The sequence below is a fragment of the Meriones unguiculatus genome, chromosome 21 (assembly GCF_030254825.1).
Source record: "Meriones unguiculatus strain TT.TT164.6M chromosome 21, Bangor_MerUng_6.1, whole genome shotgun sequence".
Lineage (NCBI taxonomy): Eukaryota > Metazoa > Chordata > Mammalia > Rodentia > Muridae > Meriones > Meriones unguiculatus.
This window is the reverse complement of record NC_083368.1, coordinates 27,651,344-27,795,522: the sequence shown is the minus strand read 5'-3', so window position 1 is coordinate 27,795,522 and position 144,179 is coordinate 27,651,344.

The following is a 144,179-nucleotide window of genomic DNA, read 5'->3' as shown; positions in this document are numbered from 1 at the left end:
GAGAGATGCAAATCAAAACTACCCTGAGATTTCACCTTATACCCATCAAAATGGCTAAGATGAATAACTCAAGTGACAACACATGCTGGAGAGGTTGTGGAGAAAGAGGAACCCTCCTCCGCTGGTGGTGGGAATGTAAACTTGTACAACCACTCTGGAAAGCTATCTGGCGCTTTCTCAGACAATTAGGAATAGCACTTCCTCAAGATCCAGCCATACCACTCCTAGGCATATACCCAAAATTTGCTCAAGTACACAACAAGGACATTTGCTTAACCATGTTTGTAGCAGCTTTATTTGTAATAGCCAGAACCTGGAAACAACCCAGATGCCCCTCAACGAAGGGATGGATACAGAACTTGTATTTTTACACAATGGAATAACATAAGTTTTGAAAGAGGCAGGCATACACCCATACACAAATATGTATGTAACACACACAGACTCACACACACATACAGAGTTTTCATCTAGCCCTAAATGACACATTCAAGTATTCATATAAATTCATACTTTCTTAGTAGTTTAGTATGATCTTATTGAAATTATGATGTTTCTTTCCTTCAGCAACTTTGTTCTCTACTTACATTGGTGCTACTTTTAAGATGTATCAGTAACTTTTGTTCTCAAGTATAAGATACATAAGAAAGACGTTTAAAAGTAAACCAATATTGCCCTCAATATCACTGAGTAATTTCTACCTACACACATATAAAATAGTTTGTATGTCTTATCGTACTTTAACAATATAAGAAAACGTTCATTTCACAAATAGAAAAAATAAAGATGCTACATATTGACCTGAATTTGAACTTTACAGTTTATTTTTTTCCTTCACTTCTTTTTTTTTCAGATTTGCTGCTTTTAATTATTGCAGTAACATAATTGACAAATTATACAAATAATCTAATTAAATCATGTATTCAAGTTAAATAACTGAAGATATAAACCTAGGATAATGAACATTTTATTTGTTATAAAATTTTGTTAACCGTTGCTCAACTTGCAACCCAGTGTCCAGCCTATGAACACAGGTTCACTAGTATTTTGTTACTTAGCTTTGGATTCAAGTCCAACCAGCAAATTAGACAACACATGTATTTTCTTGAATATTTTGTTAACATGGGTAAAAATATGGACCTAGAAATAATTTTCTGAAAAATATGGATGATGAAACTTTCCAACACATGCTTCTCATGTCCCAATTTACGTTTACAGAGCACCTTAAGCCTTTCCCACCTTCACCAAGATCACATTCAAGTTTTGTTTTTTATAAGTAAATATTTTGGGACTTATTAAAAAAAGAAGTCATCATAAAATAAGATAATAATTCTGAAGCAGTAATTAGATTTTCAAAGTATGTTTGAGTACCTGGTAAAATTTTTACTCTGAGTTAATGTATCCTTTGTATTTTCCAGAAAACTGTTCCTAGTGTCCATATTTTTACCCATGTTAACATTGCATTCAAGAACATACACATGTTTTCCTTCACTTCACAGAAGCTTGTAGTAAAACAACAAATATTTTTTTTCTCATGAAATAACAATAGTTGATTTTCCTGAGGTTTTTTTTTTTTAATTTTTGTTTTTGTTTTGACAGGTTTTTGCTATGTTAGCTTGGCTGTCCCGGACTTGCTTTTGTAAAACAAGCTGGCCTCTAATTGAGAGATCTCATTAAAGTTCCCACTACATTATTTCTCTTATGTTTTTTTTTTTGTGCATTTTACTCAAAATAATTAATTGAAGCGATAAAGTAAACCATTACATTTGACTGATTAGATTCCAATTAAAGTTCTTAATTGGCCGTGGTAGTGGTGATGGAGATATAGGTCAGTAGTTAAGAGCAGCAGAAGCTCTTTCATAAATCCTGAATTCAATTCCCAGCACCCACATGGTGATTCAGAAGCCTCTGTAACTCCAGTTCCAGAGGATCCAATGATTTCTTCTGCCTCCTCTGAGTGCTGCATACTTGCGGTGCATAAACTCCAGAGTCACAAAATAAAATTAAAAAATAAATTGTCTAGCTAATTTCTCTACATGATTTTTTTAATTTGAAATTTCTTTATAACTGATTTTTAATTAGAAATAATTTAATAAAAGTTTAACAACTTGATAAATTAACTTTAAAAACTCACAAAAATTCTATGTCAATAACACAAGTAAATAATATATTGAGATATTTGATAATGTATTTCTTTAGTTGATTCTGGATTTAAAAAAACATTCTTAAAGGTTAATTTATTAATTTTTATAAAGCTTTTGATAATGAATCTACATTTTTTGCCTTTATTTTGGTATAATAAATTAATAACTCACAAAAAGTGTTAAATTTTCTTAAATACATACCCTCAGAGACTTTCATTTTATTAATAGTTGTATCAAGCCTACCACCATCTCCAAGGATAATGGATAGTAACATCCAGCTAGCTTACAGTCTGCAGATTATATATCCCTGTGTATCATTAACTTGCAAAAATTAGAACATTTGGAACATTGAAATTTCCATGCATGCTGGTGTCAGTGCAGCTAACCCTTTGAATATCTCACTATATCTTCATTACAGTTAAAGCTAGATGATTAAGAACAGCTGGGAACATATATTACCATCCATTTGGGAATTATAGGTTTCAACTTAAATGAAAAGTTAGTTAACTTTTGGCCCAACTTGAAACCAGTGATGCCACGTTCCCAAATAAAAATGCCAAAGGTTATGACACTGACATCCACAGCCCTTTTGGGAATTTGATCTCACTAAAAGGAACAAATATATTTCCATCAACAAACTCTGTTTTATGTATTTGGCTACTGTTCCCAATTTTGTGCCCTGTGGATCACATTTTTGGAGACCTTTGGATAATGGATAAATTATGCATATTTTCTTGTGATATTTGCAACCAAATTTATTGATTTATAGTCCAGCCTTTAATTCTTCATTTTTACCTCTGTAGATAAACAACAAAAAAATTTAGCTGTAAAACATTTTCAGAAAAAGCCATTCATTTTTCACTGAGTGAAGATATTTTTGTACCTTCATCAAGACAATATTAGTTTTTCATCTCTAAACAAAGGAATATAACTATCTTTCCATAATTGCAATCATTCACAGACCTTTGAAACTGATGGATGTTCAAAGTATGAGTTTTTAACAAACAATTATTTCCAAGTACATATTTTATATCATAATACTAAAACATATAAAATTAAGTTCATGCCTAGGTTTCTAATTTTCAGTCCTATTCAGTGTTTTTTTGTTTTCTTGTGCGAGGAGCTAATTGGTTTTGTTGCTTTGTCTTGTAAAGGCGCACGTGACTGATAGCAACAGCCAAACACAAAGAAGACTCTGCTGTTAATACAAACGATGCTTCCATCAATTATGTCATATAAGGAAAAGAAAAAGAAGAGAATTAATGCATTTCCTTAAATTTTTCAAAGATGGAAAGTGACTGGTTAGTTTTTTTTTAATGCTTTCTTTTTATAAAAATATTATTTATTCTTCTCTCATACATTAGATCTTTACCTCAGTTTTCCCCCCCTCCATTCTTTTATATCTCCTACCTCTCAGTTCTACTGCTCCTCTGTGTTTCTCCAGAAAAGAGCAGGCCATGCAGGAATATCAGCCAAACAAAGTATAGCGTGTTACATTAAGACCAGGCAATAAACACAGATTGTTATCAGTACATAGAGTGGGGACTGCATTCTACTTTCTGCAGCATTCTGTTAAATTGTGTTCCAGCAGATTCTATTTTCAAGTAAGCAAATAAGGTGAAATTCACAAACTTTCATGGAATACATTTTGAATTTGAAATACTTTACATTCAGAACTGCTTTCTTTATCCTTCACTTTTGAAATATGGTTTCTGGAAGAATGTGACTTGAGGCAGTAAATGGCTTATGAACTAAACGTGAGTTAAATTGGAACTGAACCTCTGATTTCCCGGATTCTGATTCTTTTTAATAGCCCAAGGAAATTCAATTAACCCAACCCTCAAATCTAATTATGTTCATTGTTTCAAATTGACACTCACTTTTATCCTTTCATTCATTAAACATTTGCTAAGTTTCTGTAATTGAATGTCTTTACAAATAAAAAAAAAAAAACACATTGCAGAAAAAGATTTCTGGAAATGCTTCCTCTTAACTTCCAAGTTTATGCGGCTGAATATTTCTCTCATATGTGCTCGATGTCTTGCTGTATTTCTTTAGTCCACTCCTATTCATGGAAGCAAATGACACTCTAGGTCATGGCTGAAACCGAAATATTCCAATTTCCTTATAACAAATTCTGCTAGGAAGAAAACAAAACAGAAAGGTGATTTCATATAAGAAGACAGAGAGCACAATGTTAATGTTTGACAGTGGAGTTTACTAGGACAGACACTGTCTCCTATTAAACAGATGTCTTGGTATCTAAAACGTTCTACAATGTTTCCTCTTACAACCTTTCTTATAGTTGATATTGTCAAGGCCACCATAATTACGTTGATAATCAGAAATTTATTGTACTTTTTATTTAGTTAAACGTTCCAGGTCAATGATCTTAAAAGACAAAAAAAAAACAAAAAACAAAAAACAAAAAAAAAAAAAAACAAGCTCCCGTTAGAAGCAGGTACCTGGGGGAAGAAAGTAGATGAAATTAAAAGCAATATGCTGGGAAGCAAAACCACAAAGTTCTGAAAAAGACACTTAAAAGGGAATGTACCTCAGTGACAGGGCATTTCTTCTATGTGTGATGCTGTGGGTTTAATAGCTGTTCCTTCAAATAGATAAACTGGGACTTAAGAAATGCTTAAGCCTGGATCTATGCAAACACTGGATTGGGTGTGTCCATTGAACACTGCTGGCATCATCAGTTGGTAAACAATTCTCCAGGCTGATTTTTCGGTAAACTTGGCAGAAACTACTTGTACCTGGGAAGAGGAACTTTAATTGAGAAAAGGTCTCCATGAGATAACCTGGAGGCAAATTTTTCAGACATTTTCTCAATTAATGATTGATGTAGGATGTGCCTGTCAGCTGGGGGTTGGTGATCACTGTGGGAAAAATCTGGGTTCTGTAAGAAAGTAGACAGAGCAAGCCATGGAGAACAAGCCAGTAAGCAGCATTGCTCTAGGTTCTCTTCATTTTCCGCACTGAGTTCCTGCCCTGACTTGCTTCATGTAACCTGGTGAAATAAACCTTTCCCTTCCTGTTGTTTTTGTTCGTTTTTATCGCAGCAATAGCAAACAAAGGGATATAAGTGAATGCAGTTATGTCCATGTTCTTCGAGTCTAACAGTAGCAAATGATTAATCAGTGAGGTGTAGCGCCTCGGGAGTACCTCAGCTATGGACCCCTGACTACTAACGGCCCATTCTTCTGCAGACCCAGCACACGAACCTGCAGATACTGAGTTTATGAACGCTTTGGCTGTGTCTGACATTCTGTAGCTTTTCCCTCTATCGTTTCTTACATTCTTTCGTTCCCTCTTCTGCAGTATTTCCTGAAGCTTAGAGGAAACCGTCTAAATGCCTTGCTTAGGGCTGCAAATTTATCACTTATTCTCAGTACCTTATGTAGCCAAAAGTTTCTTTATTCTCCATTGTTTACTGGAAAGAGAAACATCTTTGCTCAAGACTTATGTTTAATGTATAATTATAAACATTATGTATAATGTTTGTTTATGTATAAACACATATTTAGAAGGCAGTTTGACATTACATCAATTTTTTTAAACAGCATTGTTCATGTCCCTGAAAACACAGATTCATTTCTGTGGAACAGATTTAAAATGAATCACAGACTAAGTGTCTACCCCAACATCAGTACCGCTCTTACTGCACAGGTAGACACACTGTTTCTGAGAGATTGTCTTGTGGACACATAGCTTGTCAAGATCATTAGTGCCTTTAAAGACTTTGAAGACTTCCAGAAGTCTTCACAGTATCCTTGAGAATACAAAAGATAGCAAATAAGGAGGTGGCTTCAACCTCAGTTGATGTAAGTAAGATGTACAGTGTGTTCAGAACTAGTATCTTATAATTGAATTTTGTTGGGATACTAAGAGAAAAGACAAGGTCCTTTATTAATTTGAAGACCCCTTGGGAACTACTTGAACAATTCATAAAGGGTATCCTACTCCAGGAACTGGGACTTTTGTTCAATGACCTACAGATTCTGAAAGCAGCTTTTCCAAGCCATGCAGGATATCTCCCTCTAAACTCTCCTTTTTATATTAAGTAGATTTTTAAACCTAAAAGATTGTAGGTTACCATGAGGGCTTTTTAATGTTTCCACCATTCTGGTTAATTCTCTCCATAGACTCATCTTCCTTGTCCCTACTTGCTCTCCTCTCTACTAAATATTCCCAGTGCCAGTATGATCATATTTTTATATTCTCTACATTCTACCATCTCCCATTTACTAAGGCTTCCCTCTCCAAATGCCTTCTATTTTCCTAGCTTGTAGAGGTACTCCAAGTTGAGCACAGAAAGTCAGACAACCAATGCTATGATCCACCACACATAGAAGAGAACATGCATATTTTGGTTAAGTTATATCTTGAATATAACTTCAAGTCCACTCGTTTTCCTGAAAATTTTATAACTTTATTTTTCTACAGAAAAAGAAAGTTTCATGATGTATCTTAATCAGCCTAAATTCCAAACAATTTCTGAATGACAATTAAAATATGGTACACATACATAATAATTTTATTTATTGATGATTCATTTTATTTTCACAAAATAAAGATAATATTAAATGATTTTCAGTACTTGTTTTGTATAAATGATGTATACAATTTTAAAAATTCTAAACTTTTTCTGTTGTTTTACATTTTTCTCATTCCAATAGTATAGCAGGCTAAGAAGGACAATATCCAGTTTCTACTTATCAATAGAGTGTTACAATGTGGTTTCTATTATGCACATAATCTAGATTACAAAACTGATATGGACATAGAAATAGGATTGTCTAAGAGGAGAAAGGCAGGGAAAGGGTGAAGAGAAAGTGCTGATACATGTGTGAACATAGCATACAACCTGTTGCTATAGTATAAATAACATTAAAATGGAAGAAGTAGCCACATCTAAAATAAATGAGAAACAAATATTAATTTACAAATCATTAAGTTTTATGAGAAAATTCTTGATTCTTAAAGTCATTAAATCTGAGTTTCTCTTCTGATTCCACAAACGTATTGATATTAGTACTAATGAAATTGCAATATTAATGGGAACATCTATAAATTAAAAAAAATTAGTATTCGCAAGGTTGTTTTAAAGAGAACAATAGACATACTATTCATGAGTAGGTTTTAGCCACCTGCCATTCTGGGATCAAGTTCAATTCTGTGAAAACACTTCTCTTCCAAATGATAATTTAATAAAGAAGCCAAAAGTAATGAAATGAACAATATTGAAGGATATAACAAAGGAAATGAGGTATGTGAATAAAACATCACTATGATTATGAACTGCTAGATAGTCTTTTGGGTGTGCTTTTCATATTTATTTCAAACCAGGAAGAATCACTGAAATTACAGGTTGGCACTAGTACTGCCATACCTGGATTTCCTGAATCAATACTTGCTCTATGTGATAGGAATAAAGGTTTTGTTTGTTTGTTTTGATTTTTTTTTTGTTGGGTTTAGAGTAGTATTTCTTGGCCATTCTGATGGGTGTAAGGTGAAATCTCAGGGTCGTTTTGATTTGCATTTCCCTGATGGCTAATGAGGTTGAGCATTTCTTTAAGTGTTTCTCTGCCATTCGATATTTCTCTACAGAGAATTCTCTGTTTAGCTCCATTCCCCATTTTTCAATTGGATTACTTCATTTGGTGTTTTCATCTTCTTTATTTCTTTATATATACTGGATATTAGCCCTCTGTCAGATAAAGGGTTAGTGAAGATTCTTTAAGATGCCCCTCAACTGAAGAATGGATGCAGAAATTGTGGTACATCTACACAATAGAATATTACTCAGCAATGAAAAATAAGAAAATCATGAACTTTGCAGGTAAATGGTGGGACCTAGAAAGGATCATCCTGAGTGAGCTGTCCCAGGAGCAGAAAGACACACACGGTATATACTCTTATAGACATAATAGAGGATAAACTTACTAAAATCAGTACACCTAAAGAAACTAATCAAGAAGGAGAACTCAGACTAAAATGCTCAATCTCCCTCCTGAAAGGCAAAGAGGATGAACATCAGAGGAAGAAGAAAACAGGAAACAACCTAAGAACCTGCCACAGAGGGCCTCTGAAAGGCTCTGCCCTGCAGACTATCAAAGCAGATATTGAGAATTATGACCAACTGTTGAGTAGAGTGCATGGAATCTTATGAAAGAAGTGGAAAATAGTAAGATCTGGAGAGGACAGGAACTCCAAAAGGAGAGCAACAGAACAAGATAATTTGAACACAGGGAACTTCCCAGAGACTCATACTCCAACCAAATAGCATGCATGGAGATAAGCTAGAACCCCTGCACAGATGTAGCCCATGGCAGTTCAGTGTCCAAGTGGGTTACATAGTAATGGGAAGAAGGACTGCCTCTGACATAAACTGATAGGCCTGCTCTTTGATCACCTCCCCTGAGGGGGGAGCAGTCTTACCAGGCCACAGAAGATGACACTGCAGCCACTCCTGATGAGATCTGATAGACTAAGATCAGAAGGAAGGAGAGGGGGACCTCCCTTATCAGTGGACTTGGGGAGGGGCATGTGTGAAGAAAGGGGAGGTGGGATTAGAAGGGGAGGAGGGAGGGGTTTATGGGGGAGATACAAATTGAATAAAGTGTAATTAATTAAAGTTAAAAAAAAGATACTTGCAATCCAAACCCAAGAACACATCAGATACATAATCTACTATCATCAAGTAGGCTTCATTTCAGGGATGCAGGATGGTTAAACATATAAATATTCATCAATGTCATTCACCATATAAACAAACTGAAAAAATTGCATAATCATTTTATTAGATGCAAAAAAGCCTTTGTCAAAACCCAACACCCCTTCATGATAAAAGTTAGGAAAATCAGGGATACTATGTCCATACCTAAATATAATATCAAGCTGATAGCCCATATCAAAGTAAATGGAGAGAAAATCAAAGAAATCCGGCTAAAATTAAGAACAAGACAAAACTGCCCACTCTCTCTATCTCTCTTCCATGTAGTACTAGAAATTCTAGCTAGAGCAATGAGACAACTAAAGGAGATCAAATGGATAGAAATCAGAAAGAAAGAAGTTAAAATATTGCTATTTGCAGGTGATATAATAGTATACATAAGTGCCCGAAAAATTCCACCAGAGAACTCTTGCAGCTGATAAAGTCCTTCAGCAAAATGGCTGACACACAATTAATTAAAAAAAAAAATAATTCAGTAGCCCTCCTGTATAAAAAAAGATAAATCTGCTGAGATGGAAATTAGGGAAAACACACTCTTCAAAAGAGTCACAAATAAAATAATGTATCTAGGTATAACTCTAACCAAATAAGTCAAAGACCTGTATGACAAGAACTTGAAGAAATTAAAGAAGATATCAGAAGATGGAAACATCTCCCATGTGCAGGGATCGGTAGGATTTACATAATAAAAATGGCTATTTTTTTCCCAAAGGCAATTTCCAGATTCAGTGCAATCCCCGTCAAAATTCCAACACAATTTTCCACAGAAATTGAATGAATAATTCTAAACTTCATATGGAAAAACAGAAAAGAAAGCTAAAACATTCCTACATAATAATGTAACTACAATGCAGAGATCCCCAGAAGATAAGCAGTAAGGAGGACTCACAGGAGGGTGCATAAGTGTCACTTAGAAGCAGAAATAGAATAGACAAAGGTAGCAGTTGAAGAGTGAGGAAAAGCTAGAAGAGGGAGCACAGAGAGAAATAAAGGTAGAGATTAGACGTGGGGAAAGCAGGGGCAGGAGGGCAGAAGGCCTACAGAGAAAACAGAAATGGTGGTTGGGAAAATATCTGGGCAAGCTGCAAAACTAAGTCAGAAGAGGCCTCTGGGAGGATATGCTGAGGACTCTAGGTAAAACTTCCAGCAGCAGGGGCATGAAGACTGAAGAGGACACCCTCTAACTAAACAAGACTCCTAGGGGACAGAGGAGAACACCATCTCACCCACACAAACCTTGATCCAAAACTTATCCTGCCTGTAAGACTCACAGAGACAAAGATAGAACAGATAGAGCACAGACTGAGGGAATGTCCAGCTGATGCCTGGCCCAAACCTAAGACCCTCCGCATGTGAGAAAGCCAACCCTTATCACTATTAACAATAATCTGCTATGCTCACAGACAGGAGCTTAGCAGAATCTTCCTCTGAGAGGTTACAACCAGCAACTGTTTGAAAAATATACTAAGTCTCACAGCCAAACATTGTGCAAAGCATAGGAAGGAGTCCAGTGGAAAAGACAGGGGGAAGATAAATGGATATAGAAGTGACAAGCGCTCCACAAAATGACCAACAGGGCAGATTAACCAGGGCACAGAGGGGTCTATGGAGTCTGAAGTACCAACCAAGGATAATGCAAGCACTGGACCTAGGTCTTCTACATATATGTAGCCTATGGGCAGCTCAGGCTTCTAGTGGGACCATGAGTAAGGGGAGCTCTCTATGCTTTTCCCAGAGTTTGCCTGCTGTATGATCACTTCCCTCTGATGGAACTGTCCAGGCCACAGGGAAAAAAAAGACAAACTTGGTCCTCATGTGAATAGATGAGCTGGAGTGTGAGAAATAGGGGAGGGGGATGTGGGAAGGTGGGTGGGACTGGGGGGAGAGGAGGGAGAGGTCTACAACCAAGATGTAAATCAAATAAATTAAAATAAAAGGTCCAATTGTGATAAACTCTCTCTTTCAAGAACAATAGATTCTGCTTTGATACCCTGCTGGGTAGTCTTTCAGAGGCCCTCTGTGGAAGGCTCCTGTGTTGTTCCCTGTTTTCTCGCTCTTCCAATGTCCATTCCCTTTTGCCTTTCTGAGTGATGACTGATCATCTTACCCTGGGTCCTCCTTCTTGCTTAGCTTCTTTTGGTGTACAGATTTTAGTATGTTTATCCTATCTTATAGGTCTAGTATCCACTTATAAGTGAGTATATACTGTGTGTCTTTCTGCTTCTGAGTTACCTCACTCAGGATGATCTTTGCTAGGTCCCACCATTTGCCTGAAAATTTCACGATATCTGTGTTGTTAATTGCTGAGTAGTATTCCATTGGGTAAATGTACTACAATTTCTGTATCCATTCCTCAATTGAGAGACATCTGGGTTGTTTCCAGGTTCTGGTTATTACAAACAAAGCTGCTACAAACATGGTTCAGCAAATGTCCTTGTATGCTTGAGTATATTTTGGATATTTGCCTGGAAGTGGCATAGCTGGGTCTTGAGGTAGCACTATTCTTAATTGTCTGAGAAAGCACCAGATTGACTTCCAAAGTGGCTGTACCAGTTTACGTTCCCACTAGAAATGGAAGAAGGTTCCCCTTTCTCCACAGCCTCTCCATCATCTTTTGTCACTTGAGTTTTGATCTTAGCCATTCTGAGGGGTGTAAGGTGAAATCTCAGGGTCATTTTGATTTGCATCTCTCTGATTGCTAAGGATGTTGAGTATCTCTTTAAGTGTTTCTCTGCCATTCTTTATTCCTCTACAGAGAATTTTCTATTTAGCTCCGTACTCCATTTTTTAATTGGATCAGTTGATTTATTGCTTTTTAACTTCTTTAGTTCTTTATAAATGCTGGATATCAGCCCTCTGTCAGATATAGGGTTGGTGAAGATCCTTTCCCAGTCTGTAGGCTGTTGTTTTGTTCTTATGACAGTATCAAAGCAGATGCTGAGATGCATAGCCAAACTTTGGGCAGAGTGTAGGGAATCTTATGAAAGAAGGAGGAGATAGAAAGATCTGGAAGGAGCAGGAACTCCACAAGGAGAGCAACAGAACCAAAAATCTGGACAAAGAGGTCTTTTCTGAGACTGATATGCTAAACAAGGACCATGTATGGATAGAACCTAGGACCCCTGCACAGATGTAGCCCATGGCAGCTCAGTGTCCAAGTGTGGTTCCTAATAATGGGAACAGGGACTGTCTTTGACATGAGCTCAGTGATTGGCTCTTTGATCACCTCCCTCTGAAGGGGGAGCAATCTTACCAGGCCACAAAGGAAGACAATGCAGACAGTCCTGATGAGACCTGATAGGCTAGGTTTAGAGGGAAGGGGAGGAGGAACTCCCCTATCAGTGGACTTAGGGAAGAGCATGGGAAAACATGAGGGAGAGAGGGTAGGGTTGGGAGGGAATGAGGGAGGGGGTTACAGCTGGGATGCAAAGTGAATCAAATGTAATTAATAAAAAATAAATTAATTAAAAATATTAAAAACCAATATATTTACACTAATTTTAAACAGTAAAATTGAAAAAGTGTTTTAGTGGCTTTAAGGTACAACAGAATAAAAATAATAAAATATGTTTCAAAACAAGAGACATGAAAATTTAAGTATGTTCCAACTGCCTTTTAAAAACCTCCCTCAAACAAAATTATGGCAAGAACTTATTCCTTTTAACATCACTGACCTCTAGATACTTAAGAATCTTGTACCTGACATTCAAAACAGCAGATGAGAGACTAGTATTTAACAATTTAATATATATTCAAATTGACATGAAAATAGGAGTGAAATTCGTGAAAGGGCACATTTAACAGTGCAAGAAATGTTGGTGGATTATTAGGGAAACTTCAGCTGTCATTATAAGAGACTAATGGGGTCCTCTAGGTGGGTCCAGGTCATGCTCTTGTTTTTTAAATGACTTTCGGATGGAGCTGAAGAAACTTGCAGAGGATAGTTATTTCAATATTCTGAGTTTTCTGAACTATTGAGATGATCTTTAAATAACTTTCAAATCGTAATGGGAATATTTTTAGTAATTTCACCATAAATATTTATATTCCATCCTTATCTCAGTAAATCTCCTTTATATTTATCTCTAATCAATTCATAAAAGGGCATTTTGTCATTTTTATTACTATGTGTTTTGTGAGCTTCAGTGACACATATGAGAATAAATATTTCTAGGTAGCAGTAAAATGAAACATTATATTTTATATCTTTTAAAATACCAATTGATTTCAGGAAGATAATGTATGTTTTGTGTCATTAAATACATAATAGCTTTAATTTTCTAATTCCAGTGCTATAGTTCTACAAAAACTATAAAACTTGAAAATTTTGTGCATATTATTAAATAATTCTATGTAACTGATATTTACAGAATTTATCCTAACAATATTAAATTATATTTGTAGGCACTGATGAAACTTTTACCACTGAGATATGGCCTAGATCATAACCCAGGCCTAAACATGGAATGTTGCAGAAATCATACAAAGCATGTTCAAGATCATAGGAAATTAAGCTAGAAATAAACAGTATATGAATCATAAACAATATATACATACTTTTTCAAACAGCCTACAGATAACAGTAATAAATTATTAGGATATTTGTGGTCATAAATCGAGAGTTCAGTTAATATTTGGTTATTGGTTCTTTGTATCTTGATCTCTGGATTGAGAACAAGTACAGTTGCAATGACATGTCTCATCAAGCCAGATAGCCAGATTTCCTAGCATACTACCAACAAAAACAGTAAAGGTGGAGGAAACAATATTATCTAATTTAGAGAGTTATTGTTAGGACTCAGGAGGTAAGTGTGTGGTGTGAGAAAAAGTACAAAGAGAGTTTACTAAAAAGGGCACAATGGACAGGCACATTAATAAATGAATGGAATGAAGGTCCAGAAGTATGCCCATCAAGAGATAAACAAGAGCTATTGAGCAAAGGAGTCCATAGTGTGAAGAAAATTGTCTTTTAAACTAATTGTTAAGAACAAGTCACACAGACATTGTTAAGTATCTTAGGAGAAAATATTGAAAAACAAATATTTTCTTGCTCCAAAATACACAAATTCTTCCTGAGTCTCCATATTAGAAAAGCAATTAGGTAAAATAATATGTAGTATATTGTGGTAGACAATTCATCTGATGCACATGTACATCTCAAATAAACACAGGAAAAACTACTCAACTCACATAATGCTAGCGAGAACAAACACTGCCCATCCAGAAATAATTATAGAAAAAAATGGAATGTTAAACAATTATTAAAATTCTCAAAGTTCAAAGTCAGCTGCTCATCGTTTTGATTCAAGACACTACAGAGAATTAATTATTATCATTTCAGTAGCAGTCATTAGCACCTTTCAAAATGAAATTATCTTTTACTTCTATTAACTTTCCTAACACTTCTGATCTGAGATCACTTGGACAAAGATCAAAGAATTTGTGCTTTTATTTGCAAAAACTCATAGAAATCCTTTCTGGCAACTGTCAGGTTTTCTACTACTTTACCAAGAAAAGTCCTCATAGCCTTGAGAATCCAAATTTTGAGACAGAAATCAACTTCACTGTAAATTACACTACATACCACATACAGCTATTTCTATATTCTCAATAAGGCACCGGGTCTTCTGTGTAGGTGTTACAGCTGTTATCTTGGTGTATTGTGGGATACACAGCAGTGGGGGCAGGTATGTCTCCGACTCTAGTCCCTGCTCTTTTTGTCGTGTTGGGTTGACTGGTCCAGCCTCTATATGGGCTCTTGCCTTGTCTTATTGTATCCTATTTTGACCTGTGTGGTTGTTGTCTCTTGGAGGCCTGCTCTTTTCTGAGGAGGAATGATGAGGCAATGGATCGGAGGTAGAGAAGAGGTGGTGGAGGCTAGGAGCTGTGGAGAGAGTGGTTGTATCCTATGAGAGAACAATCTACTTTTTTTTAAAGATTATTTCCATGTATTTATTTATGCTTGATACCACTTCAAGTTGCAACAGACAAATTCCCAACAGTTTTATTGGAAAAAAAAAAAAAGCCTTACATAAAAAGCCATTGTTTGTATCCTATGCAATTGTATTTAGTGAGAGGGTAAATGAAAATAGTACTTTGGAATTGTCACTCTTGTGGAGCTTCTATCCCCTCCAGGTCCTTTTATCCTTCCTCTCACTCTCCCACAAGACTCCTTGCACTCCCCACAACCACCCAAATAACTGGCTGTGAGTCTCAGCACCTGTTCTGAACCATTGTGGAGCCTCTCAGAGAATATCTATGCTAAACTCCCTATGCTAAACTCCCTTCTGCAAGCACAGCAGAGTATCATTAACAGTGTCATGAATTGGCTCTCTCCCATGGGGTGGATCTTTGGTTGGCATAGGCATTGGTTGGAGTCCTACAGATTTTTAAGTTTTTCTGAGCATTAAGAAAAAAGAAAAGAAGTTTAAATAGCATATAGTAAATCACTCTTAACAATAGATTGGTGAGACATTAATGGGTACATTAATGACAAATACATCCAAAAACAAGAATTATAATTTAATGATCTGATATTAATCTGAGTTATACAGATAATTTTTCATTAATGAGAAAGTGTAGCCTGTTTTACATTTACCAGTAAATATAATACAAGAATACGCACAATAAACAATTATACATCTATAAAGTAGGAGAAATTTTGCTATATTTAACATTAAAATAATCTATTAAATTGTCTGAAAAACAGTACATCTTATAAGTACTTATGTTTCTTTTTTCAAGAATTCAAAACAGTAAAATTGAACACTGTTTTCATAGTATCTTAGATTCTGCAGGACATTTGTTTAGGCCTTTCTGGCTTTTAGAGTCTCCACTGAAAATGAGTCTGCATATATGTTATGATTGTTGCTTGGTGTTTTGGGGTCCTGACAGTTGGAGGACGGGTGCCTTTGACTCTTTTGCCTGCTCTTGGGAACCCATTCTTCTATTGTGTTGCTTTGCACAGCCATGATAGGAAGGTTTTGCCTTGTCTTATTGTATCTTTTTGTGCCATGTTTGGTTGCTGTCCCAGGGGATCTGCTGGAGGTAATGGATCTTGGGGAGACAGGAGGGGAGGAGAAACTTCAGAGTGAAGGGAGCAGAAGTTGTAGGCAGGATGTATAGTATAAGAGGAGAATAAATAAATAATTGAATATTGCAATGTGCTTAAGTTAGAATTAAAAAAGATTTAGTATGCATAAATAAAAAACCTAAATTAATTGACAGAGATAGTCAGAGAAAAACTAAGAGTAAGAAAGATGGTAAGATCAAAGAAAGAGAGAAACAGATACAGACAGAAATATTATAAACATTACAGTGTAAATAATGCTTGAGATACAATTTTACAATCTAGTAGTCTCATTTAGATAGTAGATAAAAACAAGCCCTAGCAAAAGAATAAAATACCTTTATTTGTTAAATTTGGAAGAATAAACTGACCTTAACAGAAAGACAATATAACATAAGTTTATTTTACATATCTAGGAAAAGTCATTTTATGAATAATGTTTTATGACTTGCTATTTGTGGTAGTGCACAACTGTGGTGGCTAATTGCGTTTGTCAACTGACTACAGATGAAATTCAATAACGCCAAAGAACTGGCATACCTCTGAGGGGCTTTCTTTTCTGAAAAAAAGATTTCCTAAACATATTTTGGTAATAATGTTTTTGTCTCACCCCAGTCTCTCCCAGATGCTTCTGCCTTTCCTCCTACCTAATATTGGGTTCCCTCTTCCTCCTTCTTTCTCACTCTCTTTCTCTAAAACAAATAGAAACAAAACAGAAATGCTCATAGAAACAAAAGCAAAGCCACTAAAACAAAAATAAAGAAATGAAAATAAACAAGGAAAAGACCAGTAAGACAATAGATGCCCAAACACAGCAATATATGAAAAAAATCCACAAAAACATCATCAAGTTTATTCTCTGTTGGCCAACTTCCCCTGGGCATGGGGCTTGCTCAGAAGTGTTGTTACGATGCCCTGTGAGACTCCATGGAAGAAAACTGATTTTCTATTTAGTTGATATCAATTGCAAATAGCTCCTTTATAGAGATGTATTTCCCATCACAGTGCTGAAACCCTGCCTTTCATTCCACTCTTACAATCTTTCTGTCTCTTTTTTAGCATAGAGCTCTGAGCCTTGAGTGAAGACTTTGATGAAGACATCCCATTTTAGACTGAATGCTCCGAAGTCTCTTATTCTTTCTGTAATATTCAGTTGTGGGTCCCTGGGTTAATTCCCAACCACTGAACGAAGAAGCTTATCTGATGATGGCTGAGTGAGTCACTGATTTATGGATATAGCAGTATGTCATTACGAGTCTTTTTATTGCTGTTTTCCTTTAAGATAATGTTAATATTGGGGTTTTCCCCCAGTCTTATAACCTATTTAGTCTAAGCTTTCTTGGCCAGTTCCTTACAATCTTGTGAAGTAAGCCTTAAATCCAATAACACAAATTGGATTTAGTATTAAAATTAAGCAATTAAATTCCCATAGCTCTTGTATCACTAATGTACCAGTTTATCTTAGGGGCAGGTCACTGTTGCAGGTTTAGAGGTTTGTATCTGGCATAGACTTATGGTTACTTTTCTCCTTTGGGAGTGTGCAGAGTTCCTTCTAGTATGAGGAATGCTAGTCTCGGGTACTAGCTCAACTTCTGTATAGAAATTCTTTTCAATATTTTGATTTGCATTTATTGCATATTTTATTTTTTTATTTATTTTGACTACCATTTTTCTTTTTTATTGAAAATAGTTTTTTAATTTTAATTTAATTTTTATTTGCTATTCATTACAATTTATTCACTTTGTATCTTGACTGTAGTCACCTCCCTCATCTCCTCCTAGTCCCACCCACCCTTCCTCTTCTTCCCGTCTGCCCTTCCTCTAGTCCACTGATAGAGGAGGACCTATCAGGTCTCATCAGAATTGGCTGCATTATCTTCCTTTGTTGCTGGCAAGGCTGCATCTCCCCAGGGATGGTGATCAAAGAGCCGACCACTAAGTTCATGTCAGAGACAGACCCTGTTCCCCTTACTAGGGTACCGACTTGGAAACTGAGAATCCTATGGGCTTCATCTCAGCAGGGAGTCAAGATCCTCTCTATGCATGGTCATGGATGCTCTGTAAGGGACCTTCTAGTTTTGTGTGATCTGGCTGGAATGTGGACTCACTCTGGACTACAGTATAATCTTGATGGAATACAGTCATGCCTTCAGTACTCACCTTTAATCCCAAACAACAGAGGTAAAGTTATTTTATAGAAAGAAGCAGCTTGTTTGAAAGTGATACCTAATTGAGGGGCAGATAAAGTGATGAATAAGAGAGGCGTTTGACAGAGTGAATCAAAGATAGGATATGCCCAAATCTTCTGAGGACAGGAAAGAGAGGCTACTTAAGAGCAGTGAAGAAGAGGAGAGTATTTTTCACCATGATCTTTTAGTGGGCATTTTACTGGGACAATTTTACAGAGACAGGTTGCTGAGAGAACAGTCTAGACACAGGTGAAAACAGAACAAGCCAGAGAATGAGAAGGAACCAGAATATTAAAACATATTACCAGAATTAGTCTGAAGCCAAGCAGATCAATTTAGTCAGAGGCTAAGAAAAGGCAGTTTGAAACAGTCATCTTAGAGAGGAGTTTGAGCCAGAACAGCTGAGTTGAACCAGCCAGCCAGAGTTCATAGAGAGCTAGAAAGGCTGATATGAGGAAATAAAAAGATCAATTACAAACTCCTCTGTGTTAATTTTCTTAATATCTCATTTGTAATGAGAGGATCTCATGGAAGAAGGAAGTTTTTTTGTTTTTTTTTTGTTTTTACCTTCTTGACTTCACTGTTGCTAGCAAGTTCATCTGTCCTCCTGCTGAGGCATTCCTTCAATGGCATTTAAACCTACTACTTCTTCACAATCAGACATATACTAAAAACCAGCTAAGACATCCTGCTTTGTGGACTGAACATGGATAGAATTCTTGGCCTTTTCTTCTAGCTGGAATGAGGAGATAGCCATTGTTTGACTCCCTGGACCACATGCTATCAGCCAGCATAATAAATTCATTTTTTTACACTGATTGATCGATTTTTATCATTCTTGTTTTTTTAAGGAAATCACGACTAATACAAATACTATAATACTATAGTTTTAGTATCTGTAATAAGAAGGTAAAAGTTCAAGACCAGCAAATATGGCAAACCAGCCACAACGTTATAGAGAGTTTTGGATGGCTCTCAGGCAGCAAACTGTCTCTGTGAATTATCTATTTTTTGGAAGCTGCTAGCATGCATTTTCTATTTATTCAACTAATTAATTTTTATTCCTTCTCAAGTCTTTGATGGAACTGAAGACCAGATAATCATAGCATTACAATTAGCTTAGTTGCTTAGGATTTAGAAAGATGTTTTAGGTCTAGATAGATGCTTTTAGGTTAATAGATACAAACTATAAAAATAACTTAGGTACAAAACCTTAGACCCCCATAAAATAGATATTTTCTTCAAAATTGCCAAATACATTTAGATGAGACGATACACACACACACACACACACACACACACACACACACACACACACATATATATATATATATATATATATGGTGAGAAGGCCCAGATGAAGAATACAAGCAAGTACTATGGGATTATTAAAAGCAAGTACTATGGGATTATGAATGGAAAGTGGTCCAGATAAGATTAAGGTAAATGGCAATGGATGGGGGTTGGGAAATGGTTTGGGTTTCTTGAGGAAAACAGCAAGACCTCATCTGATCACTAAGGCCTGTGAAACCCAGCAGCTTCCAGGAATAAACAGCCAAGGCTAGGACAACCAGATAGTTAAAGGCCAGCAGGTACCATGGGATTATGAATGGAAGGTGGTCCAGATAGGATTAAGGTAGATGGCAATGGATGGGGTTTGGGATGGATATTCAGACAGCATAGATAGGTATATCTGCCCAATCCAAGGCAAATAGGGCAATTATAAATCTAACAGGTGTCTATGTCTTACTATTTGTGATAGCAGGTTAGATAATACCTCTGTGATATTCACAGGATTAATAGTAAACATTATATAGTCCAACAGCCATTTTTTTTACTACAACAGGCTACATAGTGAGAACTTATCTCCTTTAACTAAATAAATGAACAAAGGAGATGGTAAAGTTGTCAAAAATTAAAGCATAGAATCAAATAACAGTGAATTGTGAGCATATGAGTTGTGAAGAATATGGAAAGTGATTTAAATTTAAAATACCTAAACATCTCCCCATTTAAAGGATTTCAAATAGTCCCATTTGAGAGTCATTGAGATCACAGAAGGAAAAACATCAAAAATGTAGGATATTATGAAGTGTTGTCAATAACTGTACATTTATTTATCTAAAAACTCTAACCACCCTCAGGAAATGAATACAATAGAATCTTTATGAAGAGCTGCAGAGACAGGACATGAACAGGTTCAATACGTGTTCAACATAATTACTGAGGAAGGAAATGCAAGTTAAAAATCACAAGGAGATGTCACTGTGCATCCATGAGAATAGCTAATTAACTAAGTTTTAAGCGTCTGAAGACGCCGAGTATTGACAAGAATGTACTAATTGGAATTCTAATACATTTACAGCAGTGATGCAGAGTGAGTCCTCTACACTGTGGATGGTTTATGTACTGTATGTATGTTTTAACAGCCACTTCTCCTGTAACCCTCTAATCCATACATGAGTTCCAAGGACAAATGAGCTTATCAATCTACACACATTTGTCTTCTAATACAAGACTTTTTAAATTAGCTGAAAATGTGCAACACCACAAATATCTCCCAACTTTGAAAAAAAAATAGAAAAACTGTGATACACTAACTAACATGACTGAGACACAACAATTCATACAGTACAATTCCATTAGTGTAGAATTCTATAGAACACATGATAATGACAAAAAAAAAAAAACAGTGTTAGGCAAACGTGTGACAGGAGATTGAATAGCTGATAGCAATAATGCATAGGAAAATAAGAGTTTAATAAAAAAAAAGTCTGTGGTCTGTGTCGTACTTGTTGAGTTTGTTCTGATACAGTACATATATAAAACATGATTAATTTACATACTGAAAAATTCATTACTTGGATAGTTGCAACTCAATGAGTAAAATCACTCACAATGCAATCAGAAAAACCCTTGTTAAAATCCCTAACACTCATACATAAAAAACATTATGAAAGTACAGCTGGTGTACCTAGCTAGTACTGTCAGAGTAGAGCAGATATATCCCAGGAGCCTTGGTCATTTTGCCTGTATGAAATTATGAGCTTCATGTTTAGTGAGATATCCTGCCTAAGGTAGTAAAGTATAGACCAATAGAGAAAGATATCTAATGCCTTTCCCTTATAGCCATATGAAAATGGACAGACATACGTACCATCAAGTAGATTTGCATGGAACACAGACACACACACACAGACACCAACATAAGCAAACAGACCTTGCCGCACATATACACACATACAAACTTTTAATTTTATTTCAAATAGTTTTGCATCCAGAAACTTGATATTTGAAATTATAAAATATTAAATGTACCATTTATATCAAGCAATAAAGTTATTCTAAACAGCATTTTTTGTGATGGTTGGGTTTGCACTAATTGACAGAATTGTTCAATAGGAAAAAAGGAGCCCAGATTTTTTGCTTCTCTTGGTCTCCTTGTGGAGCTTCTGTCCCCTCCAGGAATTTCTTCCCCTTCTTTCATAAGACTCCCTGCACTCTGCCCAAAGTTTGGTTAAGAATCTCAGCATCTGCTACAATACTCTGCTGGGTAAAGTCTTTCAGATGCCCTCTGTGGTAGGCTCCTGTCCTGTTCCCTGACTTCTCCTGCTTGACAGATACTCCAACCAAGGAACCTGCATGGAGATAACCTAGAACCTGGCTCAGATGTAGCTCATGGCAGCTAGGTGTCCAAGCGGGTTCCCTAGTAATGGGAACAGGGGCTGGCTCTGACATGAACTCAGTGGCTGGCTCTTTGACTTACCCCTGTGGAGGGAGCAGCCTTGCCAAATCACAGAGGTTTTCCAGTTTCTTAATGCAAAATGCGAGTCTGCATTCCTTTCCAAAAGAAATCCTTGGCAGATAAACTGGACTGTCCTCTACAGAAGAAAGCACAAGAAGGGACAGTCGGAAGAAATTTAAAAAAAAGAACCCTCCGTCAAATTTTAGCGGGCCATCACTAGTGCATCTCTTGCTGATATAATGGCCAAGAGGAATCAGAAACCAGAAGTTAGAAAAGCTCAGCGAGAGCAGGCTATCAGGGCTGCCAAGGAAGCAAAAAAAGACTAAGCAGGCATCAAAGAAGACAGCAATGGCTGCTGCAAAGGCTCCCACAGAGGCAGCGCCTAAACAAAAGATTGTGAAGCCTGTGAAGGTCTCTGCTCCCAGAGTGGGTGGAAAATGGTAGAAGAGAGTTTAAAATAAAGATCTAAAAAAAAAAAGAAAGAAACAGATTGCCTACAACAATACTGACAAATACAACAAAGCTGACAAATTGTCAGCTTCCTAAAGCACCAGTTTCCACAGGATATCAAAAAGATGGCTAATCTTTTCTGCTTATACAATGGGTACATTTCAGGAGAGAAACCAACCACATCTGGGAGCTGCTGGTAACCTCATCTGTCTTCCAAGCTGGGGAGAAGAATGATCTGGGGAGATTAGTCAATATTTCCAAAGAAGAAAAGAGAATGTTTGCTGTCATGACTGAGAATGCCTGAGAGAAGGCCATCTTTGCATCTTTTATACTATGGAAATTGAATATCTGCAAATCTGATTGTTAATACCTGAATATTAAGAAATGTGAGACAGGGCAACACAGGGAACCACTTTTTCAAAGCAAACAAACGAAAAGAGATAGATAATAGGAAAATTGGGTTCCAAATATTTCTAATCATGCCATGTGTTTGTTTTCTCTCTTTCTGTAATCACATTATCGTTATTACATTTCATATTCACTAGTGAAATTCTTTGTTTGGATATTATGTATGATGTTAATGATTAGGCTTATTAGAACTGGAGATGACTGGTATGCACTGGACTTTTCTGCCTTAAGCAGGTCTCTCACTAAATGTGATGGTGGCCAGAAGCCTCACCTTCTTCTGCAGAGCTGTGGTAAAACAGGTCTGCTTTATAATTTCATAAAGTTAGGAACGACTTTACCTGGTGACCCACTATTCCGAAATTCTAGGTGACTTAATGGAACTTTATTCAGCAATATTTGCTGTTTACCTGTTAGTTTAAATTACTGGTAAGAGCTTCTGTCTCTGAGCCAAAAACAAACAAAAGTTTTGAAATTCAGATCATGCTCCTCTTAAGTGTTCGTTAGGTGCTCTATTCTGCTCCACCTCTGTGTTTGTCCCCATGCTTCTCTACACATGACCTAAAGAGCCTGAAACATGATAGGTGATATACACAAACATTGTTTCAGGCATAATTGGGTAAACATGCTCTCTGCTTCTGCATACTTAATGAGAAAAAATAACATGACGGTGATAAATTAACAGACCAGTAACCTAACTAATTGGAACAGAGGAGGTAAAGATTTAGCTGTGAGTTTGTTCATGTTGCCTAATTTTGTTGTTAAACTTCCTTTTCTAGTTGCTTTGAAAACAGTTTAAACCTGATCAATTATTTTTTTTAAATTGAAAATGTCTAGAGTTTTGAGGGTTTTTTTTCTTTCCAGAATCAAATAGTTAACCATTTCGGTCTGTAAAATTTTCATAGTTTCTTTCCTTCCACAATCCTTTATAAATGGCATTTGTATTTATTACATAGACAAAGATGATGAACCTATGTACTGAGGTAACACCTGACATGTATTGGCTGAAACTTTTAAAATTAAAGTCTGAATCAGAACTGAAATTTCCTGGGTTTTCCTGTCTGAAAATTACACAGTGATGTCAAATTAATTATTTTAATTTTTTTATTTAAATAATTGCTCTAATGAGATCAATTACTGTTTCACTCTCCTAATTTATTTATATTTTCATTTTTAGTAATGTTAATGGTGTAAATTGCTTTTAATAGTGTTAGGAAAATTAATCACTTAAATTATGCTTATCTGTCAGAGACTATAACCTCATTATGAAAATGCCATAGGCAAAATATGGTAAGATATGAAAAGGATCAGAGGATGGAAATGCTGATTAATACACCTTTTAAGGCTGATTTAAGCCAAACAGAGCATGACAGTACCACACTCAAGAAGAAATCAATATTATGTTTTAAAAATACATTGAAGCAACACCTAAAGTTAGTCTGTGATCTTTCACTTGTAGTTAATCAGGGGATTTTTAGAATCAGAGGACCTAAAAACCTTCCAGCATCTTAGCATTCTGCAGTGTGTTTCATAAGTTCTAAACATGGCTGGTGTTAAGATACCCTACAAAAGGACTAGACAAAAAACAAAACAAAACAAAACAAAACAAAAATACTCTGCTTACAGATAGTTTTTTAGTGAGGCTAAGTTTCTTGTTATTCAAGAAAGATATGAAGCTGAAAGATCATGCTAGCAACATAACCTTACAAAGTGTGACAAGAGAGAACTGGACCATAACAGAATATATTTTAGTAATTTGTATGTATTTATACATTTGCTATTGCCTGTTTTACAGAATTATTGACACATGTATTTTCATTTAACACTATATGTAAATCAGTATGGTTATTTAGTCGTTTTAGTCCCTCCAGTTACTATATGTATGCATTTTCTAAACTTCAAGTTCAAAACCACTTACCTCCCATGCACCTCTACTCTCAAGCCGATGGCCTTTTATTCTTTGATTATATTTGCTGCCTAAATATATATACATGCATGTGAACATATATATGTATATATGTATTTATGTACACATAACCTGCGCATTCCATTTTACTTGTTTGGGGATACATAGTTTAATGCTTCTTTAATGTGGTCAGTTCATTCCTGTTTTCAAATCTCATAAGATATTGACTCTAGTTCTTTATTTTTTTATCAAAATGTGTGCAACTGATACTATCATTTTCCCATGTTTTAAACTTCCTATTAATGTAATATGTTTTGTGTTAGGCCAGAAAAAATGATCATAGTGGTAATATCTAATAGATATCAATGTTTATTTTGTCACAGAACAACCTCTCTGCTTACTTCTTTGATCTTCATAATCTATACCATTTGTTGGATTTGTATTTATTACTTTGCAAATATAGAAGATGATGTTCCTCAAAGTCAATTAATTTAATAAGAACAACTTTCACTTGGTGCTGCAGGCTCAGAGCTAAGGAAATACTTTATACTTTTATCAATATATATTATGTGAGAGGCAGAGAAATAAAAAATGGCTTAGAGAACATGGAACCTGAGTTTTTTATTTTGTTTACTCTAAGGCTTGAGCTGATGAGGAAACAGTGGCAAGAAGTTTCTGTCACTGTGTCTTGACTATATTTCTTTGTCTGTTTTTCATTTTTCTCTCTGCAAGTGAATATTAATGTATTTATTAAAATATATTTTAATATTTAATAACATATTTGAGTCTTGGCCAAGTACTAACTGCACTGTCAACTGTGTTCCATACTTTCCACAGAATTATATGTCAAATCTTATAACTTTGTTGTTTAGGGAGAGCATTTCCAAATAATAAAAGAGAAAAATAAATGTAATCATATATAAATATTAATAAATAAATTAATATAACCTGTCTAGAAAACTAAAACTGGACTAATAGAATGAGAGAAAAACTAAAATTATTTATTTTCATTAAAATATAAGAAACATGGTGAATGCACACAGCAAAAGAATATCTAACTTGATGATAAAAAGAGATACTATTTGCTTCTTTCTACCTTTGAAATTAACATACACTTTTTTACATTTGTTAAATTACCTCTTTTTTTGAAATTATATTATGATTAAATCATTTCTTCCATCCTGTTTCTTCCTTCAAACCCTCTTATATACCCATTCTAGCTCTTTTAAAAACTCATTGCACAGTTTTTATGTTATGTTACATACATGTATGTATATAAATATATATCCACAAATAAACACATAACACCTGTTCAGGTTTTTATGATACTTTTTGTAAGTATTTATTCATGACTGATCCTATTTCCCTTTAAGGCAGTGGTTCCCAAGCTTCCTAATGCCATGACCCTTTGATAGTATATCTCATGTTGTGGTTGACCCCCAACCATAAAATTATTCCAATTGCAATTTCATAATTGCAATTTTGATATTATTTTTAATCACAATGTAAACACTTTTGGAGCTAGAGGCCATGACCCCCATGTTGAGATGAGACCTACTGTTTTAAACAGAAAGAGCGGCTTGTTGGAAAAATAAGGAGACCTATTTTTGGTGGTTTGGGGGAATAGATAAATGACAGACAGGATAAGTGGAATATGGATGTATACTGAGTGCAATTTGTAGTGCTTTTTTTTTTACAATTTTAATTTTTTTTTTCAATTTTAACTTTGAAGAAAGAAAGAGATTTTTCTTCAGTAGAATGGAGGGTTACCTATGAGGGTTTTTTTTTTTTTTTTTGATCTGAAGAGACACAAGTAAAAGGAAGGAAACGTTTACATCTATACAATATAGAATGTTGTCATACAATACAGATTATCTTCACTGTGAATTATTTTACAACTATAACAGAAATGATAAAGCTCTGTGCAATACATTTTTACATGCATAAGTATGTAAATACATGCAAAATTATAATTTAATGATATTTTGAAAACATTTATGTAAATGAAGATATTAGGGAACAATATATAAACTTGGATGGAAATAAGTAATGGAAATAAGTATTTATTTAAATATTGAATAAATATTGAATAAATTCTTTATACATAAGATTCATATAGCAAATCCCAAATCATTGGTGTATGTTTAGGTGTATGTATGAATTCCACATTGGAGACACCTTTTTTTCTTTCTTTGTTTGTTTCTTTGTTTCCATTTTGTTTGTTTCTTCCTGTTTTTCTTTTCGTTCTTTCTTTCTTCCTTCCTTCTTTCCTCCCTCCCTCCCTCCCTCCCTCCCTCCCTTCCTTCCTTCCTTCCTTCCTTCTCTCTCTTTCTCTCTCTTTCTTTCCTGGACTGCAGGTTACTCTCCATCCTCCTCTCCCAGCCCCTCCCCAGCACATCCACTTGTCCTCCATTTCTCTTCAGGAAAGGGCAGGCCTCCCATTATATCAACAACCCACAACACATCAAGTTGTAGTAAGGCTAGGCACCTCCTTTCCTATTAAAAGCTCAAAGAGGCAACCCAGTAGAAGGAAATGGTTCTAGAGGCAGGCAACAGAGTCAGAGACAAAACTGTAACTTATGTGCAAAGGGCCTACATCAGTCCTATGCAGGCTCCCTGGTTGAAGGGTTAGTCTCTATGAGGCCCTGGAGTCCAGGTTAGTTGCTTTTGTGGTTTTTGTCTATGGATATACTGCCCTGAACACACTTATTGTTCTGTGGCTTTTCTTGTGTTGTCCTTGTCCCCTCTGGCTCCAACAATTCTTTCTCCTCCTCTTCTGAAGGATTCCCCAAAGTCCACCTAATATTTGGCTATCGGTCTCTGCATCTGTTTCCATCAGTTGCTGGATGAAATCTCTATGTTAACAATGGGCTCTGCATTGGTCTATGTATGTATCAGAATATCATTGAGAATCATTTCACTGATGATCTATCTATCTATCTATCTATCTATCTATCTATCTCCCTATCTATCTATCTATCTATCTATCTATCTATCTCTCATCTATCTCTCTATCATCTATTTTGCTAGCTGTGCTTGTTTCTATTTTAGGTTTCTGAGCTATCCGATGTTTGGGTCTTAGCCCTCTAAGCAGTTCTAGGAAGGGGCTCCCTCTAATGGTGTGGATCTTAAGCTGTACCAGCCATAGGTTGGCCACTCCCATAATTTCTTTGCCATCTTTACCCCAGCACATCTTGTATGTAGGACAAATTGTAGGTTGAAGATTTTGTGACTGCATTGGTGTCCCAGTTGCTTCACTGGAAATCTTGCCTGAATATAAGTGATGCCTAGTTCATGGCTCCATATCCCCCATTGCTAGGATTCAGTGCTAGGGTCAACCTCATAGATTCCTGGGAATTTCCATTGTACTAGGTTTCTAGCTTATCCCAGAGATGGCCCCAATTCCAGTTGTCTCTCCCTCTGTCCTCTCCCCACCTGCTCCTTTGTGGTCCTACTACCCTCTACCCTCCATGTCTATTCTATTTTTTTCATTACAATGGAAACATTTTTTTAAGCATCACTCAAATCAAACAATAAAACAGTAGAGTAGGAGACAATTTAAGCATGACCTGGAGTCCAGCTTACCTGGCACAGCACTCTTCTAAGTAAGGAGCATGCTGTGCCATGATGCTGAGCACAGCATGCTCCTGAGTATTCCAAGAAGTCAGAACACTGAATTCTGAAGTAGAATGAGTAGCCAGTAGTTGGCGTGCTGGCATGTCCTCCCTCACCATGTCTCCTTGTCTCCTTTAGTGTGCTTCTGCATAGAGAGCCGGATGGTTTGATGTTCACTCTCCAATCTGAGGTAATGTGCTTGCTTACCAATCGCAGTCAATAGGCTTCCACTACGTAAGTAGTTGTTTCCATGCAATAAAGCAGGTGCTGTTCCCTGAAACTGTCTCTGGGGTGGGTCTTCTCTGGCATTGCAAAAGTCAACAAGAAACAACGAGCAGAAGTCAGCAAATGAGCCTTAGAGATGAAAAGCCAGCTGAATAACAAAGCTTCATTGACAACATAAAGAGATCTCAGCTTCAGTTTAATCCTTCAAAGTTAGTACATCATTATTGTCAGAGGAAAAAAAAGGTTTGTATTTGACTATTAATAAAATAGCTTTGAAATAAGTATATGCTTTATGATGATGGAACATAATAACAGGTCCTGGGGTCAATTTCCTTAATGAGTGAAAGACAATATGAAGATAGTGTAAACTACAGAAAAATTTACAAGGACATGGTAGACAATATTCACGAGTAGCATCTTATGAACATATTAAAAGAGTTTATTCAAAGGAGTTGAACAATTGAAATTAGGCCAGAAGACCTATTCTGAAATATCATGGATTTGAGAGGAACTTCAGAGCTTCATACATAAATAACAGAAATAAATAGAAAAGGAGATATTAATATAATCAAAAATGTATAAAAAAGAAAAAGGTCAACATTTGAAATTCAGAGGCCACAATAATGATGAGTATTTTTACAGAAGGAAAAGTTCATCTTATATTCTAAGTGAACTCAGCTAGTTGATTATACACAGTGATGTCCTCAGCTACCATATCTTTTAGCATTTTTAGAAGATTCTAGGGTTTTAATAAGTGTCTGCTTACTTAATCGTAGCTAACAATAGTTGTAGAACTGGTGAGACATTTGTTCTAACTTCATCAACAGTCTTTAAATCCTTGTTCTCAGGAGATGGTGTTGAAGCCTGAGATGGTATTCAAGTGTTCTTCTTCATGCTTAAGCTGCTAATAGTATGTAAATGCAATACCCTCATTCATATTTAGGGCTTCATCAATAGTAGAAGTGGAATTTTTCAGGATTTAAAGGACAATGGCTTAATAGGGAAAAAAAAAAAGAGTCCACATAAATGGGAAAACTGTATTTTAAATGTCATTATGAGCATTTCCTATCCATAGTGAATTTTATCCTATTAAAACTAAAAGTAACAGAAAACACTAATCATTTCAATAAATTAATGTTAAAGCCAGCATGTCCATGTTTTATGTAGCCTTACCTTTCATAGGTTCTTTGCAAAGATGTAATTGCCATATTAAAATTCATTTATTTTTCGCAGAGGAAAAGATAAGAACTAGAAATGATAAGTGAGATATTTATGGCCAATTACAAAGAATTCTTCAGAATGATATATCTGGTTCTTTCTGGAATATTAAACTTCCTGAGCATTGTTAAATGACTCAAAATGGAATATCACTGGTGAGTCATTGCTTGTAAAAATGTTTCACAGATCATATATTCAATATGAGAAATGTAGTATTCAAGAGAAGTTTTCATTTTAACCTATTTTGAGGAAAAGTAAAACAAATGTTCAAGGTCAAGCAGTATGCTTAACAACATTTGAAAGTTTTGAGTGGTAAAAACAGAAGAGCAAGCACACTGTCTTCAGGGCATTTCCCTACTGTGGAACTGGAGCGCTGTGAGGAGAGACATGTCCATTAGAATGAAGTCTGAGCACAGTACTGGGAGCAATTTACTTTCTCTAATACAAAATTGTAAAATGTGTGATGACTTTATTAGTGGAAATTGGCTAATTCAAAGCTCATGATAAAAATCACATTTTATGGGGGGGGGCAAGATGGTGGCGCCAGGAGAACACTGCGTCTGAGGAGCAGGACAACATTTCCCTTACAGCAACCAAGAGCCTGAACTCTGGGCCCTAAAACAACAGCGATTGTGCTTGACAGGTGAGAGGAAACCCCCACAGCGTGGGAATCAGTCGGGTCCACTCTCAGGTCCCCCAGCCAGAACCCGGAAGAGATCCCTGGTCCCGCAGGCACTAGGTTGCCAGACCAGAGCCACATGCCTGTGTGTCCTAATCACCTTCCCAGGCTGATCAGTGGGCACAAAAACACCAGAGACTAGGAGTCCCAGTCGCAAGAACACCCGACAGGGAAGGAAGGAAACGGTACTGACTTGGATCACCCAGTCTTTCCGTGGAAAAAGTCTAACAGACCAGTGGGTATGAGCCTTCATCACTGAACTGGGCTCCAGCCGCAAGCACAGACAGCTGCTGCATGCCAGCTATCTGACACAGACAGAGCTGTGCACCCCAGGGTTACAGAGACTGGGAGTCCTTGTCTGGAGAAAACCCCACAGGGAACGAAGCAAAGGGGACAGATTTAAGCCACCTAATATATCCCTGGAATAGGTCCCACAGACAAGCCCAACCCAGGGACCCGCTGTGCACCAGATAGCCTGCTGTTACCAGGAGAGCAGTACCAACCCGCCATAGATTACCGCTTGGGTACTAGGGCACAGAGGCCCAACCTCAGACCTACAAAAGCCCGGAATCCCCGAGATCAACCCCCAGATACTGCTCCAAGGGGCAACCAGTTATCCCTAACAAAACTGACCAAACCACAGGACACACAGCAGCAGATGACTAAATTTACAGCAAGAAACTCAGAAGGAGGGAAGCTGTCCTCAGGACTTCTCTGGGTGAGAGGAAAACCCTCTCAACTAACAAGGACCATAGTTACCACTCAGGTCTCCATGCCTGAGATGAGCAACGACAACTCCTGCAAAACACAGGCAATCCAGTGACTATACACCAAAAGCTGAGAAGGCTTCCTTCAGGAAAAAGCATCTTCCTGCCAAGGAGATTCTCTCAACCACAGGATTCCAGGAACCACCAGTAACTAACCCCAAACACCTAAGATAGCCCAGTGGGTAAAGGCCAGCGTAAAAGCTCAACCAACAAAAGACAGAGCAATATGGCATCTCCAGAACTCAGTTATCCAGGGGCAAGTAACCCTGGACACCCCAGCATAATTGAAATCCAAGAAGATGACCTAACATCTATGTTCATGAAGAGGATAACAGAAGAAACAAATAAAATGCATAAAGACCTAGAGGAAAATAAACTCAAACAGATTATGGCCATCCATAAAGAAATAGAGGAAGATAAAAACAAAGAGATTATGGTCATCTGTAAGGAAATACAGGAAGTTACAGCCAAACAGTTTGTGGCCTTTAGAGAGGAAATGCTTAAATCACAGAATGAAATAAAAGAAACAGGATTATTCAAACAAACATCTGAAGGAACTGAAGGAAAAACAGGAAAATACAGTCAAACAAGTGAACGAAATCAACAAAATGGCTCAAAACCTGAAGATAGAATTGGAAAAATTAAAGAAAACACAAATGAAGGAAATTGTGGAGAGAAAGAACTTCGGGAAGTAAGCAGGAACTACAGAAGTTAGCATAACCAATAGGATACAAGAAATGGAAGAAAGAATCTCAGGTGTGGAAGATACAATGGAAGAAATAGATGTATCTGTCAAAGAAAATGTTAAATCTAAAAAATTCCTGACAAATACCATCCAAGAAATTCAAGACAACATAAAAAGACAAAACCTAAGAATACTAGGAATAGAGGAAAAAGAAGATTCCCTGCTCCAAGGTCCAGAAAATATTTTCGACAAAATCATTGAAGAAAATTTCCCCAAATTAAAGGAGAAGCCAATAAATACAAGAGGCCTACACCCAATAAATTAGAACAGAAAAGAAAATCCTCCCGCCACATAATAATCAAAACAGTAAGTATACAGCAAAAAGCAAAAATATTAAAAGCTGCAAGTGAAAAAGGCCAAGTAATATATAATGTCAAACCTATTAGAATCACACCTGACTTTTCAACAGAGACTATAAAAGCCAGAAGGGCCTGGATGGATATCATGCAGACCCTAAGAGAACACAGATGTCAGCCCAGGCTATTATACCCAGCAAAACTCTCAGTCCTCATAGATAGAGAAAACAAGATAATCAATGACAAAAACAAATTTCAACAATACCTATACACAAATCCAGCGTTACAGAAGACACTAGAAAGGGAAATACAACCCAAGAAAACTAGCTACTTTCAAGAAAACACAGGAAATAATTAACCTCACTATAGTAAAACAAAAAGCAACCAAGCACACAACCTCATGACCACAGCCAACATCAATATCAAAGGATCTAACAGCCACTGGTCATTAATCTCTCTCAACATCAATGGACTCAGTTCTCCAATAAAAAGACACAGACTAACAGAATGGATGCGTAAACAAAACCCAGCAATCTGTTGCATACAAGAAACACACCTAAGGCACAAAGATAGACATTACCTGAGGGTAATGGGACCGGGAGGGGAGGAGGGTGGGACTTATGGGGTGATACAAAGTGAATAAAGTGAAATTAATAAAATAAAAAAAAAATCACATTTTATTTTGGGCACTTTAGAGTTAAATTTATTTATTGTTTATAACCAGAGGTAGAAAACTTAATTTCTTTCCAGTTCTCTCTCTCTCAGCATATTTTATTAGATAATAGATAGCAGTGTTGCCAATTTAAAACTAGACTAAGTATAACAAATAACCAACTCATTATAGCCAAGTCATTAATTCTATATGTAATTATATTTTACTTCATATAAATCAGTCTTGTGATTAATTAACGTTTTAGTACCTATGTGTTTCAAAGCAATTCTGTTAATATACTATTTTCATTTTTTCAAAACTATTAATAACCAACACTAGTTTTGTTATATGATTCAATTTTTATATATTATACACACATCACACTCTAGTCAAACTTTAAAATATGAAAATAAATTAGAAATGACCTTTAAGAAATGTCAGCCTCATTGATATAATTTTAAATAACCAATTTAAAAGCTTCTACTGGAGTTTGTATAACATCATACAAAAACAGATAGGTAACTTCAGCATAGAGATTGTTAAAAAGTTAGAAACAAACAAACAAAAAAAGAAAGCTGATCTGTCTGTCTGTCTGTGCTAGAACTGTATCACTAGAAATACCACAGGAAGTATTTCAGGAAACAGGCTGGGCAATGAACAGAAACTCGGATCTCTACAAAGAAGTACCGAATGCCATGAGAGAAACAGAAGGAATTGACTAGATTCCTTTCCCTTCCTGAAGTTTTATTGAATGTAAAGAAAACTAATGTTTGGAGGCAAAATAGTATTTTAGTACATTATTATTCTACATATACAGTTAAAATGCACACTAAATCTAGCAAATAGGTAAGAGAGAGTGACTGAGTGCAATGTCAACTATACAGGAAGAAATAACATGTGAAAATATGTATAATAATTAAAAATAATTCAAGGCATGAATTAAGATTAAGTAAGGACCAAAAAAAAAAAAAAGTAGCTATTCAACAGTGAAATGAGAACAATTAAGTAAAACATTTTAATACAGTCAAATTACATTTTGCTTTTTAATATAAGTTATACATTTAATATAATTTAAATCACATATGATTGTATTAATTTTGCTATATGAACCAGGCACAGTGGCGCTCACTTGTAATTCCAGTCAGTATTTGGGAAGTAGAGGCAGGTGGATTTCTGCCAGTACGAGGCCAGCCTGGTCTACAAAGTGAGTCCATGACAGACAATGCTACACAGAGGGACCCTGTATCAAAAAACAAAAACAAACAAAAAAATTAGCTATATGATTTAATTAAGTATTTTATTCACTATAAATATACATTAAATATAAATATTTTGAATTAAAGCTTTAATATAAATTAAATATTTTATTGAATACAAATACATATTTGAATTAAATATTTCTGTTAAATCATATAGCAAAGCTAGTGTTCATTATATAATTAATAATTATCTATGTATATATTTATATTCATTCTATAATTTCTGTTTCTCTGCAGAGTCCTGACAAATGCAATCACTGAGCCATATCTCTAGCCCCTAAACATTTTATTTCTATAATACTGATAAATTGAAAAGTGAAAATGTAAATTTCGATTATCAGGAAATGAAGTAAGAGCTTTAATAGAGAACACATTGATATGGTTGTAGAGAAGAAGAGTTGAGTGTGACAAAGAGAAAAAGTAAAAGAGAGGAGGAGGAGGCTAAAATCTTCAGAAACTAAAGAAAAAACATTTCAATCAACACCTCTCATGTTATTTGATTTGTGTGGTCAGATAAAGTTGCTATAACCCATGTATGAGGAAATGAAAAAAGCTTAATTGCTTGTATTGTGATGAAACTAAATTTTCAGTGTGTAATTCTTTTTCACAAATAAAAGCCAGACTCAGATGATTATGCAATACTTAATACAGCAGATAATTGGATAAGATATTTTGAGGATTGCAGTTATAGAGGATAGTAGGACATAATTGATATGAAGGGGCAATGGGAGAAACTTAGTTGGGGATGAGGGGGAACACAATTCAAAAGAAGAAGAAAAGAGAGGAGATAAATAAAACCAAGGATGCTTCTAAAAGTCAAATGGAATTTTAGTATTTTAAGCCTACTCAAAAGTAGGCTTATATCTATGTATCCATTGTAATTAAGATTATCCATTGATGTGACAGCTCTTCCCCTAAAAATCAGAGCATTTAACAAAAACAGTGTAGGTATGAACAACCTACTTTTAAGTTGACCTGGGGAGGCCAAATTATACATAGAGCATTTACATTGCTTTTTGTATTGAAAAACAAAACAAAACAAAAACAAACAAACAAACAAACAAAAAACCGTAAGTAGAGTGCACACAAACTTTGGGCACAGTATTTTGGGTAATTGGTCTGGCTCTGACCTGGAAGCTTCCTCACTAAAGACGAACTCTCTTTGAAGGAACCCTGCTTGCTGCTAACGGAGAGAAACAATAAATATACACCAGTGATGTCAGTGAACTGCAACAATGACCAGGATGGTGAGATAATCCAACAGCTGCAATAGGGACCCTTAGATTTTGGGAGTAAGCAACAGATACCTACGTTTATGTAATTCCTGCTCATGTGCTCATGAATCCATGCTTGGCAGTGTAAATCTAATCTATCATGGCAAGTGAGACCACGAAACCTACAACAGGATCTACTACAGCCATTTTCCAAACCGGTATTACTTCCAGTTGTGTTAGAAACACTTACCTTATAAGCACATAAAAGTGCAGCCCTCAGAGACCTCTTTTTGTAGCAGAGGGAGATCGTTACAAAAAGCAGTACTGCTCAAAGGCAAAGATCAACTGACCATGGATGTCTACAGTTAGTACATTCACAGCACAACTTCTGTACTTGAGGCTCAGGGAAAGTTGAGAATATGGAGGTTAAAGGATTCTAAGATCCAGAAGGCCAGGAGATCTGCTATGGGATGGCATAATCTAAAAGTTATAATAATAAAATATTAAAAGAGTACATGAATTGGGAGATAGCTAGGGAAGGGATGTTTGGGAGGAGTTGGGGGAGGTGGAGTGTGAATGTGACACAAATACATTATATAAAATCTCTAAAAATTAATAAAAACATATTATTTAAAACCGGTTCTACGTACTTTCTTTAATTAAAAAGGTGAAATACTTATTACTTCTATAGGGTCCCTTTACTCATAACCACAGTATCAACTTACCAAGAAAGCACTCTACAGACAAGTATTCCTTGAGGATATTAATGTAAAATTTTCAATAATATATAACAATTAAGTGATAAAACTACCACTATTACATCGATATGGGTCAAGTGTTAATTATAGGCTTGGTTTGTATTGCACATACATGATAGTTATGAATGATTCCTGAGGCCAGGTGGCAAAGGAAAATAGTCATTGTCTCAGTGGCTCAAAAACCCAAGATAAAGTGGGTTCCATAGTAATGGGAACAGGGACTGTCTCTGACATGAACTGATTGGCCTGCTCTTTAGTTACCTTTCCCTGAGGAGGAAGCAGCATTACCAGGCCACAAAAGAAGACAATGCAGCCACTCCTGATGAGACCTAATTGACTAGGATCAGAAGGAAGGAAAAGAAGACCTCCCCTATCAGTGGACTTGGGGAGGGGCATGCATGCAGAGGGTGGAGGAAGGGAGGGATTGGGACAGGGGGAGGAAGGGAACCACAGGGCGGATACAAAGTGAATAAAGTGTAATTAATAAAGAATTAAAAAAAGATAATACAGTCATGCCAGGAAAAATATGATTGTTGTTATGGGCAAGCCTAAGTTGGGGAAGGCAAAATAGTTAAGGATGAGAGAGAAATAGCAAGATAAAGAACATTAATACATATTGTTGTTGTCTATTATGTGTTGAGAAAATGTTAATCTGGTATATGTATGTACCATGTGACAGAATAGATTGAACATGTATTGGGAGTATAGAATTGTGAAAATTAGAAACTTAGGAGCTCTTGAGATGAGGCTGTAATGGGTCTCATTTAAGTGGCTCAGTAACCAAAAGTCTTTGCATCTCATATTAATCCTTTTAAGACAATATCTACTGCAGGAGTTAGTAAAGTACTCAGATGGGCAATGTGTACTTTAAGTAAATGTAATATTTCCTGTCTATTAAAATGAACAACAATTTTAAGAATGAGTGGTGTTGATGAGAAATGAACGCCACTGAAATTCTGCTTTCAAACACTCTCATTGAATAAAACAGAGACTGTGATGATAATAACCAAAACTATGACTGTGAACAAAATATATACTCCCTGTCATCAAAGCCAGTATAACTTCCGGCTCTTTGGACTGTTTCTTTTTCAAAGATTAAGACAGTGTTGAGTCCTTCCTATAACTTCAAATACAAAAGGTTTTTTTTTTTACTTCTTAAATTTTTTTAATTTTTAAATAAGTTTATACATTCATTTATATCCCAGCTGTAGCTGTCTCACCCTTTCCCTCCCTATTTTTCCCTCTCTCCCCCCCTCATCTCCTCCCTGCCCCCTTCCGAGTCCACTGAGAACGGGTGTCCTCCTCTCCTTCTGTCTGGCCCTAGCTTATCAGGTATCTTCAGGATGGTTGAATACAAAAGTTTTAAAACCACCTGATATCAAGTATATTGGATATCATCAACCCACAAGAGGAAAAGCACTCACTGGAACAGACACTGATTATGTATGAGAACATTTGTTCTTGTTCACAGAGCTTTAGTGAAAAATCACTAGTGAAGATTTTGAGATTAATGAATCAGGTATTGGATTAAATAATCACATTTTACATAAAGAATGTTTGTACATTAGTTGATCAACCTGCATTACTTTTAAATATCAGGCCTCATAAATCACTGGGATAATTCATTAGTGGTTCAGGTGAGATGTATCTCCAACTGACAATTTTCAGATCCTATCCTTCAAAGTTCTGACACAGCAATCAGTGTAATTTACTGAATCCCAAGCATCTATAAAAAATGTTCCTAGGAGTCCAAGTGTGGAAATAAGATCAGCTCTTCTATCATCAGCCCTGTGATACAGATGTTGTTTCTTCCGTCCTGACAAATTAAGAAATTTTGATTAAATATCCTATTTCCTGGATTATATACCTTTTATTCCTAAATATATAAACGCTTCCTGCTCAATCTATATGTTATTTGTATATTATGTGTGTGTATATATATGTATACACATATATACATATATATACATATATACACACATATATACATATATATACATATGTGTATGTGTGTGTCTTGTGTATGTAAATGATTTCAGGACTGAGCATATGGTATTGGATAATTGTATTTTAATTTCTAAACATAAAATATGAGTCTTAGCATTAGCTTTGATATCCTGCTGGGTAGTCTTTCAGAGGTCCTCTGTTGAAGCCTCTTGTCCTGCTCCCTGTCTTCTCCTACTTCTGAAGTCTATCCAGTTTGCCCTTCTGAATAAGGATTAAGCATCTTCTCTCGGGTCTTCCTGGGCATCTGTAATACTCTATCCGGCATGGTATCAAAGCAGATGCTGAGACAGACTTATAGACAAACTGGGCAGAGTGCAGGGAATCTTATGGAAGAAGGGGGAGATAGAAAGACCTGGAGGAGACAGGTGCTACCCAAGAAGATCAACAGACCCAAAAAAAATCTGGGTCCCAGAGGGCCTGCAGAGACTGATGAATCAACCAAGAAGCAGACATTGAGAGGAACTGTATAACCCCTGCTCATCAGGCAGTCACTGATATGAACTCAGTTGCCTGCTCTTCCTCATGTTGAGGTGGCCTTACTAGGACACAGAGGAAGAGGATCCAGACAATCCAGATGAGACCTGATCAGCTAGGATCAGATGGAAGGGAAGGAAGATCTCCCCTAACAATGGACTAAGGGAGGGACTTAGAGGGGGAAGAGTGAGGGAGAGTGGTTCTAGGAAGAGATGAGGGAGGGGGCTACATCCATGATACAAAGTGAATAAATTGTAATAATAATAATAATAATGAAAACATAAAATAATAATAAAAGGTCAATAATGAAATGTCAAACTTTAAATGAGAGGTTCTACTTTAAGTTTACCATGCCAATGAGTAATCAAAGAAGGGTAAAGTAATGATCATAATCATGTAGATCTGATGCTATAGAAGAAGCAGTTTAAATATGGTGCTTTCAAGATTCCATCAAGTCACTTCTACCTGACTTTGCTTGCTTCTGCTGATTACAGTAAATGGCATTCAATATATAATAGCCTGATAAAGGACAAGGGAATTTTTTAAAAAGCTCTTAGAAATGCTTGAAAATAAAACCTTTTCTTATCTACCCAGACAGATAAGACTGAGGGATGAGGGTAAGAGATGTTTGGAATGGGAGGCAGATGCTATCAACCACATTCTTAAAATTGTCTTTTAAAAAGGTTATGGCTTTGGTACTGTTGTTCTCCTTGTGGAGCTCCTGTCCTCTCCAGGTCTTACTATCCCCGCCTTCTTTCATAAGATTCCCTGCACTCTGCCTAAAGTTTGGTTATTAGTCTCAGTATCTCCTTTGATATCCTACTGGGTAGAGTCTTTCAGCGGCCCTATGTGGTAGGCTCCTGTCCTGTTTCCTGTTTTCTCCTTTTTCCAATGTCTACCCATTTGTCTTTCTGAGTGAGGATTGATCATCTTACCCAGCGTCCTCCTTCTTGCTTAGCTTCTTTAGGTGTACCAATTTTTAGCTGGGCACAGTGGTCTTTTCTGAGACTGATACTCCAACCAAGGACCATTCAGGGAGATAACCTAGAACCCCTGCTCAGATGTAGCAGATCAGTATCCAAGTGGGTTCCCTGGTAACGGGAAATGGACTCTCTCTGACATGAACTCAGTATCTGGCTCTTTGACCACCTCCTCCTGAGTTGGGAGCAGCCTTGCCATGCCACAGAAGAAGACAATGAAGCCAGTCCTGATGAGACCTGATAAACTAGGGTCAGATGGAAGGGGAGGAGGACATCCCCTATCAGTGGACTTGGAGAGGTGCTTGAGAAGAGATAAGGATGGGAGAATGGGATTGGGAAGGAATGTGAGAGGGGGTTACAGCTGGGATACAAAGTGAATAAACTGTAATTAATATTAAAAAAATAGGATTTTAATTTTTAAAAGGTTATGCTTATTCCTTGTCATCTGCAGGATAGCAGAAGGACTAGGAATCAGGACTTGCTGTTGCCTCAGGTCCTCACAGGTAGATCAGCTTTAATATGGAACATCCATTCTCATCCTGGCACAGTCAAAGGTATTCATTCTGTTCCACCCCACTTCTTCCATCTCATCCCTTATTTCAGCTACAAAACTGGAGCTCACTCAGAGAGCGTCCAGAGTGCTACTGGTCTCTTCCTAACTAAGTAACTTTTATCTAGATCAGAAGCATGCAAGCCTTCGCACAAATTAGAACTAACTAAATGAATATGAGTAAAGAGGCTCATTAATAATATCTCAAAAGTAAGAATTATTATGAGTAAATTATCAAAGTAAGGCAGACAATGCAACAACACTGTATCACATACATTCAGTAACGTATAAGAAAAGATCAAGTAGAGTTGAAAAATAGAAAGGTACTTTAGGTAAGAAGACATTACTTTAATTTTTTTTTCATTTTGTCTGTAAAGACGTTTTCTCTCCATGTGTGTCTGTGCTCCATGGACATGTCTAGTACCTGCCAGCAGCCAAAAGAGGGCACAGAATCCACGGGGATGAAGTTATACAGGGTTGGTACTGGGAATCAACCCTGGGTCCTCTGCAAGAGAAGCCAGTGTTCTTTACTGCTGAGCCAACTTTTGAGCCCCTATGTAAATACTTGTCAATGCTAATAGTTTTCCTATATAAATTTGTTGGTCATTTCAAAAATGTTCTTATAGTTTATGACCATAAAGGACCTCTGAAAGACTCTACCTAGCAGTGTATCAAAGCAGATGCTGAGACTCATAACCAAACCTTGGACAGAGTGCATGGAATCATATGAAAGAAGGGGGGAGTTAGTAAGATCTGGAGAGGACAGGAGCTCCACAAGGACCAAATATATCTGGGCACAGGGGTCTTTTATGAGACTGATTCTCCAACCAAGGACCATGTATGGGTATAACCTAGAACCCCTGCTCAGACGTAGCCCTTAGAAGCTTAGCATCCAAGTGGATTTCCCTAGTAAGGGGAAAAGGGACTGTCTCTGACATGAACTCAGTCAAGGGCTCTTTAACAACCCCCCCCCCGAGGGAGAAGCAGCCTTGCTAGGCCACAGACGAGGACATTTTGGCCAGTCCTGATGAGACCTCATAAACTAGCATCAGAGGGAAGGAGAGGAGGATCTCCCCTATCAGTGGACTTAGAAAGGGACAGGGAAGAGATGAGGGCAGGAGGATGGGATTGGGAGGGAATGAGAAAGGGGGCTACAGCTGGGATACTAAATAAAAAAAAAAAACTGTAATTAATATAAAAAATAAAAATTAAAACAAAACAAACAAAAAAGAAATAGATCAAGTAAGTTTGCAGTTTATTGCAGTATACAATTGTAGCAGTAAGAATTACTCCTGAAAATGCAGCCATAGTGGTTAAGGGTACTATGAGGACCTGACCCACAGAATCAACTAAGCAGAGCTCCTAGGGCCACACAGAGACTAAACTGATAAGTCAGGAGCCTTCATGAATCTGAGTGAAGTTCTCTGAACATACGTTATGGTTTTGTAGCTTGATGTACTTGTAGGACTCCTAAGAGTGGAAGTTGGTTAGGGGGTCCCTTCATACTTGATTTCTCTTTGGACCCTTTTCTTCTATAGGGTTAGCTGTCTTGTCCAGCCTCCATATGAGGGTTTGTGCCCAGTCTTATTGTGCTTAGTCTTCTATCATGTTCCATTGATATCCATGGCAGGTCTTCTCTTTTCTGAAGGGAAAAAGGCAGTGGATCTGGGGGAGAGGAGAACAGTGTACTGTGGGAACTGGTAGGAATGGAGAAAGTCCCATTGTGGTCAGGATGCATGAGAGAAGAATAGATAGATAAACAAATAGAGGATACATAGATAGGTAGGCAGATAGATAGATAGATAGATAGATAGACGATAGATAGATAGATTAGATAGATATAACATTAAAAATGTTTAGTATCTCATGTAGTCTATATACTACCATCGCTTCTAATTGTAATTTTCTGAATCACACCAGATAATACTTATTTTGTTCCTAGCTACTGACTGGGCAAATGAGAAAACTCAAAGAGAATAATGAGAATTTACCATTTTCTATTTACTTTTAAAATTTTGTTTTATTTTTATTTTTATTAATTACAGTTTATTCACTCTGAATCCCACCTGTAACTCCCTTCCTCTTCCCTTCCCAATCCCACCCACCCTCCCTAGTCTCTCCCCATGCCCCTCTCCCAGTCTACTGATAGCAGAGGTTTCATCTGATCCTAGTCTCTCATGTCTCATCAGGACTGGCTGCATTGTCCTTCTCTGTGGCCTGGCAAGGCTGCTACCCCATCAGGAGGAGGTAATAAAAAAGCCAGTCCATGAGTTCATGTCAGAGACAGTTCCTGTTGCCCTTACTCGGGAAACCCACTTGGACACTGAGCTTCCATGGGCTACATCTTTGCAGAGGTTCTAGGTTATCTCAATGAATGGTTCCTGGTTGGAGTAAGTCTCAAAAAAGACCCCGGGGCCCAGATATTTTGGTTCTGTTGCTCTCTTTGTGGAGCTCTTGTCCCTTCTAGATCTTTTATCTCCCCCTTCTTTCATAAAGTTCTCTGCACTCTGACCAAAGTTTGGCTATGAGTCTCAGCCTCTGCTTTGATACCCTGCAGGGTGGAGCCTTTACAGAGGCCCTCTGTGATAGGCTCCTGTCCTGTTCCCTGTTTTCTCCCTCTTCTGATGTCCATCCTCTTTGCCTTTCTGAATGAGGATTGAGCATCTTATCCAGAGTCCTCCTTCTTGAATATCTTCTTTAGGTGTACAGATTTTAGTATGTTTATTGTATAGTAGTGAAAAGTTTTTTTATACCTAAACAGAAAAAGTGACATTTGGTGACAATTTAGCCCATAGAAGTTAAACTTTTTAAATTACTTCTAAAGATACTTCTGAATCTCAAATGTTCCTGAAAAAAATACCATTGCTTTGTTTTAATTTTCCTCTAGAGTCCATTTGCTAAAACTTTCTTTTACTATTAACATATGATTTATTTTGTATTTGTATGACAAAAATAATTTTCATAGATTTTTAGTTAAAATGAATTCCTTGTACAAAAGCCAGACTAACAATAGAAAAACAAACAAGCCTATTTAGATGACAATTTCATATTTTCCAGAAACCCCAGGGTAGGAATAACTCTCAAACAGGTAGATTTCAGTTTTCTTTTACAAAGCATTTGTAATAAACCATGAAAAAGTTAAGGAAATAAGAGCAAGAGAAAAGGCTCGAGTGTCTCTGGGTGGCAAATTACTGGTAAAAGTCTCATTGTAAATTTCTATGATAGGATAATAAGGGTCCAGAATAGTCTATGGTGATTAGCTCTTTGGACTTCATGGTAGAAGACAGAGTATAATAGTAATATCTGTACCTAAGTTTTGGGTACCCAAGAATATATTATGATAAAGAAGATACACATGTCAGTACACTGTAACAGAAGATAGAAATCAACTTGTATATTGACAGACAACTCATTTTAAATGATAGATCTCAGAGTACACTTTGCAGAAAGGATAATTTCTTTAATTAATGATGTCAAGACAGACCATATGTATCACAGTTTGTATATAAAACACCTCAAAATAGAAGACCAAGAGCTGCTCATAAAATGAGAAGAAAAAAAAATCTTCATGATATTGGACTCAGTAAATTTTTTTTTAGGATAGAGCCATAAAATTGTAAATAAATAATGAATGAATGAATGAGTGAGTGAATGAATGAATGGAATTACATCAAATCAAAAAGCCTTCCCACTCTACATATTTGCCTAGTGGTTAATGTGGAAATATATAAAATATCAAGTAACTCAATGTCAAAAACAAGTGTTCAGTTTATAAATGGGTGAAAATTTGTCATTCATTAAAAGACGACATACAAATTTCAAAAATATCAAAGAAATTCAAGCCAAGTAAAATAATGAGATTTTTCTATTCTGCCTCTCTGTCCCTGTTTGTCTCTGCTGACTGTCTCTGTCCCTCTCTTTCTCTCTGTTCCTCTCTCTGTCTGTTTTTCTGGGTATATAAATAAATCTATAGGTTCAATATAAATCTTATCAAAATACCAATAAAATTCTTCACAGATTTTGAAAGAAAAATTTTCAACTTTATATGGAAAAACAAAAAAACTCAGGATAACTAAAACAATCCTATACAATAAAAGAACACCATCCCTAACTTCAAGATGTACTACAGAACAACAGTAATGAAAACTGCATGGTATTGACATGTAAATACACTGATTGATCAATGCAATCAAAATAAATCCACAGACACTTAATTTTTTACAAGGAAGCTAAACAATAATACAATGGGAAAATAATACAACAATACAGTGGGAGGAAAGCATCTTCAACAAATAGTGGTGCTACAACTGAGTGCTAGCATGTAGAAAAATGCATATCAATCTATATTTATCATCCTGCACAAAACTCAAGTTAAGTAGATCAAAGACCTAAGCATAAAACCGGAAACATTAAATCTGTTAGAAGGGAAAGTGGGAACCACCTTTGAACTCATTGTTATAGGAGACATCTTCCTGAACAGAACACCAATAGCTCAGGCTCTAAGATCAGCAATCAATAAATAGGACTACATGAAACTGAAAAGCTTCTGTAAGGCAAATGTCACTGTCAACAGAACAAAATGGTAGCCTACATATTGGGAAAAGATCTTCACCAACCCTATATCTGGCAAAGGGCTAATAATCAAAATATGTAAGGAACTCAAGAAATTAAACACCAACAAACCCAATTAAAAATTGGGTTTTTTGAAACTGAACTGAACTGAAAAGAGAATTCTCAACAGAGGAGTCTCAAAGCTCCTCTGAAAGGCTCAAGGTCATTAGTCATCAGGAAAATGCAAATCAAAATGACTCTGAGATTCCATCTTAGACCCATCAGAATGGATGATCAAAAACTCAAGTGACAGCACATGCTGGAGAGGATGTGGACCAAGAGGAACCCTCCTCCACTGCTGGTAGGAGTGCAAACATGTACAACCACTTTGGAATTCAATCTGGCATTTTCTCAGAAAATTGAAACTAGTACTACCTCAAGACCCAGATATACCACTCCTGGCATATACCCAAAAGATGTACCATACCCTGAGAACATTTGCTCAACTATATTCATAGCACCTTTATTCATAATAGCTAGAAACTGGAAACAACTTGGATGTTCCTCAACTGAAGAATGGATAAAGAACATATGGTTCATTTATGCAATGGAGTATTACTAAAGTATGAAAACAAGGAAATCCTGAAATTTGCAGGCAAGTGCATTGAACTAGAAAGGATCATTCTGAGGGAGATAACCCAGTCCCAGAAAAATACACATGGTATGTTCTCACTTTTAAGATGACATTAGCCATATATTACAGGATAAATGCACTACTAATCATGGACTCAAAGAAGCTAAGTAACAAGGATGGCACAAGGGAGGCCCTCCTTGAATCTCACTCAGATGTGGAAATAGAATAGACAATGAAAAAGGAAGCAGAAAGGGTGTGAGGAGGGAAACAAGGAGGGAGGATCAGATGTAGGGAGAATGTGGGAGAGGTTTGAAGGCCTGGAGAGAAAAGGGAAACCAATGGCAGGGGTATCACTGAGGTAAGCTGGAACTTGTGATATCGTAGGCTACAGGGAGGATATGGGGATATCTGCAAGATGTGCAGAGATAAAGACCTATAGAATGCGACCAATGTCTGACCCAGCCTAACATCCTTCACATGGAAGGAAGCCAAGCCCTGACACCATTATCAATAGATACTCGGCTATGTTTAGAGGTAGGAGCCTAACTTAACTGTTCTCTGAGAGGCCCACCCTCAGAGCTGGTGGAATGAGATGCTGAGACTCACAGACAAGCATCAGTTGGAGAACAGGAGTCCTGTAGAAGAGTGGAAGGGCTAGATCTGAGTAAAAGGTCTAGGCTCTCTCCATGCTGTCTCTAACATGGACTCAGTGGCTGGCTCTTTGTCCACCTTCCCCTGTGGGGAGCAGTCTTGCCAGGCCACAGAGGAGACAATGCAGCCATTCCTGATGAGACCTGATAGGCTAGGGTCAGATAATAGGGGAGGAGGAACTTCTCCATCAGTGGACTAGGGGAGGGGCATAGGAGAGAAGAGGGAGAAAGGGTGGGACTGGCAGGAGATGAAGGAGGGGGCTACAGCCTGAATAAAAAGTGAATAAATGGTAATAAATAATAAATAAAAAGAAAAAATGAAAAAAGTGTGGAAGGGAAGGATAGAAGGACCTTGAGGGGACATGAATACTGCAAGAAGACCAGCATAGTCAACTAAACTAGACCCGTAGCAGCTTACAGAGATGGAAGCACCAACCAAAGAGCATATGTGGACTGGACCTAGGCCATCTACCCACATGTAACAGATGGGCATTTTGATCTTCATGGGTTCCCCAGTAAGTTGAGAGGGTGCTGTCTATAATATGGACTCTGTTGCACTAACCAGGCTGCCTGGCCTGGCCTTAATGGATGAAGTAGAGCTCAGTCCTGATGTCATTTGATGTGCTTGGGTGTGTTGGAGGGATGGGTGATCACCCCATTTCTGAAGACAAGGGGAGGAATAGGGTGAAAATGGTGAGAGAGAGACCAAGAGGAGAGGAGGAGGGACTTTGATTGGGATGTAAAGTAAATATATAATTTAAATATAAATTTTAAAATAACAGAGATTCCTAAAAAACATGAAAACCCACCAGTTCCATAATTAGGCATATATGAATGAAACTGAATGTTTTTTATATTTATATGCACTCTCATTATCACTGCAGTATGAATTACACTAGACAATGGTGTCAATACACATGTCTGAAATATGAAGAGAGGAAAATTTAAATATGTATACGATGAAATGCTATTCACTAGAAAGAAGGAAATTCTCATCAACTGACATGAATACAGCTCTAAAGAAGTTTTAAAATTCACATGTTTGGAATTGCTGAAAATGTAGAGCTAATAAGGAAGTGATAGCTTGTGACTGAAGGTGAATAGAGATTATAAATGATGTACTTAGAAGACAGGGAAATGTTATCAATTATAATTATAGAAATCTTGTTGGTAATCAAAATGTTGTGATAGTTTCACAAAAATGTGAGATTTAAGAAATAAAATGTAACTAATAATAATAAAAAATACTGTTGAAAAAAATAAATGATATTCTAAATGAAAAGAAAGAACCATGGATGTTAAATTACATTGATGAATTTTACAGCATGTGAATTATGGCTTAATATACATAGTTTTAAAAAGAAGCAGGATAGGTGCAAATATTATCATAAAACTTAGCATGGAATAAATGATTTGTCCTAATGCATATTCAATCTTTATTTAAAAAGTAGTCTGAAAAAAATGATCCTAACAGCTCTAATTGAAGCTAACAGTCACGTGCTATTTCTCTCTCTCTTTGTGTATGTGAGAGAGAGTATGAAACATTTAACAGATAAACGTGCTGGAAGCTCCATTTCTATTTTTATTTTTAAATCCTCTGCACTCACAGGAATTATGCATGGAGAGAAGCATATTTTTAGCAGCTGATTTACCTTTAAAGAGCTGAGCCAAGATTTTCAGTTAAAGTTCATCGTTATTCTTTTAAGGGAAATGTTATAGATAATTTCTCTCTGATTTTCATGTTTAAAATACCAAGTAACTACTAAAGCTCTGTATTACCCACAGTCCAATGAATGTTGAAACTATAAACTTTCTATTCATCTTGATTCAATGGTGTTCACATATCATGAGAGTACCTGGGTGGCTTTACACATGTTTATAATGTTACAATATCCGTTAGTCTTTCCCTTCTAGACACAGATGTAAATAACTCACCTGCTTTCTCCTTTACAATTTCTCAGGAATGCAATTGTGGGATGAGTGATTCCACCTCTCACCATTTGAAAAGGAAGATATAATATTTTGATGACATTTAGGTGACATATATTTTTAACGAAACTGGAAGGGTAGCATTGGTGAGTAAACACTGAAGCTTCCTAGAGAAATGAGCTTGGAGTAAAAGGTTTAGTTACACACACACACACACATACACATATATGTGCGTGTGTGTATACACACATATGAATATGTACATGTGCATATATTTTTACATATATCTCACAGAGCACAGTTTGGCCTTGAATTTCACTCACTCTGTCGCAGAGGGCAAACCTAAACTCCTAATCTTCCTTCCACTCAACAAAATTGTGGGGATTACAGTCATGCTGCAACCACAGTAAGCTAAGCAATATGCTTCCACTCACTTACTTTGGTCTCATTTTGTCTCGGATGTCCAAGACTTTTATTTTGAAACAAAATCTCTTGAATTTCTTCACAGATTTGTTTATTTTTTCCTGGTTATGTCTTGCTAGTTGAAGAAATAAAAAAGCTATTAGCAAAATAAAAAACATTTATAACTAATTTGGTGCATATTAAATGACACTTGTGATTTATTAAATTTGTTTTCCCATACAAAAAAAGCACTTAACCACATTAGACACAACTAAAATTCAACTCCTTTGCAGTCTTACTAAGGCAAACAACAATGAAAATTATAGCAAAATGACATTCTGAGTTAGAAATAATTCCTAGTAATTTTTTACATATCTTGTTCTATTTATGAGTTTGAATGCTCAATTTAAGTTTTTGTTATGTCAAATACATTATCTACAACAATGTTGGTAGTGTTTCTGCAATCATCCTCAAACCACTGTGTTATGGAACCCTGAATCCTATTACTTCTAGGTAACTGTCCTCTGGATCTTCCATATATCTCTAGTCCTCTTTTTCTCATTGTCTAATCCTAATATTCAGCACTTAGACCGGCATTCTCCAAATCCACATAAAAGAATGACTATATGGTCTTTGTCATTATGTATCTGACTTACTTCATTTAATGTAGTGTCCTCTGATTCCATCCATTTTCATCAAATGACAGTTTCATTTTTATGGATGAATAATATTCCATTCTATTCAAATGCCAGATTTCATTTATTCAATTTCTATTGATAGGTATAGGTGTTGATCCCACAGCTTAACTACTGTGAATGGTGTAACGGTATGCGTGGCTGTGCACTGTTGTAGTAAATAAAAATGGCTGAGAATGTTTATTTTTAAAAGCCTATAATTATTACAGTTGTTTTATTTAACCTGCTATCCAAATGATAGAAGACATAGGCACCGGATAGATTTTAGATAAGCCTTATTTTACCTGAGTCAGGGCAGATATTAATCCTTAATCTACCTTGTTGCCTCTCAGCCCCACATCCCATGCAATTTGCTTTAATAATTTTTTTATCTGGCCTACTTCCCATCCAATATCCCCATAAATACTTGCACATGTTTTCCATCTAGGCCACTTTTCTCCACCCTGTTCTCAAAGTTCCCTCCTCTTGGTCTGTGTGGTTGTTTACCTACCCAATGGGGGCTCTCTTTCTTTCTCCTCTACCTGTCTCTCTCGTTCTCATGATCCTTCCCCTCCAAGCTCTAGGACTTTGGCCATGCTTACCTCATTTTTGCCCTGCCCAGGGGTGTAGGCATTTGTTCAGCACGCCACCACTGCCTGGCCTGGTTTTTTGTTTGTTTGGTTGGGTGGCTTTTGTTGTTGTTGTTGTTTTGTTTTGTTTTTTTAATAAGAGAGTTACCTCATTCATTTTATTATAGTGACAATAACCTGGAGTTTTATAAAAGGACCCATCAGACACTAAAAATTACTCAGTAAGGGGCCCCAGGAAGGATAAATGTATGTAGTGTATGAAAGTTAAGTAGGAATACAATTATTTTCATGTATGAGTTAAATAATAATAGATAATGACAGTAGTGATATTACACTGTCAATCACAGGTATTGTCTAGAGAAAACTATAATTATGAATGTATACTGGAGGCATTAATAAAGATCATGTCTTGCCATGCATATAGATAAGTTAAATTTTTGTTCTTTGCAACAATGGGGAAAGATAATGTAGGAGTAATATGATAAAGAATCAAATTTGAAGGGATAATTTTGAAACTATGGAAAATATTGCCAGTTCAAAGAAGCCTTGTGAATAGGGTGCAGGGATCTTTGCAAAGGATCTTTGCTGGCAGAGTAATCACCCACACAAGGAAAGATGGAGATATGGTTCAATAAGATTCAGTAGCTGGTTTCAGTTGAAACTTTTAAAGTCTGACACCTGGCATTTATTTTTGGCATATTTAAGTATATTATAATTTGTAAAAGTTTCTTGGTATAATTATATCAATACTCTTCTCAAAGTACATTTCACTTCTTTCATGGAGATGGATTCTATAGATAGCCTACATGTGTCGTCTTAATTGCCTAGGAGAGGATCGCAATCATGGAGACAGTGAAGAGGTCACCTCAGCTACTAATTGTCTCCGGTCTTTTATGTAGGGGACTGTGAGAACCCAGGGCCATAAGGTTAGCACAGGGGTCATCTAGACTATTAACTACCTTCAGTTTTGCTTGTGTGAGCTAGGGTTAGGCAGATAAGGCATGGCTCTATTGATAGCACTGAGATAACCTAGGCTGTTCACCATCTCCATTCCCAAGCTTCTGGCAGATAATCTGTCATATCTCTTCTTCTTAAATAGACAAATCTGAGTGTTAAAGATTCCTGCTCAGTGGATAATAGGCTTAAAAGATAGGATCAACATACTAAAGTCTGTACACCTAAAGAAGATAAACAAGAAGGAGGATCCGGGGTAAGATGATCAATCCTTACTTAGAAAGACAAATGGGATGGACATTGGAAGTAGGAGAAAACAAGAATCAGGACAAGAGCCTATCATAGAGGGCCTCTGAAAGACACTACATAGCAGTGTATCAAAGCAGATGCTGAGACTCATGGCCAAACTTTGGGCAGAGTGCAGGGAATCATATGAAAGAAGAGGGAGTTAGTAAGACCTGGAAAGGTCAGGAGCTCCACAAGGACCAAATATATCTGGGCACAGGGGCTCGTCTGAGACTGTTTCTCCAACCAAGGACCATGCATTGATACAATCTAGAACCCCTGCTCAGATGTTAGCCCATGGCAGCTCAGTATCCAAGTGTGCACCCTAGTAAGGGGAACAGGGAATGTCTCTGGCATGAACTCTGTGACTAGCTCTTTGACCTCCCCAGCCCCCTGTGGGAGGTAGCAGCCTAGCTAGGCCATAGAGGAGAACATTGTAGCCAGTCCTGGTGAGACCTGATAAGCTAGGGTCAGATGGAAGGGGAGGAGGACCTCCCCTATCAGTGGACTTAGAGAGGGGCATGGAAGGAGATGAGGAAGGGAGGGTGGTATTGGGAGGAAATGAGGGAAATATATATATATATATATATATATATATATATATATATACATATGTGTGTGTGTATATATATATATTATTTAAATAAAAACAAAGAAAAAAAAGATTCCTGATTTTCCTGGTACTTATGTGAGTGCAAGGACCTTTGTGCTCCCAACAATTAGAGAAATAGTCTCCTTAATGATGGGCATAGCTACAATTCCAGATGCCTCAAAAACACAGCTATTTATAACTGTTACACAATTTCCTGATTATTTCAGGGTTGATCCTGAGCATGATACCTAGTGTTGGGAGGTAGGAAAAGAAAAGGGGTAGTACAGGGAAGTAGGAAAAGGGACAAAAGCCTTGCTGCACAGTAAGTTTAGGATTTTCCTAAAAACACTCAAGCATAATTTTCTCGGGAAAATACTTAAAAATGAATTATAATGCAGAAAGTTCCAAGAATACAACATGCAGGGACTGAAACTTGACATGAGAGACAGAATGACAGAAATCACAGCATTTGGCTCAGCCTTTCAAGAACTGCATCGAACAGCAGTGCTGGCTTCAGAACTTTTGCCAGTTGCCGTGGCTATGGTTGTGCCATCAGTTCATTTGATTCAGTCTCCTCACTTTGAGTTCTATCTCACTGAGTTTTCACACTCAATGTGTCCTAAGTTGAGCTCTTTTTATCTCCTCTTCAAACTGACTTCATCTTGATAGTTTTTCATCTACTCTGTTTCCATTATTTCTGACATCTTATGATGTTTTTTTTGTTTGTTTGTTTTTGTTTTTGTTTTGTTTTTTTTCTTTTTTGGGGGAGGTGTTCTATTCAGGAGGAAATGTACAGGTGTCTCCAAGAAAACCATTCTCATTTGTAAACAATCCCTGTAGTTTTTTCAGTATATTAGTGGAGAGGTATGTACCCAGATTATTGCTGCTGTACTATACCTAATGGTATTATGTTATATTGGAAAATATTTCTTCCCAACAGAGGATGCTTCCACGTGTCCATGATTTTCTGTAGTCACAAACTTGGCTGTTATCTTGGTCTTCCATCTGTCAGTATATAGTTTAGTAAAATTGCTTTCTGGCTTGGTAAGCAAGGTAACAACCTAAAGCCACAGCTCAGAGTCAGCACCAGAGTCTCTGGTATCGATCGGTTCTGAGATCACTTGATTGCAATAGTGTAACAGCATCCACAAGAATAAAGAGATGAAGAAGAAATATCAGAAAATAGGCATGACCTAAGAAGTCTATCTGATACTAAACTCAGCACTTCTTTAGCTGTGATCAGCAAGCTTATAAAAAAAGATTTTATGACTTTACCTTTAGGTGAAAATGCTGAAACACATAAATACTAAATAACTTGATTCTATAAACAGCAATGTAATAATCAAGTATTAAGGCCTAGGTCTTTGTCATTCTTTTTTTAATCAAATTTTTATTTTTTCATATTAGTTACAGCTTATTCACTTTGTATCCCAGCTGTAGCTTCCCCCCTCATTCCCTCCCAATCCCATCCTCACTCCCTCATCTCCTCCCTGTTCTTTTCCAAGTCCACTTATAGGGGAGGTCCTCCTCCCCTTCCATCTGACCCTAGCTTATCAGGTTTCTTCAGGACTGGCTGCAATGTTCTCCTCTGTGGCCTGGCAATGCTGTTCCTTCCTTGGGGGGGAGAGGTCAAAGAGCCATCTGTTGAGTTCATGTTAGAAATAGTCCCTGTTCCCCTTACTAGGGTACCCACTTGGATACTGAGCTGCCATGGGCTACATCTGAGCAGGGGTTCTAGTTTATATCCATACATGGTTCTTGGTTGGAGATACAGTCTCATAAAAGACCTCTGTGCCATATATATTTGGTCCTTGTGGAGCTCCTGACCTCTCAGGTCATACTAATTCCACCCCCCCTCCTTCTTTCATATGATTCCCTGCAAAATGGTCTTTGTCATTCTTGACTTGAACTGCTATTCTTAAGTAGCTCAGTGATAATTTGTGATGCACAGTTTGTTGAGTTATGTTTCAAACAGTTTCAATACTGCGTTCTTTCAATAACTCTGAAATACCTCTAAGAAATATTTACCTATCAAGATTTAGAAAAATCAAACAGGAGAAACCCAAATAATTAATCTTCTATGCATTAATTTCATAAGAATTAGGCTGTCAAGAAGTGGAAAAATGTTTCCCCCCCCTCGGGAAGGATCTAACCCTAATGCACAGAACAGCAGTAGTGACACAATACACATTCCAAGGCAGAAACAAACAGACAGGTGCCTTGCTTAATGAAGCCTCAATCTGCAAAGGCTTTATTTGCTAAATAACGTCTTCAAAAGTACTGCCCTAGTTTGCTTTTAGTTGGTGTGATAAAACACTGATGAAACCCAACCTAGGGAGGAAAGTCTTACACTTTCCATCATGGAAGAAAACCAATACAGGAACTTGGGGGTAAAATTGAAGCAGAGAGCTTGGAGGAGTGTTGCTTATTGGCTTGCTATTCCACATTTACTCAGATACCCCTTTTTTATACAACCTAGCACCATATGCACACAGAACTAATCTGCCCAGGGTTGGAACCACCCACAATACTATAGGCCCTTTCAGATCAGTTCCTGATTAAGAAAGTGCCACTAAGACATGCTAACAGCCTGATACAGGTAGTTGCTATGTTGACATTCCTTCTTCCCAAGTGCCTCTAGATTGTACCAAGTGGACAAAAACCAGACAGCACAATTGAGAAATCACTTTGCTTGTAAGTATGCCAGTTACTTCATGTCCAAATTTATCGTTCTCTTCATTTTGTTTTATCCAAGACTGTTTTGTGCATTATAAATATCTACAGTAGGAACAGTACAGGAAAACATAAGTTTATTTTTGATTTCCAAGTAGAGTTTGAGTTTGGAACATTGTCAGGTAACTTGGAACAGTATCTAAATGAATGCAAGTGTCACTCAGCTTCTTCTGTTTGCACTGTGGCAGCACAAGTAGGGAAGGTAACATTTAATGATATTCACATAGTGTTGAGCACTTTTTTTTTTTTTCAATGCAGTTTATTCAGGAACCTTGAACAATCCTCGGACCCCGGGGAAAGCCAGCCCACAGCTTAAATAGCCTCTGGGTAGCCAACCCAGGCGTGCCACGGGGGCAATGCAGATAGGTCCACATACATGGAAGCAAGCCAGATCCTCGGCCTTAGCCAAATGTGGAGTTGTTCGTGACAGAGAGCACTCACCATGGGAAGGTGGAAGGCGGAAACCAGCTCCATCTTTAAGGCATAGCATTCCGCAGCTCTCTACAGTTCCCCCTTTTTGTTTTAGACGCATCAGGCAAGAGTAGAGGTCTGATCTCTGATATTAGAAATAAATTGGGACTTTGTACAGATGTTCATTTAGGTCATCCACCCAAAGAGCATCAGACCCGTCCAATACCTTTTTCTCAGAGGCGGGACCTGGGGCATCAACCCACATGCAATCAGACATGCTCTTCTCTGGGTCCAAAGCGGCTGACCCTGAGTGCAGTGCTTAGCCTCGCATCCTGAGCGTATCATTTTAGCTTTTTATGGTATCCAACCATGCTTGGGGAGAATGTCCTGCTTCAATGGCTGTAAAGGCCTGAGTGAGCACTTTGTTTTTTAAACTACATTTTAGGTTTATTCTAAGTCATACATAGTCTCTCTCATTATTAATTGCTTCTTTTTCCTGTACAAGGTAAAACAGAACTAAAGTTTAATTGAAGAATTGAAACACAAATAATATAATTTTTAGAGTTTATTCTCTTTTGGTTATGAGTAAAAGTAATAAATCCTCTTATAACTACTTTTGCTTAGATGTGTAGTTTAGCTCACATCAAATCTCATTCTACAAAGCAGTCCTGCACATGCTGTGTTTGTATTGTTTAAAACAATAAAATGTGTACTCCCAGGGCCCACACTGCTGCAGAGGATTATAAAGCATAAAAGGAATCAAATCTGTGCTTACTACAGAGTGTGGAAAATGCTCACAGTGCCACTGTGCTTTGCTGATGTATCTTTTCAGAGACATGTTTTTGCTGTCTTGAAAGAATTTATTCTACTTACTGAGCATCGTAACTTAGAGGGAGAGCAATGCCTGCATTCACTTAAAGGATAATATTCTAAGCATTATATTGTAAATACTCAAACAGAGCTCACAGCCCAAACTATATGGTATGTATGATAGTAATGTTTCGAATTTCCTCACAGTGCCGAAAATCTCTTGTGAATTTTTTCTTAGAAATAGAACAAAATATAAATACCTCAATAACATACTATGCATAATTCTAAGAGGGCACTCTTGTTTTTGTCCTGGGGATACAGACAACATGAAGAAACAAGAAAACTCACAAAAATGGCATAGAATGCAAAATTTGCTAGAAGCATATTAACACCAAGGAGTCAGTTATAACAGCTTTTGTTTTTGACATATTTTGCATAAAATAAACTTTCTTTCAAAATAAGGAGCTAATAAATTTTCTGTAAGATTATACAGTGTTGTGTCCTTTACTAATTGTTACTGTTTTAGAAAGTTCTTGTGCAGACTTATTTTTAGTTTCTGGGAAAGATTTTATGTGTCACTAAACATTGCTACAGCCATAAGCAATTCTCAACTCTAAGAGTTAAGTCTATCTTCAAAACTCTTCAAATGGTCACAGGAATTGTTAGAGGATGGTACTCCTTGGATACCATACATTTGTTTTTAATTTTGAAATGTTGTCTCTGCATTTATCCATTAATAATAACTTGTTTTAATTTATATAGTTTTCATAATTTCTAATTTGAACCAATTTTAATTTATTCCAATATGACTAAACTTTGAGATTCTTTAAATTATTTGTACATGTATTGTGTGTATATGTGTGTATGTATGTATGTATGTATGTATGTATGTATGAATGTGGTCATTCATATGCTATGGAATGTCAGAAGAGGAGAGAGGAAATTTTGATTCTTCTCTCTGCACTATGTGGGCTTTTAGGAACAGAATACAAGCCATTAGGCTTGGCTATAAGTGTCTTTACATGGTGAGTCATTTCAGTAGCTCCAATTGTTTAAATATTTTTGATAGCATCGTTCTATGTCCATGTTAGAATAGACTTGGGCAGGAAGTTGATCCTATTTGTAATAATATTGTGAACCTGGTAGAATTCTATTTGATTTAATTTCAGGAAGATGGTTGAAAATAGAATACATCATCTTATGTGAGTTAGCACCTGCTCAAAAGACAAATAGAGCATATTACCTCTCTCCTACATGGATGCTGGCCCCTAACACTTAAATACGTGTCTCCAGGTTGGTGTAGATTTGAATAAAAAGGAAAGTATAAAGGAGACTCTGTGGATGCAAAACAAACACAAAGAAAAACATGAACTGACTAGAGAAACAGCAGAAAAAAATGTAGTTTGGGGGCAGCAAAGAGAACATTGGGGTCACGAAAATGGGATGGGACAGGGAGATGAAGGGTCAGCCAGAATGGGTGGTGGAACACTGTATCAAACATATCACTTTGCAAACCAAGTGCTATGCTGGCTGCTTGGGGGAAAGGCATCGACGGTTCTCTCCGGAAGCTGGGTGCTGCATGCTTGACAAGGCAAGACATGCGCACTCATGCAACTGTGGCATAGTGGCCAAGTAGAACCGCACCATTTTCCCAATGGTTTTGAGGCTACTTACACTGTTAGGAATTCCGTGCTTAGTATTATGATTCTCTGATCAAAACTCAATGGCTAAAGAAGCATCTTAATTATTTTTTGTTGTTGCCGTGATAAAATAAGATGGCTAAGGTAACATAAGGAAGAAAGAGTTTATTGTGGCTTACAGTTCCAGAAGAGTAAGAGGCCATCATAGAGGGGAGACAGCGCATCAGGCTACAGGAGTACAGAGGGAGGCTGAGTACTCACATCTTCAGCTGCAAACACAAAGCAGAAAAAGTAACCTTAAAGCCTATCCCATGATTCACTGCCTCCAACAAGGCGGCGTCAACTAAACTTCTACAAACACTACTCCAAATGAGGGGTGCAGTATTCAAATGCCCTAGACTATAGAAACCATTTCTCATTCAAAGAAGCAGGTCATGGATTTTAGAATACACCTATATTATTTATTATCTATTAAATGGCCATGCTGTCAAATTGCCTTTTGTATAATGATGTTTACACCAATATATCTGAGTTGCTCTCAATCTTTGTCTTTGTCTTTGCTCTTAATCTTTCAGTAGACAACAGTCAATGATGATACACATAATTGGTCAAATTTCTGAGAATAAGAGTTTGTTTTATTCTCACTAAGAGGCCTCTATCTAACTGGGATATCTTAATTGACACCCTTCTCCTGGTCAAGGCTCAAATAACTTTGCATAAAAGGAGGCAGAAAGAAGGAAAGAGGGAGTAGGAGAATGGGAAGGAGTGATATGAAACTCTGTCTTCTGAACATGACACGGCCATTACACTAGTGAACTCAGAGCTTACCAGTTACCTGCATAAGATGTGCACAGAATCAAGCCAGCCAAAATTGCGCCACAAAAAAGGAATCCTTTCCAGGTCATATCTAAAGAACTTTTTGCAGGTATTAGCTTCTGGGACTTGTAGAATCTTTCTTTTTGGGATTTGTCCCCTCTGGTAGTTTTATTATGCTTCTGTGTGTGTTCCCATACCCAAGTACATATGAATGCACTGGTGAGATATCACACACACACACAAAAACTATGAATAAATGCAGACATGAAGTTGGAAGGAGAATAGTTAAGGAAGGAAGCATGGGAATTTGGCGGAGGGATGTAGTAGGACCATATGATCATAGTAGGACCGTATGATCATAGTTCATGGTATACATGTAGGAAACAATAAAAATTATGATATATTAATATAGAAACAAAATATAGGCAAACAAAATTTTACAGATAAACATTTAAACAGCATGTTTTTTTGAAAAGTTTTTATTACCCTTATTTGTTTTGTGTATGTGTCTGGTGGGAAGTTTGTGCAAGTCATCAGACACGATAGGATCTTTATCAGGTGAGCTGTCTCACAAGCCTAGAAACCTGTATTTCAACACACAAAGTAATCAGTGACCGTACTGTGGAACACTGTGAAGTTAACAAAAATACGCAATTGATTTTCCTCATGAACTTCCTTAAGGCTCCAAAGTCATGCTGAAGTTTAATTGGAGTTGAGAAATGCTAGCCTGTAACAAAAGCATTAGTATTACTTAATATAATTGTAATAGATTAACATTTTCATTTGTGGAATGAAACATGCCAGCTTCTGTAGATAAAGGAATGATTATTAAAGTTATTTTTCTTAGTTCTTGGTCTTGTAACTATCCAATCAGCATATTTAATGTTATTAAGCAGCTCTATTATAAATTGGTAGCCATGTTTAAAAATCCTCTTTATTTTCTTACAAAGCAAAGGAAAGATAGTGGCAAAGTTATTGAAGACAAAACTTATCAGTTTTTGCTCTCAAAATAGGTTGTGGGAATTGGACTAGAATATGTTTTATAAAATGGTTTAACTATTTGAGATATTTAGTTCAAAGTGCACATAAAATATCTGAATTATTTTGGTATCAGTGAGTATTTTAATGAAGAATTTAGACCTTTGTATAGTAGGCAAGTAATTAAAGTGAGTTCTGCTTCAGAGACCATAAAATAATTAAATTAATATTAAATTAATAGACTTCTTAGTGTATACACCTAAGTGTATACACTTAGTGTATACACTCTACATGGGATCAAAGTTTATTTGGTTCTCAATTTATTTTATTACAAAATTGTCAAGAAAGTTTGCCCCTAAACATTGATTAGAGTGGCAGTAAATATGATCACAGACATATTTTGCAAGAATAAGTGAAAGAAATTTAGTAGGCATTCTATTGTTCATTGTTCAAATATTTTAGCTTGTAGTTTGTCACAATATAAATCACCATTTTAAGGCAGTGTCGCTTTAAATATTGCTACATTGAATACCATCTTTATCTATCCACTAAGTGACATAGAAGAAACTGGTATCTCCTTTTGGGGTTCTTAATCTCATTAACAAAAACACTTTGACATAGTTTAAATTGAAGGATAAGAGCAAATTTATTGTACTTTCAAGGAGAATTTCCCATGCAGAATAAAGGTAAATATCTCCTAGCTGTCCAGAGGGGATAATGGAGGAGAGAATAAAAAAAAATCATTCTAAGTAAGCGGGCATGATAGTCAGACACATGGCCAAACAGTCACATGGCAGGTGGGAGAAAGAGTAAGGAAGCCCAAAATCTCAAGAGGAAGCCTCAAATATTAAAGAAAAACTGCTTAGAAAGGAATAAAAGAGAAGGCATGATTTTTCGAATAATTCAGAAAAGTGGCAGGTTCAAAATCCTCTGTGGCTGAGGTCTCTAAGCTGCTGTGCTAAACTTGAGGATTCTGGAAAGGGTAGGTACAATACCTCATTAAAAACTAGTCATCCTAGGTTGGTTGGAGTTCCACTCCTCTAGGAGGCTAGTATAATGAGGTGTCCTCTTCAGTCTCTATGATCTCTGGTCTCTGCTATTAGGAGTCACTGCTTAAATCCCCCTCTTATCCTCCCAGAAGCCTACCCTGGCTTAAGTTTCCAGCTCTTCACAGAGATGTCCTCACACTCCATTTCTCTTTTCTCTATAGGCCCTCTGTCATCTTGTCCTTGCTCCTCGTAGGCCTGTTTTCCACCCTCTTTTTTTTCTTTCTTTTTTTTTTTTTTTTTTTTTTTTGCACACTGTCTCCTAACTTGTTCCCTCTCTTCAGCTGAGGGGCTGTGAACACTTGATAACTGTTGTAGTAGGGAAGTCAGCTTTCCTAGTGACCTCTGGCAGGTTGACCACACTCTAGCATATTCTGTAATAACTAAGATTATTTGGGGAAGGAAAATAGGACTCTGGACTAAAAACAACAACAGAAAAGACAACAAGAAGTAGGATGAGTAAGAAAGTGGGATTATCTCTAGAAACAGTAGGAGGAATAGAAAGGGACTATGATTAGAATATCTTGTATGAAAGTCTCAAAAATAATAAAAATATTATTCAAAATAAAAAGTAAAAGAGGGAAATGAAAAAGTAAAACTTAAGAACCAAAAACAATAGTAGTTGATGATAATCCAAAAGTAAATATCCATGAACCATTTTACGATTACGTAATTAGAATGTCAGTTTTAAGCACAAATGGGATATTTGAATAGTATCAAAAAAGATCTCAAAACATTTATAAATAAGAATGGAGACATTTTTACGGGATAATTGGAGAAATCTGATAGATTCTGCTTTAGCCAAATGGTCATGCTCTGAGAAATACATACCACCTTTCTCAAATCTTTCTCTTTTTTTTTGTTTTCTTTTTTGATTTAATTTAATTTAATTTTATTTTATTTTTCAATGCAGTTTATTCAGGAACCTTGAACAATCCTCGGACCCTGGGGAAAGCCAGCCCACAGCTTAAATAGCCTCTGGGTAGCCAACTCAGGCGTGCCACGTAGGCAATGCAGATAGGTCCACATACACGGAAGCAAGCCAGATCCTCAGCCTTAGCCAAATGTGGAATTGTTCGTGACAGAGAGCACTCACCATCGGGAAGGTGGAAGGCAGAAACCAGCTCCATCTTTAAGGCATAGCATTCCGCAGCTCTCTACAGTTCCCCCTTTTTATTTTAGACGCATCAGGCAAGAGTAGAGGTCTGATCTCTGATATTAGAAATAAATTGGGACTTTGTACCGATGTTCATTTAGGTGTCATCCACCCAAAGAGCATCAGACCCGTCCAATACCTTTTTCTCAGAGGCGGGACCTGGGGCATCAACCCGCATGCAACCAGACATGCTCTTTTCTGGGTCCAAAGCGGCTGACCCTGAGTGCAGTGCTTAGACTCGCATCCTGAGCGTAACATTTTAGCTTTTTATGGTATCCAACCATGCTTGGGGAGAATGTCCTGCTTCAATGGCTGTAAAGGCCTGAATGATCATGGCTGCATCACACTGTTGTGAGACTCTAATCTTGCATATATACCACAGGCAAACCAAGGAGACCAACACCAGAAGGCCTGCTAACACTCCCATGCCCGCCCATTCCTTCAGATGATTCATGGTTGCAGCAATCCATGATGATAATCCTGTGACTAGTCCTGCGTCCACTCTGGTAGAATTTACTGTGACAATGATGGCCACTCTCAGCTGCTCCATCGTAGTATCGAATTCTCCAGTCCAATTACCTAAAATATAGCTCGACAATTGTTTAGACAGATTTGCAGCACAGGAAAAATTCTCATGTTATATGCTAGTGACTCAAAGTCCAGCATATTTTCATTGACAGCCAAGTTGAGCGATTTGCCATAGGGTATCAATTTGCTCCTGCACGAGGTCAATCCTCTGACTGAACACCATCAAGCTTCCTTTTAGTTGAGCATTAATTCCTTTTTGTACAACTAAGGCATGAGCTACATTGGCTAAATGATTATTCAGGGTCTGAGCAGTCTGGCCAGTATGACTCATGGCTAATGCCCTGGTGGTAGCTCCAACAGCCGCCAATGAGATGGTAGTAACAATGGTGGCTGTAGTTCCAAGATCCCTTTTCTGTCTGAAGAGAGTCATAGAGTGAGGGACATCAACGGGCACAGGCACCCAGTGAGGCATGCGAGTAACCAGGGCATACCTAAATTTACTAGCATTCCAGCATTGGGCAAAAAAGCAAGTGTCATTACCACAATTACTTGGCTCTATCTGGCTAATAATGAATAAAAATGGGGGATATAGACAAACAGGTGTGGGCTTATAGGAAATATTATGAGAAGCCTTAACCCCCTCGTTGGAACATCCTGCATCAGTTCTAGAACTAGCAGTGGTAGTGTCCGAGGTCTGAGTAGGTTCAGGAGACCATTGCCCCCAGGGGCGAGACGTGCTCCATGCCAATTGACTAACTCCATGTTTTCCTCCACTTTTGAAAGTCATTTAAGGTTCTTAAATTATTTTTCCCTTTTTTTTTAATTTTTCATAAATTACACTTTATTCATTCTGCATCCCCCCATAAGCCTCTCCCTCCTCCCCTCCCAATCCCACCCTCCCTCCTCCCTCTGCTTGCATGCCACTCCCCAAGTCCACTAATAGGGGAGGTTCTCCTCTCCTTTCTGATCTTAGTCTGTCAGTTCACATCAAAAGTGGCTGCATTGTCCTCTACTATGGCCTGGTAAGGCTGCTCCCCCGCAGAGGGAGGAGATCAAAGAGCAGGCCAATCAGATTATGTCAGAGGCAGTCCCTCTTCACATTACTATGTAACCCAATTGGACTCTGAACTGCCCTGGGCTACATCTGTGCAGGGGTTCTGGGTTATCTCCATGAATAGTCCTTGGTTGGAGTATGAGTCTCTGGGAAGTTCCCTGTGTTCAAATTTTCTGGTTCTGTTGCTCTCCTTGTGGAGACCCTGTCCTCTCCAGCTCTTACTATTTACCAGTTCTTACCTAAAATTCCATTCACTCTGCCCAACAGGCTCAGCATCTGCTTTGATAGTCTGAAGGGCAGAGGCTTTCAGAGGCCCTCTGTGGTAGGTTCCTAGGTTGTTTCCTGTTTTCTTCTTCTTCTGATGTCCATCCTCTTTGCCTTTCCAGATGGGGATTGGACATTTTAGTTAGGGTCCTCTCTCTTGCTTAGTTTCTTTAGATGCACAGGTTATAGTGGGTTTGTCCTATGTTGTATGTCTATATGAGTGAGTGTATACCATGTGTGTCTTTTTGCTTCTGGGACAACTCACTCAGGATGATCCTTTCCAGATCCCACCATTTACCTGCAAATTTCATGATTTCCTTATTTTTCATTGCTGAGTAATATTCCATTGTGTAGATGTACCACAATTTCTGCATCCATTCTTCAGTTGAGGGGCATCTGGGTTGTTTTCAGCTTCTGGCTATTACAAATAAAGCTGCTACAAACATGGTTGAGCAAATGTCCTTTTTGTGTACTTGAGCCTCTTTTGGATATATGCCCAGGAGTGGTATGGCTGGATCTTGAGGAAGCGCTATTCCTAGTTGTCTGAGAAAGCGCCAGATTGATTTCCAGAGTGGTTGTACAAGTTTAAATTCCCACCAGCAGTGAAGAAGGGTTCCCCTTTCTCCACAACCTCTCCAGCATGTGTTGTCACTTGAATTTTTGATCTTGGCCATTCTCATGGGTGTAAGGTGAAATCTCAGGGTTGTTTTGATTTGCATTTCCCTAATGGCTAGTGAGGTTGAGCATTTCTTTAAGTGCTTCTCTGCCATTCAGTATTCCTCTACAGAGAATTCTCTGTTTATCTCTGTTCCCCATTTTTTAAGTGGATTATTTGGTTTTCTGCTTTTCAGCTTCTTTAGTTCTTTATATATACTGGATATGAGTCCTCTGTCAGATAAAGGGTTGGTGAAGATTCTTTCCCAATCTTTAGGTGGTCGCTTTGTTTTGATGATGGTGTCCTTTGCTTTACAGAAGCTTTTCAGTTTCATGAGGTCCCATTTATTGACTGTTGCTCTTAGAGCCTGTGCTGTTGATGTTCTGCTCAGGAAGTTTTCCCCTGTACCAATGAGTTCTAGGGTATTTCCCACTTTTTTTCAAGCCGATTTAATGTGTCTGGTTTTATGTTGAGGTCTTTGATCCACTTGGACTTCAGTTTTGTGCAGGGTGACAAGTATGGATCTATTTTCATTTTTCTACATGTAGACATCCAGTTAGACCAGCACCATTTGTTGAAGATGCTATCTTTTTTCCATTGTATGGTTTTGGCGTCTTTGTCAAATATCAGGTGTCCATAATTGTGTGGGTTTATTTCTGGGTCCTCTGTTCGGTTCCATTGATCCACCATTCTGTTTCTATGCCAGGACCATGCAGTTTTTAAAACTGTTGCTCTATAGTACAACTTAAGATCAGGGATGGAGATACCTCCGGAAGATCTTTCATTGTAGAGGATTGTTTTAGCAATTCTGGGTTTCTTGTTATTCCATATGAAGTTGAGAATTTTTCTTTCCAGGTCTGTAAAGAATTGTGTTGGTAATTTGATGGGAATTGCATTGATTCTGTAGATTGCTTTTGGTAAGATGGCCATTTTTCTATGTTAATCCTGCCAAGCCATGAACATGGGAGATCTTTCCATCTTCTCATATCTTCTTCTAATTCTTTCTTCAGAGATTTGAAATTTTTTTCATACAAGTCTTTGACTTCCTTGGTTATGGTTACTCCGAGGTACCTTATGTCATTTGTAGCTATTGTGAAGGGTGTTGTTTCCCTAATTTCTTTCTCAGCCCTTTTGTCTTTTGTATACAGGAGGGCTACTGATTTTTTTGAGTTAATTTTGTATCCGGCCACTTTGCTGAAGGTGTTTATCAGCTGTAGGAGTTCCCTGGTAGAGTTTTTGGGGTCACTCACGTATACTATCATATCATCTGCAAATAGTGATAATTTGACTTCTTCCTTTCCAATTTGTATCCCCTTGATCTCCTTCAACTGTCTTATTGCTCTAGCAAGGACTTCCAGCACTATGTTGAAGAGATATGGAGAGAGTGGGCAGCCCTGTCTTGTCCCTGATTTCAGTGGGATTGCTTTATGTTTCTCTCCGTTCAGTTTGATGTTGGCTATAGGCTTGCTGTATATCGCCTTTACTATGTTTAGATATGTGCCTTGTATCCCTGATCTCTCCAATACTTTGAACATGAATGGATGTTGGATTTTGTCAAAGGCTTTTTCAGCATCTAGGGAGATAATCATGTGGTTTTTTTCTTTCAGTTTGTTAATATGGTGGATCACATTGATGGATTTCCGTATATTGAACCACCCCTGCATACCTGGGATGAAGCCTACTTGGTCATAGTGGATAATATCTTTGATGTGTTCTTGGATTCGGTTTGCAAGTATTTTATTAAGTATTTTTGCATCAATGTTCATAAGGGAGATTGGCCGGAAATTCTCTTTCTTTGTTGAGTCTTTGTGGGGTTTAGGTACCAAGGTGACTGTGGCTTCATAGAATGAATTTGGTAATATTCCTTCTGTTTCTATTTTGTGGAATAGTTTGAACAGAATTGGTGTTAGCTCTTCTTTGAAGGTCTGGTAGAATTCTGTGCTGAAGCCATCTGGTCCTGGGCTTTTTTTGGATGGGAGATTTTTGATGACCGCTTCTATTTCTTTGGGGGATATAGGACTATTTAGTTGATTTACCTGGTCCTGATTCAGCTTTGGTAAGTCAAATCGATCAAGAAAATTTTATTTTATTAATTACACTTAATTCACTTTGTATCCCCCCATAAGCTCCTCCCTCCTCCTCTCGTGGTCCCACCCTCCCTCCCAATTCTTCACGAATGCCCCTCCCCAAGTCCACTGATAAAGGAGGTCCTCCTCTCCTTCCTTCTTATCTTAGTCTATTAGATCACATCAGGAGTGGCTGTATTGTCATCTTCTTTGTCCTGGTAAGGCTGCTCTCCCCTGAGGGGAAGGTGATCAAAGAGCAGGCCAATCAGATTATGTCAGAGGTAGTCCCTCTTCCCATTACTATGTAATCCACTTGGACACAAAACTGCCATGGGCTACATCTGTGCAGGGGTTCTAGGTTATCTCCATGCATAGTATTTGGTTGGAGTATGAGTCTCTGGGAAGATCCCTGTGTTCAAATTTCTGGTTCTGTTGCTTTCCTTGTGGAGTTCCGGTCCTCTCCAGATCCCACTTCTTTCATAAGATAGATGCTGAGACTTATGGATAACTGAACAACATCTTAAACAAAACTTCCAATTCCTCAAGTCAAAACAATGAAACAAAGACAGTAATAGACTGAAATTGGCTTATAGGATATGAGGACAAAATGCGATGTTATGTTCTGTACTGAGTCATGGCACAGAAAGGGACATGAATGGAAGAGATATTTTAGAAACCCATAGGCTTTTTATATATTTACTAAATAACATTTTGAGGAAACATATTGTTTGTGTGTTTCTTGAATAATTTGACCTCACAATATTAAAAATTAAAAGTGTTCTTCATGCCTGTGCACTTGATTTTGTCTGACTCATCACCCAAAGTTTAATTAAATTCATCCTGTTGAGTTCTACTTTCCACTGATGCTCTGTCCTTTCTGAAAAACCTTTTTAAATACCCAGAATAAGTTGGAATGAGAAATTTTTCCATTTGCCCTGCAGTTGCAATCTTTGTCAGGATAATATATTGTTGTGTTTCCACTTTCTTTTCTCATTGATAATGTTGTCATGTACAGAAATCATCTGAAGTTCAATGTGTCAACTTGGCAAGTGCTTCACATTTGGAAGAGTAAAGACCAAGGATTGTGCTTTTGGGCCTTCTCATTAATCAAGATGCTGCTAAGATGACATTTGAATTCTAGTTGACCATATCAAACACAGTCTGACACTTAAAATATGTAGACAATTAAAACACATTTGAATATTAGCTTCAGCTTCTTCCAAATTATTTTAAATGGCTGTGATATTTGTCTTCATACTTTAAACACACATTTATAACAAAATGTATATTGATATTAAATTATTTTAAGATTGCAGTTAAAACCCTTACTATTTCAGAAATATTGATGCATCTCTAATACTCAGTTCACACAACTTGCTTCTTACAAGTTATTAAAGTTTTAATTTAGCCTGGCCACCATCTGAAGTATATGCCTAAAAGATTGGTGTCAAATAAGTTTTCAATCACATATTTTCTATTTAATAACTAAATCTCCAAGTATTTATTAGAAAAAGTACTTGTAAACACTAAAAAATAATTTCTAAAGAGACAATTACACTTAGAGAAATTTTTGAGGTACTGCAAATACTCTACAGGGATATTTCTGAACAAATCTGAGATAAAACATACATTTGAGTATTCAGTTAAAACCAATCACTAGGATAGATGGCACATTTTATTATACATGTTTTAGAAATAATATCTATCCTTATAATGTATCTACTTTTACAGATATGATGGCAGCTACTGAAAGAGGAAGACTGCGAGATTTATAAGAAGCACAATTTGATCATTAGCTTTTTTTGTTGAATTACATAATCCTCACAATCTCAAGCTAATTCATCTTCCGTTGTTATGGGTTTTGGTGTCAACTCTTCCTGGCACATTCTTGTGGAGCAGAACAGAATTTTGTTTCACACAGTTGCCATCCAGTTCCTCTTAGACTCCTCACCTTGATCAGGCCATTGATGAAGCCTCTGCACTTTATGTGAATCTGTGGCCTCTGCAGCCTAGGTGGTGTCCGATGCTCTCAATTTGTCCTTTGGCGTCATAATGCTTCCCAAGGATTGTGCTTCGTACCTTTGTACATGTTCATCTCTGTTGTCAGATCAGTTATACCTTAGCTACTTTCTCACTTTCTCTAATCAGAGAGCATATTAGATATCATTGTTTTTATGAAATATTTTGTTATTCTATTGCTTGCACATAGTAATTTCAATACTGAAGATTTTTTGAGTTCTTTTTAAAATTTGATTTTATTTATATATTTATTTATTACAATTTGTGCCCTCTGTATTCCTGCTGTAGACTGCTCCCTTCCCTCCTCCCAGTCCCACCCACCTTCCCTCTTCTCCTCCTAGGCCCTTTCCCTAGTTCCATGATAGAGGAGGGCCTCTTCCCCTTTTATTTGACCATAGCTGAAGAAGTTTTTAATCAAAATGTTAATTTGCTTCAAGGGTGACATAGTCCATTCATCTAAATAAATTTGACATGTTAAATTGTGTTTTTTAAATCATCCTAATCCTTTGAAAACACAATTTGTAAGTTTGAAGATGATTGTACATTGGTTTTATCTGGTGCTGGAGCAAGTAGCAGCCCTGGATCAGCTATGAAGTTCTCTCTGTCTCCTAACTCTTTACATGGAATTTACCCATTCTTCTTTTTTCTGTTTTTCCTTTTTCCTCTTAACCTTTCCCTTTCCTCAGATGACAACTATTGTATGAATATATTCTTTTCTTTTTAAAAATTTCTTTTTCTTTCTTTCTTTCTTTCTTTCTTTCTTTCTTTCTTTCTTTCTTTCTTTCTTTCTTTCAGTTTATTCACTTTGTAGCCCACCTGTAGCTCCCTTCCTCCTCCTCTCCCAGTCCCACTCTTCGTCCCTCATCACCTCCTATCCCTATTCCCAAGTCCACTGTTAGGGGAGGTCTCTCTGAACCTAGTCTGCAAGGTTTCCTCAGAACTGACTGCATTGTCTTCCTCTGTGGCCTAGTAAGGCTGCTCCCCTATCAGGGGGAGGTGACCAAAGAGCCAGCCACTGAGTTCATGTCAGAGACAGTCCCTATTCCCCTTACTAAGGAACCCACTTGGACACTGAACTGCCATGGGCTAAATCATTGCAGGGTTTCTAGGTTATCCCCATGCTTGGTCCTTGGTTGGAGTATTAGTCTCAGAAAAGACCCCTGTACCCAGATATTTTGGTTCTGTTGCTCTCCTTGTGGAGCTCCTGTCCCCTCCAGGTCTTTCTATCTCTCCCTTCTTTCATAAGATACCCTGCACTCATTGTGTAAGGATTTCAATCACAGCCTACAATGGCCTCTTCGCTCCTGAAAAGGAGTTATGAAAATTCGGAGTAAACACAATTCCCTTGACTCATTATACTTTATTAAGAAGTAATGTATGAATAAATGAGCATGTATCACAGTAAAAAGACAGAGCAGGATGACACTGCAACTTCCCAAAACCATGTTTTATATGCTTAGTTAGTGTTTGTATGTATTACGAAAATGTTATATACTGGTACAGATTTTTATATAATGAAATTTCTATTTCATAAGTAATCCTACTCTGTAATCTAAAGCACTAAGACAAAGAAACTAATTTGTATGTTTCCACAAGATGTTAAATGGAAGCCGTGAAATAACCGTGGACTCAGAATCTGGTCTTTATCTAGTTAACATTGGAAGCTTGGTCTAAGGGACTAACTGTACTTGGGTATTTTAGCTGTATTTCAGTATTGGAAAGACATTAAATCATGGGGTATCAACAAAAATTGTTCATGAAACATTTACCAGATAACTTTTCCCCAGATATCAGAACCTAGAAAAACATCTGCGGCCAGACAAAGAATAAGTGATAAATATTCAATATTCTGCTTTAAAATACATTTTAATTCTGGTAATTTCAATTCATCAAATGATGAATGTGTGACCTGGGAATAGCATTTTGAAGATTCTCTACCAGTTCATTTTGATCGTGTTTTTCTGGCAGTTTTAATATTTGGTAAATGGTGATAGTGAGGGAAGCTTCTTTGTAACACTTTTTGTTGAATAGAACATACTATTCATCCATGGTATTTTCTCATCTGTGCTTGGGACATGGTGAAACAATAACTAAGTTTGACTACTGAATTCATTTCATTGTAAATAAAATTAAAAGTTTGTGGGAGCAAAAAAAAAATTAATAATGTAAGTAAAAAAGAACTGACAGCAAAATGAAAGTTTGTGATATTTTTACAAGGAACATTTCATACATATCCTTTTCTGAATTTATTTATTTATTAATATTGATTACAGTGTGTTTACTTTGCGTCCCAGCTTGGTTAGAGTCACCCTAAGGTACTTTATGTTAATAGTGGCTGTTGTGAAGGGTGTTGTTTCCATGATTTCTTTCTCAGCCCTTTTGTCTCAGGAGGGCTTTTGAGTTTTTTGAGTTGATTTTGTTTTCAGCCACTTTGCTGAAGGTATTTATCACCTGAAGGAGTTCTCTGGTTGAATATTTAAGGTCATTCATGTATACTATCATATCTTCTGCAAATAATGATACATTGACTTCTTCCTTTCTGATTTGTATCCCCTTGATCTCTAGTTTTCTTAGTGCTCTGGATAGGACTTCAAGTACTATGTTGAAGAGATATATAGAGAGTGGGCAGCCTTGTCTTGTCCCTGATTTCAGTGGGATTGATTTAAGTTTCTCTCCATTGAGTTTGATGTTGGCTATAGGCTTGCTGTATATTGCCTTTACTATGTTTAGGTATGTGCCTTGTATCCCTGATCTCTCCGAGACTTTACACATGAATGGGTGTTGGACTTCGTCAAATGCTTTTTCGGCATCTAAGGAGATTATAATGTGGTTTTTCTCCTTCAGTTTGTTTATGTGGTGGATTACATTGATGGATTTCCATATGTTGAACCACCCTTGCATGCCTGGGATGAAGCCTACTTGGTCATGGTGGATGATATCTTTGATGTGTTCTTGGATTCTGTTTGCAAGTATTTTATTGAGTATTTTTGCGTCAATGTTCATAAGAGAGATAGGTCTTAAGGTCTTTTTTTTGTTGGATCTTTTTGTGGTTTAGGTATCAAGGTAACAATGGCTTCATAGAATGAGTTTGGTAATGTTCCTTCTGTTTCTATTTTGTGGAATAGTTTGGAGAGAATTGGAGTTAGCACGTCTTTGAAGGTCTGGTAGAATTCTGCCCTGAATCCATCTGGCCCCGGACTTTTTTTGGAAGGGAGATTGTTGATGACTGCTTCTATTTCCTTGGGGGTAGTAGGACTATTCAGTCTTTTTACCTGATCTTGACTTAATTTTGGTAAATGAAATCTATCAAGAAAATTATCCATTTCTTTTAGATTTTTGAGTTTGTGGCATATAGGCTTTTGTAGTATGACCTAATGATTGTTTGGATTTCCTGGGTGTCTGTAATTATGTCCCCCTTTTCATATCTGATTTTACTGATTTGGATAGTTTCTCTCTGCCTTTTAGTTAGTTTGGCTAAAGGTTTGTCTATCTTGTTGATTTTTTCAAAGAACCAGCTCTTGGTTTCATTGATTCTTTGAATAGTTTTATTAGTTTCTAGTTGATTGATTTCTGCCCTGAGTTTGATTATTTCCAGCCGTCTGCTCCTCTTGGGTGCATCTGCTTCTTTTTTTCTCTAGGGCTTTCAGTTGGGACATTAAGTTGCTTGTATGAGATGTCACAAATTTCTTCTTGAAGGCATTTAGTGCTATGAATTTTCCTCTGAGCACTGCTTTCATTGTGTCCCATAAATTTTGGTATGTTGTGCCTTCATTTTCATTGAATTCTAGGAAGTCTTTAATTTCTTTCTAGCACAGAGAACAGGGCCGGGCACACAGAGCCCACACCGGTGTATGTGTCCCGCCCTCCGCATCAGCCACAGACCTCAGAGTCCAGCCCTTAGAGCCCACCATAGACTGTAGACCACTGGGCATTCAGGAAACCTGCACAGGCGCTTTGCAAACAGCGCTAGCATCCACATCCCCTCCAGCGCTTGCTCCCAACCCCTATATCCCAAGCACCTACACTCTCTAGCACTCGCTCCTTCAAGACACACACACACACACACACACACATACACACAAACACACTCTTACTCCCCCACAATAACGATTCTGCACTAGTGGTTTTTCCTCTGTCAGGTACAGCTGAAGCAACAACTCATACTCTCAAACCACTGGACCTCTCTGATCTTCCTGAAGAATACTCCAGACACCAGATAAAGATGGGTCCAGTCTGAAGTTCAGATTCCAGGAACAAACAGTGAAGGTTATATATAAGCAAATGGCCAGAGGTTGGCATAAGAACTCACCCAACAAAAATCAGGACATCATGGCCCCGCCAACATGCCCCCAAATCAATGGATATTTCAATTCAGCAGAAACATAGGAAAATGACTTTAAAGCTATGCTTATGCAGTTATTAGAGGAACAAAAACAGGAAATGAACAGAGCTCTCTGAATTGGAAAGTGCTATGTGCTTCCTCTGCCGCCTCCCCCTCAGGCAAGGATGGAGATCAGGGGTCTTGAGGGAAATGCTGAGGATTTGAGTGTTCTCAGTCTCAAATCTCAAGAAGGGAGATCTGTGCTTGGAGCAGAGAGCACTGTGCTCTTTGCAAGGTGTTGTATGCTTTGCGGGCTGCCTCCTCTGCTTCTGCTCCTGGCTGTGGTACCTCCACCCCTGCTTCTGCCAATTATGGGGAAGTGCCATTGATTCCCCAGGAAAGTTCACAGAGATGTCTGCAGTTGACCTGTGCCCTATTGGACTCAGATGAGGGTTTGTCCCCCTTCTCCCGGACACCTTGGTGTCATTGTTTTGGGTTCCACTGCCCCTCCACTTACCAATTCAGAGTTTTAGCAACTCTGCCCCTCAAATACAGTGCAAGCTTGTTGCTGCCATCTTTCATTACCCTCTTACATATTCTTACATTGTAATTTTGAAAGCTATGTAAGGTTCATGAAGGAAAAGATTATATTATGCTGAGACCTAATAGACTAGAATCAGAAGGAAGGAAAAGAAGACCTCCCCTATCAGTGGACTTGGGGAGGGGCATGAGTGGAGAAGGGGGAGGAAGGAAGTTATTACGAGGGGAGGAGGGAGGGAGCTACAGCGTGGATACAAACTGAATAACGTGTAATTAATAAAAATTTAAAAAAAGAGAAGAGTGAGTGGTTATTTGACTGAATTAAAATCTATCTAGAATATAGTATAGTGTGACGTAAAATAGAGGTCATAACAGGATGGTCCCTATTTTAAATCTTCAAGCCAACTATTGCTTTATTGCTTGGCTTGAAATTTTGCTTTTTTTTTTTTTTTTTTTACTTCTAGAGATATTACTGTAATTTATCTTTCTCTTTTAGTATTTCTGTTTTTCTTTCTTTCTTTTTTCTTTTATGCATGCTATTTTTATTGAAACCTCATTTCTGATCAGAAATGCCACATTTGCAAGCAAACAACATTTCTTCCTAAGATTTGGTTAAGTTGCTTTAGGAAGTAGAAGAGGAAATTTTGCAAGCTATTTTTTCTTTCATGAATCTCAAAAAGTGAAATTGATATTCAAGGAGAATGGGAAAAAAAGTAGGAAAAGTATCAGGCCTAATTAATCAGCTAGCCCAATAGTCCTTGAGTCTGAACTTCTTGTTGCTAAATAATTTAATCATTTGTGAAATACTCATAATGTGTGAGTAAACTTTCAACAAAATTTACTTATAGATGAAGCTGATTCCAGTTTTATTATTGACACTTATAAAAAATTGGTATGAAAAAGCTAAATTATTAGACTATACAGGCAAACATCATTTCACATGCTTCCCTTGTAACTATAGATTTTCAAATATTTTTGGTGAATTTGCATGTATTTGTGTACCTATTATCTTCTCACAAGTTTTCCTCCCCTCTCTTCATGGATTCATGTTTCCTAAAAGCAGTCCACTATCTACTTTCTTCATGTATGTGAATGCATATATATTCTGCCCATGAGAGACAGCATGTGATACTTGCTTTCCTCAACCTGGCTCATTTTGTTTAACACAATGACCTCTAATTCATCCACATTTTGGCAGATGGCATAATTTCATTCTCCTTTGGAGATGAATAGCACTCTGCTATTTGTCATTGCCAACCTGTGCACAAATATATTTTATAACACATGGTAACTAAAATAGAATTAATTATATCACTCTCCCCATCCCTTTTCTCCCTCCAGCCCCTCCCATGCCCCAACTTAAATTGATGGCTTTCTTTATATTGTTTTGCATACATACATATGTGTATATACCTACATATATTTTACATATATATGAATGTATATGTGTGCATAAATATATAAATACAACTTGAGTGTGTTTGTGTTGTATGTAAGGATATGATTTCAGGGCTGAGAGGGAGAATTAGACTACTGTAGCATTAAGCCTTTTACTGCTTATCCATGTATATTTTGACAATGGCTGCACTAGTTCAAATTGCCTTGATGGCTTATTTTGTGCCAGCCTCATACTTCATATATATATATATATATATATATATGTGTGTGTGTGTGTGTGTGTGTGATGATATGATGTAGTTTGTTTTGTGCCCTTTTAAGCATTTTCCTTAAAGCATCATACTTCTTAGCATCATGTTCTGTACTTGTTTCAAAATTGGAGCAATATCCAGCTTTCATTATGCATCATCAGTGCCATGGCATGATGTTTCCATACTTCAGAGGAGCGTTCTTATATAGCTTAAAATTTTGCTCAGAGGTGACTTTAATGTCCCAGTTTTCACTGCTCCTGGAAGAAATAATTGATCGTAGGATCATCTGTCAATGATTGATTTAGAGGACTTGTGTGTATGTGTGCACACATGAATACGTGCAAGTGTCCGTGTGTGTGTGAATGCACGCCTGTGTGCATGTGTATGTGTGTGCGTGTGTGCATTTTAACATCTAACTGTATTTTCTAGAGCCTTTACAAAAACTATTGAGGGCTGAAACTCTGAACTCTGTATCAATTGTTTAACATAATTATACTGTCTGCTTCTCTCCTACATTTAGATATCTGAACTAGACTGATTTTTTTTTTCACAGTGACTGTGAAAGGCTGGTCTGGCTCTGCAGCCAGTGTGGCAGAAGCTAAGCCTGCTGTCTGTGGTCAATAATGGATTGCTTCCTGGCGATTCTAAAATGTTTGTAACTTTCCAATATCTATGTATCTTATTTTAGTGAAAAGATTTATGGTTGTTACTTTGTCTTTTGATAGAGCAAATAAAAAAAAAACACTTAGGTGATTCTAGAGGAAGTTTTTTGACACTAAGGAAGTATTAAAAGAGAGAGAGAGAGATCCAATGTGGATATTTTAACTTTTCTCTGTTAAGGTCAATGGTCCCCACTAACCCACGCCAGCTCCTATATTAGAACAGACTGACTTTTCACAAATTGAAAAACATCACAGCTTTTACTGCTGTCTGATAATGCTCCTGATTTTGCTAACCTGAATACTACTTTCATTCGTCATAAACTAAAATAAGTGCAAATACTTCTGTAAAGATTTGCATTTGACTGTTGAGGCAAAGACAATTCAGTAGGGTAGGGTGGCAAAAATATACAATCTGTTAGATCTTATATTCTGCGCCTTTGCTAACAATAATCTCTCTTTTGATGAGATATGAAAGAAAAACAAGATACATTCAAATTAAGAATTCATGTATTGTGTGTGTGTGTGTGTGTGTGTGTGTGTGTGTGTGTGTTGACCAACATGGCCTGGACATGGAACATCCAGCAACCCTAGGGTGTGGTTAGTACACCCAATGTTACTACACTGAAAAACTAATTTTTCTTCTCCTCCATAGTTTTTGTGCTAATTTTTGTTTTGTTTTGCCTTTATATGTTTGCCTTACTGGTGTTGTTCTTTTAATTTTCTTCTTGAGAAAGAGAGAAAACAGAAAGTCGGGTGGGTAAAGAAGGAAATATGTATTCTCTAAAAGGAGTTGGAGACTAGAAAAAAAAATAAATAAACGCTAGGCGTGGTGGCACATACCTTTAACCCCAGCACTCAGAAGGCAGAGGCAGGCTGATGTCTGTGAGAGGCCAGACTTTTGTGATTAGTGAGTTTCAGAACAGGCCATGTAGAAAGACCCTGTCTCAACCCCTGACCCCCAAGAGACAAGTCAATGAAAAAAAAAATGATCAAAATACATTGTATGGAAAAAAGTAAGAATGAATCCATGTGTTGGAGGCTGGAGAAGTGCCTCTGTGATTTACATAATGTGATGTTCTTGGAGAGGCCTTGGGTTAACTTCCCAGGACCTGAGTGTCAGCTTACGAGCGTCCCTAACTCCAGTTCATCCTGCACACTCTTGGGACCTCTGATGACCCCAGGATACATAGTGCACTTACGTGCATGCGGGCAAAAACACTCATCCATACACATAAAATCATTAATTTTTACAAAAGAATCTATATATTTATGAGCTAATTTTTTAATATTTTATTTTAATTAATTGTCATTTTATTAAATTCAGGAGATATGAATCGACATATTTTTATTTTTTAATTTTTATTTTATTTCAGTTTATTTACTTTACATACTAAGGATGTCCCCTCACTCCTCTCCTCCCAGTTCCACTCGCACCCTTCCCCTCCTTTCCCCATCCCTCTCCCTGATCCCTATCCCTGTATCGTATCAACCCTGCCCAGCACATCAGGACTGAGCATATCCTCACTCACTGGGGCCAGGCAAGACAGCCCTGCCAGAGAAAAATGAACCAAAAGCAAGCAATATAGTTTGTGTTAGAAACAACCCCCCCAACCTCCTCAACCACTGCTACCTCCACTCTCCAGATGACCCACATGAAGACCAAGCCACCCAATGACCACGTATGTGCAGGGGTTCTAGGTCTAGACCATGCATGCTCATGTCTCAGTCTCTGTAAGCCCCCATGGTTCTTTGGGATAGTTGTCTCTGTTGATCTTCTTGTGAGGTTCCTGTCCCCGCCAGGTCCTTCCATCTTTCCCTTAACACTTTCCCAGAAGCTCTGTCCCATGCTTGGCTGCAAGTGCCAGCATCAGTCTTTATCAGCCACTGGGTGGAGCCTCCCAACATACAGTCATGTTAGGCTCCTGTCTGCAAGCATAGCAGAGCATCATTAATAGTGTCAGGGGCTGGCTCTCTACCATGGGCGGGTCTCAGGTTGGGCCAATTATTGGTTAGATAGTTCCTCAATCTCTGTTTCCTTTTATCTTTGTATTCTTAGAGGCAGGGTAACTTTTGGATCAAAAGTTTTGTCAGTGGGTTGTTGTTCCTTTCCTTCTATGATAAACACTTTCAGGAAAGTGGCTGGTTACAAAATCAATTCAAAAAAACCAGTAGCATTCCTTTATACAAGTGACAAAACTGCTGAGAAAGAAATTAGGGAAACAACACCCTTCCCAATAGCCACAAATAATATAAAAATCTTGGTGTAAGTCTACCAAGCAAGTGAAAGAACTGCACAAAAAGAATTTCAAGTCTTTGAAGAAAGAACCTGAAGAAGATTTTACAAGATGGAAAGATCTCCTATGCTTATGGATCGGTAGGATTGACATATCTTTAAATACCTCATAGTACATGGAGGTCTGGCTCATGCAAATCTCTGTATTTCACTCAAATACCAACAGAATGAGAGCCAAGTTAGTCCCCTTGCACAGCTAGCTTGAAACTGTAAGCAAAAGAAAAAAAATCATTTCTCCTTTTAAGAAGAGGTGATAGTCCCTGATCTTTCTTTTAAAAAAATTATATATATATTATGTATAATTATATTATATATTATATGTATTATAGTTATATATTATAATATATATAATACATTATATATTATATTTAAGTAGAATTATATATTATGTATAATTTATATATTGTATATAAATAAATTAAAATTATATATTATATATATAATATATATGTGTGTGTGTATTTCTTAATCAGCCATTTGTTATACAAATTAATCTTTTTAAGCCACAGCTGAAGTCTGATCAGTTTAGACTTCAGAGATGTCTCCCTGGTTTAAGGCTTCATTCCTCATTGTAATGTAAGAAGACAGGAACTCTGGGCTTTCCTAACAGTTGAAGCAAGGAGTCTAGCTTCAGCCTGCAACCTCTTACTTTTTCTAGAAAGTAGTCAAACCAGCTACCTCCCTGGTCACTGTAACTGTCTGATCACAGTAATTAGCTGAGGAATGGTGGCAGAATAAGTTTGTTTGATAGATCAAGAGGAGTGGTCCTGATTATTTCTGGGTTTTATTTAGAACATGGATGAATCCTGGAAGCTGTAGTTTCCCTGAAAAATGAGCCAATCTTCCTGAAGGATATTACCAGACAGGCATAAAGAAGAAATAAAAGGAATGAGGCAGAAAAAGAAGATGAGGAGTGGGGAGCAGAGAGAGAAACACATTGTGCTTGACTTTCTTTAGATAGCCACTAATGGGATTTTTAAATTTCTAAAAAAAAAAAAAAAATGACTTTGTAATCAGTATAATCAGTGTGTGTGTGTGTGTGTGTGTGTGTGTGTGTGTGTGTGTGTGTGTGTATTATTGTTGTCATTGCTGCTGCTTAAGCTGGATAGTATAAGGCTTCCTGATAAAGAACAAAGACAATTTCTTTGACAGGACAATGACCCTCAGAAAAGCAGCATGTTCCAAGACTTTAGAATTAATATATAATTTACCAAGAATATACAACAACAAAATCTTCTGCCATTGAGCTAGATCACTCCATCACAGTATCCCCTTTGCCCAATGTTTTCTCTCACCTGTTAGGAGAGTGGACTTTTTCATTCTGCAGAAAGTCTGCCTTCTGTGTTGTGCTTCATTTATCTTGTCTAGGTACTTTTGACAGAGATCACAAACACTGGCTTGCTGAGAGGAACACAGAGCGAGGTTCTGATGACAGGGTGCATTTTTCTTAAACTTGTTCTTTTGTGTTAATAATACATTTTAGAAAAGTAAATGGAAATAAAAAACAAATGACTAAATTCTGCATTACTGTTGTTGCGTGTATAGAACTTTGCATGGCACAGTTTTTTTTTGTGGAGTTCAGTTTCTTACTTCCAAGGCTTTTTTGTTTCTTCCGTGCTACATTCTCCCAACTTTTTAGCATTCTGGTCTTATAATTTCCAGAAAATTCTCTGTCCACCTCCTATACTGGCAAACTAGCACTGGGTTTAAAGTGTGTTCTATAGCATTTAGCTTGTTTATTTATTTAACATAAACTAAATTTGAACAATGGCAGTATCAGTAGACAAGCTAACATGGAAGGGGAAAAAACATCTCACATGGTCCCACCAACCATCTACAACAATCTAAGGTTAGCTGAAAATGGAGTATATTCTCTTTAAGAGGTGAGCCCCTGCATGGTTATCTAATCCAAAGTGGTTGGCCCTGAAACTCTATACACTCAGCTTTTAAATGGTTATTGGAAGCCAAACTCTAGTCATCAGGATTACAGATAAGCAGCTTAATCTGCTAGGCAATCAATCAATCAATCCTTGGTCAATGAAATACAGACAGTCAAAAGTAGTAAGATTCAGTAAATGTTATGGCCTTATATTCTCACTTTGTGTCTTGATTTCACTCATGCAGGATTTTGCTGAAGTCTCATGCGGCGCCTGATAAACAGAGCTGTGACTGCTAACAGCCACAAAACTATTATCACTATAAGGCAGCTTGTTAGGGTCTCTAGTCAGTCCTTTCTTCCTTTCTAGACATTGAATTCTGATTCCATTTTTCCTCAGGCCATCGACACCTCTGCGGTTCTTGTTATGCATTGATAATCACAGAACATGTTTGCCAAGAAGAGAAAAACAATTCATAAAAGGGTATTTTCACACCTTCTGGTAAATATCAGAGGTTGAGTTGCTGTTGCTCTTAGTATTAAGTATGGCAGCTTCTTGCTTTTGGCTCAAACTACTGTTTCTTGAAGGTGACCTCCTTTAACTTATTTTAAAACATTAATCCAGAAATATCATTGTAGCTAATTTAAATTTCTGCTTCTAAGTCATTTCCACCTATTAGAGCCAGCTTTTCCTTGTCTTGAAGAATCATTTCAATCAGTACACTTCATCTTTAGAAACTAATTTATTTCTCTTCCTACAAATATTAAAAACAAATATTCAAATTTGGCATACATGGGAACCTACACACACACGCACACACACACACGCACACACACATCCACACACACATATATACTACGTGAAAATCATGGCTCTAATTCTTTCATAAACCTACTTTGAGCAGCCTTTTGCTCATACGAAAGTACCTAAATTTTACTAGCATAAAAGATTTTCATAGACTGAATCTAAAAATGAATTTCCTTATATTCTATGAACTATTATTGACATTTGAAAACCAACAACATTCTCTTGGCAATGAGATATTTCATTAATGTATACCACACAATAACATAATCATATTCAATCCCTTTACATCCTTCTTCCTCTTGCTAGCCTCTGTTTACAGCATGATCTAGTTGATCACTGGATTTGATTTTATTATCAATGGGATGCAACTTAAGTCATCTGAGAAAAAGGAACATTAATTTACAGAACATCAATTGATCCAAGTGGCCTGTTGCCCTGTCTGTGAGAGATTGACTTGATGATTGAACTGCTACAGTGACGTTATCTCTAGGCAAGAAGGCCATAATTGTATCAGAACAGTATCTGGACATCAGCCAAGAGGCACCATTCCCCTATCGTTTCTACTTCAGTTCCTGCCATAACATTGCTCATTGAACAATCTCAACCTGGAAATATAAGCCAAACAAACCCTTTCCACCTCTAAGTTGCTGTTGGCTAAAGTGTTTCATTACAACAACATAGATAGATAGATAGATAGATAGATAGATAGATAGATAGATAGATAGATAGATAGGTAGGTAGATAAATGGCTACCACTTTACATTTAGCTCTAATGTGTGCCTTATAGTTCATAGGTTGCCCATTGAAAATTATTTATAACTTCATATCTTCTTTTAACAAACCTCATTTTATGGCTATTTATAGAATTAAAAGTTTAGATTAGAGAAATTTGGGAAAATGAACTGCAATATTGCTTCTTCAACTTTAGAGTACCTACCCCCCCCCCCTGTGAGTGAGACTCCATTGATGTTTGGCTTTTTCCTGTACAATTTGGTAAGTTTACCTGAGAGTTTAATCACTACAGCAGTGGTACTAATGGGAACAGAGGAAGATTTGCCCTTGAGGTGACACCGGGCAATATCTAGAGACATTTTGATTGTCATCTCTGTTGTGAGCACTATCATTCAGTATATTGAGGTCAGGGTTGTTGCCGAGCATCTTGTAATGCATTACATGACCTTCTACAACAAAATTTCTGGCCCAAAAATATGAGTGATACCAAGGTTGAAAAGTCTTTCATGGGATAAATGGAAAAGTTCACAAACAAACTTGTAATCATCCACTTATAAATATATGCCATTTGACAGTTTAAAAAGAATTTACCAGAGTAAAAACAATCTGTTTTTAACGCTTTAGTATCTTAATGTTTTAGAAAGAATAACACAAAGAAGTTCAGTAAAGCCATGCTGTTCTTAAAAGGAATGCTACTTGGTTCTATCATTTTTTTTTAATGTTTAATAATTTCATTCATGAATGTATGGTATTTTCATCAAGTCACCTCCTGAGCTTTCCTTTTTATTCCTTCCTAACATTCTCTCTTAAGTTCATCTGTTCTCTCTCTCTCTCTCTCCATCCACTGAATATACTTACTGTTATCTCTGTGTGCATGTGTACAACTTCTCAAGACCTGGTAACCTGAAAAACCCACCCTTCCTTTGTCAGCAGCTCTCTGTCAACAGCTCCTTGGTAAAGGGCAGAACTTCATGAACTTCTCCATAACCCGCTCTTGGAATCTGGCTGGCCTGGTTTTGAGCAGGTCTCATATATATAGTCATATCTGCAGTTATTCAGTATGTGCAAGGTCCCTGCTATTTCCTGAAATAGTTTCACTGAAAATATCGAGGACCTCTGGCTGCTATGGTATTTTCATCCTCTCTCCCATGATAACCTCTGAACCTTGAAGGCAGTGCTATAGCATGTATGTTAATTTTAGAGCTGGGAATGCCACAGTCTTTTGTTTTCTACATAATGGACAGTTGTGGCTCTGTGTATGAATCACTATCAACTTCAAAAACTTTCTCCGATATGCACTGAGAGATACAGTAATCTATGAATCTGAAAATACGAACATTGATGGCAGTTTATTACTGTGTCCATTGAACTGTTTTAGGCCTTATGGCTGAGGCAGCCTTGGGTTTCTGAGCCAGTTACCAGTATAAGACACGAGTTTCATCTTCTTGGTATTACACAGCATCTTACAACAAAATTCTGGCAGGTAACTAAGAGCAATGGATACAGCTTGCTGTTTTGTGGGTAGGAGTCTATGGAAGCACCACTGACCAAAAATTTGAAGGAAAGTGGTGTTTTTATTTGATTTCCTGAGGTGTCTGGGTAAAATAGTTTCATATATGTATTCGTATGTATTTTTGGGAGCTCTTATAGTAATGTTTTTATGCATCTTTTATTCTTGAGAATATATAGTCAAAGCTATATGAGCATTTGTTCCTTTACTTTACTTTCTATATATTACTCCTTACTCTGTTTGAAATTCATGGCTCTTCTTTTCATTAATTGTTGTTACATGCATATCTGTATTTATATACATATATCTTCTAAATATAATTTATTAAGTCTATATGTTACTTGTAGGTATGTTTTCAAAGCCCAATAATCCTTTTAATTATTATGTAAGGGTAGTTTTATAGTATTGATTTAAAATTGATAGGAAGGGCACTGGAGAGATAGCTCAGCAGTTAAGAACACTGGCTGTTCTTCGAGAGGTCCTGAGTTCAATTCCTGGCAACCACATGGTGGCTCACAACCATTGATAATGTGATCGATCTGATGTCTTTTTCTGGTGTGCAGGTGTATATGCAGATAGAGCACGCATATATATTAAACAAATCTTTTAAAAAATTGATAGGAAGGATTCATTTTGTGATAAAATGTCTTCAGATATTTTGGTTAAGACTTTCCGGCATGAATATCCAAATTCCAAAACAACATTAACCTGCTGAAGGTTAGGCTCTGTAATAGGTATACGAATTTTTTTTGTTTTGTTTTGTTTTGTTTGTTTTTGTTTTTGTTTTTTTTGTTTTTTAAATTTTTTATTCATATTAATTACAGTTTATTCATCTTGTTTTTTTTTTTTTTTCAATGCAGTTTATTCAGGAACCTTGAACAATCTTCTGACCCTGGGGAAAGCCAGCATGGTATACAAGTTTTTAATTACTCTCTCAGCTTCAATCATTTCATTATAGACTTGTTGAATCCTTGTCATTATAACTTAGATATATTCATATTGAATTATATTTGTGAAACAGATTTATAAAATATTTCTTTTCCTCCAGGTAACTTTTCATTTTTACCTATGGCCATTTAATTGTGTTTCTTTTGTAGTTTCCATGGGATTGAGGTAACAGAATAGAATGAAACAGTCACCAATGCTCAACCTCAGAAGGCTGGAGGCTTAGTAACCATTTGCAGATTGATTGGATATCTCCCCCTTTTGCCCTTCATTTTCCCACACATAAAAAACAACCATGAATTGATTATCTTCTATATTTACTTTCTTTAATTTTCATAATTAAATAAGATTATTTCTGAACAATACTTCTTGGTTTTAGTTGTTTTAGATGATTCAGGAAATGGTCATAAGCCACATGTAATTTTCTAATATATGTCTATTTATTTGACTCTACTACTCTAATATTCTTATTTATGTAATTTCTATAATTAAAAGCATAAGAATAATTATTACAATAATAAATAGTTTAATATCACTTATGACATGTTACAGAGTGACTCTATATGCCTTCTATATATAATTTGTTTCACTTTTCATAAGGTAAATATGATCAGTCATTTGTCCTTAATTTATAAATAAAAAAAGAGGTATTTGTTTATTTTTTATTTTTTAATTAATTCATTTATTTACTTATTCTTTTCTCATACAATACACTCCCAACTGCAATTTCCCTGTCCCTCTTCCTCTATACCCTTCCTTTCTCTTCATAAAAGAGCAGGCCTTCTAGGAATATCAAACCAACATGGCATAACAAGATAAAATAACTATCAGGGCTAGACAAGGCAACCCAGCAGAAGGAAAGGGGTCCCAGGAGCAGGCAAAACTGTCAGAGCCCGCCCTACCCCCACTCTTGTAGGAGTCCCTCAAGAACCAACACAGCCTGTATTCAGAGAACCTACCACAGACCCTGGAAGCCCTGTGATTGTCCTGTTGGTCTCTGTGAGCCCTTATGAACCCTGCTTATTTGAGTCTATGATCAATGGTTTCCTGGTATCCTTTACTTTTCTTACTCCTACAGCTCCTCCTCCCTCATTTCTGCACAGTTCCCTAAGCTCCAAAGGGTGGAACCTATTAAAGATCTCCAATTTAGGACTCTCTCAGCTTGTCTGGTTGTGAGTCTCTGCATCTGCTCCAATAATCTGCTTGAGGAAGCTTCTACGATGATGACTGAGCTAGTCAGCAATCTATGAGTATAGCAAAATATGTGAGAAACTCTTAATTAGCTCAATATTATGTAATTAGTAAGAAAACTGATTTTACTGTACAGCTTTTTAGATACAGAATATATTCTGTATAAATGTTTTTATTTTATTTTTCCCAGAAGTGGTAGACTAACATGAACAAAAAGAAAATTGTATAAGCTCATGGAAAATCTCAAAGGAGCATTAAAATGGATATAAAAATAGGTCATATAATGTTAATTAATTATTTGATGGTGCTTAATCAATAATATTATAGGCAGTATTTCCCATAACTTTACTTCTGAACCCCTAAAACACAGCATCTGCTTTTACAATTAACTTGAAATATACTAAGCTAAAACATATTGTAAAGAGTTAATCTCAGATTATTGTTTTTTGTTATGTGTGTGCATGTGTGTATATGATCATTTGTGGTCTCATGCCTGCTGACATAGCACTAATATTATAATGAAATGTTCAAGGAAAGAACATAAATTCTCTGAAGATGGCTTGTAAACTCTGCTGCTGTAAGAAAATTGCAGAAGAAAATTCAATAAATGAATAAAAGCAAACAAACAAAAAATGAAAACCACAAATAACTGCCCTAAAGGTGTCATTATGTGCCAATAAGCATACAATGTTGTCTGCCATTCCTCCAGGATTATGGGTGTTCTATGAGAAATCTGATCTATGCTAATAAAGACATGAGGTTCATTAAGAACCTTCTTAGTTCTGAAAATGTATAATAACTTTCATTGTTTTATTTCTCATAAATTTTTATTGCTTGTCATTTATTAGCATTAAAACATCATCAGGGAAATGCAAATTAAAATGAGATTTCACCTTGCATCCATCAGAATGGTCAATAACTCAAGTGACAACACATGCTGGAGAGGATGTGAAAAAAGGAGAATCTTCCTCTATTGCTGGTGGGAATATGAACTTATACAACAACTTTAGAAATCATTCTGGTGCTTTCTCAGAAAATTAGGAATAGTGTTACCTCATGATCTGGCTATACCACTCCTAAGCATATAACCAAAATGCTCAAGTACACAAGAGCATTTGCTCAACCATGCTCATAGCCAACATTATTCCTAATAGCCAGAATCTGGAATTCCTCAGCCGAGGAATGGATACAGAAATTGTGGTAATTTAGACAATGGAATACTACTCAGCAGTTAAAACCAAAAAAAAAAAAAAAAAAAAAAAAAAAACCAATCATGAAATTTGCAGGCAAATGATGGGAACTAGAAAAGATCATCCTGAATGAGGTATCCCAGAAGCAGAAAGACACACATGGTGCATATTCACTTATAAGTGGATATTAGACATATAATATAGGATAAACATACTAACAACTGTACACCTAAGCAAGAAGGAGGTCCCTGGGTAAGATGCTCAGACCTCATTAGAAAGGCAACCTGGATGGACATCAGAAGTGGGGGAAAACAGGAAACAGGACAGGAGCCTACCACAGAGGGCCTCTGAAAGACTACCCACCAGGGTATCAAAGCAGATAGACAAAATATGGGCAGAGTTAGGGGAATTTTATGAAAGAGGGGGTGGGGATAGAAAGACCTGGAGGGGACAGGAGCTCTACAACTGGACCAACAGAACTAAAAAATCTAGGCCCAGCAGTCTTTGAAATGACCAACACTCCAACCAAGGACTATGCATGGAGATAACCTAGAAACCCTGCCCATGGCATTTCAGTCTCCAAGTGATTTCCCTAGTAAAGGGAGTAAGGGTTGTCTCTGACATAAACTCAGTGGCTGGCTCATTGATCACCTCTCCCTGGTGGGGCGTGGGCAGCCTTTCCAGGCAACAGAGTAAGACAAGGCAGCCATTCCTTATGAGACCAGATAGGCTAGGGTCAGAGGGAAGGGAAGGAAGACCTCCCCTATCAGTGGGCTTGGGAAGGGGCATAGGAAGGAAAGAGGGAGGGAGAGTGGGACTGGAAGGAGACAAGGGAGGGGGCTACAGCTGGGACACAAAGTGAATAAATTATAATAAGTAAATAAAAAATATTCACCATGTAAAAAATTTTTGAAGCAGATGAAAAAAAAATCATTCTTACTGCCTTGCTCAATAGAGTCAGAATATAGCATCCATTATTACCTCTTTGATTTTAAAATTATCTAAGATATCAAAATATCAGATTTTTGTATCACCTTTATTTCTGACAGAAGTTATAAACATCATTTGTTCCATAGATAAGTGAATGTTCCTCTGAAAAACTGTATATCCTCTCATAAGCTTCATGTTCTGTTACCAACATCAATATTCAGAAATTACACATATCTTTTCACTTAAAAATATCTGCATGTATTGAACATTACAAAGTAGACTTTTGAAACCCCCTTGCCACACTGATTTTAAGCGATCAGTACTAATTATAAATGATTCAAATGATTCAACAAGAAGACATGCCATAAAAATATAATAAAAACAGTAACTGTACATTTATAGTTTATAAATCTACTAAGTAAACTCTCACAGTGGATTTAATAACCAATCTTGAGTATTTACTGTAGTGGAAGTTTTGGTTGTGTTGTGTGGATATGTTTTTTGTTGAAGTCCCAAGTGAGAGAATGCTTTGTCTACAGCTGATAGCAGCCTAGTGAGAAGAGCATGATCTTTGTCAGCCGATAAAAAGCTTCACGAGAGGGTTCCTGATCCTTATCAACAGGATCCTATCTTGTGCAGGGGACATGGTTTTTGGCAGCTTGAAAACATTCTTCTGTGGATTTTAAGGAGGTGAAAATAGGAACCACAGACAGAGGGAAAACACTATGCTTTGCTTTGCATCACTTTGCTTCATTTGAAAATGCTATTAGAGAGAAACATTTCAGAGAAAGCTTTGAGGTTGCTGCTTCTAATGCCCTTATCTCTGAAGCCCCTCTGCTCATTCTGCTCATTCTGCCCCACAGAAGCAACGGCTGTTGCTGCTGTTGTTTGCTGCTTTGCTGTTTGCTATTGGTTCCTGTTGGCTCTTACTGTTGTTGTTTGACTGGACTGCTGGTATTCTGACAACTAAATGTGGAATTACTCCAAGGAACTATTTTTTTATTTTTATTTTTTATATCAATTACAGTTTATTCACTGTGTAGCCCAGCTGCAGCCCCCCCCAATTCTCTCCAAATACCACCCACCCTCCCTCATCTCCTCCCATGTCCCTCTACAAGTCCACTGATAGGGGAGGTCCTCTTCCCCTTCCATCTTATCCTAGCTTATCAGATATCATTTGGGCTGGCTGCATTGTCCTCCTCTGTGGCCTGGCAAGGCTGCTCCCCCACCAAGGGGAGGTGATCAAAGAGCCAGCCACTGAGTTCATGTCAGAGACAGTCCTTTCCCCTCGCCAGGGAACCCACTTGGATACTGAGCTGCCATCGGTTACATCTGAGCAGTGGTTCCAGGTTATATCTACGAATGGTCCTTGTTTGGAGCATCAGTCTCAGAAAAGACCCGTGTACTCAGATCCTTCGGTTCTGTTGCTCTCCTTGGGGAGAACCTGTCCTCTCCAGGTCTTACTATCCTCCCACCCCCTTTTTTTATTTTCATAAGATTCCCTGCACTCTGCCCAAAGTTTGGTTATGAGTCTCAGAAAGACACACCCAGTAAATACTCACTTATAAGTAGATATTAGACATATAATATAGGATAAACATACTAATATCTGTACACCTAAAGAAGCTAAGCATGAAGGAGGACCCTGGGTAAGATGATCAATCCTCACTCAGAAAGACAAATGGGATGGACATTGGAAGAAGGAGAAAACATGAAAAAGGACAGGAGCATACTACAGAGGGCCTCTGAAAGACTACCCAACAGTGTATCAAGACAGATACTGAGACTCATAACCAAGGAACTATTTTTAAAGAGGTCCATAACGCCATCTCTACTAATCCTTTTTTTTCTTTCCTACCTAAGGTTGGAAGAAAGATAGAGGCATTTAGGGACTCAATGACCCTAAACAACAGAAAGTCTACTTGTCTATTGGTATAATAATAATAATAACTGATGAGGAGACCATTTAAAACAATGTTCCATCAATACTAATAGCTTATACCCTAGGGACTATGACTTGTTCAGCCACAGGCTCTCAGTCATGATAATAATGCTAGGTATGGGTTCGTTTTTGGAGAGATGGACCTTAAATTCTACAGAGAGAGGTTCACCCCATAACATTTAAACATCTATTGTACCAGTGAACAAATCTTGCTGGTGGCACTATTGTAGCTTCCAGGATGTGCAGCTAGATAAGGTTGGTGATAACCTCTCCCATCCAGCAGTAGACAGCACCTTCTAGCACGGAGATCATAGCTCTCTGTGCAGTAGCTGACAGGAAAGGAGACTTAGTTTCCTTTAAGGGTGTGGCCCTTTATAGACAGAACACATTCAAGCGGGCGTCATATATAGCCACCCTAATTGGAATAGATGGTTTTGGAAAAATAAATCTAAGGGCACAAGTGGGATAGGTGTAAAAGTCAAGATAGATCTCAGAGGAGTTGTTATGGAGGTATGAATATGATCCAAATACAACGCATGAAATTCTCAAAGAATAAAAATCCGTGACTACTGCAGCTTCTCTCAAATTCACAATTCATCGTTCAAAACTATAGAACTTGTTTTTATCTTGTTCAGCTTAACCTATCCAGACGTAAATTGAGAGTTTTCATCATAACCCTAGAGAAGTGTTTTTCTTACATTTGCAGGGAAATGTTCTTTTTGCTGTGACTCTCCTGCATAGCTTAGCCTCACAACCTAAGCTTTGCAATCACCGTGACTTAGAATTCATAAACTGGCAAAACTAAGTCATTATCATGTTATTCCTGCTTAGACGCCTACATCCATAGGTTTTAAAATAACTATGTTTAATTAGAAGGAGCTTCAATTTTGATTAGTAGTCAATTTAGTTTAGTTGTTAAAAAATGACTGATTCACAGAAGTAAACCTAAGTAACTTAATTTTTCAATAAACTATTATGGTTTTTTTTTTAGTCTGTCTCTTTATAGCATTTTTTAAATACTGTAGTACAATTATTTGGAAATACCAGCAACAACAAAAGAAAAATTCATTAAAAATCATTTAATACTTGACTTGCTCTTCATAATATTTGCATAACAGGCCTTTTATTTTCTGCACTTGAAAATATGTAACTAGCAAGTCATGAATTGGACGTTTCAAGGTTGATTCCTATATTTCAACTTTTCAAAAATAAATAAATAAATAAACAAACTTCAATTAAAAATAATTCAAACCAAGCTGGAGTACTTTGTCTCCTTTGACTTTGTCTCCTGCTGTTATTAACACACCAAGATTTAAACAGTGTGTTAAATTACTAAGATTCAATATTTGAACTGTGTTGCAGGTATTTGGGGAAATACAGATACAAGCCAATGGTTTTTGCATTTATTATGAAAGTGACAAAACTCTCTTAACCCCTGTACTCAAAATTGGAATACAAAGCTGTATGCTTTCCAAATAGCATGGGTTTATTTGGCAAGAAAATATTTTTATGAAACATGCCAAGAACAGTCTGTTTTGTGCAAGTTTATTGATATATAAAATCCAGATTTATTAACATTTGTAAATTGGTCTTTTTCTGTTATTAAAGTACTAAACATAAACACACTGAGAGTACTTAAAAGTGCATTGTAGTTACCTGTAATTGGAGATTTTATTTAAAGTTAGTTTTTCTCTTTTCTAAACATCAATGTAATATTTATTATTAAATTTGCATGCAGAAATGGAAATTGAAATAATTTTTGTGAAACTAATTTAAGATGATTATAACAAACCCGTTAATCAATTAAATATTTATTGTTTATTGAACTTGTGTAGATATTTTATGTGGTATTTTTCTTACATATATATTATACATTAATATATAAGGTAATATTTGGGGAAATACAGAGTAGACCTGGTTATTGAAGACTATTAGACTTGTTTGAGGTGAGAAAAAGCATATAGTGAAATATCTAGAATGAAACATATGAAAATTAAAGCCCATCATTTAAGGAGTAGAGACAACATTTGAACTTCACATGGTTCCTTATCTAAAAGTATTGTAAAAGGGCTAGACAGTTATGAACATTCATGCCATCTGTTACTTCTGAGTCTCTCAAAGCTTTATGCTGAAGCCATTCCACTGTGGGAAACTCTTAAGAAGACAAATTCTCAGAGTGATTCCTCCTTAGTTTTGAATTTAGCAATACATATTTAAATAAGCTCTGTAGAAGAGTATAAAATACATTTGAAAACTGCTATACTAAAATATGGAACCATGTTTTAGCGGCTTCCACTTAATTGAATTCATAGAAAGAAACTCATAGTTGATTTTATATGCCTCCTTGCTCACAGCAGTTTTTTCCTACATTGAAATTATTCTCTAAAACATAAGCTACTTTTAAAGCTAAGTAAGTTTCTTTTTATAAGATTAATTATATATAATTTACATAGATTTAATATATAGATATATAATTTATATAGATTTAATATATATAGGTATAATTTATCTATATAAATTATATCTATATATATTAAGAGAGTTTCATTTTAGGGAACATTTTATTTTTTCAATTTTTTGGATGTGGAGAAGTGAGGATATTCAAACAAATATAAATACTGATATCCAAAAGATGTAAATTCAAAAGTCCAAGATAAATGTCAAATTTTTAAGTAGATTTAAAGAAAGAATGATGAAGAGTGGTTAATAGAAATCCCAAATATAAAATTCTAGAAAAGAATGAATTCTTATAGACAAGTGTTAGTAAACTGTAAATCAGAATCAGGAACAAGACCTAAATTTCCTTATGGACATTCTAGTTAAGCCTACCTGTGATCCTTTCACAGAAGAAAGTAATGAATAAATAAATGAAATTTAAATTCTGAGTTAAGATAATCAGGTCAACAGAACATAAAAAAAAACTAAAACATACTCAAGCATGTAACAAAGTGATATATATAAGTGACAAGTCTTCATGGAATACCACATGTTCTAATGTTAGAGTCCTCATACATCATCACCAACAGATCAATTTAGAGAAAGCTCATACATTTTATCTTTCTTTACTGTGCCAACCCTTGAAGGATTATTTCTCTGTGACCAGCAATACTATGCAGAAAGAAGCTGAATTCACAATCCTTTTTTAAGGCTGTCAGATGCCATAACTGTCATGCATATATCTATCTCTTTTAAAATTTAAGTTTTAGCTCCTCCCTCATCCCCTCCCAATCCCACCCTCCTTCCCTCATCTCCTCCCATGCCCCTCTCCCAGTTCACTGATAGGGGAGGTCCTCCTCCCCTTCCCTCTGACCCTAGCCTATCAAGTCTCATCAGGACTGGCTGAACTGTTTTCCTCTGTGACCTGGTAAGGCTGCTACCCCCTCAAGGGGAGATGATCAAAGAGCCAGCCACTGAGTTCATGGAGGGGATGAGGGAGGGGTTACAGTGGGGATGCAAAGTGAATAAACTGTAATTTATAAAAATATAAATAAATTTCTAAAAGTGAAAAAAATTAAGTTTTAGAAATCATTAGATTTGCATCTAAACTTTCTACATTAAAAAAAAAAGGTGAGTTTGTTTGTGGCTTGACTCATTAAGCATTCTTTTAAGAAAGCTATAACTCAGTCTCCATTTAACTGAGGTTTCCTTTTTTTTTTGTTTAGAATATTTTCATCATGAGAAGGTGACAGGCATGATGTATATTCTAATTCCTGTAGAAGAGAACAAAGAGAATGACAGCAACTGAATAAGAATTTTAAAAATTAGTCTAAGGGTATATCATGCTGGAGGTGACTCACTGGTCATAGTGGAACAGAACCTGTTGGTGTGCAATCTACGGGTAGAAGACAATCGACAGGACAGTCCTTTACCCTTCACACCTTCTCTTCCAGGATTTCTTTTGGCCTAACGTCTTTCTTGCATTTGCTTTCTGAAAATTCCAAGTCATACCCTCTGTAATAATGATGGTGTCTATTTCTTTGAAATATTCTGGTATAACATCAAGTTTGACAATGCCTAGAACTCATTGTATTTCCTTCTAACACGAGCAGAGATGGCAGAAGAATATTAATCTTTTGAAGACATTTTCTTTCAAAGTAGAAACATGACAACGTTAACGTTTATCTGTTGTTGCAAACGTCATGTATCAGTCATTGCCCCACGCGTCTGTATCATTTCTTTCTGAGTACACAAAAAAGAAATTTGACACTAAAAGCAGAGATCATGCAAAGGAGATTGGACCTTTCACTGAAGAAGTTTAAAGGAGGCAGATAGTAGCCAGTTATTTTACAGTGAATAAGGAGTATTTTTACACACTCCTTCTTCTTGGACCTCATCCATGGGTAAATGCCTTTCAGTTGCACATGTACTCTGCAACTGACTATTTTATGTCTTCTCTGGTAGGAACATATAGCTGTGATAATACTTTATCTTTAGATATTTTCAATATTTTTGAGATTAAAACACAATGGTCAAATTTATTTTTCTGTAATTTGTAATATATAAATAATATAAACATTTTATTAAAAATATGAAATGCAATTTATAAAAAAATACAAATAAATAATTTACAAAAAAACCCCCACAATTACATCATTTCTTCCTTACCTTCTTCCAAAACTTTCAATATACTCCTCCATGCTCTGTTTCAAACTTATGGCCTATGTTTTCATTTATCATTGTTACATGTGTATTTATGCATTATATAAATATATATTCTTAAATATATCCATCTCAGTTTGCATAATGTTACTCATGCTTACGTTAAAATACATTCTCTAGTAACCGAAGAAATGATTATCTTAAAAATGTGAGGTTGAACAGGGTATGGTGGTGCAAGCATGTAATTCCAGCACCTGGAAGGCAGAGGCCGGTAGATCTCTGTGAGTTTGAGGCCAGCCTGGCCTACGAGTCAGTCCAGGACCACCAAAGCTACACAGAGAATCCCTGTCTCAAAAAAAAAAAAAAAAAAAAGAATACGGTTGTACTTATACTTCTTCAATTGACACTCAACTTCATTTATGCATGGCTAATAAAACTATTGTTATATTTCTTACTATTTTTTAAATCACTTCGGTTTACGGTGATCTCATTTTCCCTTAATTTCTTACTGTGTTAATCAGGGATACTATCCATAAGAGGGGGGGTAGAGGAAGAGAGAAGGAGTGGGAAAAGGAGAGAGAGAAAGAGAAAAAGAAACCAAGACAGAGAGAGGTAGATACAGATAGAGAGGTAGAGACATATAGAAGATATGTGTCTATATCTACTCCTATGGATCTTTTTATATAGAAAAAAATCTAAGATTCTATTACTTCAATACTAAATGAAATAAGTGATGTAGATAGTAAATTTAAAATTTATTTTCTTTGTGGCCACATTTTTTTCTTCTGATCTTTTCATTCCAATTTAAAGGGATTTTTGGAAGACACCTAAAAGCATTGCAGCCCTCATTTCTGTACAGTGATTAGTGTCCAAGAGACTTTGCTCAGTTTTTTTTTAAATAATTCTTTTACATTTATAAATAATGTCTGGAAAATGATTGCTCCAAATACTGACAGTTTTGTTTCTAAGAGTTCTTCTGTAAGACACCTCTTTTTGCATTATTAACTTAAAAATGAAACAGAGAAATGAAGCTGGAACTGGTCTGCTAAGTTAGCTTTCACAGTGCTAGAAGGTGCTGTGCAGGCTACTAAAGAAGAAAGAGCATCTGCAATCTTACCGACCTGTCAGTCCTATCAAATATAATATCACCCTACAACAGAAGTCTGAACTTCTTCAGTAATGGCAAAGTGGTTGTGGGGTAACCAACTACATTCTGATTGGATTTGGCATCCATTTCAAAGATGAGAATACATCTCTGGTATTGCAAACTCATTTAAAAAGCACCCACGGTTGAAGAGGTCATATCCTTGGGCAGGGTTCCAAGATAGTTACCGTTGTTTAGCCAAGGTGACAGGTTGTCAAACTGCCTTCTAAATTTTTGTGTTTTAATTAATAGAGTAATATTACTCTCAGTCCTAATCAGGGAAGCCTTTCTTTCCAATGAGTGTTGGATTGCACAGACTCCGAACTACTAAAGGTTCTAAATGAGAGATGGCTGAGTGCTCAGCTCTCTAAACAGGATATTTATACTTCTCTAAGGCTGAATAAAGAGTAGAAAACTTGTAAGGGTCATATCATAGGGAAATAGTTCATGAAATGCTTTTTATGGTAATTATACACGCATTGTGGTCATAAACTGCCAACAGCAACTGCCTCCTCTGGGTCTTCAGAAACGTGATCCTCTTAGCAACCAGTCATCAATTCCTTCCCTATTGAATATTAGCTACTGATAGATAGCTAGATAGCTAGATAAATACATAAATATGTATATATATATATATATATAGAGAGAGAGAGATAATAAACATAGGTATAGACATAAAGATATATTTTCTCTAAAGCACAGGTGTCATGAAAAATGTGATTTCTGAGTGTTGAGACACGTTTTTAACTACATGTTAAACATTGAATAATTTTAATAAATTGATCTTAGCTTCTGTGTGTCTCAGTTTCCATATCTGAAAAATAGAGCTTATAATGTCTTATAGGTGATTTCATAACATTCAAGAAGCATACAAATTATTCAATGTAGTTCCTAATTAATAGATAATAGTTTTCTCAGAAATTGATAAAATAAACCAAAAAATACATTTATTTGCTATAAAATCAAAAGCTGTGTGTTTGTGTGAAAGAGACAGACATACAGAGAGAGAGACAGATCTGTCAGTGGAGATATCACAATTAAAGGAAAATATATGTAAGAGAAACATTACCATTTGTTGTGAGCCAGTAATTTAAGAAGATATTCAAAAATTTAAAGAAGAGTTAAAGTTAGACAATCACATTAAACACGATAATTCAAATATTCGGTATTTTAAAATATTGCAAGTACTATTATTTTTCTGACAGAATGAACATTAAAAGTTATATCATGCTGCTTTCTAGAAAGCATTACATGAGATGATTTTTAAAAAGAACAAAATATCAAATCTTTGAATTCATATTTCAAATGTAATTTTTTGCTGTTTGATATATTTGTTCTTTTGATAAATATGATTCATCTATGATAAATGAGCTATAAAAGCCTTGTATGCTCTTTCTTCATTTTTAATGTGTCAGAATATCAAACAGCATAAACAGAAAGCTGGAAATACGAACAAAGGTTAAGTTGATGAGTGTTCAGACTGTGTGGGTATTTCAAAGTAAATCCAGAACAAATTTGCAGGTGGTAGATTGTACGGTTCTTCTCCATCTAGTAGAGAAAAAAATTATCCATGATTTCCAAAGGTAATTTGTCATAAAGGACTTTTAATACTAGAAACTAATAAAAGAGAAGGACCTTCCGCTGAATAATATGTACTAATTTTATGTAGAATACCTGCTGTCAAAATCTAACAAAATGACAATGGGAAACGGCACTTATTCCTATTACACTGTGAAATGATAACCTCAGGTTTAGTTGTTTATTATTTAAGACAATTTTCTAACATTTTTAAGGATAACACTTCTACTTGGATAGTTCATTGTCAAATATTTTCTAAAATCTTGTAGAAGACATACTGATTATGAATTACATACTATAAGAAACTAAATAATGTTGAATCACTAAATATGATATGTGTAGAACTTTAAAAAATATTTGAACTTTAAATACCTGTTTTTAGATGTCTGAAATAAAAAAATAATTTTTATGACAAATTAATGAATCAAGTATCAAATGAATACTAATATAATTAATTTAAAAGTCTTTTAATTAATTCTGCATCTTTGAAAAGGGTTGTTATTGTCATAAGTAAAAATATTTCTAATATTAGAATTAATGACTAATACTAAAATTAAAATAGTTTAGAGCATATTATGTCCTGACCTAAAGCAACATTGTTGATTAGAGTATTAAAATAGAAACACTAAATATTAAAAAAAATGATATCTGTAAATACAGAAGTTTCACTGAAGCTTAGTTATTGTTTTCTTCTTAGGAATGTATATCTACAACTTCGATATTTTTATTAAAAATTTAGAGTATATTATATCTGACTCAAGCACTTTAGCTAGAAAAATTCTTTCCACTTCACCAAAAGTGCTACACTGACACAAGACAAATGTAGAGTTTTGGGTGGTTGTTTAGGCCATGTTAATTAAGATGAGACTCTACTTGAGAATAAGACCAAGAAAAGAACACAGATCTTAGGAGGTCATGTGGTCAAACTTAGAAGTATTAAATAATACATGAAGACAGAAAACTATTGTCATGTATATGACAAACCAGAACACATACTTAGGTAAAATGAGACTCCACTTAGACCACTATTTTAGCCTAATGGATTAGACTGTTACTCAGTTGTTACTTGGCTTTTCTGAATTAATCATCTTAGACTACATCATTGGCAAATGTATAATTTAAAGCCTTTAGTCAAAAAAGAGAAAGAAATGCAGTTTTATGTTCTATTTTTATCTGCTTTGATTTTCCAATACTTCATCTATTAGTAGTAAGAATTTGGGGGGTCAATTATATTTCACATATGAAAGATTTTGATATCCTCACTTAATGAAAACTGTGGTATCGGTAGTAATTTAAAAAAAATGGCTGCTGGGCTATATAATGTTATTTAATATTAGATTATCATGGTGGTATTATTTAACCCACTATCACAAATTAGAAGACACAGTCACCTATTAGATTTAATACTTGCCTATTTACCTTAGGCCAGACAGATATTCCTATCTATGTTATCTGAATAGCCTCACCATCCATCTCCCAGCCCCATCTAATGCCATCCTCCTTAACTAGCCTATCTTCCATCCACAATCTTATAAATAATTGCTTTTATTCTTCATCTGTGCCTTTTCACACCATTATTGGAGTCTTTCCTCCAGGCCCCACCTGTTTTCTTCTGCAAGCTAACCTCTCCTGGTGTCCTCCTTCCTCTCTTCCCATCCATTGTCCATCTGTCTCTTGCGATTCTTTCTTGACACCAAAAGCCCAGAAACCTTACCTACGCCTACCCTATTCTGCCTTGCCCAGGTATAGGCTGTTTAATCAACCAATCATGTATGCCTTAGGCAGGTTTAAAAAACAAAGATAGGTGTAACCAGATCTCGAGGGACAGTAACATGCATCAGACCAATCTCCAACACATCTACTAGTCTTTCATTTTCTTTTCAGCACCATATTAAAAACAGACAGTATAATTTATGCTTATCCAAAGTGATTCATCTAGGTATAGATGAACACAAACTATGTGAACACCCCTCTTAAGCTTGGACTTTTTTTAAAAAGATATATGTATATTTATTTTTTGGCTTTTTAAATTTTGTGTTGTTGTTTTTGTTTTTTGTTTGTTTGTTTGTTTTTGGTCTCAAGAAATACTATATCTTTAAAATTTGAGAGGGTGCATCAATATTATGTTGGAAAGTTTCATTAAAAAATAAAAGTACAGCCAATCATGTCCCCAAAATATTTTTATGGGGAGGAAGGAAAGTGGGAATGAATCTTTGGCACCCACATACTGACAGGGGCTCTGGACTGAGCAGCACTGCACAGATTTGTGAGAGCCCAAAATTTGGGAAAAAGTAGAATAACTCAAGAATGTAGAGAATCTTCATAAATTGGTTGCCTCAAAAAACCTTCAGTGTTATGACTGTATGTTTAAAAAAATGGATTAAGTTTAGTGATGAGGTGTTTTTTTTTTTTTTGTTTTTGTTTTTGTTTTTTTTAAGATTAAAAACAGAAGGTAGAGAAACTGCTCAAAAGTGAAAAGTGGTTACTGGTCTTTTATGGGCCTGAATTTGTTCCCAGCAGCCAAGTGTGGTGATCCATTGCCCATCTGCTGCCCTCCACAGAAATATATGTATACACACACACACACACACACACACACACACACACACACACACACAATTAAATATAGATTGTTTAAGATAATTAGAACAAAAAGATGAAGTATACGTAAAATTGAAGTAGAAAATAAGAACATAAAATTCAAATTAGTCCTCATATGCAATGCTCAGAAATGTCTGACTTTACTAGGATCTTACCATCAGAATTTTCGTGAGACCTTACTAAGTCTGTTCCTAGATGATACCAGATGCTCACTGTGTGCTCTAATCAGCACAACTTCTGATTGAGTGGTTCCTGTTGTATGAGCCTTATAGCTAGTATGACTACTGAAAAGCACACGTTGTAATTCGATTTTCTATTTTCCCCTTGATTATCATAAAGCTGATATGAAAAAAATATTCTGTTCCTATCACTTTGACTTCCCCAAAATGATTGTCACCTGGAGCTGTGAGCTAAAATAAACCTTTTCTTTCCCCCATCCCCCCAAAAAAAGTTATGGTGTGTTTAAACCATATCCATTATCAGTGGAGGGAGGGGCATGGGGAAAGAAGAGGGATGGAGCATGGGACTGGGAGGAGATGAGTAAGGGGGCTACAGCCAGGGCACAAAGTGAATAAGTTGCAATAAATAATCAATAAAAAACAAAGCTTTATTTTAAAAAGAAACTGGAAATTGGTAGATGGTAGACTTCATCCATTGGACGTATTTTTTTTTTCCTGACATAATATAGATCTTAAAGGTTGAGGCTGAGTCAAGGAGCTGGAGAGATAAATAAATACAGTCTGTGAAATGGAAAGAACAGCCAAAACAGAAGAAATATGCTGTGTTTGGGGGAAAAAGAAAACTACTTTTGAATGTTTACTCCCATATTAAATAACTGAACATTAAGTTGAAAAAAAAATTCAAATTAGTCTGTCATGTAACCCCCAAATGTTGATGATGGAAATGATACATAATGAGAAAATATCAATGATTGGTTTGTAAAGCGTATTGCTAGTCTGTGAGACTGTCAGTTCAGTTATTCATGCTCAGCATCCTTTATCTGTATGGTAGAAAATTGGCATATTTAAAAGACTGATTTTATGGGTGTGGGTGTGTATACAAAAGCATGTGCCTGTATGTGATTAGATGATAGAAAAATGCATTATATCATTTGGAACTGTAGTTGTAGGCCTTTATTATGCTTGGTATGTGATTTCTGGGATCCACACTTGGGTCCAATTTCTGATTACATGATTGCCTAGCAAGCACTGTTAACAGCTGAGCAAGTTCTCCAGCCACTGGCTTGTTTTTCTTGGCCACAGCATCAAATTCAGAAAGGGAAGTTAATCAACAGCACCTTAGGGAGCAAGCTTTTAACTGGCTCACCATGGCTCTGTCAGTCGCAAATGTGATGCCTGCCTCATAACAAATCACAGTTCATTTCAATTCAAGCTGGGACAGAATAGCCGAGTGAGAAAGCGAGAAAAACAAACAATAAACTTTGAGATTCAAGGTCATGTAACTCATTTCTTATCAGGCATATTTTAGAAACTCTGGACATTTGATATACTTTTATCATATCTTGATGTGACACATAATATGTCTGAGCATCTTAAAATACCACGCCTGCCATCGTCTCCATTGATGTAAAAACCTATCCTCCTTATTTTCTCACTGTAGACATTTTCATTAGAGACATAATTTCAAGTTCTGTTTTCAGTTTTATTATGGCGAATTTATCAGAAGAACATTAGATGTTTTAATAAAAGCATTATTGTTAATAACATATTATGCATTATATTACATTCACTGTGTACTTATGTTAAATTCAGCTTTTAATTTATTATTATAACATTAATGTAATAGTTAATAGATAAGCATGGATTTCTACAGAATAATAATGACTAGCAGTTTTCTGAATCTGAAACGTGATATCAAGCTGTGGTCATGTTTATTTTAGCATAAATCCCATTATAATGTCAAGTGATTTGTTTTTCAATATTAAATTATAGATCACTATTGCATGTAGATTTAACAAAACACCAGAATCTATTTAAAGCATTATTACATGGGATTTCAGATTAGAATCTACTGGTCCTATGGAACTCAACTTGTACATCTTTGAATTCTACAAATGAGAAACTATTAGCGATTTTATGATCATTTTAACCATGACAGAAAGAGACTGTCATTTTGGCTTCTGATTCTGAATGCTATGCATTAATCAACTCTCTGTCAGCACACTCAGGTTAGGCAGAAACCCTACACATTATACAATCATGCTTCCCTGGCAGGGAAATGGTAATATTCCTATTCTCATGTGTCTTTTCTTTCTAAAAGTATTTGAAGAACAAGAATATAAATCATACCCATGCCCCTACTCTCTCAGGCATCTGTGTCCTTTCCCTTCAAGGCTCAAGGGCCCCAAACCTGGTCTCACAAAACACACTGTGATTGGTCACAGTGTGGCTGCATCTGATACACCAATACTCCCTATGTTCTCCTGGACCTCTCCCATCATCCTGAGGACTACTCCAAACTCCAGACTTAGAGGTGGGCAGATCCAGTCTTTGATGCAGGTTACAGGAACAAACAGACAAGGCTACAAACAACCAGATGGCTAAAGGCCTGCATAAAAACACAATCAACAGAATCCAGGTTATCATGGCTCCACCAGAAACTTCCCAAAACAATGGTTATTATAATGCAGCTGAAACACAGGAAAATGACCTTAAATCTATGCGTATGCAGCCCAGAAAGGAATGTAAAGAGGAAACAAACAATTCTCTCAAAGAAGTACAGGAAAATACAACCAAACTAATAGAGGCCATCAAGGACAGACAGGAAATCACAATCAAACTGGTGAAGGAAATGAATAAAACTGTTCAAGACCTGAAAACAGAATTTGAATCAATAAAAAAAGCTTGAACCAAGAAAACCCTGGAGATGGAAAACTTAGAAAAGAGAACAGGGACCACAGATGTAAGCATCACCAGCAAAATACCAGAGACGAAGGAGAAAATGGAAAAATTCCTGACACAAAACATACAAGAAATCAAGGGCACCAAAAAAAAAAAAAAAAAAAGAAAAGAAAAAAGACAAAACCTAAGAATAGTAAGAATAGATGAAAAAGAAGATTTCAGGTTCCAAGGTCCAGAAAATATTTTCAAGAAAATCATCGAAGAAAATTCCCTCAACCTAAGGAAAGAGATGCCCGTAAATATATAAGAGGCCTACAGAACATCAAGAAGAGTAGGCCAGAAAAGAAACTCCTCCTACCATGTAATAATCAAAATACTAAATCCACAGAATAAAGAAAAATGTTGAAAATGGCAAGGGATAAAGGTCAAGTAGCATATATAGGTAGATAGACCTATCAAAATCACATCTGATTTCTCAATAGATGCTATGAAAGCCAGAAGAGTCTGGGCAGATGTCATGCATACACAGAGACCACAGATGCCAACCCAGACTACCCACCAAAATTTTCAAACACCATAGATGGGGAAACAAGATATTTTTGACAAAACTAAACTTAAACAATATCTACACAGCAATGCAGACTACAAAAGATACTAGAAGGAAAACTCCAACCCAACAAGGTCAACTACACCCAAGAAAATAGAGGATTTAGATAACTCCATAACATCAAAACCAAAAGATAACAAGCACACAAACATACTATGAACCACCAACTCCACAATGAAAGGAACTAACAATGATTGGTCACTAATATTTATGAACATCAATGAACTCAACTTTGTTGGTTGTGGAAACAGGATCCAACATTCTGCTGCATTCAAGAAACACACATCTGCCATAAAGATTGACACTGCCTCAAAGTAAAGGGCTTGAAAAAGTTTTTTCCTGAGAAAATAGACCCAAGAAGCAATCTGGAATAGCCATCCTAATATTTAATAAATAGACTTTGAACCAAAATTAATCAAAAGAGATGAGGAGGGACACTTCATTCTTATCAAAGGAAAAATCCACCAAGAGGACAACACAATCCTGAACATCTGTGCCCTAAATACAAGGATACTTGCATTCATAAAAGAAACATTATTAAAGTTGAACTCATACATCAATCCCAACACACTTATAGTGGGAGAATTCAGTACCCTACTCACCAATGGAAATATCACTGAGATAGAAGCTAAATATAGACATAATAAAGCTGACATTAGTCTTGAATTAAATAAACTTAATAGATGTCTACAGAACTTTTCACCCAAACACAAAACAATGTACTTTTTTCTCAGTACCACACAGAATCTTCTCCAAAAGTGACCATATAGTCAGTCACAAAGCAAACTTCAAACAATTCATGAAAATTAAAGTAACTCACTGTTCTTTATCAGATCTCCATGGATGAAAGCTAGACCTTAACAACAACAGAATGAAAACACACACTCTTGGAAACTGAACAACTCCCTGCTCAATAATCACTGGATGAGGGAAGAAGTAAAGAAACAAATAAAAACTTTCTAGAATTCAATGAAAATGAGGGCACAAGTTACCCAAACTTATGGGACACCATGAAAGCAGTGCTAAGACAAAAGTTCATAGCACTAAGTGACTTCATAAAGAAGCTGGAGAGATCCCATATTTCCAACTTAACAAATCAACCAAAACATTAGGAAAAAGAGAAGCAAACACACCCAAGAGGAGTAGATATCAGGAAATAATCAAACTCAGGGCTGAAATGAATAAATTGGAAACAAAGAGAGCAAAACATCAACAAATCCAAGAGTTGTTTTTTGGAGAGAAAATCAACAAGATAAACACAACCTTAGCCAAACTAAAAGACGAGAGTCAGTACCCAAATTAACACAATCAGAATTTAAAAGGGAGCCATAACAACAGACTCTGAGGAAATTTGAAAACTTACTAGGTCTTACTTCAAAAGCCTACATACCACAAATTAAAACAATTTAAAGGAAATGGATGGTTTTCTTGATAGATTTCACTTACCAAGAACAGGTAAACAGTCTTAACAGCTCTATACTCCAAAGGAAATAGAAGCAAATAGCAACAGACTACAAACCAAAAAAAGTCCAGGGCCAGATGGTTTTGGCATGAAATTCTACCAAACTTTTTTTTTATTTTTATTTTTTATATTAATTACAGTTTATTCACTTTTTATCTCAGTTGTAGCCCCCTTCCTCATTCTCTCCCAATCCCACCATCCCTTTCTCATCTACTCCCATACCCCTTTCCAAGTCTACTGATAGAGGAGGTCCTCCTCCTCTTTTTAAACTGTTCCACGAAATAGAAACAGAAGGAATATCATGAAACTTATTCTATGAAGCCACAGTAACCCTGATGCCTATCCCACACAAAGACTCAACAAAGAAAGAAAATTTCAGACCAATCTCCCTTATGAATATTGAAGCAAAAATATTCAATAAGACACTTACAAATGAATTCAAGAAAACATCAAATATATCATCCACCATGATAAAGTAGGCTTTTGCCCAGGGATGCAGGGATGGTTCAACACATGAAAATCTATCAATATAATACACCAAAGTGTATATAAACAAAGTGAAAAAGAAAATAATGTCTATATATACAAAAACGTAAATAGATACACATTCATCACACTGCACAAAACTCAAGTCCACGTGGATCAAAGACCTCAACAACATATACACTAAATCTGCTACAAGAGAAAGCAGGTAAGAGCTTTGAACTCATTGGCACAGGAGAAAACTTCCTGAACAGAACACCAACATCACAGGGTCTATGATTTACAATTAATAAAGAGGACTTCTGGAAACTGACTACTTCTGTGAAGCGAAGTACTCTATCAATAGAACAAAAGTGCAGTTTACATATTGGGAAAAGGTCTTCACCAACTGTACATTAGACAAAGGACTAATATCCAGAATATATAAAGAACTTGAAAAATTAAACATCAACCAACCAAATAATTCAATTACAAATATAATAGGGAGCTAAACAGAGAATACTCTACAGAGGAATCTCAAATGGTGGAGAAGTACATAAAGAAAAGCTAAACTTTAGTCATAAGGGAAATGGAAATCAAAATGACTCTGAGATTCCATCTTACACCTGTCTAAGACCAAAAAGAGGATGGGGAGAAAGGGGAATCCTCCTTCATTGCTGGTAGGAATGAAAACTTTGTACAAACACTTTGGGAATCACTCTGGTGCTTTCTCAGAAAACTGGGAATAGTGCTACCCCAAGACCCAGCTATACCACTCCTGAGCATATACCTGAAAGATGCTCTATCACACAATAAGGACATTTGCTCAACCATGTTCATATCACCTTTATTCGCAATAGCCAGAAACTGGAAACAGCCTAGATGTTCTTCAACCGAAGAATGGATAAAGAAACTCTTAAAAACAAACAAAAAAAAAATCATGAAATTTGCAGGCAAATGGATGGAATTAGAAAGATCATCCCAAGTGAGGTAACACAGACATAGAAAGACACACATGGTATATATTCACTTATAAGGAGATTTGAGTAATATAGTATAGGATAGATATACTACAATGAACAGATACCAAGAAGATAGGCATCTTAGGCTTCATGTTGGCCCATTGGTTAGGGGAATGGGGGATATTTCTGTCATAGACTATGTTGCCAGCTTTTGATCACTTCCCCCTGATGGGACTTCCCTACCAGGCCACAGAGGAGGAAAATAAACTCAGTCCTCATGTGACTAGATGAGCTGGGGTGTCTGCATTTAGGGGTTCACCTATTCTGAGGAACAGGGTGAGGGGATGTGGAAGAGAAGGTGGGACAGGGAAGAGAGGATGGAGAGGCCTATGACAGAGAAGTAAATTGAATTAATTAATAATTTTTTAAATGAAACAAAAATTTCATAACCAATAAACAATTTAAGACAGTCAAAAAAAGAATATAGTTTTATCATGGAATACTTTGTTTTCACCATCTATGTTGATTGAAAGCTTTACTAGATATAGTAGTCTGGGTTGGCATCTGTGGTCCCTTAAAGTCTGCATGACATCTGCCCAGGCCCTTCTGGCTTTCATAGTTTTTTGTTGAGAAGTCTGGTGTGATTCTGATAGGTCTACCTTTCTATGTTACTTGGCCTTTTTCCTTTGCTGCTTTTAATACTTTTTTCTTTTTTCTGTAGATTTAGTGTTTTGATTATTTTGTGGTGGTAGGAGTTTCTTTTTTGGTCTAGTCTATAGACCAGGTGTTCTGTAGGTCTCTTGTATGTTTACGAACATCTTTTTCTTTAAGTTGGGAAAATTGTCTTCTATGATTTTCTTGAAAATATTTTTTCATTTATTCCTATTATTCTTAGATTTTGTCTTTTCATGGCATCCTTGATTTCTTGGATGTTTTGTGTTTGGAACTTTTTCAATTTTACTTTTTCTTTGGGAGAAATATCTATTTATGCAAGTGTATCCTTAGCATCAGATAGTCTTTCTTCTATCTCTTATAATCTATTGGTGATGCTTAACTTTGTGGTTGATGATCTTTGCTCTAAGTTCTCCAGCTCCAGGGTTTTCTCTGTTTGTGTTTTCTTTATTAATCCTAATTCTGTTTTCATGTCTTGCACCATTTCCTTCATCTGTGTGAATGTAGGTTCCTGTCTTTCCATGATGGCCTCTATTTTTTTGTTTGTTTCCTCTTTTTATACCATGACTTGTGCCTCTATTTGTTTGTCTGTATTTGCCTGTATTTCTTTGAGAGCTTTGTTCATTTCCTCTTTATTTGCCTCCATTTGGGTGGAGCCTATCACAGAGGGCCTCTGAAAGATTCTACCCAGCAGTGTATCAAGCAAATGCTGAGAGTCATAACCAAACTTTGGGCAGACTGCAGCTAATCCTAGGAAAGAAGTGGAAGAGAATAAGATCTGGAGAGGACAGGAGCTCCACAAGGAGGACAACAGAACCAAAAAATCTGGGCACACGTGTCTTTTCTGAGACTGATACTCCAGCCAAGGACCATTCATGGATATTACATAGAACTCCTGCTCAGATGTAGCCCTTGGCAGCTAGTATCCAAGTGGGTTTCCTAGTAAGGGGAACAGAGGCTGTCACTGATGTGAACTCAGTGGCTGGCTCTTTATCACCTCCCCCTGAGGGGGATAGGACCTCCCTATCAGTGGACTGGGAGAGGGGTATGTGACAAGATGAGGGAGAGAGGGTTGGATGGGGAGGGAATGAGGAGGAGGCTACAGCTGGGATACAAAATGAATGAACCATAATTCATTGTAAAAATTTAATTACAAAAAAGAATATAGATCAATTTATTTTTATTTTTTATTTTTATTAATTACAGTTTATTCACTTTGTATCCCCCCCTGTACTTCCCCCCCTCCTCCCTTCCCAGTCCCATCCTCCCTCTTCCCCACCCATGTCCCTCTCCCAGTTCACTTATAAGGGAGGTCTTCCTCCACTTCCCTCTGATCCTAGCCTATCAGGGCTCATCAGGACTGGCTGCATTGTCTTCCTCTGTGTCCTGGCAGAGTTGAACCCCTGCACAGAGGTAGCCTTTGGCAGTTCAGTATCCAAATGGGTTCCATAGTAATGGGGACAGGGACTGTCTCTGACAGGAACTCATTGTCCTGCTCTTAGATCAAATTTTTTATTCAGTGTTATATATATATAGTCTCAGGGTTGTACAGTCAACACTACTATCTCATTTTAAAACATTTCTTTACTCTGCCAGAATACCTATCACCATACCTACTAACAATTAATTTTCTTCCCTTCTGCCCACAATCTCCTTTTTACTATTGTACTTTCTTCTTCTACTGGTTTGTCTATTGTAGGCATAACATATATATAGTCATATATATATATATATATTCATAACACACATACATATATATACAGTCATATATAGTCATAACACACACACACACACACATATATATATAGAGAGAGAGGTTGTGTGATAAATGTCTTTTCATGTTTTTTCCCCCCTTAGGATAATATTTTCAATGTACTTTAATGGTATGGATTGATGTTTCATCTATTTGTGGATGAATGACATCTGGACATATGCATGTAACACATTTTCCATGCCCTGCTAGTCAGTTGATAGATATGCGTGTTGTTTTCACTTTAAAGACAATGCTCATTTAAGTATGTGTTTATAATGTTTGCGCAGACATGTGTGGTCATCTCATGGAGTCTGTACCTAGTGTTTAAGGTTGTGTATTGTTGCAGAGACTTGAACTTGGTCACACTCAAAAAGAATCCAAACATAGAAAATTGAGTAGTTCAAGAACAGCCTTTTAATATTCTTGTTTACATATTTGCTTGAAGTTTTTTAAAATTAATTTTAGTGCAATATTAAAATAGCATATAATTTATTTGAGTATTCCACTTTGTTAATATTCCTACATTTCAATATGAAGAAGGAGCTTTCAATGAAGTTTCTTAATTTTTTGTGAAAGGCTTGTGTCAAATATAAAATGGCTGCTTTGGTAGACACTGCTATAATGTCTGCTTGGTAAAATGGTACATTTTGCTGGGATATAATAATTCAGGTTTACTTTTTCAAGCATCTAATAATTATACTCACATAGGATACTGAACAATGAAAATATCCTCAAGAAAATAAGAAAGTTACAGTGCACAATGCTGTCATTTTCATTTGGCCTAAAGAATTGTTAATTTGTTCAAAGTAATGAGGTTTTAAGCTCTAGTTTATAGGTATTATGTTCCATAGCTTTTACACTAACTAATATGTCTTTGGAGTACAGAATGTGCAAGAATATTATGATTTTGATAAAATAACTTGTGAATGAATTTAAAAAGTTGTAACCCCCTAGTAATGTTACCCCAGACATAAAAATAAAATAAAATAATAGGAATAAAGCTTCATGTTCACCTTGAAAATCAAGTCATCATAGATGGAACTAGAAAAGATCATCCCGAGTGAGGTAACCCAAAAGCAGAAAGACACACGTGGTATATATTCACTTATAAGTGGATATTAGATATATAATATAGGATAAACATACTAAAATCTGTACACCTAAAAAAGCTAAACAAGAGGGAGGAACCTAAGGAAGATGCTCAATCCTCATTCAGAAGGACAAACAGGATAGACATTGGCAGTGGGAGAAAACAGGGAACAGGGCAGGAGCCTTCCATAGAGGGCCTCTGAAAGACTCTACTTATCAGGGTATTGAAGCACATGCTGAGACTCATAGCCAAATATTGGGCACAGTGCAGGAATCTTATGAAAGAAGTGGGAGACAGAAAGATCTGGAGGGAACAGGACCTCCAGAAAGAGAATAGAGTCAAAAAAGCTGGGCCTAGAGGGCTATGCAGAGACTGATACTCCAAATATGGATCATACATGGAGAGGACCTAGACCCCCTGTTCAAAAGAAGCCCATTAGCTGCTCAGTCTCCAAGTGGATTATCTAGTAAGGGGAACAGAGACTGTCTCTGATATGAACTCAGTGACTGGCTCTTTGATCACCTCCCCCTGAGGGGGGAGCAGCCTTACCAGGTCACAGAGGAAGACAATGCAGCCACTCCTGATGAGACCTCATAGGCTAGGGTCAGATGGAAGGAGAAGAGGACCTCCCTTATCAGTGGACTAGGGGAGGGGCATGGGAGGAGAAAAGGGACAGAAGGTGATACTGGAAAGAGACTGGGGAAGGGGCAACATTTGCTATACAAAGTGAATAAATTGTAATAAATAACAAATAAAAATGTAACAACAACAACAAAAGAAGAAGAAAATCATGTTATCTTGAAAATCAAATTATGTAATAACTTAATGTGATTTGGTTAAAGTAAACATGCAAGGTGCAGAAAGGCAATCCTTGTGCACTAAGGCAGTCCCCGTCTTGTTGCTCTTGAGAACTACAACATTCTACCTTGTAAAGGCAGAAACAGTGGGTCTGCAGTCAAGCATACATTTGAAATTTCACATGGTTATTTGAGACTGTATTGCTTGCTGCCCACTTTGTAAGGAGTAAACTGAACTGTTCAACTGAACCTTCCAGGGAACTCACAGAGTTAGAGAAAAAATATTTAAATTTATTTGACAAATGTTAAAGTATTTAGACTCAAAACAGCATAACTGTTATATTTGTGATATTAGATTAGCTTATGATCTTCATGCTAGGAACATGAGGATGATAGGGAAAAAAAGAACTAGACATCACAGCACTTAACTTTTGGAGGACTGTAGATGCACACACACACACACACACACACACACCCATGCACAAATATCGCACAAACTTTTACAGGTAACCTACTGGATTCATTGAGAATACTGTTGCTATGTAATTGTGGGTTTTTTTAAATATATTTTTTTATTGATTACAATTTATTCACTTTGTATCCCAGCTGTAGCCTCTTCTCACAGCCCCTCCTGATCTCACCCTCCATACCTCATCTCCTCCCATGCCCCTCCCCAAGTCCACTGATAGGGGAGGTTCTCCTCCCCTTCCATCTGACCCTAGCCTATCAGGTCTCATCAGGAGTGGCTGCATTGTCCTCCTCTGTGGCCCGGTAAGGCTGCTACCCCCTCATGGGGAGGTGATCTTTAACTCAACATCATGTGATGCAATAACACAGAAGCAAAATAGACCAAATTAAAAAGAATGCTAGCCAGTAAATTGATCTGTAATCTATTCACATTAACTTATGTGAGAAGCATGTCTGCTTGCCTACAATTTCTGGTTGTGATGCATTTTTATATTATATAGTCTTTTATGATGGTAGCATTCAAAAGTAAGAGGCTGAATAACACTGTGTGAATATTCTAGCTCTACACTTCTGTAAAAATTAAAGTTAAACCTTCTTTACAACAAACAATTTTTAGAGGGCATACTACCATCTCTGAAACAGGAGTAACTTTATAGAGTCATTTTTAAAGTGCTGGCTCAAATCATCTTCATAATCGTCCTATCCATCAAAGTTAGAGAAGTTGGCTAGCACTTGTCGTTTTGACCAGCAGCCCATCTAAAATAAATGAAACGAGAAATGACTAGATGGGCTACAACATTTCAGTCTGACAAGTAGAATTTAACTAGAAATGACATTTCACAGGGAATAAAAATCAGAAAATTAAGTTTCAGACATTTGAAAATAAACTTATAAGAAATAAAGTACAGTATGCTTTGAAAAAAATCAGTAAATTTAAATGTGCAAGATACAACTGACAATCTGAGAAATTTTACCTTTCTCTGGTTTTCAATCATATTGATGGTGAATGGGCAGCAGCTGCATGGTGGTGACATAAATAATGCATTACATGTCTTTGAACTTTACTTATTTCTCTAGTTCTTGGAAACAGCTGTAAAAATCATGCTATCGTGATCTTACTTCCTAATTTCATTTACCTTAACGTAGTGGAGACTGGACTAACATAGTATAGAATGGAACAAAATCTATATGAATTATACAATGGTCCTTCTAAAAGCATAGGTTATCCAGTACTGAATTCAGTATACTGTAGAGGTAAATATTTGGGAATTGGATAGATTTATACCAGTGGTAGAATACTGGTGTATCAAGAATAAGGTCCTGGATTTGACCCAAATATCTGCAGCTACTTCCTTTTATACTAATCAAACATATAGGTATTGCTTTTACTCATTTTCACTATTTCCTAAGTAAATAATTATAACAAATAGTCCCATAGCATTTTCTTTATGTTTTATGTTTTAAACAATTTAATTTAAAATATTCAGAAGCCTATATGCTAAATGTAATGCATTTGTACAGAATATACAAGGAATGGGTTGGATGCGTAGAGCTGTAATAGCTAGATTAACCACACAAATGTGTGGAAATCATATTTGGGTTAAATATAAATATTATGCAATTTTCTTCAAGGAGTAAAGAAAGCTTGTGCATTTTTGTGTCAAGGGTATGTTGGAGTAATACTGGAGATAAATCACTATGGATATTAAGAGATAATAATTATTCAATATCTACCACATTTAGGCATAAATATATCACAGTAAATTAGTGAGTAATAACATTCTTCCCCTCATTACCATCTTTCTCTTTTCTCTATTTCCTTTCATTTCTTTAGTCTTCATCCGTATTTCATATTTTGCTTTTTTCCTAATCATCTTATGAGTACCAATTCAATGAAAGTTAGGTTATTTGCAGCCATAACTACCATGAAACTCTCAAGTAAATTAGATTTACAAGTCTCTTCAGAAAATACTGTCAGTTTAAAACCATTCACAGTGTTATTTGACCTATTTTCCAATCTGAGCAACTAACATCAGCAAAGATTTTTTAAATGGGTAATAATAAAGAAACATCACTATGTCTTAAGAACTGAGAAGAGAGAAAAAAAAAAGAAAGAAAATCAATGATCCAAAAACAAAAGCAAGTTTTTGAGATGTTTTTTTGTTCTAGAAGTTGCTGTGGCTATAGAGCAAGCTAATAGTCTGGTGACTTGTTGGCGATTACTCTTTCCTCTCCATGAATTTGATTGATGAATAATTTCCAGTAGAATCAACTCAAATGCAGCAGAAAACCCCAACACCTGACATAGGAGGGTTAGGTCCAGACTCTTGATGGGAGCAGCCTGTTAAAGCAGGTTTATGAGTGCTGAAGCTTCCAGATCTTGCTGAGTTTCTGGCTACTCACAAGATTTTCCATAGAGCAGCAGAAGCATTTCAGTCATAAGTGAGAAGTGAATCTGTATGTAAGGCAACTGGAATGATGGGAAATATGATCCTTGGTCACTGATGACTTGGTCACTGTGAAGAGCTCAGGAAAATGGAGATTAAATCGCAGACGGGCATTAGCAAAAAGATTGGAGATTAGAACATCCCAGTGGCTATGGAGAGGTGTAATGGGCAACATTCTCAACTTGACACATTTAGGAGGGGGAAATTCATCAGATTATCCTGCTTTCATGTCTATGAGACACTTTCTTGACTGATAACTGATTGAGAGGGCCCATACCATCAACAGAGACATTCCTGAACAGCTGGCCCTGAGTTGTATAAGGAAGGTAAGCAAGTAAGCCAGAGAAAGCAACACAATACAAAGCATTCAAGATTTTTGATTCAGTTTATGTTTGAGGTTCCTACCTTGAGTTCCTGCCTAGGCTGCTCCTGATGGTTGATCCTAAAGCATAAGAACAAATAAAGCATTTTGTCTTCAAATCACTTTTGGTTATGCTATTTTTATCACAGGAACAAAAAATGAAATGTATACAGACATCATTTCAAATACTATTTTTAGGAGCATTATAAAAGGGCATTTAAAACTGTGTCAACAGTTAAGTAAATATTTTCAATTATATTAGCGTATCAATTATAAAAAGTTTAGAACTTAAATGAATTAAATGTGTAAACAGTTATTTATACAAGAGCTCACTTAAGGAGTCAAACTGCTTAAAATCACTGTGTTTACTTTTTTAAGGAAATAAAACTTCAGCAATAAAATAATAAATGAGTGAATAAATGTCAATAATGTTTCACAAGTATTCACAAAGCAGCACAAAACAGAAAGCAACAAGCCACTGAAATATTTAGATTTTAATTGTGAGATACATCAAAAGTTGATAAAACATTATGCTAAAATTCTATAAGACAGATTATAGAATGTGTTAATTGAAATAAAAAGATCATGCAAGGTCTTTGACTTTCTTTCAGATGAGTCTTATATGACTAAGAACTTGTGACATTTACTCAAGTTGTAAAAATCAGTTTGATATTTAGAAAGAACCATGATAAATATGGGTTGTATTCTATTATGATTTGAGTGAACTATCCCACCAGGCTCATTTGTTTGAAGACTTCCTTCACAGATGTTGAATCTGTTTTGGGAGGTGATGAAACCATGGAGTGGACGCATGTAACTGGAAGAAGCAGTTTCCTAAAAGGAGGAAAGATGACTGCCTTCCTTGAGTTTCAATCTCATTTCTGGCCAAGCTTCCTTCTTCCTGTTTTATGAAATCATCTCTGACTAGAGCAGAGAGTGGCTACCAAGGGGTTCTGCCCTAGATGGGCTGCATATCCTCTGAGGCAAGACAAATAAATCCTGCTTCACTTAAGCTGAATAAATTAGGGACTCTGTCATAACAGTGAGGAAAGTAATTAATACAAAACATACTGAGAAATGGTTTTGTGGTGATAAATTCACACAAGTGGTTCATGGACTAATAGAATTCATTTCCAAAACACAGAAGGGTTGTATCTGTGGAAAAGAGAGTTAGAACCTGATGGTCCATGTAAGTGGGTGTGAAGAAGGACAGATGATCTTAAAAGTGCAGACAGAATAGGCTGTGACTGTGGGATCCACAGGGAAATAGGGACTTTATTTGGAATAGAATAGAGGCCACTAACTTACATTTTAGCAAAACATCTGCCCACTTTCAGTCTGTGTCCTGAAAACTTAAGAAAGTTTGAATTCAAGCACAATTGTCTATTGTGTTTAGTGAAGGGAATTTCAAGGCAGCTTATACTTTATGGCACTGCAAATGCTTACTGCCTTTAGCCAGATTTACAGTCAGATATGACATAAAATGAAGCTGCAGGTTTTGAAAATGTGCAGTTTGATGTACATTTTCAAAGGAGGACTAAAACCCGCTTAAAATTGTAGTCAAGGTGGGTTAAGACAAAGCAGCTGTAAATGTTAAGGTGAGGAGTGCAATTAAGTGGAAACCTTGTTCTTAGCATGTAACATGGAAATGATGCCTTGAGGTCAAGATGCTGGTCATCAAGTTGCATGCTATGAAACTGAAAGCAATATAACATTTATTCACGTGAAAGGAGTATGTGCATTAAAAAGAGTGCTTCAGTGAAGAGTGTCTTTGGAGATATCCTTTGCTTAAAATTGCTTTCTATGCAAGTGTAAAAGTTGTGCAGCCACTTAGATATTAAAGTCTCTAGTGGGCAGAAGAACTTGTTCTCCTTTATACATCACTGGTTTTGCAGGAATTTAAAATTGTTAGGGCTGTAGGATCATGGAAGCTTGTACAGGTTCCAGAAAATGCCTAAGATCAAGCTATACACATATATGTATATATAATATAATATATATATATGTTTACATGCAGGGTTAAATCTCTGGATGAAGCTTCTGTATGGGCTCAACAAGAAGCTTTGGAGATGAAGTTTAAGATGTGGAGGAGATTGTTGATGGCGTTAAGACTGAGTAACAAGCATTGTGTGAGACCACAAAGAAGATACAGCTAGTTTGCTGTAGTTGGAAGGGGCTGGGTATATATACTTTCACTGGTGTCTGAGTGATACTGACATGAATGACACAAGATGACATGGAGATGTAATGTTTGCATTATTGGCTTTTGTGGGTGCTGCTAACCTGAACTCATCTGTACAACAAACACTTTTCTTTGCTCTTTCATTACCCTAGACCTGAATATTTCTTAGTAAGAAATAAAATAATATCTAGGAAGCTATATTATTTTTTAAAGCATACATTTGAACATCAGCTTTATTTCTTAATGTTGTTCTATATTTATCTGATAGAAAAATGGTTACTAGAAGAAATATTTCAAGTTTCCCTTGGATTATTTTTAAACTCTCAGAAAAATGATGTATGGATGATTATGTATATGGAGGTGGTGATGGTGTAGAATTTATCTTATTCAGAATTTCTATTGATATAATAAAATGTTATGGTGAAGAACAATTTGTGAAAGAAATTTCTTATTACTTCAGTCTACATTGCAAACACATGGTCTGTCATTGAGGAGCTTAATCAGGAAAGAAACCTGGAGTCAGGAGCTAATGCAGAGGCCATGGAGGAGTGTTGATTACTGGCTTGTTTCCCCATTACTTTGTTTAGCCTGATTTCTTAGAGCACCTAAGACCACTGCAACAGGAGTGGCACTACTCACAATCAGCTGGGTCCTCACATCAATCACCAAATGAAACAGATGACAGACTTGCCAATGGAGGCATGTTCGCAATTGAATCCTTCTTTTTTCAATTTTTTAATTTTATGTTTTTCTTATCATTTACATTTTATTAACTCTGTATCCCAGCTGTATCCCGCTCCCTCATTCCCTCTCAATCCCACCCTCCCTCCCTCATCTCCACCGTGCCCCTTTCCAAGTCCACTGATGGGGGGGACCTCCTCCCCATTCATCTGATCCTGTTTTATCAGGTATCTTCAGGACTGGCTGCAAAGTCCTCCTCTGTGGCCTAACAGGACTGTTCCTCCCTTGGGGGGTGGGGAGGTCAAAGAGCCAGTCATTGAGTTCCTGTTAGAAATAGTCCTTGTTCCCCTCACTATGGGAAACCAATTGATTACTGAGCTACCACAGGCTACATCTGAGTGGAGGTTCTAGGTTATATCCATACATGGTCCTTGGTTGAATGTCAGTCTCAGAAAAGACCCTGTGCCCAGATATATTTGGTCCTTGTGGAGCTCCTATCCTTTCCCCATCATCCTAATTCCCCTTCTTTCATATGATTCCCTGTACTCTGCCAAAGGTTTGGTTATGAGTCTTTGCTTTGAAAACACTGCTAGTTAAAGAGTCTTTCAGATGCCCTCAGTAGACTCCTGTCATACGTTCAATGCACATCCCATCTGTCTTTCTAACCGAGGATTGATCATCTTACCCCATGTCCACTCTCTTGATTATCATTTTTAGGTGTATAGATTTCATTATGTTTATCATATCTTATAGGTCTATATAAGTGAGTATATACCATGTTTGTCTTTCTCCTTCTGGAATATTTCACTCAGAATGATCTTTTCTAGATCCCACCATTTGCCTGCAAATTTCATGATTTCCTCCTTTTTGATTGCTGAGTAGTATTCCATTGTGTAAAAATACCACAATTTCTGTGCCCATTCCTCCGTTGATGGACATCTAGGTTGTACACGTGACTCTGCCTTGTGTCAAGTTGACCTAAAACTAGCCACTACAGACTAATTCTCAATATTTATCACTTAGGAAATAGTAACATTAATGTTGAATTCATCTATAGTCCGAATTTTAGTAAACACACACTGTGTATTTGTATGTATATATGCATGTATGTATGTATGGGTATGTATATTATATTTCTTCTATAATATTTTTGAAATTTTGTTACTTTTCAGTGTTGTGAAAAATATGCTACTTCTACCCATATAATCAGCAATTGATTGACTCTCAGGTACTTTTCAATTTTGGATAAAATATCTCTATATGTATTTGACTATTTCAAATTCATTGATATAGAATAGACTGTCCTGAAACTTATAGTCCTCCATCCATATTGAGAGTGATGATATCATGGGTTGTTGAAGCACATGTGGCTTAATAAAATTCTTGACAATCTACTTCTATTTCCTGAAATAAGGTCTAATTTATACAAAAATCTTTACCTGCGAAAATATGAACAAAAGATAGTCAACCTCACCAAGTGCTTACAATTAGACTGAGTCAGGGCAACTATGAACAGGTTTTACTGTATGTATAGTTGTGCATGTGTGCTATGTTTTAGAAAAAGCAATACTTCTTATAAAATTGCAATGATTCTTTAGGTGTACAGATTTCAATATGTTTATTCTATCTTATAGGTCTAGTACCCACTTAAAAGTGAGTATATACCATGTTTGTTTTTCTCCATCTGGGATATCTTACTCAGAATGGTCTTTTCTAGATCCCACCATTTGCTTACAAATTTCATGATTTCCTTGTTTTTAATTGCTGAGTAGTATTACATTGTGTAAAAGTACCACAATTTCTGCATCCATTCCTCCTTTGAGGGGCATCTGGGTTGTTTCCAGCTTCTGGCTATTACAAATAAAGCTGCTATAAACATGGTTGATCAAATGTCCTTGTTGTGTACTTGAGCATCTTTTGGATATATGCCTAGGAGTGATATAGCTGGATCTTGAGGAAGCACTATTCCTCCGTCGGAGAAAGCACCAGATTGATTTCCAAAGTGGTTATACAGGTTTACATTTACAGCCAGGCCTGAAGATACCTGATAATCTAGGGTCATATGAAAGGGGAGGAAGTTCTCACCATCAGTGTACTTGGAAAGGGGAAGGGAGAAGATGAGGGAGGGAGGGTAGGATTGGGAGGGAATGAGGGAACAAGATACAGCTGGGATACAAAGTTAATAAAATGAAACTAATATTAAAAAATAAAAATTTAATTAAAAATATAAATAAAATTGCAATGATTTAGAAAGCATAGGGTCTTAGCAATCCTTACAAATTCTAAACTAGTTCTATATTTGTGGATTTATTCCATATTGAGAAACCTTTAAAAATGTGCCTTTTAAATTTTTGAAGTGACCTCAGAGTAATTTATACTAAGAATGAATAATTGAAAGTCTATTCTCTTCATATGATGTATAACAATATATTGATATGATATAGAAGAATAATGCATATTCAATTTTAGTTTAATGTAATACTGCTATATCTTGGAAAATATGAATTCTAACTTAACTAACCAAGAGAAAAGCAATCAGAAAGTGTTCTTGTATTTTACCTTTCACATTTTCAAAGTGAGATAATATTAATATATTGTATATATTCTTGGTGGTGGATAAGAGTATAAGCAACAAAAATGTAACATAGAAATTATCTGAGAATTTTTATTAGTCTAGTTTTACTAACCAAGGTTTAGATTTTATTTATATTTAAAAATAAAAATTATCTCATTTAAAATTAATATAGGAGAGTGACGTCATATTTGACAATTATATCTCATTACTTACCTCAATTATAAAAATATGTAAGGAAAATAGCACTTTCAGGATCAAGTGGGTACCCTAGTAAGGGGAACAGGGACCATCTGTAACCTGAACTCAGTGTCTGGCTCTTTGATCACCTCCCCCCGAAGGGGGAGCAGCCTTACCAGGCCACAGAGGAAGATAAGGCAGCCAGTCCTCATGAGACCTGACAAGCTAGGGTCAGAGGGAAGGGGAGGAGGACCTCCCCTATCAGTGGGCTTAGGGAAGGGTTTGGGAGGAGATGAGGGAGGGAGGCTGCAATTGGGAGGGAATGAAAGAGGAGGCTACAGCTGGGATATAAAGTGAGTAAACTATAATTAATAAAATAAATAAATAAATAAATTTTAAAAAGAAAAATAAGAATCATATTTTTGTTTTGGATAGAACATATTTTGATTTTGAAAATTCAAGGAAAATGAAAATTCTCAAATATGTTTAAAATATTTGTATATTTTCATTGAACTATATAAATTAAGTGTAGAAATAAAAGTTTATCTTCTTTCATACAATAGGGACAAGAACTCCACAAGGAGAACAACAAAGCCAAAATACCTGGGCCCAGGAGGGTCTGCAGAGACCAAGACTCCAACTAAGGACCATGAATGGAGAGGACCTAGACCCCCGGTTCAAAGGAAGCCCATTGGTTGCTCAGTTTCCAAGTGGGTTTCCTAGTAAGGGGTACAGGGGCCGTCTCTGACATGAACTCAGAGGCACGCTCTCTGATCACTTCCTGGGGGGTGCAGCCTTGCCAGGCCACAGAGGAAGATGGTGCAGCCAGCCTTCATGAGACCTGATAAGCTAAGTTCAGATAGAAGGGGAGGAGGTCCTCCCTTATCAGGGGACTAGGGAAATGGCATAGGAGGAGAAGAGGAAATGTGAGTGAGACTGGGAGGGGCCCAGGGAGGGGGCTGCAGCAGGGATACAAAATGAATAAATTGTAATAACTAAATAAATAATGTGTCTGTTTCCAGGCTGTATTAGCATAAATGGAAATGTTTGTAAAGATTATGAGGTTCTTAAAAATATTAAGGGAAATTGGGATTAATTCATTACTGAAGGAAGAAATAGCATTTTGTATACATTTTGAACTCTAAGAAGACAGTTTTTCTGATGCCACTCATCACTCTGACTCAGAAAGAAAAACTTCTTGGCTAGAAAGATCACTTCATTGAAAACCCTTCAAGCTGTTGTGTGTTTTTAATCTTTAGTACAATACATTCACTGTACCTTCTCTAAAGTTTGTTTCTATTAATCACTGAAGTCCCATTGTTTGTTCTGTACAATAAGTAATAAAAATGTTTGTAGCCTAACAGTCAGCAATAGGCTATGCAGACTAGGTATATGGTAAGCCAGACCACTTGTGTTGGAGAGATAGCAGGTATTTGCATAATGATAAAATAATCCACTGACAGAATTTTTCAAAAAATATATCCTGCTCCTTATGCGAAATGCCACTGCATAGCTATTTAAGGGTATACAAGTAGTTTAAATGCAAATACTCTCAGCAGCAAGTTCTCAAATCAATCCTCTCAGGATGCCTAAGAATTCCCCCCACCCCGTGTGTATTTGTATGTGTGTGGTTGTGTCTGTTTATAGCATCAGTTATGCCTCTTGTTCACAAGAAGTAAGAGTTCGGTGACTAAAGTGGTTTTATGCTTTTTACAGACTTTCTTTATTGTGGCTACATATAATTCAACACTGCTCTGTACCTGTGTTCTAAAGAAATGATCTGTACTGGACCCAGGAGTCCTGCATAGTGATACTCCAACCAAGGACCATGCATGGAGAGGACCTAGAACCCCTGCTCAAAGGAAGCCCATTGGCTGCTCAGTTTCCCAGCATTGTATGAAAGCAGATAATGAGGCTCATACACGAACTTTGGGCAGCTTGCAGGGAATCTTATGAAAGAGGGGGGCGATAGTAAGATGTGGAGAGCATAGGGGCTCCACAAGCATAACAACAGAACCAAAATATCTGGGCACAGGGGTCTTTTCTGAGACTGATACTCCAACCAAGGACCATGTATGGATATAACCTAGAACTCCTGCTCAGATGTAGCCCACAGCAGCTCAGTATCCAAGTGGGTACCCTACTAAGGGGAACGGGAACTGTCTCTGACCTGAACTCAGTGGCTAGATCTTTGACTGCCTCCCCGGGATTGGGGAGAAGCCTTGCCAAGCCACAGAGAAGGACAATGCAGCCAGTCCTGATGAGAACTAATAAACTAGGGTCAGATGGAAAGGGAGAAGGATCTCCCCTATCCATGGACTTGGAGAGGGACATAGGAGGAGATGAGGGAGGGAGGGTGAGATTGGCAGGGAATGAGGGAGAGGGCTACAGCTGGGATACAAAGTGAATAAACTGTTATTATTATAAAAGATAAAAATTTAATTAAAAAAAAGAACACAGTGACTTGTGGATTTCAGGACAGTGGTCTGTATTTGTAAGGCATAAATATCTAGTGGTTCATTTATGACTAATTTCTTTCTTATTTCTAAACAACTGTGTGTGAATTCAGTAAATGTTTTAAAACCCTATTGTTTTATTTTGCTTGTGTGCGCATGTACGCTTGTGTGAGCATAGACTTGTTCAGGTGAATGCATGGCTTAGCATGCGTGTGGAAGTCAGAGGTCAACTCTCAGGACTTGATAACCTTCTGGAACATTGAAGCTTCCAGAGTATGTGTGTAGATCATCAGTGTTACATGCAAGTAGCATTAACTTCTGGCCCATCTTTTGGGACTGAATTTATCAATATTTCTATTTATATCCTATTAAGTATTTTAAGTGGATTTCCAAGAGGAGGTACATAAAATTTGTAAATGAAATTCTACTTTGGTTTTTTTTTTGGGGGGGATAAAGAGAAAACATGATTATATGTGATAAAAGAGATTGCTCTTGTGATTTTTGCTAGCTGATTTGCATACTTTCCATTTATTTAAAATTGAATGTTTTATAAGTATAAATTTTATAACAATATTTTGTGCAGCTCCTATATGGAATACAGAAATATATGCTGGTTTATAGTCTCAGTTCTCAGAATGAAGCAGAGGATTAGAAACTGAAGACCAGTCTTGGATACCTAGAAGGACTCTGCTTCAGCATCATAAACAATGGGGGAGAAGGTCAGTGTTCACAGTGATTGATGCCAATGAATCTTTTTGTCAACAACCTTCAAAAACTGCCTTAAAGCATAATGTGTTTGCTATAAACATGTATCACAAGCCATGGATTTGCTCTAAACTCTGCTACATAATTATTTTTTTGATGTGCTGCAATAAATGAGTTTCTCTCCTCTTGTTTGAACACTGTTTTGTGTTTCCATTCAGTGCATAGTCATCACTTTCATTACAATTGTTCACTTCAGTTAAGAAAAATGATCATCTCTCTAGCCATGTTTTCATCTATGTGTATGACACACATGCTGAGAATCTAGACATCATCTAAATTTTGAATGGTCTAAGGAGCATTCATAAAAGGGCTTTGTCATGATTCGTCATCTTAAAATATTACAGGAGATAGAAAAGTAGACAGCAAGTGAAATGTGAAAGTACAAGCAGAATTCTATTACCAAAAGGAAAAATAATTCACAAAGAAGGGAACTTCATTGAAATTTCATAGCTTCATTTTATTTTAATAGATATCCTTGGTATTCTTTGTAGGAACATATAGGAGTTAATGGTCAGTTTCTGAGGCCAAATTGCCAAAAGAGAATCCGTTACAACCACAGGGAACACATGTATCAGTATTAGAAGGATCTGGCAGCAATGTTACCCCACATGCCTTTTATTACTCGATCATTCAAATATAACCCACTAAAACAGAAGCATGACCCATGGGCCTGTGTATGGTTATGATATAAATCCTTTCATTTTGTAATAGTGCAATGAATGTAGCAGTAATAATTATCACAAATACACTGAAGTTACATTTTCTTAGTTTATACCTTAAAAATGATTAGTCTCAGATTTCCATATTTCCTTTTCCTCCAGTATCATACTTAAACTAATTACACCACATCAGTTAGGTAGAAATATTCAAGATTCAATAGCTATCTATAAATAAAACTGTAGAAATAGGCTTCCTCTATTATAGTAACTGTAGCAGTTTAAAATGTGACACAATATAAAGAGTTTTGATTGTGAGCATCCTTAATTTTTTACGTATGTTAAAATAAAAATATTTTATGTTTATTGTTTTTATTTTGATTATTATATTTTACACTAACTTTATTTTTTGAACTTTTTGAACTTTTAAAATTCATTTGGATTCATGAAAATACATTAATCATTATTAAAGTTTAATCTTGAGGTAAAATTATTTTACTTAATTCATATGCAGATTGCTTTCTTTGATTTCATATGTTTTTCTTTCATAAAATGTAGAATCAAGGTTAATTTTTTATTCCCACAAATTATAGATGACAGTTGGCCACACAGCGTCTATAGCCAAAGAAAGACGCATAGTAGCACCCAGTTTGCCAATTCCTCTCTAAAAATATCGTAGCTATAAATTGTATTGTTGTAATTAAAGTGACAGAAAAAAATGTTATTTTAGTTTTACAACAGTAAGCATAGAGAAATGAGTGATGGGCTTCAGCTCATGTTCTTCCCTGATTGCTGAATTCAGGTCTTACCCCATAGGATACTGATGTTCACATGTACCAACAGCTAAGTTAAAACATTTTGGATACATTCTCACAGATACCTCTTGAGGCACGTCCTTTGCATGATGACAAACTCGGCAAAACTGACAATAAAGGAGTGTCTATTACAAAATATTTTCTTTCCTCTATTTCTGCTATCTTGGCACATACATTCACTTTGACGTTGAAATCTGAAAAGATCTTGCCGTGATAAAGATTGACTCCTACTTGGAATTCTGGGAATCATTTTTGTCAATAACAGAACCTGGATTTGGCTCTCTGTGCCTTCTTTATTGAAGCTCACTATTCCTTATTTTGATGACTACTGTCAAAGTTGTAAGACAAAAATAACAGTTTTCTGTCATTTTAATTACAACAATACAGTTTATATCTAGTATATTTTTAGAGAGGAATTGGCAGCCTGGGTGTTACTATGTGTCTTTGGTTGGCAGTGAATTTAAGATCCTCATGCATCAGTCCCCTAAAGGCTGAGATTGCAGACATGCATTACCATGAAGGCTCGAAACTACTCACTTTTGTCATTCATTCTGTGATGCCAGTGGAACTCTATTTTTCTTTTATGCAATGATAAATATTCTGAACACCAAGAATGTAGGTTGGTACATCTTTCATTACTCAAATACGAACTTGAAGAATCAAATAAATGATCAAAAATAGGAAGTTTGATATTCTAAATATCTATTTTTTTTTCTTGTGATAACCAAGAAGTAACTTTCTATTGCATATTCCATCTGGGCACACTGACATGGATTCAGTCAATGCAATTTCAAAATCCATGTTTCAGTCCCTTGCCGTATTTGCATGTGCATGTACTTACAAATTGTCGATAGTTTTCTCAATTTCATTTATGTTAAGTTCTTTTAAATTTTTATTTATTTCTTTATTACAATTTATTCATTTTGTATCTCTACTGCAGCCCCCTCCCTCCTCTCATCCCAGTACCACCCACCTTCCCTCTTCTCCACCTATGCTCTTTCCCTAGCTAATATCCAGAATATATAAAGAATTGAAGAAGTTAAACACCAACAAACCAAGTAATCCAATTAAAAATGGGGTACCAAGAATTCGAAAAAGAGCCATATTGAATGGTGGAGAAACACTTAAAGAAATGCTCAATGTCCTTAGTCATTTGGGAAATGCAAATCAAAACGACTCTGAGATTTCACCTCACACTCATCACAATGGCTGAGATCAAAAACTCAAGTGATAGAGGAAATGTCCTTGTTGTATAGTTGAGCATCTTTTGGATATATGCCTAGGAGTGGTATAGCTGGATATTGAGGAAGCACTATTCCTAATTGTCTGAGAACGCACCAGATTTATTTCCAAAGTGGTTGTACAAGTTTACATTCCTACCAGCAAAGGTGAGGGTTCCCCTTTCTCCACATCCTCTCCAGGATGTACTGTAACTGGAGTTTTTTATCTCAGCCATTCTGATGGGTGTAAGTGAAATCTCAGGGTCATTTTGATTTGCATTTACCTGATGACTAAGGACACTGAGTATTTCTTTAAGTGTTTCTCTGCCATTCGATATTCTTCTATAGAGAATTCTCTGTTTAGCTCTGTATCTCATTTTTTAATCTGGAATCAACCCAGATGTCCCGCAAGTGAAGAATGGATACAGAAATTGAGCTACTTTTACACAATGAAATACTACTCAGCAATTGAAAACAGGGAAATCATGAACTTTGCAGACAAATGGTGGGACATAGAGAAGATACCTCATCCTGAGTGAGGTATCCTAGAAGCAGAAAGACACACATGGTATACACTCCCTTAAAAGTGGATATTAGACATTTAATATAGGATAAACATACCCAAATCTGTACACCTAAAGAAGCTAAGCAAGAAGGAGCACTCTGAATACTATTATCAGTTCTCAGAAAAGCAAATGGGATGGACATCTGAAGAGGAAGAAAACAGGGAACAGGACAAGAACCTACCACAGAGGGTCTCTGAAAGATTCTACCCAGAAGGGTATCGAAGCAGATGCTGAGACACATAGCCAAACTTTTGGCAGAATGCAGGAAATCTCATGAAAGAAGGGGGAGATGAAATTTCTGGAGGGGACTGGAGCTCCACAAGAAGAGCAAGAGAACCAAAAAAATCTGGGCACAGGGGTCTTTTGTGAGACTGATACTCCAACAAAGGACATGCATAGAGATAAGGTAGGACTCCTGCACAGATGTAGCCCATGGCAGCTCAGTGTCCAAGGGGACTCCTTAGTAAGGGGGACAGGGACTCTCTCTGACATTAACTCAGTGGCTAGTTTTTTGATCACATCCCTCTGAGGGGGGAGCAGCCTTGCCAGACCAGAGAGGAAGACAATGCAGCCAGTCCTGATGAGGCCTGATAGGCTAGGGTCAGAGAGATGGGGAGGAGAACCGCCCATATCAGTGGACTTGGGAAAGGGCATGGGAGGAAATGAGGTAAGGAGGGTCAGATTGGGAGGGGATGAGGAAGTGGCCTAGTACTAGGATAGATAGTGAATAAATTGCAATTAATTAAAAATGTTAAAAAAAACTTCAAGGGATAACACATGCTGGAGAGGTTGTGGAGAAAAGGGAACACAGAACATAGAAAGCTTATCATAGAACATCAGCCTCATGATCTAGAGGCTGAAAACCTCAAAACTGTTTAATTTCAAGAAGAACATGGGAGGTATGGAGGGATGAAAGGGAAGGAGATGTGTTCTTATCTTAAAATAATAAAAAAGGAAAACAAAACAATATAACTTAAAGTGTACCTGAATAACTAAAAAGTGTTCCTGATGGAAGAAGTGCTACATACTCTGTCCTAAATAAATATATTTTCTTTTCCAACATAGCATATTCTCTTCCCACTCATCCATAGACATCTTGTTTTCAAAATGTGTTATGTTACTACTCTTCTTACACATCATTTTTTTTCTTCTGGAAAATATTTAAATACTTTAAACTGGAATTCATTTGTATGTCTGCTTGTCTGTCTGTCTGCCTGCCTGCCTGCCTGTCTGTCTCTGTCTCACTCTCTGAAAATAGATTCTTCTTTCATACAATATATCCTAACTATAGGTTTCCCTCCCTCCACTCTTTCTAAATCCCCAACTTGCTCTCTACCCCAGATTTATCTCCCCTCTATTTCCTCTTCAGAAAAGATAAGTCCTCCAAGAGATGTCAACCAAACACTACAAAGCAAAATACAATAAAACAAGGCCAAAGTCCTTATATGGAGGCTGAACAAGGCAACCCAATAACAGTTAAAGAATCTCAAAATCAGGCACAAGAGTAGGAGTTACAGCAACTTCCATTGTTAGGAGTCCCACAAAAACACCAAGCTAGCAGTCATAATATATTTGGAGAGGCAGAAGGCTGAGGTAGGGGGATCTCTGTGAGTTAAATTCAGCCTGGCCTACATATTGAGTTCCAAGATAGCTATGACTAAACAGAGAGAACATGTCTTGAAATATGAAAACAAACTGAAACTTAACTAAGTAAATCAATAAAAATAAAGTTTATATGTGTATGTGTCTGGGTGCATGTGTTACCACACCAAGCACTCTTTAGAAGACAGCTTTCTAGTGTCATCAGCTTTGGTACCAAGCAAACACTCTTATTCATTTAGGCATTTCTCTGACTCCTTCAACATACACTTCAAGCTTAATTCATATCTTGCTGTGTATAATGACTGTGTTGGCTAGTTTTATGCCATCTTGATATAAGCTAGAATTAGCTGAATAAAGAGAACCTTGATTGAAAAGAAATGCCTATATAAGATTTGCCTGTTGAGTATTTTTGATTAATAATTGACGTTTGAGGGCCCAGTCCATTGTGGGTGGTGCCATGGCTTTACTGGTAGTCCTAGGTTCTGTAAAAAAAGCAGGCAGAGAAAGCCAGTAAGCAACACTCTTAATCAGCTCCTGACTCCAGGTTCCTACCCTGCTTGACTTTCTTCAGTAATGAACAGTAATACAGGAATATAAGTGAAATAAATCTTTTCCTTGACTACATGCTTTTAGTCATGTTGTTTTTCACAGAAATAGTAACCCTGTCTAGGACATATACTTAGTAAAACCTTTACAAAGTTTAGAATTTCATTTCTGCATCTTTTTGAATGTAAGGAATAAGGTCTCAGCAGTAATATTGCTCAGCAGTAATTTTTGCTCTTCAGAGATTTGCCAGGCAAAATTATAAGTACAGAAGTTAAGGCTACACAATACAAAGTTAAGGCAGTTGGGATGCTTCCAAAAATATGTATTTTTCCCCTGACATACAATAATCTCTGATCTGTCAAAAAATCCCTCAATCCACAGTCTAAGACTGGATTTTTGGTGGCTGGTGCTTTGATGATAAGAAAAATAGAACTGTATCCCCTTGACTCAGACAACCTAAGGTATTTTCTGATTTGAGTAGTTTGCTAGGTTTTATAAATGAAAATATGACTAGTAAATCATAAATATTGTTTGGTCAGTGTAAAAATCTCTTCTGATTATAAAACAGTAGATTTTTATAATCAATGTTTTTTAAATATATAAAAAGTTATTTCTGGAGCATATTTCTCAAGGAAAAAAAGTTATGTAAATTATTTTGCATCAAAAGAAAAACAGACATTTAAAAATAGGAAAGAGAGTTCAAAACTTCTAAGGGATAATGTACCTAGATTCTGGGGCTGGAGAATGGAGGGGAGGGCAAAAAGAACTGGGAGAAATTACAGGAGGGGAAACTATGATCAGGATATTTTGTATGAGAAAATTATCTATTTTCAATAGAAGGGGTGAAAGGAAAATAAAAAAAAATAAGTTCTTATGTTGAAATTTTACTTTACAATAATTTTATTACCATGTTTTCAAGTTGAATTAACTGTTTTTCATGTTTACTGAATTTCACATAATCTATTGGTTTCTTTAAATAGTCTATTTAGCTGTTTGTTTGTTTGTTTGTTTATTCACTTAGGAGTTTATGTGTGTCCTTTCTGATTTTGTTAAATGTACTAGTAATAATTTGACTATTTGGAATTTTACCTAATTCACCTTTATTATTATAATATTATAAGTAATGGAATCCATTACTATAGAACTGGTAATTTTTGTTGGCTTTGCTTCTAATGTTCTTATGTCTCTGAACTGAGATTTAAAATGCTTCCGGGATTAATGTCTTGATTAGATGTAGTTTTAATTACCTCTGTTCTTTCAGCGGGAGGATTGGAAATGTTTAAATGGAACTAGATTGTAGCTGTATTCAGGGGTCATTTCTTTCCCACTAGATTGGGGGTGTAGGGCAATTATTAAACTCATAGCCCACCTGCTCAGAAAACCATTCCTAAGCCCCAGCTTCACTCTCAGAGTGTGTGCTAACAACAGAAGCAACCATATCTGGTGGGTAAGCCCACCATGAAAACCTGCTCCAGACACTCAAAAACAATTGCCTTTCAACTTCAGCAATTTGGTGAATGTAAAGAAAAAGTGATAATATAATATACATGGTGTGTGCAGATCTATTGGTTTCTGGGTGTAGAAATTTAAAGAAAACACATGCAGTGTCATGCATAATAATTATTGATACAATAGAAGTAGATAAGCGTGCTTCAACTGAAGTAGAACTTGAGACAAAAGGTGATTACATGGGAAGAGTTAGTGGTAGGGAAGGAAAGGGTTTAATTACATTGTAATTAATGTAATTACAATGGTTTAATTACATTGTAATTTAAAAAAAAAACAAAGTGGTAAAAGTAAAAGAGATGCATAAAACAAACAAACAAAACAAACAAAAAAACACAACAACAGTGTAAAAGCAAAATCAACACCAAGACAGAAATGTATTCTGTTCCAGTTGCTGAAAACAGTCCTGTGACTGAGGCTGAGAAACCAGCATGTGTTCTATGAAAAATCTAGTCAAAACAAACAAGAACAACAGCAAATACAAAACAACCAACCAACTGAAAATAGAAAGAAAGCTTGGCACTCCGGATTAACTGTGTTGAATTAGAAAGCAAATAGCAGAAACACAGGAGTGGACAGTGGTGCATCTGTCCTGTGATCCCTTGCATGGGCTGACGCAGTGTTTTTCTCTGCAGTTTCCAACACAACTGCAGAGCAGAGCTTAATTCTCTGCAGTTCCTGCTGTTGGTGTAAGTGCTGAGTCCTCCCTGTACAGAGCTTTGGAGCTTTGAAGCCTCAGACCAGCTTTCATCCTTTAGAAAGCTCTCCTCTTCTGAAACATTATGCCCTTTAGTTGGGTATATTCTGAAGGGCAAGTCTCAGGGACTCAACCCATAATGCTTGCCCTGGATTCTCAGAATGAACCTGCAGAGGAGTTTTGCCTTAAGGGCTATCAAGATCCTACCTCAGTGTGAATCTTTCTAAGAATGGCTTCTTACCACTGCTCAAGTCAGTGCCATGAAGAGGATTTCCAGGCACCTGTATAGTACACAGACCCCAAGCCCCTGCTTTGTTGGATTCCAGATCTTCTCAGTGATAAGTCCAAGGCTGATTTACTTCCTTGACTACGTGCCTGGGCCATTGCTTTATAATTTCTCTGACAGAAACTAGGAGAGAAACAGGTGCATCTCTGAAGGTTCTTGGATATTAGGTTGACACCAGTAGATCAAATGGGGATAGACATTTGTGCAGTGTTTTAGACTGCTTTGTATATTTGTGTCTATTTAAAAATCACTCTTCAGGTTTAGATTAGAGGTCATCCCTCCACACTCTGGATGCATTTGTCTGATATAAGTGTTTCTATTCTGACTCCTTCTGTGCATTTATTTTCTATTGATGTATAACAAATCACCACAAACTTAGCAGCTGAAACAGCACATAACTCATTCTGCTTCTGTGAACTAGGTGATAGCATGCTGTGCGCTATTCTTTTGTTGAAGCTTAAGAAGACTATCAAGATGTCAGTAGACTCTGCATGCTGATCTGAGGCTGGAATTTCGAGGGAAAATGCCATGGTATGAATGGGAAAGAAGCCTTCAACTCCAACCCTATCTTTCCTTTTTGCCAGTGAGTCTCGTTTGTTGGCAGTTTATGTCACAGCAGCTTGACTTCCCAAAGTTAACAGATGAGTTTTTTCACTGCAGTCAGCTAAGAAAAATTATGGAGATGCTTTACATATACATAACTTCACATATGGAAGCAGGAATAAATATCAAATGCCATAAAAAGTTTAGAAGTTTCTAATAGGCTGTTATCCAAATTTGTGTGATTTGTATCACATTCAACCTCTAAATACAATATTTAGAAATTTCTATTAAAAATGTTGGTAATATCCTTGACTGCTCAAAGTAATGAAAAGAAAAGAATAGTTGAATGCTCAGCCCTAAACAGAGCACGGATACTATGTCCTAGTCTAATGTTACACAGTGGAGAAGAAGGAGCAGAAAGAATATAAAAGTCACATAAAGGAAAGAATGACTGTAAGACTCTAACATCTCAGCATGGACTAGTCATTGCATTCCCGAATTCACAGCACTCTTAGTTGCTGCACTAGGACTGCTCAAAATCATGCTCATCAACCATTAGTTGTGGATACAGAAAGGGCTCCTGGACACTACCACCCATGCTGAACTTTTGCCTACTGATGTATTCTTGGGGACTCAGGAAGTTATTGTTTCCAGATAGGGACATACTGAACAGTGCAGCAGTTTCCAATGGCTGTCTTCAAATTATGGCTTCTAGATCGCACTGGGGAAACTCAGTGGCTTGAAAACAGGACAAGACATGAAGATGAAAATGGACTTGTGTGGAGGATGGTGTTGAAAGGCGTAGGGTGAAACTTGGAGATTTTATTATGGTAAGAGTAATAAGAATATATATATATATTTATATATGATGTGCATATACAACCTATACATTTGAAATTCTATGTATGTGAAGGTGTCAAAAAATTTAATGTTTTTCCTAAAAGGAAAACAAAAATATGGCAAATACTTCAGTTTTAAAACTGCTCTTTGGAGTCTCCATTCTGTGCATGGTAGTCATATGTCCATATTACATAAGATAATTGCTACAACTTATGTATTTTATGGGTATCAGGATCCCAAACATACCATCTCTTTCTTCATTTTATTCCTAATTTCTATCCATATTATTCACCTAATATTTTGAGTTTTATATTTATGAAATTTCATGGTGAAAGCATAAATCTGGAACATGTGCATCATTTAAAAGATAATAAACTCCTCACATTTTTCTGTGACAGCGTGTGTCAAGCATTTTTGATACTCAGCTTGCTAATTTAAATTCCTTCCCACACTTTCCTTTTATTAGCTAGTCTTTTGTCTAGTACCCCAAGAATTATTATTTTTAACTTAATGTTGAGCAGGTTGTTTTTCAAGTATGTTATTTCAGATCTCCTCATGTTCAGCATAGCAAGCCAGGAAAAGTCACCTGTTTGGGGTCAGGTAAGAACAGAGAAGGAACAGACGTGTCTTTTAAAATTACAGGGTACACCTCAGACCGCCACAGAAGCACACTGATTTATCTCTGTTACTTCTCTGTCTTCTAATGGATGCATCACCTTTTCCAGTTTCCCTTGGCTTCATCTCATCACCATCATGCTTTTGTCTGAGAAAAATAGGGAAATGTAAAAGCTTCAGCTTACCAACACTGATGTAAAACAGGGTAGATGCCAAACGGTCAATCTTGAGATTTTAAAATTAATGTACATACTCTGTGAATTTGACTCTCCCAACCTGCAGCTTTCACCACCAACAGTAGAAATCAAAAGCAAAGAGCCTTGGTTGTGTTCCTGTGTTCACTTAATACCTCTCTATATGCAAAAGACAAAAGTTCATTTTGTGTTCAATGAAAAACTTGTTTCCTGGTAGAGTCAAAATTTATCTAAATCTGTCTCTTCCTAAAGTGTCTCAAAAATCTCTTGTGGTAATTATTGCCTCTTCACAGCTGCCAGCCTTTTATTCCAGGTGAGTCACATCTTGGTATTATTGCTCCGATCAGCACTTACTTCTCAGTATTTTAGTGATCCAGCCCTCTACTCGCTTTTTATATCTACCTGCTCTATAAGGAAAATGTTAAGTTGAAAATCCAAAGTCTAAAATTTTACTTATTTAAGATTTATCAAACTATATTTTATGAAATCAATTTTCCCAGTATATTCGGAGTAATTTTCCCTCAAAAGTCAATGAATTTAGAAAATTGAAAAAAAAAATATTTGTCATAGACACTGAACCAAAAAATTTAAAGTAAAAGTGTACTAAGCACTAATAGACAAAATAAATGGCATTCCCCGGTAATTTTATGAATTTCTACATAAATTTAATGGGATTATACTCCTTTCACAAAAGAGATCCAGGACTAGTCAAAAAAGAGCTCAACCTCTTCCTTGTAATCAAAACAGAAATATGTATGTTTCCTTTCAATATTTAGGTGATTTTTCATTTTAAGATTTCATACACGTACATATATAAGTGCACATACAAATGTAGGGAGCTATTTCAGTTCACCGGCTTTATTCTTGAAACCTCTGTATTAGCCAGAAGAAAGAAAGGTTAATGAAGAGGCCAGGGGAGCAGAACGGGCACAGAGCTTGAGAGGACCACACAGATTTTGGAAGAGATGTGTGTTTTCACACTTTGAACAAACTGCTCTCCTAAAATCAGATAAGCATGAGAGCAGAATAGGAATATGATTACTAATTTTGTTTGACTCAAACTTATTCTTGGGCTTTGTCCTTGATTCAGTAAGCTCCTAGCATTTGTTTTGCACTCTTACGTTGCGTTTCCCGAAGGCTGTGAAAGCAAGGGGAATCACAGGGTGCTCATCTGTCAGAAGGAGGCTCTGGAGCATCCACTTTTGCATTTTTTTTCCTATGGTTCTTTAGGATGTTTTTAAGATTTTTCTTCAATTAAGTACTTAAAATAAGGCTTGACATATGTCTCAGTGGATAAGAACTTTTGCTGCCAAAGGAAGAGTGCATGAATTTAAATGCCTACATCCTACAAAAGCAGGGCACAGGCCTGGGAACCTGTATTCTCACCATTGGGGAGCAGAGTCACAGAGACTCAGGAGTTCGGTGGCCGTCTATCATAGATGAAATAGCAGGCTTCAACATCAGTGAGAGACCCTGTCTCAAAATATGAAGTGGAGAGCAATAGAGGAAGACATCAGGTGTTCTGGCCTCTCGATGTGAACTATACACATAGTGTATATAACACAACATACACACAGACAAACACACACACAGCACTATACCAGTGCATGCTAAAAGTATATAACGTGTTTTTCATTTTTAGGGAGTCACAGTTAATATATTATCTGGAGTTTCAGAAGAGAATTTAGGGATCTGGGAGATGGTTCAGTGGTAAAAAGCACTTGTCACGCTTCTGGAGGACCCAGTTCCATTTCCCAGAATGCACATGTCAGCTAACAACAGTTTATAACTACAACACCAGGGGATTGAACATCCTCTTCTGCTTTCAAAAATCAATATACATGAGGTTTTCAGACTTACAGGCAGGCAAGGCACTCATACACATAAAATAAATGTAAATATTTTTTATTAATTTTTATTTTTTATATTATTACAAGTTATTTGTGATTAATATAAAAATCACATATTAATATAACATATTAAAATATAAACATAAAATTAATATAACATAAATATACTTTGTATCCCAGCCATAGCCCTCTCCCTCATTCCCTCCTTTGTAAAAGATCTCTGTTTTTTTGAACAGTGTTGAAGCTTATGGGGATATTTGAAGTTAGACTAAACACAATCTGCACCATGACAATGACATAAGCTTATGGGTAACAACACAGAATGCTGTTGTTTGAAGGATGGATGCCCTGCCTAGGCTCACATATGTGAAAACCTGGTTCCCAGTTTGTTGTGCTGTTTTATAAAGTTATGGACTGTGTTCTGTCGGGAGCAGTAAACCACAATCAACATTCTCTTCCATAAGTTTTTGTTTGTTTGTTTGTTTTTTGGTTTTTGTTTTTTGTTTGTTTGTTTTGTTTTGTTTTTGGCAAGCATTTTATTACAGCAGCAGAAAGGTTACTAATATACTATCACACCCTAAATTTTAGACTTTGGATCAAGAAACATTTCCCATTTCTCCAAAGGATATCATCTAGAATTTTCTTCATTGAGTGTGTGCTGGTAGTAAACACTATCTCAGTCCTTTTCCTAAAACTGTCATTTTCCCCCACTCTGCGCTGGTCCCACATTTTTTTTTTAATCTGAAAACTTTTATTTTATTGAAGTTGTGTGCACTTAATACAGTTTCAGTTTTGTATTCACAACATTGGAGACTAGTATTTTGTCAAGTTTTTCTCTTTCTGAATATCTTCAGATATTCTCAGCTTATTAATTTAAGAATCATTTTGTTTCTCTTAAGATTTGGTAGGCTTGCAGATTAGGACTAATGTCTTCCATAAATACTGGACAATTCTTATCCACAAACTCTGCAGATAACCTGACTACCACATTCCTGTGCTTGCTTATTCCATATTTATATTTACTCTCATGTTGATTATTGTTATTGTGTTGTTGGTGGTGGTGGTAGTATGTGTATGGTTATACAAACCCACACACCTATGAATACTTGATTTTTGACAAAGAAGGCAAAACCATTCAATTGAAAAAAGACAGCATCTTCAACAAATGGTGCTCGTCCAACTGGATGTCTATATGCAGAAAAATGAAAATAGATCCATATTTATCACCCTGAACAAAACTGAAAAAAGTCCAAGTGGATCAAAGACCTCAACATAAAACCAGACATATTAAATCGGTTAGAAGAAAAAGTGGGGGAGAGTCTAGAACTCATTGGCACAGGAGACAACTTCTTGAACAGAACACCAACAGCACAGGCTCTAAGAGCAACAATCAATAAACGGGACCTCATGAAACTGAAAAGCTTCTGTAAAGCAAAAGACACTATTGTCAGAACAAAACGACTGCCTACAGACTAGGAAAGAATCCTCACTAACCCTTTATCTGACAGACAGCTAATATCCAGCATACATAAAGAACTAAAGAAGTTAAAAAGCAAGAAATCAAGTAATCCAATTAAAAAATGGGGTACAGAGCTAAACAGAGAATTCTTTGTAGAGGAATATCGAATGGCAGAGAAACACTTAAAGAGATGCTCACCAACCTTAGCCATCAGAGAGATGCAAATCAAAACAACCCTGAGATTTCACCTTACACCCATCACAATGGCTAAGATGAAAAACTCAAGTGACAACACATGCTGAAAAGGTTGTGGAGAGAGGGGAACCCTCCTCCATTGCTGGTGGGAATGTAAACTGGTACAACCACTTTGGAAGTCAATCTGGCGCTTTCTCAGACAATTAGGAATTGTGCTTCCTCAAGATCCAGCTAGACCACTCCTAGGCATATACCCAAAAGAGGCTCAATTACACAATAAGGACATTTGCTCAATCATGTTTGTAACAGCCTTATTTGTAATAGAAAATAAATAATAACCTGTAAATAACCCAGATGTCCTTCAACGGAGGGATGGATACAGAAATTGTGATATTTTTACACAATGGAACACTACTCAGCAATCAAAAACAAGAAAATCATGAAATTTGCATGAAAATGTTGGGATCTAGAAAAGATCATTCTGAGTGAGGTATCCCAGAAGGAGAAAGACACACAGGGTACATACTCACTCATATAGTCCTATAAGATATGATAAACATAATGAAATCTATACACCTAAAGAAGATAAACAAGAAAGAAGACCCGGGGTAAGATGATCAATCCTCACTTAGAAAGACAAATGGGAGTTGCATTGGATGTAGGAAAAAACAAGTAACAGGACAGGAGCCTACTGCAGAGGGCCCCTGAAAGACTTTACCTAACAGTGTATCAAAGCAGATATGAAGACTCATAACCAAACCTTCGGTAGAGTGCAGGGAATCATATGCAAGAAGGGGGAGTTAGTATGATGTGGAAAGGATAGGAGCTCCACAAGGACCAAATATATCTGGGCACAGGGGTCTTTTCTGAGGCTGATACTCCAACAAGGACCATGTATGGATATAACCTAAAACCTCTGCTTGGATGAAGCCCGTGGTAGCTCAGTAACCAATTGGTTTCCCATAGTAAGGGGAACAGGGACTCTCTCTGACAGCAACTCAAATGCAGGCTCTTTGGAATCTTCACCAGCCATCTTCTGAAACCAGGCAAGGCTCTCAGTGGTGGACTGGGACACTAACCCAGCCACAAAGCCCTTGACCTACAATTTGTCCAGTCTGTAGAATGTGCTGAGTTAATGGTGGAATGGAAGTTGTGGGAGTGGCCAAGCAATGACTTGCTCAGTGGGGAGGCCTATGCTATGAGAGGAATCTCACTGCCTGGATGGTGAGAAAGCAGAGGCTGGGTGGCTAAGAGAATCAAACATGACTGGCAAACTATCTTTTTAAAAAGTCAATCAAATGATTCCTAGTAATAATCTCATAGACTAAGGCCTATCCCAATCACCATCAGAGAGTCATCATTCCGGAAGCTGAGGGGAGCAGATGGGAAGACCTGCAGCCAAATATTAGGCAGAGTCAGGGAACCCTGAAGAAGAGGAGGAACAAAGATTGTAGGGACAAGTTGGGGGTTAATGGCACCAAGAAAACATGGCACATTGAATCAACTAAGCAGGGCTCATTGGGGCTCACAGAGACTCATGGAACCTGTGCGGGCCCTCTGCATACATGATATTCTGGTGTAGCTTGGTATTCTTGTCATACTCTTACGTGTGTGTATGTGTGTGTGTGTGTGTGTGTGTGTGTATGGTGAAAGTTGTTTCTGACACTTGCGCCTGCTCCTCAGACCCTATTTTCCAACTGTATTGCCTGTCCAGCCCTGATAGGAAGGTTTATGTTATGTTCAGTTGATATTCTTGGGAGGTCTGCTCTTCTTTGAAGGGAAATGGAGAAAGAGTCTATCTGGGGGAGAGAGGAGGTGGGGTGGGGGAACAGTGGGAAGAGTAAAGGGAGGAGAAAGTGTTCAGGATGTAGTTTATAAGAGAAGAATAAATTCACACTCTAATCAAGAAGAGATATAATACTCTGAATTGTACTCGTAATACCCATCAGCAAGTTTATCTGCAAAAACGGACTTGATACTTGCCTTGTATAGTAGTTTCCAAGAATGTGTATGGAAATAACTAGTTGTGTTTCTCCTTTTAAAATGTGTCAGTTAGATCTATTTATTTATTTATCTATTTATTTATTTATTTATTTATTTATTCTTCTCTCAGTTAAAGCCTCCCAACTGCAGTTTTCTCTCCCTCTAATTCTCCCACTACACATCTTGCCTCACCCTTCCTTCCAGATACACTCCTCCTCTGTTTCCCTTCAAAAATAATAGCCAGGTATGTCAACTCAGTGATGTTTGAGAGGACCTGGGTCAATTCCCAGCACCTACATGGCAGCTCATAACTTCAACTCCGTGACAACTGACCCCATCACAAAGACATATGTTCAGGAAAAACAGCAATTCACATAAAAATAAATAGTAATAAAATTTTTCATAAGCATTCAAAAATTAGACTTCTAATAAATACTGCATTCTGTAGAACACTAATACTTTTTTTTTTTTTTTCAATGCAGTTTATTCAGGAACTTTGAACAATCCTCGGACCCTGGGGAAAGCCAGCCCACAGCTTAAATAGCCTCTGGGTAGCCAACCCAGGCGTGCCACGTGGGCAATGCAGATAGGTCCACATACATGGAAGCAAGCCAGATCCTCGGCCTTAGCCAAATGTGGAGTTGTTCGTGACAGAGAGCACTCACCATCGGGAAGGTGGAAGTTAAAGTGGTTTTATAGTAAGTCATGAAACTTTTTACCAACTCTTTAGCTATAATATGACTTTTATTGACAAATAATTTTCAAGTCCCTATTATAAGTCTGATTGTGTACTGTATGATAGAGTGCCAAATAATCTTTATAACATAGGCCAATGCGATGAGTTAAAAGGCACACATTTCCTTCTTTTTCATACAGCTACTGCTCTGATTCTCAGATAAAAATCTAGGGCAAGTCCTACATTTATGCAGTCACGCTTCGGTGACAGAAATCCCTGCTGTCACTTCTGATCACTGGCATAATCTCTTTTCAAGAGTGAAGTCTATAGATTTTATTTGAATATAATAATTTCCTCCAATTCTACGTTTGTCAGCACCAGGAAAAGAAGATCACAGTTTACTATTTTGCTATTTCTTCAGACTTTTTTTTAACTCACCAATCACTCTGTGAGGTTTGCCTAAATAGTAGAGAGGCATTAGAAGCCAGGAAAATTCTTGTTAGGTAAATTGGTACAGATTTTAACTAACATGGATTACCTTCAGCTATGGAAGATGCCAAACAGAAGAGTTTCTCCTTCATAGTGCCCGTGGATCATTTAAGGCTCTCCATACTGGCGATCATTACTTTTCTAGGGCATGCTGTAGTAAGTCAAACAGTGTACAGCACGCTTCTGACTCGTTTCCCGATGTCCTCCTAATCATAGCACACACTAACACCCAAAGTATCTCCATGTTCCTCTATGGTGGAGGTAGGTTTCCCAGCCAAAGTCCTCAATTCAGTTCCAAACATTCATCTTTTCTCTTGTGTCCCCCCATGCAACGGGTAAACACGCCTTAGAATCACAGTCAGTTCTCCGTCTATGACTACAGATAGTATCAGTAAAATTTGTCTTTCACATTTTTGTACATTTAAAGGAGTTCCGGAATACAAATGTGATGCATAGGTGCCATGGGTGTATTTCTTAACAACAGGGAAAAGAAAAATCATGCAACTTGCTAGTCAACTGATGAAACTGAAAGAGAATTTTACTAAGTACAAATCACCCAGGTGAAAAAGTCAAACATCTCCTCTGCTCTCTTATGTGAGTTTCTAGCCGAAAATATTTCATTCAGTATGTTTAACTCGGGGTCCAGGCAGAAGCCAGCAAACTACATATGGGCTATGGGGAATATATTGAAAAGAGTGAGGATACTAGAATACAGGTAAAACAAAAATAGAGATTGGGATACTGAAGGTAGAATGGTTTAGTAGGTAGCAGAGGAGTAAGGATGGAGAAAAGAGGAAGTAGGGAAAGGTTTGACTAAAATGGAGTGTATTAAAAGGCTACTTGCCAACCTAGCAACTTAAGAAAAATATGATACATATTTTTTATTTTAATTTTTATTAATTATACTTTATTCACTTTGTAACCCCCCATAAACCTCTCCTTCTTCCCCTCCTAAACCCACCTTCCTTCCCCCATCTCCACACATGCCCCTCCCCAAGTCCACTGATAGGGGAGTTCTTCCTCTCCTTCCTTCTGATCCTAGTTTATCAGATCACATCAGGAGTGGCTGCACTGTCATCGTTGGTGGCCTGGTAAGGCTGCTCCCCACTCAGGAGGAGGTGATCAAAGAGCAGGCCAATCAGTTCATGTAAGAGACAGTCCCTGTTCCCATTACTATGGAACCCACTTGGACACTGAACTGCCATGGGCTACATCTGTGCAGGGGTTCTAGGTTATCTCCATGCATGGTACTTGGTTGGAGTATCAGTCTCAGGGAAGTTCCCTGTGTTCAAATTTTTTGGTTCTGTTGCTCTCCTTGTGGAGTTCCTGCCCTCTCCAGATCTTACTATTTCCTACTTCTTTCATAAGATTCCATGCACTCTGCCCAACAGTTGGCCATAAGTCTCAGGATCTGTTTTGATAGTCTGTAGGGCAGAGCCTTTCAGAGGCCCTCTGTGGCAGTTTCTTAACTTGTTTCCTATTTTCTTCTTCCAATATCCATCCTCATGAAAGACTGTGAGACAATCCTGAGAGCTAACGATTTAAGCTGGGCTGGAGCGGGGATTTGGACATTGGTACTTAGCATGGGTAAACAATATGGCTTCCAGAAGACATGAATTTTTAAATAAAAATCTCAGTGCCAGTCATAGGATACCTCTATCAGAGTCATTTGTCTGGAAAGGCACAGAGACAATCAAGGGAATGCATAAAATTGAACTAGATGATAAGACTCTATTGCTAAAGCTACAGTACATTTTATTCAAAGGACAAAGAGAAATCAATCTTGAATGACAGGAATCCTTCTCCCTGATGGCTGTCTTTCATAGTGTTGAAAGGAGCTACGCAGGCTTCTGAGTGAATAAAGATATCAGTGGTCTTACCAAGCCTTAGGTCCTGCATTCTACAATACTGACTTTCCAGGTAAGATTTTGCAATCAGTTCAATAATGCAAAAGAACATATGGGAGAAACCAACCACTCTTGACCGGATTTGAATAATATGCGACAAGTGGGAATTCATACCTGGCATTATAAATATGATTTAAAAACACATACCTGGGGAGGTCTTCGTTCTTAGAGAACAAATGTATTGTTTGTTTGTTTGTTTGTCATGATTATACTTTTGAACTGCCTTCCATTTGGATTTATAGCCACAGCTTTTTATATTTATTTATTTGGTTGGTTGGTTGGTTGGTTTTGGTTTTGGTTTTTCTTGAGACAAGTTTTCTTTGTATCATCTTGGCTTTCCTAGACTCCCTTTGTAGACCAGGCTGGCCTCAAACTCACAGAGATCCACCTGCCTCTGGGTCCCTGAGTGCTAGGATTAAAGACGTGTGCCACCATTCCCAGCTATCCATAGCTCTTATGATGCTCCCATTTTAGTCAGAGGAACTTTATATTGCAGTGTGGGGTGGTAAGTGGAGAAATGCATTATTGTTCAAAGTACCAAGACCAATAAACTGTGAGTGTTCAGCCATAGATGAAACATCCATACCAATACCCATGTCATGGTTCAGGGAACAGAACATCATGGAAAAAATAAGAAAAATAATATGAGTCAGAATACAGAGAGTAGTGCTGCAAAATGCTGCTACCTGGACATGGAATGGCTGTCACACACATAAACACACAGTAGATGTGGTCTCCTACACAAGATCAAGCCATTTAAATCTTCCAGTATCAATGTGAAGGTGGACACAGGGGCCTCACCATAGCCATTGGCAATTGATGGCTACTGGGGAAAGTCATTTTTCATTGGATAAGTAGTCGTTAGTCTGATGTGAATACACTACATGCCTATGAGCGGTACTAATTAGACTCGTGGTTTAAAGACATCAACCATAAACAGATATACAAAACAGAGGACGGGAAGTTGGAAGGACGTTGTAGGGATTGTGGTGGCATTTGGAAGAACAGAGTGGAAGACAGACATGATAAATATATTTTATACACATGTATGAAATTTTCAAATAATAAGTATTATTTTTAAATGTAAGATTTTTTTTATGTTTTATTAAAACGTTGAATACTGAAACCAAACATTGTTGGTTTCCTGAAGTAATGATGCAGAGAGAAAGTAACAGCTGCTTAAAAAGTTACATTGTTTTGTGAAATTTTGGAGAATAATCTTCATTATTAAAGTAACTGTGGGGTTGAGGTAGAATATTAACAGGGGAAATTTATTTTATAATCTATAAAGTCAGTAAGTGAGAAATGATAGACAGATAAGATGATTTACTCAGGAAAGTCCCTTCTGTACAAGTAAGACAATCTGAGTAGAGATCTTCAGTACCCACATGAAAACCTTGCCCATGCTAGGCTGTGGACAGGCAAAACTAGCTGATTCCAAAAGCTTACTGGTCAACTCTTCTAAGCAGTGATGATGATTCAGGTTTAGCCAGAGCCCATGCCTCAAAGCATGAGACAGAGAAGCAATGAAAAGACAACCAGGTACACAGAAGTACTTGTGCAGAACATACAACACACACACATACACACTCACAGGTAAACAATAATTCATTTATTCATTAATAAGGAAACAATTTGCTTCCATCTTGGATCTCTATGTCTCACTCGCACATGGGTGCAAAGCATTTTCAGAAAAATGAATCTTACAAACCTTGCCTTGGTTGTCATCAAAACATGAATTTGATCATATTTTCTGAAGTACTATATATTATACAAAGTCTGCAAAACACAATATTCTACCTGCCTGGGGTGTTTCCCACTTCGACTTCAGTTGCTAAAAAGGCTGTCAATTCAACACCTCCGTTATGAAGGAATTATCGCTGAGAAGATGCCTCAGTCAGCAGAACTTTCAGAATTAGTTTGAAATAGTATTTATATTATATACATAAGTGTATAATATATATACATAAAATCCTCAACCCTGAGTAGACCCAAAGAGGTGGATTATTGGATCTCTGACTTGCCAGCTTAACTTACTCAGCAAAAGAGACACTTTATCGTTTATGTCAAACAATAAAGTAGTTTATTCCCAAGAAAGAACATTTGGGTTTTCTTGGATATATGTGCACATCCCCCCCCCACACACAGAAAGAGAGAATAAGAAAAAAAATTAGAGAGAATTATATCTCTATTCTATGCTCATGATAGTCTTGAGTCTTGGGAGTTTTTATTTTAATAAAACAAATTTTCTTAAACCCAATATTCAGATATATGGAATAACAGCTCTCCCTATGCTGCAGGTCCTGTCTATAAATAGTGTCAGTCACACTGCATGTTTCTTTCCAACAGTATCTAGTATTTGAGAGAGGGATTCCAAGACTGGAAATATCAATGCTTACAACCTGGGGAAGAAAAGTTTCTATTTTCTGTTGAAAGATGTATTATGCCTTCTATTTCCAGTAACAGTGCTGACTTTACATCTGAGAAAACATGAAATAGATTATCTGGAAAGGCTTTCTATCAATGCACAGCTGACCTTGCAAACCACTAAGGGAAATCCTCAGAAATAGAAAACGGAAAAGAAGCTGAAAATACACTGCTAAGTGTGCTCTGGTATTCTAGTGCCCTGTGGACATTTCCTGAGTTCAGTAACCCAAACTGTGTCTTTTGTTGTCAGTGGAAGAGAAAGGAGAGTCAGCCTTTGGCATGACTAAGTGGGGGAGGAATACCTGGAATTTATAGTTCAGCCTCAAAAAGAAGGAACAGGGGTTGTCTTTGTCATGAACTCGGTGGCTGGCTCTTTGATCATCTCCTCCTGAGGGGGTATGGGGAACAACCTTACCAGGCCACAGAGGAAGACAAGGTAGCCAGTCCTGGTGAGACCTGATAGATGGAAGGGGAGGAGGACCTCCCCTATCAGTGGACTGGGGGAGGGGGATGGGAGGTGAAGACGGGGGGGGGAGGAATGGGATTGGGAAGGATGAGGGAAGGGGTTATGGCTGGAATACAAAGTAAATAAATTGCAATAAATAAAAAAAAGGAAAAAAGTTTCACCTTGAGATTTTAACAAATACTCTTCCCACAGTCACACTGCCAGACATCAATAACACATATCAATATGGTATGATACAAGATAGACTTTAAAACTACACTAAGAACATAAAGTGTTTATTAATTATAAAGCTGTGGCAGGCCTCACACATAATATATTTAAATACAAAATTCTTGAATAGTTTACTAAGTAAAAAAAACATTTAAACCAAGTAAATGTTTATGGCATTCTGAAGTACCTAAAGGGAATAAATAGTCTCCTGAAATAGATGTATTCATGTCCTTACAAAAGATAAACAGTTATGAGAATAAGTAGAAATTTTAAGATAAAAAATAATTGTTGTACGGTGAGAGAGGGAAATTAAAAAGTTCCAAAATAATATGAACTTACAACATTTTAAAAATTAACAGAATATCTAAGCATGTATATGTACATAATCATAATATAAAGTATATATTTTCTGATAATTCTTCTTTCAAAGAAAAGTGATCACAATTTACAAATACAAAATTATTCATGAAATATGTCACCAAAGGCTATGAAACACCCCTGAAAAAGTTATCTATTTGTATATTGTATTACAGTTTGATAAAGGGAAAAAAGAAATAATGAAGAGGTAAAAAATTGCCAAATTTCTGTTGTTTGATACAACAGTAAGATAGACACAATGTAAGAGAGAGCAAAAGATGGAGAGAAAGCCAGTCTTTAAGAACTATATTCTGTGCTGAAAGTAATCATACAAACTACTACAAGTATTTTAAAATACTTTAGGCAATTATACTATGTGGGTAAGAACATGCTATCTAGAGTAAATTCTGTTTCAAATGGGAAACAAGTTAAAGCTGAGTAGACGTCTAACTCATAGAGATCTGGCTCTGCCTCTTTGTTTAAAGCTGGGACAAAAGTATGCAACACCACAGGTGGCTGACGCTGTTTATTATCTTTGACAACTTAGGCTATTCACAAAGAGTTCCAGGACAGCCAGCGCTATGCAGAGAAACCCTGTCTCGAAAAACAAAACAAACAACCAAAAAGAGAGAGAGAGAGAGAGAGAGAGAGCTTTAAAATGATTTACTGATTGGACTGATGTCTCAACTGATAAATATCCCAGCAGTTAAGAGTACTAGCTTCTCTTGCAGAGGAACTGAATTCAATTCCCAGCACCCACAGGTTAGCTCACAGCCATCCTTATGTCTTCTATGTCTCCTGGCTTCTACATACATGTACCCACATACATATGCACCTTCCTTACACCTGCATAAACAAATGGTAGACACATGCCACATGGATACCCAAGAGTAAAAAATATTGTGTTAATCAGGAAACCAGCAGTTACTCATCAAAAAATAAAATAAAATAATGATACCTGAGAAGGCTCATTTGTTCTTAAGAGTGTTCATAAAGAACACTGAGGGGGCATTAAGTTTAAAGAAAGGGATACTAGATAATCACTAAACTCATGTAGAAATAGTCACTGTCAGAACTGAACATATAGATAAAAATCTATTCTTGCCTTTTCATCTCTTTAAGTTTACAGTGTTATATAGGACAGCAAATTTAATACTCTAGTTGTTGCTCTTTAACATATAGACATGTAATTTTATACCAATAAAATACAGCAGAGAAAGGAAGCACATGAGCACAGAGTCTTTATGTTGTTTCAGAAT